The sequence below is a fragment of the Sycon ciliatum genome, chromosome 8 (genome assembly GCF_964019385.1).
Source record: "Sycon ciliatum chromosome 8, ocSycCili1.1, whole genome shotgun sequence".
Classification (NCBI taxonomy): Eukaryota; Metazoa; Porifera; class Calcarea; order Leucosolenida; family Sycettidae; genus Sycon; species Sycon ciliatum.
In genome coordinates, this window is record NC_088650.1 from 13,890,494 (window position 1) to 14,011,150 (window position 120,657).

General features: G+C 47.5%; 3 protein-coding genes and 2 long non-coding RNA genes across 8 annotated transcripts; 2 read left to right on the forward strand and 3 right to left on the reverse strand.

The window, feature by feature from the left end:
- Positions 1–3,518: 3,518 nt before the first annotated feature.
- LOC135823758 (TNF receptor-associated factor 3-like) lies at positions 3,519–69,077 on the reverse strand. 4 transcript variants are annotated; one of them, XM_065336599.1, is made up of 13 exons: positions 68,897–69,077; positions 47,833–47,930; positions 42,978–43,142; positions 30,202–30,344; positions 14,754–15,117; positions 12,410–12,467; positions 10,331–10,453; positions 9,828–9,986; positions 9,050–9,130; positions 8,431–8,505; positions 7,825–7,911; positions 7,125–7,462; positions 3,519–5,833 (listed from the first exon to the last, which is right to left on the reverse strand). In XM_065336599.1, the coding sequence occupies exons 5-13, from the start codon at positions 15,008–15,010 to the stop codon at positions 5,245–5,247; spliced, it is 1,767 nt and encodes a 588-aa protein (XP_065192671.1). In that variant the 5' UTR covers positions 15,011–15,117; positions 30,202–30,344; positions 42,978–43,142; positions 47,833–47,930; positions 68,897–69,077; the 3' UTR covers positions 3,519–5,244. The 4 variants fall into 4 exon arrangements, with proteins under 4 accessions (XP_065192671.1, XP_065192672.1, XP_065192673.1 ...); XM_065336600.1 differs by lacking the exon at positions 68,897–69,077 and adding an exon at positions 59,110–59,254; XM_065336601.1 differs by lacking the exon at positions 68,897–69,077 and adding an exon at positions 50,654–50,778.
- Positions 69,078–76,147: 7,070 nt separating this feature from the next.
- LOC135823759 (uncharacterized) lies at positions 76,148–77,384 on the reverse strand. Its single transcript, XR_010554747.1, has 2 exons — positions 77,114–77,384; positions 76,148–76,963 (listed from the first exon to the last, which is right to left on the reverse strand). It is a non-coding gene; the product is annotated as an uncharacterized LOC135823759 (long non-coding RNA).
- Positions 77,385–91,486: 14,102 nt separating this feature from the next.
- On the forward strand, positions 91,487–96,700 carry LOC135823760 (uncharacterized). The gene is made up of 2 exons (XM_065336603.1): positions 91,487–95,617; positions 96,011–96,700. The coding sequence occupies exons 1-2, from the start codon at positions 91,923–91,925 to the stop codon at positions 96,249–96,251; spliced, it is 3,936 nt and encodes a 1,311-aa protein (XP_065192675.1). The 5' UTR covers positions 91,487–91,922; the 3' UTR covers positions 96,252–96,700.
- Positions 96,701–97,535: 835 nt separating this feature from the next.
- LOC135823761 (cleavage stimulation factor subunit 3-like) lies at positions 97,536–115,010 on the reverse strand. The gene is made up of 22 exons (XM_065336604.1): positions 114,824–115,010; positions 114,593–114,697; positions 113,726–113,821; positions 112,058–112,090; positions 111,060–111,157; positions 110,579–110,645; positions 109,731–109,765; positions 108,739–108,799; positions 108,308–108,532; positions 107,374–107,455; positions 106,422–106,531; positions 105,493–105,606; positions 105,197–105,274; positions 103,839–103,982; positions 103,510–103,612; positions 103,092–103,155; positions 102,240–102,336; positions 100,774–100,872; positions 100,030–100,207; positions 98,742–98,836; positions 98,546–98,615; positions 97,536–98,421 (listed from the first exon to the last, which is right to left on the reverse strand). The coding sequence occupies exons 1-22, from the start codon at positions 114,839–114,841 to the stop codon at positions 98,210–98,212; spliced, it is 2,184 nt and encodes a 727-aa protein (XP_065192676.1). The 5' UTR covers positions 114,842–115,010; the 3' UTR covers positions 97,536–98,209.
- A 169-nt stretch (positions 115,011–115,179) lies between these two features.
- Positions 115,180–117,918, forward strand: LOC135823041 (uncharacterized). Its single transcript, XR_010554595.1, has 2 exons — positions 115,180–115,505; positions 116,628–117,918. It is a non-coding gene; the product is annotated as an uncharacterized LOC135823041 (long non-coding RNA).
- The last annotated feature ends 2,739 nt before the right edge of the window (positions 117,919–120,657 follow it).

Here is a 120,657-nt window from a genome sequence, read left to right on the forward strand (position 1 = left end):
CGATTGGCAAAGGTGAACATTGGAGTTTAATTTGAACTGTATAGTTATAGGAGGATGAAAATCCAGCAGCGAGGCGGTCATGTCCACCAAACAACGGGAAGAGGACCGATCTACTTGTGTGGCATGCCGGGATTTGGAACGCGTTGAACACAATGCTGAGAAGGGTTACAATACCAGGCATAATTATACATAATAATTATTATGGTACGTTCGGGCCTGGTTTCAATCTGGCTTTGGAAAATTTAGTTTTCATTGCTACATGTATCAGGTTCGGCCTCATTTCCTCTGTGCTGCGCTGATGAGTCCCCAAAGGACGAAACAGTTCTGTCCACAGATTGAGTGTAGATAAAATGTGCCGTTTCTGGCTGGGAGAATGCCTATAATAGGATTATTGGAGAAGTCCAGCGGTCTTGGCATGCCGGCACTCTTCTCTAATCACCATCCGAGTAACCAAGTACAGTTGCCAGTGGTGTACCGTACCTACTTCAAGGACTTAGGTGACTTGAGCTCGGCGATCGGAAGCCTCGGTCGAGTTGATTTCATCACAAAACTCGTAAATGCCACTCAGCACTCCTCGTTCTACGGCTCCCGATGAGCGCTGACGGGACGCGCAGAACGACTTTAGAGGTCACCTATCTAACAGGACATGAAACCTCTGTTCATCGAGAGAAACCTGGAATTTGGACAGCAAAGGCACCGACTGCATGTGTGTACTACACCAAACGGGTTCGAAGTTTGAGGCTGAGGGGCACGGTGAAAGACACACCTAGTACCTCCGTCACTCAGACGGTCCGACTGGATTTCGGGCAGTACGCATGGCGCACCTTCCGATGTACCTCCCTGTGTTGGGTTCCGCAGAAGACTGCAGAACTCTGCACCAGGACCCAAGCAACTGGCTATACCCGTCTCCAGGTGAACTACCCAACGAGTACTCTCCGTATGCTGATACATGCAATAGTCTACAGGGCAGCGGATCCATCCAAACATTGGGAGGAGGATGCACAGAGAGTACGACACTCCCGGTACAATAGCCTCTCTCATTCTGGTTGAGGTACACGTCATGCCAAGCAATATAACCTCAGAACTTCACTGAAAGAAGAATAGATCCGCTGCAACAGACAAAATAATTAATGAATTTGATTGTACTGAAGTAGAAGGAACTGATATAGCGTTGACCTTGATCCGGCACGCAGTCAGAGCCACCATGTCACACTTGCAATGGTGCTAGCCATACAGGCCTACTGCACATGAATCCGCCCAGTCGACATTCCTTCTCCGTTTCTCTCCTTTTTCTTTCCTTTCAGTTGCATCTTCCTCTCTGCTCTGTTTTATTGTCTCTTTTCGTTCGTCCCTCTTGATATTTGTACTTTGTACTGTTGAGGCAACGACCTGAAATAATAACAACCAAACCAAACCAACCAAACTGGTCAGTCTTTTTTATTTATTTTTATTGGGAACACAGCCCTAAAAAGAGACATGTGGAGACAAACACAAAACAAGACACAGGGTATGTAGGGACGACGTGCCGATGTTACGCGAAGTACAGGGAGCAACTCGACCGACCATGCACCAGGAGTCTCGGCGTTAGCGTTGCAACCTGGCATCGAAAAGGGGGGGGGGGGTTGCATGGTAAAGTAGGAAAAATAATAATTAATTTTGGTGCGAGAAAGGGGCGCTAGTATTGCACCAAATAATATAAATACGTGTAATAACTAAACCAGAAGGGAAAAAGAAAAAAGAAAACAATAATCATCACAAGCAAGTACTAGTAGAAAGGTAAATACTAAATGGGTCTCAAAATCATCGTCACAGGTACTGTGTGGACCACAGCCATCTCTTTCGGATTAGATCCTTACATACGTTGACCTTGAAGGTTTGGAGGCGTCTTGAATGAGGTTCGTGAAGCAGGAGGTCCGCAGGCAGGTTGTTCCAGGGTGTGATGGCGAAGAAGGGGAAGGATCGCAGGAGGTAGTCAGGGCTGTGTGAGGGGGTGTCCACTTCAGCTGGAAGCGATGGTGCGTCTGACGTTTTTGCCGTGTGCACATACATGTACTAGCTACGGCAGGGGGCTTGGTTGGTGGCAGCATGGCCTTTACCTGGGGAGGCCCTGGAATGTAGTGCAGCTTGTACAAGTATGATAGGGCTGCCACCATCCGGCGAAGCTGAAGACTTTGGAGGATGGTTCCAGGTCCCAGGAAATGCAGGGCACGTTGCTGAACCTTATCCAGCTGGGCCATGTTAGTTGCGGCTTCGCTCGAACAGGGCAGTGGGGCATATTCAAGTAGGGGTCGCACGAATCCCTTGTAGACTGCCACTCGACCATGGTCATCCAGGATGGGTGCTGCCTTTCGTAGGAAACCCAGCCTTTGGGAGGCGTGCAGTGCAACACTGCGAGTGTGCGCTCTGTAGGAGAGAGTAGGGTCGAGCATGACTCCCAGCAGCCTCAGGGTGCAGTGGAGCCAGGTGAAAATCCACCCTTGTATGTTAGCTTCACACGTTGTATGGGTTGGATTTTATCTGGCACCCCCTTGCCACCCTTCCAGTTGTAGTATTGGTTTGGGTAACGGTTACGAAACGACAATGACACGTGCTAGTATGAAGACTGGCTGAAAATGGAGACTGGGGCCTTGAAGCCGAGTACAGACCGTCTCCAAGGACTGCAGGTACTGCTACTCAGGTCAGTGTTTGAGTTGTTAATCATACCGCAAATGGACGTTGTAAGTCCGGACATTCCCTGAATGTGAATGCCCTGCTTGCGGTAGCGTATGTACAGGTTCCTGCACGAGTACGAGGGCAGTACCGCGGTACTGGCCGAGTATAAGTGACTGGAACGTGTTTCCCGTGTGCACCCAAGCCAAGTAAGTTCGTGAGCCAATGAACGCAGTGGATTCCGTTCCTGCCCGTCGTCACTGCGTCACTTGACGACGGGCAGTGGATCCAGCTCCTCCACCTTTGAGCAGGCAGGGCCGCGCTTTCCAGCCCGCGCAGTTTCATCTGTCATTGGTCGCCTCCAAGGGGAAAATCACGTGACCTACGGGAATTTGTGATCCTCATCAATCCCGGATGCGTATTCGTGAGCGGCGCGAAATACATTGTATATGTATCTCGCACTGGCCGCCCATGGCCTAAGCCATGTCTTGCCCACATCGTCACACACGTTGCCGAGTGTGAAGTGGACTTTGATGTAGTTTCCATGACATTGCGCAGGAGTATCGAACATGATTGAAAATCTACATGAAGTCCGTCTCCGTACAGCATCTCCATGTTGTGGCAGGTCAGATCTTGTACACGTAGAATGCTCTTTATCACTCAGCGCAAGTGAGATAGAGCCCTCCAACTGTGAGAAGCACAGTGAGCTCTGCACCAGGGCATTGAGCATTGAGGCTAACAAAAATGAGTGCCCAGCCAAGCCAAGGCCAGTGGGCAAGGGCGAGGGAGCGTACAGTAATACTGAGTACAATCATGCAGATGTCCGAACTGCTTTTGTTAAGAGATCGGACTGCATTGCACGTGCAGGATGTGTATACTTGAGAAAGCTGGGAAAGAGGACCGCATAACGTCCACATCATAATGTGTTACGTACAAGTAGGTGCGGATTCTAGGTGATCGACGGCACTGAAAATCACTGCATGCAACACAGTGTCATTGTAGAAGCTAGGTTGGCAGCCAGGTCAAATAATTACGCATGCACTGACGCCAATACAATACAGTATCGCCAATTGTCAACACTACGGCACAGACTCATGGTGGTATTCTGTTGGAACGCAAACACGTGTAGAGTGACCATGTGCAGCAGAGCCATATTATGGAGATCATGGCCACAGTGCCTCTGATATACAATACGCCTGTGTTGGGTGGATGATCATGCCATCATTACACACACTAGATTCCATCATTGATGATAGACCTAAGACGGAAACATCGCAGTTGATCATTCCGTGTGAAAACCGGGCATGCGGTACAGGAAGGACGCCATCCATTGCCTCAAGCATATTTCTCAGCGCAGCGTCGAGGCTGAGCCGCTCCGTCCACTGAAAACCTTGAACAGATAGTCTAATGGATAACCACCAGCCACCGCTTAGAATGAAGCTATTCCGCAAATGTCTGATAACCTCTACTTCAAAATACAAAGCAGCCAGAATAATCGGGAATATAGTTGGCGTATTGAGTGGTTAAGGAAATGAAAAATAACCAATGCACAAAATGGCATATTCAATAGGCCAGAATATTCATGAAGTCTGGAGACCAGATAGATGGCTGCATTTAAGTAAGGGTTCAAAAACGTATCAAGATCAAGAATCAGGATTCTCATTCATCAAGGCCAACTGGAATAAAACGAATCAAAATCGGCATCCAACTCAAATCGAGAGGCGTCAAACAAGGTAAAGATAAGTATTTACAACATTTCAGCATGCATTGTGTACAGGCATAGGAGGAAATAGAGGAACAATGGCACTCACTAAACATCTCTTCCTTTTGGTACAACTTCTCAAACATGGCTAAATTCAAACACCCACCCACACACTTTTTATCTCTCTGTCTTCATTCTCTCTTTATCACACACACATTCCCTCTCAGAGGCTCTTAGAGGCTCTCTCTCTTTCTCTCTCTCTCTCTCTCTCTCTCTCTCTCTCTCTCTCTCTCTCTCTCTCTCTCTCTCTCTCTCTCTCTCTCTCTCTCTCCCTTGCTTTCTCTCTCAAACACACACACACACACTCTCTCTCCCTTGCTCTTTCACTCACACAGTGCACACAAAGCACCCTGTCAAGACCAAACTAACCACTCCAGACATGTCCACTGCAGTGGTTTCTACCATCGCTAGATAGTGCAGTGGAGCAGCCACAATACGCCACCAAGCCAGTGGCCCGGAAACACTGCTTTGCACTGCACGTGAGAGACGTGCACCTCCATTCAGCGCACACTGACTGGATTGGAATCACCTGGTAGCTGGGAGCGGCGGCAGGGGCCATTGCCCAGTGCTCTCTCTCCAGATCCATAGCCGTAGATACCTACGAGATAGGGGTCCCTCCAGATTCATAGCCGTAGATATGGGTAGCTGTATTGCACCAGGCAGCCATGGAGAACATTCAACGTGACTTGCCGTTGGAAAGCACATGACTGATATGCCACTTGATAAACAGTTGCGCTTGAAGTACGGGAAGACCATGCACATGGTGATCCATGCCGATCCTCCTAGTGAACTCGGACTAATCCTGCCGAGATTTGTTTCCAAAAGTGCATTCCTCAGCCAACTCCTCTGGTGGTTTTGTGTGGTTCATCCGGCGCGTTCAGGTGATTCTTGTCGACGCTGACTTTGATGAAGATGTTGTTCTCCTTGACGAATCTGCTGCCGACTTGGATGGCGGAGAGCGGCGCAAACTGAGGACATCCTGTAGCCACGTTCATGTCTGAGTCAGGACGATAGAACGAGGAGCTGTTCATGTCCGGCTTGAACGTCTCGACGATGTGAGACGAGCTGGCGTCCGCCGCTAACGAGTTCTGCGAGAGCAGCATGAGCGTGACCTTCTGCTGGAACGGCCAACGGAGCAGGCCGTCGAAATCGCCTCGCATCACGGCGAAGAAGAGCGAGACGTGCGTTTCGTGCCCGGTCCCATCGCCGTTCAGGTAAACACGCAGGCACATCTTGTAGCCGCACGGACTGGAGTAGAACGGGGGCGAGTACAGCGACGGCGTTTTGCCGCTGACCGCCTCCTGCTTGCGCCGCTCCAGGTCGCTGATCTTCCAGAGCATGACCCCGTCCTGGCGACGCACTTCGAGAATGTCCTGGCGCATCGACTGGTCAGAGAGCTGCAGGCCGTGGAGTGCAGTCGTCCTTTACACAGGGAATACCAAGGAGCGAAAGAAACTTGCACATCAGGACAAATTCACTAGAAAAAATCTATAAAAATTAATGGTCATGCGTCATGTGAAGTGCAGCTGTGAAACAGCAGTGCATGCATGTGCGCACATATTGTGCCAGCCATGGCTGACAGCATGGCTGACAGCATAGCTGTCAGCCCTCACTGGCTAAGCAGCTGTCTAGTAAGAGGAGACACTCATGTCACCAGCTGTGTACAGCATGCCAAATCAACATGAGTGTACTTACTAATGCTTACTAGTACCAGTGAACATAGTATTAGTAGTACTTCAAAGTAGTACTTCACATACTTGTTCTTGTCTGAAGCACCTCAACAACTTGTTTTCTCACCAGGAGAAGTCTTAGATGAGGTATAAGTATGGTCATACTCAATCTGCGGACAGAACTGTTTCGTCCTTTCTGGACCCGTCAGCGCAGCATAGAGAAAATGAGGCCGAACCTGATAGTAATGAAAAATAAAATTTCCCAAGCCAGATTTAAACCAGGCCCGATAGTACCTTGCCAGAGTGCTCAAGCTGACAAGTCAGTGAGCTCTGCATAGCGCAAACGGTAAAGGCACTACCCCACACGAGAGTGATCCACTGCGATAAGAGCAGGAGCGAAATACTCACATGCATCTACTTCCTCCACGCCACCGCAATGTACGCTCTCACTGCAATGTGCGCTAATCTACGCGGTATTGAAATCGACTTCAAAGTTCGTTCAATTTCATTTTCTGTTGAACTCTCATGATGGCAAGGTCAAATATCACTCCTAGGAAGAAGCCACCTCGGCTAGCGAGTTGCTCCAACTTAGGTGGTCGGGGCAGCGACGCCTTCTATGCACAAGACTCGTGCGCCCATACCACGCATACAGGAATAGTATGGTCCCTGGTATCGAACTTACGTCTACCTGAAATTGCATGTTTTACAGTACGCGTGTCTTGTAACTGACCATGATTATCCTTGAAATATTTTCTACAGCCTGATTTCCAGACTGCTTCTCAAGCATGGACGAGAGAGCTTGAAAGCTCAGGGCCCTACGCTATGCTTTTTTGCCTAGCTGATGATGCACGTTATTGGAACGGATGGAAACGTTGGATTAAATCCTATTTGATCTCCCTCGGTTTCCTTTCCTCTGCTCCAGGCTCTGTGCTTGACCAGGGTCGATTCTCGAAGGCAAACGAATATGAACGTAGTGCTGTACAGGTACATGTCTTTCAACAGAATGTATTGAAGGGTATAACTGCACTGTAACAGAACTGTACCTGTCCAGTCGTGTGAGATGGCTAGTATTCTCCTCGACACGCTGCAGAATGGTAGCGGATGATGCCTTGTGGCTGCCACTGGACGGGGCCGGACGCTGGTCACTGTTTTCCTCAAGGCGCTCGCACCTGCGGGCGAGCTGGGCGAGCGAGGCCTGCATGGCTTCCATCATGCTTTGCATGTCGGCGAGCTGTGCCTCCTGTGTCGTAATCTTGTGCGCCTGGGTAGCGAGCAGGTCTTCCTGCTGGTTGTTGACCGTTGTCAGCTGCGTCACGGAACGCTCAAGCTTGCCTATCTTGCTGCTGGTAGAGGAAGATTGACTAGTAGTGGACGCCTGTGCCTGAAACAGACAACAGACGGAGAAAATGGCACAACATGACTGGCTGAGCAATATGTGAGTTGCTTAAAATGAGCCAAAGGCCAGGTGTTTATGACTGGCCGAGCAATTCGTCAGCTGCTCAAAATCTGCCAAGGGTAATAAGGGTTGGAATCCATGGTGTTTTTTACTGGCTGAGCAATCCGTCAGCTGCTCAAAATCTGCCGAGGGTAAGGATTGGAAACTGTAGTGCTTATGATTGACTGAGTGATTTGTCAGCTGCATAAAATTCCCCAATGGTCATGTTTGGAAATTGTGGTGTTTGGGATCAATGTGAATGTGGTTGTACACATGCCATGCGATATTCCAATTCATGTCATACACACCTTGGCTTCCGAGGCAGTGCGCTCGACGAGCTGAAGGTGATATTGCAGGCTGCTATCGTGGTGAACGCGTAGATCCTTCCTCGGACCCTGAGTATAGAAGAACCAGTAGGTGTTGCATGAAAGTGTGGAAATACTGAAACCTCTGCCAATATAGTGCTTGATGCCATTGAAGCTGCACAATCACACTCTGCTTTGGAACAATGGGAGTAAAACGAGTCCAAAACTTTATTCAGAAAGTGGTGGACATCACGCAACTGCATTGTAAATAAAGAGGGGGTTTGTCAACTGACAACCGCTCTATTCAGTTGCAATCCACTCTTCGCGCATGCGCTGGATGAAAAATTCTTCTCCAGTTTCAACCCGAAACACTCCAGAAAAGAACAAGCTTCAGGCTCAGAATAACCAACAACCTGGAAGCTGTTCCACTGGTACTTTCATTGCCTTCTCGTCAGGTGGAATACAGGCAAAAATAAGCTGAACAAGCACAATGAATCGTTTAAACAGCCGTGATGTGCTGCAATGCATGGTGACCTTAAGTTCTTAACACAAAGGAAGTCAACTTGCTGCTTGCTATTACAACTGCGGCAAAGACCATTGCGGGGTTACCTTGAATTCGCAGCCGCTAGCATTGTAGTAACAGTTGACGACCTGCAGCGGGCAGGTTTTGAGATGAGCCTCAAGCTACAACCAGAAATGGAAGAGATACAAACAGACGTGTCAGAATACGCCTTGAGTGAAACGTCAACAAATTGTACTTGTAGACAACTTGCTAAACTAGAATGTGCCGTCATCTCTCTGCTTATATCAACCACGTGACAACAACCCTTCCTCTCCTGAATAGGAGCCTAGCACAACTTGCTACTTTGTAGAATATTGCCACGTAAAGAAATGAATTTCACTGGTCGGTACTGGAGTGCACACAGTATCTCCCTGATTATAAGTCGCCTTGATTAAATAAGTTGCAACTCACTTTCACATCCCAGCCAAATTGTCTCACTAAACTCATATAAGTAAGAAGTTACACTCGATTGTAAGTTGTGCCTCCTTCTTTGCCCTTGTAGTTAAGTGCAAAAATGTGCAGCTTGCATTCGGGGAAATACGCTACATCAAATTTATTTTCGAAACAGTAACACAGGCCAGATCAATCAGCGGGACTTGCATGGTGTTCGAATAGTGTTTGTGTGCTCAGGTAAAGGCTATAGCATGATTGTGTGCAGCCTCTTACCGACTTCCTGGCAAAGGGCTGGGCAGTGCAGTTGTTGGGACAAGGCACTAGGATCTCTTCACAGGTATTCTCCTGATGCGGCTGTACAAGAGCAGAACCAGTGAAAAATGAGAAGAAAAAAAAACGTGCCAAGGATGAGATTCGAGTACACAAGTACCATACTCGCGTGACTAGTGCCCTCTCTTGAATAGTGCCCCCCCCCCCCCCCGGCTTGTAACCAAGTGCATGTGCAAGTTTGATGTTCTTTTGCTAATGTTCTTGTCCTTGTCATTGCACTGGTGGTTTCAGGATCAAGATCGCTGTTCCTGTTGAGTCGTGATAGTTTACAGCAAACTTCAAGCACCATTTTTCTTTGTTTTATGCTGGATGACGCAAATACACCAGCATTAAAAAAAACAGTGCCCTCTCTTGAATAGTGCTCTCTCTTGAATAGTACCCCATCTGTGATGGACATTGAAAAAATAGTGCCTAACCGCACGAGTACCGTACTCTCCCAGCAGGTTCTGTGGATGTCGCTTATAGATGCGTAATTTTGCGTGACACGACAAAATACATGATTGCATTCACGCAGTGGACTGAAGCTATTGAAACAACACACCCAAGGGTATGCTGGCTGATGACAAGATCTAAAATTGAACATTTGATGCTCCATGCTCGTATGTTGTGTAAGTGCTTCCCTGATAATACTGTATGATTTGATCATCTGTTGGGAGCAAGAAAATACACAGAGTACGGCAAGGCCCTGGTGTAAACAGCACACAATCACCTGCACACCTACCTTTAACTCCTTCCATATCATATCGGCATTGCAGTGGCTGCACCTGGCTTGCCGATACGGGCAGGATTGCATTTTATGTGGGACGAGTGATTGTCGGCTGACGGGCTCGCCGCATTCCGTGCAGGCCACTCGCACGTATTCACAGTCCTTTTCATGTTCCTGCACATGTATTTTAAGAAAAAGAAGTGTGAGTCATGGGGCACCAGCTTTCTCTCACTGCCGCATGCGCAGACGCGGACACCCAGAGGTATAAAAATAATAACACACATACTATGCAGTCAGCAAGTTGGGTCAGAACTTGTAGAATGGTTTCATGACAATACCACATTATTTGCCACCCTGGGCAAAGCAAGCAAGTTTCTGCTTGCAGAATTTGCTAACAAATATGTGAGCCTGAAGGCACCCATATAGCCATCCCACATATTCTCCGACCCTAAATCGACATGGTCCAATTCCTTGTAATGCTTCTAGATGCTTCTGGAATCACTCAAGTCTTTCTTTACCTCAAAATCCCGCAGGACACCCCGCCATTGACACCAGTCCTGATCAGTTTTGGTATAGCGCTTGCTTGAGCAAAGCACGCGCAGATCTCCCATCTCTTTCGTGGCATAGTTGTCCTTAAATATCTGCATTCAATCACATGTGTCCAAACAACAAGAGTGCAAGGCTTGTGGAAAGCAACACCAACAGAAACCATTGTGATTTTTCAACTTCAAGCCCATACCCCATAGCCGTACTGCCCGGTAAAAGAATATAGGCCCAGCCCTGATCTCAACAGTACTCGACATTGTGGACAGGGTGAACTTCCTCACTCCGCCACACTGTATTGCGTTATTGATTAACCTACCTGATCTACACATCAGCATCATCAGGGGGGGGGGGGGGTTAAATGGATCTGTTGAGATACCGGTGATGCGTAAATCGAGTGTGACTCGGCCAAGGGTGCATTGCTGTATGATGGATTGAGCTAAATTTCCGTTCTGCCGATTGGCATGATTCATCCCGTCGGACATTATGTTCATGTTCCGGATTAGGATGTAGAATCCCGGCAGTTTGGAACGAACAGCCATTAATGGACCATTGTGATCCATTTCGAAGTTGCATGATGGGAACACGAAGCGCAAAATTCCCCAAAGGTACCTGCTGGTCGGAAAGGTAAAATTATTCTCTGCGCTGGGAATTGAAATTGATAATCCGGCCTACTCTAATTAATTTTAAGGCGATCGGTTTTGTATAGGACACATCCAGTGTCCAAACACAATCCGGAAATTCAGAACGAAATGGGAATTCACAAGAGGAAGTCTAGAGCAATATGGGGTATAACATACACCCTAAGGGATATACTTATAACAATTTTCCTAGAGTAAGTGCTACTTGTATGAGGGAATTGTCAAAGGACTTCAGGCAAGTGTAAATAGAAATCTTTCACAATCGCCTTGAGAGTCAGTCTGACTGATGCTTCTATATTTGTAGAAATAGGCACCATCTTCAAGGATCACAGTGTCAGGTGTGGCTGTTGTAGCAACAACGCGTGTAAACACCGAGCACACAGGTAGAAAAAGCAAAAGTGCCACTGGCTGTGTGTATGCTTAACGGGAGCCAGGTCAAGAGTTCCCAATTACGACACAACGTCGTCACAGCGGAATCCCAAGGGCTTACGTCGATGTGTTTACCATGTACTAGTAATCATTTTCATAACTACTGTTTGGCTACTCTCCATACGTCACACAGTTCAACCTGTGTTTAGTGATCACCCCATAGTCCACAGAATACCCCGGATATTTTTAGACAGGTGGTCTTTCAACGCAGGTTCAAGTGTGGGCAGAAGCATAGTCCTGGGGTGCGTCCAGAAACAATAGGTCTCATGAGACAGATTTCTCTGTTAATTCAGTGGTCGGCGAACATACGTTTTTCCGCTATTTGTTCACGCCTTCTAGTACGTGGCCTTACTTCTAATTCATCTTGGGGCTGCACAACCTAAGGTAGACATGTAGCAACTCATTCATAGGGTTACACATTTGTATGCAAGGTTATAAAATGAATAATGAAATTAGATCCGCCCAGCACTGCATTCCAGGAAAAATTGTCAGCCTCCCAGACTTTCTTGTTGCAACATGTTCAAGCCCTACTCTAGTGCAGATCACCAAATCTGTGGGGCAAAGAGATAGGCGAGAAGTGGCATTGTGCAAACTACTCTGGAATTTTCCAGTGAAAGAGGTTGTATTGGCACTTTCCCTAAGGAGATACACTTTCCCAGAGCACTTACGTAATGAAATTCGCACTACCTGAAGACAGCCTTTGAACATCAGCTGGATAATTGACCTGCCAAATATTACCCTGCAACCTTGTCCAGGCACATCCATGATCCCCCCTGGAAATTTGTCACATCTGTAATAGATGCCACAGTTGCCAAATGGGTGCCAAGTGAGACATGCTTGGTCCTTTACTGCACTGTATTAATGAAGAAAACGTGCATGCTTGCGCTCAGCACATATTGCCCAACGCAGATTGCCATTGACCGGAAGGCACAGCATGGAGAATGATCAGCAGAGACGCAAGGATGGAAAAGCACAGATACATACCTTATCCTTTGTAATGATATTCCCATCTATTGGGCATTTGCCCGAGTTCCCATCCCCTCTGTGATGCAAGTAGGACAAAGAAGAAGAAAAAATCTTTGCCACAGAAATAGGGCTGTCGGTAACCAGAAGTTAACTGTTAATCTTGACTTCCACTCAGCAGACCTTGCATAAGTTTGCCATCCCAACAACACCACATCCCAATTACCCTCCACACATGGCTGTTATATTGGCGCACATTCAAACACACACACACACACACACACACGCACACACACACACACACACATACATGTGCATACATACACACACACATACATTCACACGCCGACGTACACACACATCCATGCACGCATACTCGTAAACATGTACACACACAAACACACATGCAATGGCTGTTTGAAACCACCCAGGAGAATGAAAGAAAATTCAGGAGGAGTCTGAGAAAGAGAAGAAAGATGTGGGTGACCATAATCGTCGGGAATCGAACCCGCAACCTCTCGATGGGAAACCGCTGCACATACCACTGCACCATATGGGACACGCATACACACACACACACACACACACACACCACACACACACACACACACACACACACACACACACACACACACACACACATGCGCGTGTGCACACACACACACACACCTACACACATACATACAAAGCCATGCAGCCAACTGGCTTTTCATAACATGCTGCCACATTTCATCTAGCCCCAACTGGTTGTGCATGTTACCTGATAACACCAACCACAAATCTCGCAGGGATATTCCCTCATTTATTCTATGAATGGAGATAGCCAGAATATTTGACAGCAATAGATAATCTTCCAGATAAGGAAATGTCACGGAGTCAATGGATATCTTTTTCGGGTTTTCTTCACTAATTCAGAGGACATAATGCCCCATGGGGAATCAACTTATCATGCCAAATGCACAAGTCTTTGTTTATCCGGAGAACCCAGGGTGCCCTGCTGACAAGTAGCTAGACTATGACAATGGTGCCAGGTTATTACGGCAAGAGTGCCTGATTGGGCTGTGTGGCAATGGCAAAGTCAAGAGGGCAATGCTGTCTTGTTTCATACCATCTTTCAATCTAAGAGAGAACATGTTAGCTGACATTGGGTAAGGCGACAGAAAGGAAAAGGTAACACAGGGAGAGGCTGCCAACAAATAATTTAGGAGAATGAGAACAAAAGACAGAGGCGTAAAGCGATCAGTTGCCCAAGCCCATCTCAATGCACCCTGGGAGGCAAGGAACATCCCAGTTCCCAAGAACTGTCTTGTAACATGACTGCATGGCCAACATGCATTTAGAGGGTTGTTTGCAGGACGTGATCGTGAAGCAAGGACAACATACAGTCAAGCAAGCCTTGAAAGCCACACCAGCCTCTCCTGACGTCTTGGGTGTCAGTATTGTGGAGCTGATTCAGTGATTGGAGCCAATGGAGGGGAGAGTCACCTGAGTTCTTGGCAAAGATGCCAATCTCATGACTACTTCAGACTAACTGTTAGGCACTAACTTGGTCACAGTTAGTGCACTTCACTGTCTTCAGCTTCATCACGTCAATAAGACCATTCCTGGGGATTCCCCTAACGTGTACCTAAAACAGCAGGCTAAAAACAGGGAGAGCCCAGACTGCTGGAGCACTACACTCTACACTAGACTACAGACAGTAATAGTACTAATTATACTTGAGCATAACCAAAACGCTTCTAAAACAGGTCATACCGACATACATCCCAATCTGGAGCTAGATGTGCATGCTTCTGGCATGCACCCGTTGCAGCCAGATGTCGGGGGACCTGCTCCAGTGCTTGGTACTTGCTAAACCTCCGTTTGGTTTTGTTCCTCAGTGAACTCACTAACTGACTTGACAGTCTAGTGCACAGCCTTGACTGGAAGCTTTGCCTGTCTGCGAACAAAGAGCGAGACGTGATTCCCACCAAGGCAAAGGCATGCCGCATGTTGTCAAGTGCAATGGAATAAGACCGCTCCGCTGACTTTGAGTCTGACTCGAGACTCGCTAGGGAGTTGAGGAGTCGAGTCAGTTACTTTTACTTGTAAAGTTGTAGGCGTGCTCTACCCATGACCGTGCACCTCGTGCTAACCAGAACGACATCACAATGATAATATTATTTTTCCTGCTTGTCATGCGGACAATGCTGCCGCATCACGTGAAGACCATGAGGCAAAAGCAGAGCAGACAAAGAAAAGAAGATCGCGTTCCTAACTACACACACCGCAGTACGTTTGTGCACGAAAGCTAAAGGTACCTGCGCGAGTTCTGCACAAACGAATTATTTAAGCGCACGCGAAAACATCACACCAGTCTACTTACTGTTCTATAAGGTAGTGACAGCACCGTTTGCAAAAGCGATGCCCGCAGCTGGCTTGCACGGGGTCGCGAAGAAGAAGCTGGCAGGCAGGGCAAACGTAATGCTCGACGTGCTTTGTTGTTAGGCCATCAATAACAGCAGGAAGGCCAACCACTCGTCCTGGCTGGCCAAGAGGGACTCCGGGATTTCTTCTATGATCAGCATCCTTCTCAGATCGTACTGCACTTTTTTTCTGCGGTGCTTCCACCTCTCGTTCCATCCCGTTATAATAGTATATTCCAACTCGCTCTCCACAGTATTTGTATCAAAGCGGGACAATGCCGTGATAGATATTTTGTTTGAATAGCGAACGATAATCGTCCGTTTCTGAGCAGGCACGCAAGATACGAAAACAGAGAGAGAAAAAAGCAAACGACATGTATACAGACGGTTGTCGTCACGCGGCTCGGAATTAGCAAGAAGTCTTAACATCTGAAACCAAAAGAATCCATGAGCCAAGGCTGTATGTATCCTTGGCAATTGCAGGATTACCAAGAACCAAGCCAAACATGTACATGTACATGTACAATGGAGGAAGACTCCGGTCACCATCGTCTACACAACCACAATGCCGGTAACTGAGCCCGCCGAAATGCAACTAGTGCCTAGTGAACGATCTACCCTAACTTAGTCTTAGGTAAAACATCTACGCTGTACTTGTTGCTCACATGCTTCATGAGAATTTCTTAGTTGAAGGTACTGTGGACAAAGCCTCAACTAGAGGCTTGACCGACGTCAGCGCGTCGAACCAAGTCACTGAACGGCCGCGGCAGCCGAAGTATCCAATTAGAGCAGTGATTTCATCCAGTGTTGAGACGTCAAACTGGTACAACTAAGTAAAACTGGGACTTTCATAACATTGGACTGATTGGTTCACGTCCAACAAGACTTAGCAGTCGTCGTTCCGAGGACACAACTGGCACTGAGTTGAACTGGCTGACCGTGGGTCAGTACAGCTGGGGATAGTGGGGTATGCGGGTACAAGCAAAAGAAGAAGAAGAGAATGGCGCGCGGTCTGCCCGCCATGCCGCCAGTCGATCAAGCCAACGGCCTACCGCGTGGCGGCGGTACAGTTCGTCGATCTACAATAGACTACATGCCGTGGAGGACGTGCGTGCAAAATCCAGTACTAGACGGTGGACCAACCAGTTTGTCCAGTAATGAGCAGTGCCAGTGGGAGCGCGAGCAGAACTTACTTGCACACAGACCATGCAGACAGGGTCAGTAGATCTACAGCCTAGCCTGGTATATTTTCTGGCAGAGAAAATCATGTCTGTGTACGGCGTGGCCGTGGGTGGGTGCAGTGACCAAAGACAAGTCAACGTAACGTTACAAGTATTAGTAGTCTTCTTGACTCACGCGATCGATCGTCGGATGAGATCGGAGGTCGAGTACGCATAATTATGTAGCCTGGTACTGTGGTAGATCTAGTGAGTACCGTACTAGCAATAATAATTATGTTGCCGCGTAACGCAGGGGGGTGCGGCGTAACGCGCGACCAGGCAAGTGCGACAATGTAACATGTGACTATGTAACATGCAAGTGAAAGCAGTTTGTCTTTGACTGAGCACTGTTTGAGATACTTGACTGGTCAGTTGTTGCAGAGCAAGCAGCTGAAACTACATTATTGTACATATGTATGGACATGACTGCGACCGCTGTCTGAGAAAGATAGACTACTGTTATACATGTACCTGTAGTGATTGTGGTGTCTGTCCAGTCGAGGACCACCCATACTGACTAAGCTGCTCTGTTCTTGCCCTACGAAGCCTGAAAGCCTGAAAGGGAGGTCTTCCACGCCGCTCCTTCGCTACGCTTTTCGACTGCGAGAACTATGGAGTATGGCGATCTTGTCATTGTTGTTGTTGACGTGCTTTGCTGCACTTTCTTGTAAACAATTGCATCGTGACGCCGCAGCAATGCTGCGGCGCGTCACGATGCAATTGTTTACAAGAAAGTGCTGCATACTAGCTGCCTAAAACTAGAGTGAAAACAGGCTTAGCCAGGCAGATAGTTGGCACAGAAGGTGACGGGGCTTTCAGAACTGTTTTATGACTGTGTTTATGTCAGTCGCATCCTGTCTAGTCCACTCAACCTCGCTCACAGCAATCAAAAATCAATAATATACAGCACATACATGGCTCAGATAGAGTCATTCTACTTTCCCCCAAGATCACCTCGAGTCCTCGCTAGACTAAAAAATAGCCTCTGGATAATTCCTTTTTTTGTAAACCTGGCCTGCAGCCAACAGCTTAGGCCTAAGCAGTAAGCTAGTAATACTAGCGGAATATGATGTATTTTCGTACGCCTTTACCAGTACGCGGAACACAGTCTTCAGGAGAACAAGCAGCTTGCAGCAATCTGCAATAAGCTCCATGGTCCAGCACTACAGCAGCACACTGCACTGCGCATGCCTCATCCAAGGACAGGAAGTCAGGAACCTTTCAAGAAAACAGGAATCAAGCAGGATTGCCGCTGCTGGAAATGACTATGTAATGGGACGGGTATTCCCGGTTTTTCCTGGCAGTCGGACACAGCAACGCGCCAACACCCGTAACCTGGGGGTGCAACATGAGCTGAGAGTATAAGTATCGCAAACATGTCATGTAAAGGCACGTGATATGATACTACTGCCGTTTTATGTGTGTTTTCAGACACGAAAACCCCGAGTACTGGATAACATGAAAAATAAGAAAATTAACACGTCATTTTCGGTGTACATGTACTAGTTAAGTAACCTTAAAGTAACCCTAAAAAATAACAATAATGAAAGATAGACTCTAGACTCCGATAAAGAGCCAGGATTAATAATAATTATAGAAGAACAAAAGGACCGAGGAACTACAAGTTATACGGTCAGTGTCGTGTGTCGTGTCCGTGTGTTTCTATCTGTATTGTATTCCGTCTGCTCCTACATGTATCTTTGTCAAGTGTTTGCCGTGGCGTCGATGTGTCTCGTCTATGAATAGCGTTGGGAAACCTATCACTATTCATGCTTTGCCGGCTTGCTGCTCGCTCGCTTCGCTCCTTCAGCTTGCACGCTACTATAATTATAGCAGTATATAGGTCGATGCTTTGCGTCGATGGGTTGTTGTTGTTGTTATTGTTGCTTCTCTGTTGCTTGGAAGTTACTTGGTCCTGGAGTGAAGTTTTGGTCTTCTTGTGTGGTGAGGGTGAGGAATGGGTATCTGGACTCCTGGTATATTTCCGTAAAGAACCTGGAATCGTAGAATCCTGATAGTATGTCTGGCCCACTCCCCGGTCATGACATTTGGCGACCACGCCAGGATGTCCAGTGCCACTAACATTCCGAACCCTCGGCAGCGAGAGGGAGCGCTGCCAATAGCCATCGCCACCATCACCAACGCGTCCGTCCTGGGTACGACGATAAACTGCACCCTGGCGACCGCGATTGGTCACCATCGCCAACGCGCCCGTCCCGGAGCATGACGATAAACTGCTGGACGTAGCCAGAGCTGGAGAGGAGGTACATCGAGGAAGTCAAGATGAAGGCAACACGCAAACGGGAGCCGCGGATTTCAAGTGAAGTTAGTTCGGGTCAGTTACCAGTTCCTGGACACGTTTCTGGTCTTGTCACCCGTCTAGTCTTGATTTGTCTTATTATAATAGTTCATAATGATAGTAACACAGAAGCAATCCCTGCAGGCTGACCAATAGCTTGTTCGAACGTAGTTGTAACGGCATAACCTATTTTCCTAACACTGCTGTGGCTGAGAGTCTGTGCAAGACTGGCGCATTATGTTTTCTTTGGTTCTTGGGTCGGAAGAGGTTGGTTCCTTCTTTTCAAGTTTTCAAGAGTTTTATTATTTTGCTTTCTTTTTCAGTGCCGTTACTTTTCTTCTGTTACGAGGACGTAACATGTTCGTAGGCGGGGGATATGTCGTGTCCGTGTGTTTCTATCTGTATTGTATTCCGTCTGCTCCTACATGTATCTTTGTCAAGTGTTTGCCGTGGCGTCGATGTGTCTCGTCTATGAATAGCGTTGGGAAACCTATCACTATTCATGCTTTGCCGGCTTGCTGCTCGCTCGCTTCGCTCCTTCAGCTTGCACGCTACTATAATTATAGCAGTATATAGGTCGATGCTTTGCGTCGATGGGTTGTTGTTGTTGTTCTTGTTGCTTCTCTGTTGCTTGGAAGTTACTTGGTCCTGGAGTGAAGTTTTGGTCTTCTTGTGTGGTGAGGGTGAGGAATGGGTATCTGGACTCCTGGTATATTTCCGTAAAGAACCTGGAATCGTAGAATCCTGATAGTATGTCTGGCCCACTCCCCGGTCATGACACGTGCAATGTTATCGCATGAGCTGATTGTTTAGTAACTGATGGTGTTAGTGGACATTATAGCGTAACTTGTAGTTCATTGGCCCTTTTTGTTCTTCAATGAAAAGATATTAATTTTTATAGAAAAGAAAAAGGACCAAGGTTACAAGTTTACGCTATAATGTCGACTAACACGACTAAGTACTGACGTTCTGCAACTATTAAACTGGCTATCAGCTCTAGCAGGCCTTGCATGCGCACTCCAACAGCCTTCCAACTTGGAAGGTTCTAAGTTAGTTATTATGATAACATAGGAGGGAAAGGTGAGCGCAACCAAGACAAGCACGAACTGATAGTCTCAGCCGTGAAGTACGTTGGCGGATGTACATGCCTGCCGATGACGATACTGGCAAGACCATGGACAATACGGTCAAACCACGATTCAAGGGCGATAAGCAACATTTCCACACCACTTCGTCCACTTGTGTGGTTCAAATAATTGACGAGCTGTCCTTATATACAGCGAAACGATCGTCGTGTGAAACTACTGCTCGTTACTGCTGCTTATTGTCCATCTAAATTGTCATAGTCGAAGTATAGTGCTGTTTGACTGAGGCGTTCCGAGGTTCGGTTTTGCATGATTTCTCTCTCTCTCTCTCTTTCTCTCTTCTCTTTCTCTCTTCTCTCTTCTCTCTTCTCTCTTCTCTCTCTTCTCTCTCTTCTCTCTCTTCTCTCTCTCTCTCTCTCTCTCTCTCTCTCTCTCTCTCTCTCTCTCTCTCTCTCTCTCTCTCTCTCTCTCTCTCTCTCTCTCTCTCTCTCTCTCTCTCGATCCACCATGTTGATGAAAATGCACATGCAACTGATACTAGCCTGCTCGTTCTGCGGCAAAACGTTCTTCAGCGCATCCTGACCTAGGCAAAGATTTCTTCGCCGCCCGACAACACTGTAACCCGCACAATAGACTGCCATGTTTCGTGATGTACATGACATTGTATATGATCGATACGAGTATAGTACGAGCCTTGTCGGTCGCCACATACCCAAGCCCACACACTGGCACAGGTCGAATCTTCCCAAGCACTGTACATGTATACGTACTGTATAACACAATACTCAATAGAGCAAATTAGATTTCGCCTGAGTGGCTCCACAATAAGCGAAATAGGCTCCTTGGGCTTGGGAGCTTAGAATACTGTTGCTAGTACATGTAATGACAAACACTGTCCGTCCGTCTTTACCTGCGATAACAGTGAACTATCATGGTCTTTAGTTGTAGGTTTTACCGTATGTGAGAAGCTGACGAATAACTACTTACTCGGTGTGGCCATCCTAGTATATACAGAGCTACATTGTACATGTACATGTGAGTCTTGTTAATCTACAATACACAGTCGATCTTTGCGCACTAAAACGTCTTTTGAAGTACTATTAGATGTTTTGAACTTTTGTGATACTAGTAGTCGATGACGAAAGATCATTCCACTTACCGTCCGGTTGCTATGACTGGGAGTTGCACTGCTCTCTAATTGACGTGTACATGAATGTATCGAAACGGAGGCACTCGCCCGCCGATGCACCGAAGCTGCCTCACTTCTGATCTGCTGTTGTTGTTGTTGTTGTTGTTGTCTTTATCTTTTTAAAAGTGATTCGCTAAAACAGGCTGAAACAGAATAAAATTGGTCCGAGTGGATGTTCATTGTACTGTTCGAGTTTTCTTACGATCATCTTACCACGTGTGTAATAAAGCTGCAACACAAGTGTTCTCCAGCTCCACTCATCACATCACAACATCACAGGAACAGGGAACATTTCACTTCCCTCACCCACATGTATTATTTTGAAGGAGAGGTTGTACTTGCAGCAACTGAGTCGGCGCTGATGATGCTTGGGGAATTATGTGCTCCGAAAGCATAGCACTGTGTAGCATTATGGAGAGTCCTACACACTGGTGTACTTTCGGAGCATAAATTTCCTCAGCCTACTCGAGCTCAACTGATGAGGGGTGAATTCCCCGAAACAGCAGGGAGTGGTGCTTTCTAGCACAGGTTTGCCGAGTGGAAGGTTCGATGGACTTTCTGGTGTGCTCTGGATGGCAGACGTGAGTCAGTCAAGTGAGATTCAAGTCGGCAGGAAAAGTACGAGCTCCCCGATCGTGAGAAACACACATTTTTACATGACGACTGTATCATTGTTGTTGCGTGATGATTTCATTGCGTAAGCATGAGACTGCGAGTAATGACAAACTAGCCTTGATTGCCCTTGTTTTCCTCGGTAAAATTGTATGGAAAAAAGAAAGGGCGATCCATACTGCCCTCATTCTTGGTAACAGAAAGTTATTCCTGTCAACAAGGCTGTCCTATGAATGTGACAACACTTTCGCCAGCGATTCGAAACCTTTGAAGGGTTTTTGTAGGTATTTGTCATACGCACAGCGGAGACGATTACAAAGTAAAGCTGTCGAGCAGCTTACGACGAAGTACAAACTACCTTGCTGGCTGGGGGGCGATGCTTTTCTGACTCCATACTACGAACCGGAGCAGTTACATTGCTAATTTATATGATTGGGAGAAACTTCAAATTCAATGTACAGTAATCATTCAAAGCGCAATCAACAGGACAAGCTGGATCGACATACCATTACTACTTTATTGAATTTATAACAGACAATTGTGTTGGAAGAAATAAGTAGCCAGGAAAAAGGCTTCGAACTACATGTACATGTAGTTTTCGAGCAATACTCTTCAGGAGGTTGTATTGCACTATTACAAACTAAAAATAGATGACTATTAAGTTGAAGAGAGCTATGAAAAAATCGACTGAGCACTCATTACTCCGACACTCAAGGCAAAGTAGGTCAAGAGTTTTCCAAGAACGTTTCCTGTGATGATCATCAGTTGGAACTCACATCACACTAGATAATACAAGAACTTTATAAAATGCAGAAAATGTGGAAACATTGGGGTGAAACGGTGTGAAATTCACACTACCACGATAACACGATAATATGGTGTTGGGGTGATAGAAGCGAAAATTACTAACGAGAATCAAATCAGCACGCGGGGCGCCGAAGCCATGATAGTTTCGACTAGGCCTTTCTTACCACTACATTTCAAGTCGAATACATGTACATGTACATGTACAATGGTGATTAACTAGGTAGCAAGCAAGCAGGATATGCTTGCTACTTTGTTTATCACCATTGTATTCGACTTGGAAATAATAGTACGAAAGGCCTAGTCGAAACTATAATTATGGCTTCTGTCCTTCGTGCGCTGATTTGCTTTCCTCGAACCAAGAATCTACTAAAGACTCAAGAGAAATATGTACATGTAAAGTGAGAACCAAACACCTAAACAATGCAACAGTTTCACATTCAGATAAAAAAATCATCATCCTATTGCATAGTTAGCACCATGACGAACAGTAAACAGCAGACGGGCAAAGTTGAATAATAATATTGTTTTGTTACTTGTGAAGTGTGTGGGTTACTGACAGGGCTGCGTGACTCCGTCCCACCTGCCTGTGTGGATTCACAGGAATCGTGAGTTACGGAGTCTGAAGAACATGTTGTTGAAGGGTCTCTGCTGGGATGACAGCTACACCATAGGCTAAGTGATTAGAGGATCACTGGCCTCAGCGAAGGTCCCCCACTCGAGTCCTGTTGGTGAAAGTAAACACTTTCTTTGGACTTTTCCCGTTTGCATCTTTCCGTCAGACCTAGGCCTTGACGGATTATGCTAATATTTTCGTGAAATTATGCTTTTCGCGTTGCTGAAAAAATTGCAGAATTATGCTATTTTTATGCTAAAAGTTACCATATTATGCCGCATTAGCATCCCCCACCTCACAACAGAGCAACCGAGTTTTGCATTAAGCTGGGAGTGCCGATTCGAGCAACTGGTATAATGGCTCGCAGCTGAGCCAGCAAATGACTCCGCTTGGAGCAGGCGAATGACTCCGCATGGAGCCGGCAAATGACTCCGCATGGAGCCGGCAAATGACTCCGCATGGAGCCGGCAAATGACTCCGCATGGAGCAGGCGAATGACTCCGCATGGAGCCGGCAAATGACTCCGCATGGAGCCGGCAAATGACTCCGCATGGAGCCGGCGAATGACTCCGCATGGAGCCGGCGAATGACTCCGCATGGAGCCGGCAATTGACTCCGCATGGAGCCAGCGAATGACTCCGCATGGAGCCGCCGAATTACTCCGCATGGAGCTGCCAATTACTCCGCATGGAGCCGCCGAATGACTCCGCATGGAGCCGCCAATGCCTCCGCATGGAGCCGCCAATGACTCTGAATAGAGCCGCCAAATGCTAGATATATAGAGATGCATAACCAGTTGAGAGCATATATTCTCATGGACTATACAGATACCGTCATGTGTGCGCCAGAAACATGAGTTGAGCTAGTGGGTGGGAGGGTGGGAAGGAAATTGTTTCGGGAACACCTGTTCCGCAAGTTGCACGCTCGAAAGTCCAAACAGCAATGACATGAAAGAGACATTGTACAGGATATTGAAGGGCGCGTGCCCACGTGACTCGCGCATGCGTGCAGGTTGGGCCAGCTCGCTGGGCTGGCTGCTAACTCGCGTTAGCATGCTAACGCTCATTTAGCATCCCCCACCTCACAACAGAGCAACCGAGTTTTGCATTAAGCTGGGAGTGCCGATTCGAGCAACTGGTATAATGGCTCGCAGCTGAGCCAGCAAATGACTCCGCTTGGAGCAGGCGAATGACTCCGCATGGAGCCGGCAAATGACTCCGCATGGAGCCGGCAAATGACTCCGCATGGAGCCGGCAAATGACTCCGCATGGAGCAGGCGAATGACTCCGCATGGAGCCGGCAAATGACTCCGCATGGAGCCGGCAAATGACTCCGCATGGAGCCGGCGAATGACTCCGCATGGAGCCGGCGAATGACTCCGCATGGAGCCGGCAATTGACTCCGCATGGAGCCAGCGAATGACTCCGCATGGAGCCGCCGAATTACTCCGCATGGAGCTGCCAATTACTCCGCATGGAGCCGCCGAATGACTCCGCATGGAGCCGCCAATGCCTCCGCATGGAGCCGCCAATGACTCTGAATAGAGCCGCCAAATGCTAGATATATAGAGATGCATAACCAGTTGAGAGCATCTATTCCATAAATCGGCACTCCCAGAGCGGATCACAAAGTGCAGCTACCTGTGATATTTGTAAGCAGTGCAAGCTCGGTAACGATTGACTAACAGGAACTCGATATCATGGGCTGAGGCCATTGCCACAGCCACCCATGCTTTGGCTGCTGGTGGCCTCTGAATGTTACTCGGGCAGACATGGCTTTCCACCTTCCCGCCTCTCTGAATATCGAGTCCGGCAGCTGATTCGAAACGAGTGGCCGGTGTATGACGCCAGGCCATAGCCACAACTGACGAGCAAGATTTTCGCAGTTGCTGCAAAGCCGATCGATTGGCATCTGCTGCTGGTGCCGCTAGCTTTTCCAGGTGCTGCCACAATTGCAAACCACTCTTTGCGATTGGCTGGTCTGCTTGATTGACTGTCCATTGCCCTATCCCCGGTTGCAATTGTTTGCGCACCAGCCAAGTGCACCACTTGCATCAGTGAATAGCAGCAAGTTGGGGGACGGCGTCCACTTAGGGTGTAGGAAGAAGGACCGGCCGTTCTACTATTCCAGGAGCTAAGGCCATCAGCGAAGGTATTTGAGGCACTCTTCGGAGAGCTTGATCAGGTAATACGGCTGCTGGTACCAGTTGGCAAGTGACCACAATCTGCAATGTGCGTCCTGGGACTATCACTCTTGTAGCAAACGAGAGCTTTCCCAAAAGATACTCGAGTTGACATTGGGTAGTTGAAGCTGTGTTGAGAGTGGCCCGTAGGAGGTCGTGAAGCTTGGCAAGTTCGTCCATCGGCAGACTGATGTGAGCGCGCGGGTGTCCAGGATGACGCCGATAAACGTCAGGACGTGGGCTGGACCCTCCACTTTTGCTGACGCCAGAGAAACACCGAGGTATGTAAACGCACGGCGCCGAGTAGCGAGTTGCTGGCGAGCTAACACAGGTCCAGAGCATACATCGAGGAAGCACTTTTGCTGACGCCAGAGAAACACCGAGGTATGTAAACGCACGGCGCCGAGTAGCGAGTTGCTGGCGAGCTAACACAAGTCCAGAGCATGCATGGAGACCGAAACGTTAGTCGAGGTATTTCCCGTAATGGGAAGATGCCAATAACGTCAGGAATTGAGCTGGACCCTCCACTTTTGCTGGGGCCAGAGAAACACCGAGGTATGTAAACGCTCGGAGCAGAATAGCGAGTTGCTGGCGAGGTAACACAAGTCCAGAGCATGCATTGAGGAAGTAACATTAATTGAGGGATTCCCCGTAATGCAACAGGCGTGGGAGTGCGAACTGCCCGCACACAATCCATTCACTGGCGGATGCGACAGAGTTCCATATAGCTGGCCTGGAGCGTAGTACAGTCTGAAGGGCAGGACGCTCTCATAACAGTATTGATCCTGCCAGCGGTTCAACAAGGGCCACTCCTCCGGGCAGATGGGAATTCGGCAGGATGCACTTTTAACATTGAGCTTAGCAAGATACAGCGGGGCGAGCAATTGTCTAGTCATGTTTGCAGCATTGTCATCTTGACATTGTGGAGAGACACGGTCTGCTGGAATGTAATCGTTGACACTTCGACCCTCCAGGCTTTACAAAGGGTGTGTCGTGTGTAACTTCCCGTTCGTCTAGGAACCGCATCTACGCCGGAACAGCACAGAGGCGAGAAAGGGGGTGAAGAACATGGGCCAGCTGTTTCAAGCCTGCTGCAAGAAACGGATCGGCCAGCTGTTTCAAGCCTGCTGCAAGAAACGGATCGTTGCGCAGAAATATAATCTGGGTTAGCATGTGACCGTGTTAAATTCAATGGATCCCAGTTAGTTGAGTGGTTGCCGATGAAACCTACCACAACCCCACAATTACGACCATGTGCAACATACCTCCGGAGCATAGGATCAGGATGTGAGTCCAGTAATTTTTGAGAAGTGAGAAACTGAGTGCTTACACAGTTACTGATGAGGCCTTACACTTTGCCCTGGGATGCTCCTGTCGGCACTGGAGGTAGCACTGCCTGAGCTGACGCGTGCAAGCGCCGTACTCGTAGTAGCGGCATACGGTTGCGGTACGTGATGCGGATCTGTACTGGTGAGTAGGACGAAATGCGCACGGAAATGCTGGCGAGTGCACTGAGCTGCACTGCTGGCAGGCGGGTCGTGCTGTTCCAGTACACCGCGAGGCGCAGTTGCCACAAGTTGATATTGATAACCTGGCTTTGGAGATTTATTTTATTTTCCATTGCTATCAGGTTCGGCTTAATTCCCTCTGTGCTGCGCTGATGAGTCCACAAAGGACGAAACAGTTGTCCGCAGATTGAGTATTGATAACGTCCAGTTTCTAGGTGGCAAAAGCTGGCGATTGGCCGCGACGATCGTGGCCAAATACGTCCACAGGCACAGGCACTCGTGAAACGCGGTGAGGAACAGTGGAACACAGACCATTCATGAACACTGTCCAGGTCTCAACTCAAGTGCTACCGTCATGCAGCCTACGAAGCGCAGTTCTGGGTTCGGATTCAAATAAATGCTAGTGCGCCAGAAGAGCAACATATGAGGGGCTACGGAGTTGGAACGTCGCCGGAGCTGGACTGACTGCAACTGTATCGGGCAGCAGGAAATCGAAGTCCACGAACTCGCCTCTCTGGACGCGATCGAGAAGGGCCCGTATAGGACAGTCAGGTTCACCTGCTGTTGGTGCTGCATGCGCATATGGCGGTCGTCACTGCACCGGGCTCCCAGTAGGGTCCGGCCTGCTGGCGGCGAGCGGCGATACGGATCCAAGTAGAGCGAGGAGAAGCTGGGTGGCGTTGGTGACGGCAGTGGACAACTCCCGTTGTTACTTCCAACAGAAAATCAAAGTCCACGAACTCGCCTCTCTGGATACGAATTACGATCGTCAGGCTCGCGCCTGCTGTTGCAGTGGTGCGTGGCGGCCGTCGCTGCGTTCGCAGTAGGCGGGCGGCGGAGCCAGGTAGAGCGAGGCGATCCGGAGAGGCTGGACGCCGGTTGGTGACGACGACATTGTTTCAAGGCACAAACAAGGGTCGCTGAGATCGCGTGGAGGTACTTCATTTCAGGAAACCTGATGATGGCGCAAGCTAAAAAACCACAGTCGACGTTCCACTGTAGACGACGACATTCAGGCACCAACAGGCACCAACAGGCGTCAATGAAGTCTGAATTGAAACGCAGAGATACGAGAATGCAAGCTTGAAAGTCTAACGGAAGGAAATTGTTTCGGGAACACCTGTTCCGCAAGTTGCACGCTCGAAAGTCCAAACAGCAATGACATGAAAGAGACATTGTACAGGATATTGAAGGGCGCGTGCCCACGTGACTCGCGCATGCGTGCAGGTTGGGCCAGCTCGCTGGGCTGGCTGCTAACTCGCGTTAGCATGCTAACGCTCATTTATGCTCACATATGCTGCTAATGCATAATGGTTCTGTGCAAAATAACAAGGGAATTTTGTTGTAGAGGGCGTTGTACTGTAGAAGCAAAAGTTCAACGGGGTCAACGCATCGTCCGACCTAGCTACGACCATCACTGATTGGAGTGGACTGGACATGTTATCAAGGGAGTCGTAAACCTACAACTTCCTAGTGCATCTACTTGTACTTGTACTTGTACAACTGTATGGAATTTGATGCGAACAGGTGGATTATTACAATTTTATGCGATTCGTATGCAATTTGCCTCGAATTATGCGATTATTCGATTTTGGTAGGAATTATGCGAAAAATTATGCTAGCATAATCCGTCAAGGCCTAGTCAGACCTGTGAAATTTAATAACTTATTAATGGTATGTCGATCCAGATTGCCCTTTTTTGTACATGTTCTACGAGTACAAGTACAAGTAGATGCACCAGGAAGTCGTAGGTTTACGACTCCCTTGATAACATGTCCAGTCCACTACAAATTCAATGAGTGACGGTCGTACATGTACAGCTAGGTTGGACGGTGCGTCGACCCCGTTGAACTTTTGCTACTATAGTACAACGCCCTCTACAAAAATATTTCTCCTGTTATTTTGCACAGAAGCATCACATACATTAGCAGCATGTGTGAGCATAATGCAGCATAATATGATAACTTTCAGCATAATAATAGCATAATTCTGCCATTTTTTCAGCAATGCGAAAAGCATAATTTCACGAAAATACTAGCATAATCCGTCAAGGCCTAAAGTCTACGGTATCATGCTAATAATGTCTGCACTTACTCAAATATCTTTTGGTAAATTCTGTACTTAATATTATATTCCTCATGCCTAGGCTCATGGTGGAATCGAGGTAGTTTTTCCCTGCAATAACGGAATGGAGAGGGTGTGTATGTCATGTATTTCTCGTTTATATTTCTCTATCTCTTTCGCCGACAGATGCTTTAGCCCCATGGGTGATCTCACCCATGGGTTACATGCGAGCTGTTATGATTACTATTATTATTAATAATATGTGGGCTTTGCGCAGCAAAGCCTAGTTAGCCCATGCACACGCATGCTGGTGGTGGAGTGCTGCGAGTGCGTGTCACGTGACCACCTCTTGACTAAGCCGCATGCACAGCGTGTGGCCTGGCAAAATTGTATGGACAATCGTGGATGTGGCGTCTAATTATTTGGAGACGTGTTTTGCTGAGCTGTCTTTGTGCGAAGGAGTGTTCTTTGCAGTTGCAGTTTCTGTGTAAAGTCAAAGTTTTTTCCCTCCCTCCCACCCCTTTTGAGAGTGGCATTTTGTTTTTCCGGTTGGGGGGGGGGGGCAAACGGGCCTCCTGTTATGTCTGTATGTTGTGACGCCTGATGCCAGGCAGTCGTGTGAGCCCTCCGTGGGCAATTGGCTGGCCTCGGTGGCCGTTTGTGTGCCCTCGGCGGGCAAGATGATATCGGCCCACGGTGGGCAGTTTGCTGGCCTCGGTGGCAATTTGTGCACCCTCGGTGGGCAGTATGGTAGTTTAGCCCTCGGCCGGCTGTTTGCTGGCCTCAGCGGCCATTTGCGCGCCCTCGGTGGGCGGTAGGCTAGCTTAGTCTGAATAGTCATTCGTGCGCCCTCCTGTCCCCGGGGAAAATCGCGATTCCGCGGCCGCGTTTTTTCCGTGTTTTTTTGCGATTTTTTAAAGACCGCGTTTTCCGCGATTTTCCCGCGTTTTGAACTTTTTTGTTGCACTACACGTGCACACAGTGCACTGCTTTCACCAGAGACTTGTAACTGATTGATTTTACTACATACTCACTGAAAATTGCCTCATATCAACTGCAAACTTGCCGGATATCAATAATATTCACCGCATACATGTACTTACCTCAAATTCACCGCAAATTATGCCATATTTACCCGTAAATTACACCGCAAATTCTGGGATTTTTCCGCGATTTTCCCCGGGGACAGGCCCTCGGTGGCCAGTATGCTAGTTTAGCCCCCAGCGGGCAGTTGCGGGCCGCGGTGGCCATTTACATGTATGCGCCCTTGGCGGGCAGATGCTAGTTTCAGGCATGCATCTTTACTCAATCAATTATTATCAAAGAGCATATTCTTGAATATTTGGATTGTCCAAAAGAAATCATGGCAACCCCCAACCCAATGTGTCTATTGTACTTCGAAGTATGTTTGTGCAGGCCATAGTGAGCCGTATGTTGTGCGGGTGTCTGCTTGTCAGAGCATGGGTACGCCAGTGACGCGTGCGTGCATGTGTGTGCTTCTGTCTGTCTGCGTGGGTGCACGAGTGCCCAAGCTGGGCGTGCGGATGCACTTGGAGGTGCCTGCATGTTTACGGGTGCAGGGGCTAATAGGGAGTTTTAGTTGAATTGTATTCCCGTAGCTATGCAGAAGACATTACTGTAGTAAGGTCATGCAGGTGCTAGCCAGGGTCCACACAGCTTTAAGTATCATTATCTGCATATTCGCATCGAATTCAATCTTGGAAGCAGGATTCACGGCTTGGCTTTAATGAAATAATGGTGAAAGTTGCTAAGATGACTGGACACCGTGGGAAGCAGTGCATATCCAATACAATGATTTCTCCGCTTACCTTTTGCTGAATCGTTCTTGCCGGTCCCTTAATCACCTGAAGTCAGCAGCAATGATAATAGTATGTCTTCAACGATAGGGCACAATTCAGTACAGCGCTTCGCCTCTCTCTCTCTGTCGCTCTGCAGTTTCTCCTTGCTCACACTGAACGCGGAGAGAAAGCACACATGATATGAAAGGAATGTTGCTTTGTGTCTCGTGTCCGTACCATCTTTGCCAACACCCGCTTTGAACCCGCTGGTTTCATTCCTTCCAGAGTTTCTCTAACATAGTAACGAACGTTATGGCTGATTTCTACAGTACGCATTTTGTTATAACCCTTCCTCCTTCCTCTTCTCAATCTACATGTTATAATTTTGCAGATATATTCCCAGTAAGCCATGAACGGAGACCCCCTCGACTTAGGCCTCGGCCTTTGGGGAATCCATAAATAAATAAATAAATAAAATGTGGGGGCTGTATGGCTGTGTTACAGATACAATGGGAGGCATCAGACTTGTTTGCCAGGAGTTTATCTCTCCTTGGCATCAATGAAATGTCAATATACGCAGCATGTAAAGCTTTTGCATTAGCCAAATGGAATTAAGGAAGGCTAAGGAAAGAGCGGGATCAATGCGGTGCACATACGCCTGCAACTACAGAACAGGCAAGACAGGAACAGACCAAGAAGAGTCCGAAAAAACACGAAATGTCAACTGTTTACTTCAACAAATAAAACTGGAAAACGGATGAATACCGCAATTATGGTATAGATCGACTATATAAGAGTACTATACAAACCATTGACAAAGTGTACATACATGTACATGTACATGTACACTCTTCCGGGAAGGAGCGTGAGGAGAAGCGCTACTCCTCATACTTCTCCAACGGAGCAACTGGACTCGTTGTGAACCTGATGAAGGCAATTTGCCGAAACATTGTAATATTGTGATACGAGTTGAATTGTTGCAGTGCTAATGGAAGAGAGCGTGTGAGCTCTACTCTTAACTGGACTCGTTTAGTCAGTGTAAATTGATGGTAGATTGGTAGTAAACGTTCACTGCGCCATACCATTAGGTCTCGAGGCAAAACATCTCCATGCCTCTCCATAGACCTGCTCAATTGTTTTGTCAGGAAGATACTACAGAGTGTTCTTGTAAAGCAATTCGGCCTTCCTCCGCCACTTCAGTCTGCTTGTTGGTTCCAATGTCCAAAGTCCAGGTTATTTTTTTATCACTGATCCTGTTCACTGCGCCATGTAGCGGTGGCTACTTAGAGTAGTTTCGCCTGACTGTTTATTGCAAAAGGGGGAACATTATCGGACACGGAAAAGCACAACTAACTGTCAGGAGAGCAGAAACGAAGAGGTGATTCCAATCGGGAATCACTGTGTAAAGAAGACAAAGAGCGGAATGGACGGGATGCCATGTATAGATGGAGCCCGAGGGCAGTGCACTCAGACATGAATACGCACGCGCACCCGAGTACTGCGTTCAGTGCATGCGGGGACTGTGCCATAGAAGGGGAAGGGTTAGTGATGCGCAGCCAGCAAGTCCAGCGGTACATGAATGCATGAGTCAATGGTACAGCAGGCAGGCTGCGGTTCTTATACAAGTACACACGTTAGATCAATGCGAGTGAGTGTAGGGAGTAGGAAGGAGAAACCTGGAGACAGACAATGATATGCCTAGGGATAGAGTTCTGTCATGATGCTACTCATTACACTACATCTCCCCTAACGGAAAGAGTTGCAGGCCCAGACAATGCTATGCCCAGGGATAGAGTTCTGTCATGATGGTACTTATTACACCACATCTCCCCTAACGGAAAGAGTTGCAGGTCCATGTTCACATTGTGGAGATGAGCCGCTCCGGTGCAATGGCTGTGCGACCTGTCAGGTAGTGGAGGTGGCACTTGTGTTGGGCTCGGCGGCAGCAGGCATGCCGTTTTTGCTCGCCACCGCTTGGTGGCGTCCGGCTGCGGCGGGAGTAGCCGTGAGGTGTTGCAGTGAGCCGTTGCAGTGGGCCGTTGCAGTGAGCCGTTGCAGTAAGCCGTTGCAGTGAGCTGTTGCAGTGGGCCGTTGCAGTGAGCCGTTGCAGTAAGCCGTTGCAGTAAGCCGTTGCAGTAAGCCGTTGCAGTAAGCCGTTGCAGTGAGCGGTTGCAGTGAGCGGTTGCAGTGAGCAGTAAGCCGTTGCAGTAAGCCATTGCAGTAAGCTGTTGCAGTAAGCCGTTGCAGTAAACCGTTGCAGTGAGCCTTTGCAGTAAGCCGTTGCAGTAAGCCGTTGCAGTAAGCCTTTACAGTAAGCCGTTGCAGTGAGCCGTTGCAGTAAGCCGTTGCAGTGAGCGGTTGCGGTGAGCCGTTGCAGTGAGCCGTTGCAGTGAGCCGTTGCAGTGAGCCGTTGCAGTGAGCCGTTGCAGTAAGCCGTTGCAGTAAGCCGTTGCAGTAAGCCGTTGCAGTGAGCGGTTGCAGTGAGCGGTTGCAGTGAGCTGTTGCAGTGAGCTGTTGCGGTAAGCTGTTGCAGTAAGCCGTTGCAGTGGGCCGTTGCAGTGAGCCGTTGCAGTAAGCCGTTGCAGTAAGCCGTTGCAGTAAGCCGTTGCAGTAAGCTGTTGCAGTGAGCCGTTGCAGTGAGCTGTTGCAGTGAGCCGTTGCAGGGAGCTGTTGCAGTAAGCTGTTGCAGTAAGCTGTTGCAGTAAGCCGTGGCAGTGGGCCGTTGCAGTGAGCCGTTGCAGTAAGCCGTTGCAGTGCTGTTGCAGTGAGCCGTTGCAGTGAGCTGTTGCAGTAAGCTGTTGCAGTAAGCTGTTGGCCTGCAGTGGTGTGTCGTGAAGCGATCGCAGATGCGGCCATCGCGAGCGTCCTTGAAATCGCCGTTGTCCGCGCCGCCGTAGAGACGACGCAGAAGTGACTCGTCCACGGTCTCGGATGGCGACTGTGTGTCGCGTTCGAACATCGTTCGTCCGTGGACGACGTTGGACACGGGCGTGAAGTACGCCGAGAGTTTCGTCTCCACTTCCTGAGATTTATCGCGATCGCCGGCGTTGTCGAACGCGAGCCATCCTAGATCCTGAAGTTGCAGACCAGGTTCGTTGCGGATCAATGTTATTTTTTTATCACTGATCCTGTTCACTGCGCCATGTAGCGGTAACTACTTAGAGTAGTTTCGCCTGACTGTTTATTGCAAAAGGGGGAACATTATCGGACACGGAAAAGCACAACTAACTGTCAGGAGAGCAGAAACGAAGAGGTGATTCCAATCGGGAATCACTGTGTAAAGAAGACAAAGAGCGGAATGGACGGGATGCCATGTATAGATGGAGCCCGAGGGCAGTGCACTCAGACATGAATACGCACGCGCACCCGAGTACTGCGTTCAGTGCATGCGGGGACTGTGCCATAGAAGGGGAAGGGTTAGTGATGCGCAGCCAGCAAGTCCAGCGGTACATGAATGCATGAGTCAATGGTACAGCAGGCAGGCTGCGGTTCTTATACAAGTACACACGTTAGATCAATGCGAGTGAGTGTAGGGAGTAGGAAGGAGAAACCTGGAGACAGACAATGATATGCCTAGGGATAGAGTTCTGTCATGATGCTACTCATTACACTACAACGTTCTACTAAAAAAATTTGGTAACACAACACCGATGTGAAATCACTATGCAGCATTGGCTTGTGATGATTCACACTGTCTGAGCAAAGCCTTTGACCGCGTCCACCACCAAACGCTAATAGATGACCTTCACAATCTGAAGATCCGTGGAAGTGCTCTTGAGTGGTTCAAGTCGTATCTGTCTCACCGACAGCAACGCGTAGAAGTGAACGGAACCACAAGTGACTGTAGAACCTGCACTAGGGGCGTTCCCCAGGGTTCCGTCCTGGGCCCTACCCTCTTCAGCATCTACACTCGACGTGTCCCCACTCTGCCATTGAGTTCCCAATGCCTTCTTTATGCAGACGACACCACCCTGTATGCCTCTGGAAAGTGTCCACGAATTCTCATGTCTTACTTAGAAGACGATTTTTCAGTGGTGAAGCAGCACCTCACAGATCGCGGCCTGCTCCTGAACTCCAGCAAGAGCCAAGTACTACTGATCCACAGCAGACGCTCACAGCCTCCACCTAACCTGAGCATTGTCTGTGGTTCGACTGTTATTGCCCCGTCTGACGAAGTTAAGTATCTAGGACTGACTCTCGATTCAACTTTAAGTTTCAGTGCCCACGTTAACTTCCTCAGGGAAGACATCGGAAAGAAACTAGGTGCTTTCCGACGTGGAAGGAGGAACCTTGCTGTCCAGGCCAGAAGGCAGCTCTACTTGTCAGTAGTCCAGAGCAAGCTCGAGTACCCCAGCACTGCCTACGTCCACTGCCTCGCTGACAACGTGAGAGATCAGCTGCTACGCATACATGTAAGTAAAAGAGCACTTACAATTATGTAGATGCATATTTGAGCATGACACATTCACGTGGACATCATACTTGCTTGAGCGATACCACATAATTAGCTTAGACAAAAGATATCATACTAAGTCCATATTCTTCGTGTTCCGTTGCATCCACAATATCTGCAGTTCACTCCTCTCTGACATGTTCTCCCTTCGCCGTGACTGCGCTCACACAGATAGAGTAACCCGCGGCCAAGTCAATTATTCCCTTTCCTTACCCGTTGTGCAAGCTCAAGCTGGATACAGATCTATTTCATTCCTTGGTGCTGACCGCTTTAATGCGCTTCCCGAATCCCTTCGCACAAATCATATCCCCAATTCATTTCGCCAGGAACTTAACAATTTCATTCATCTTGGGCACCCTGTAAGAAGACCTAAGGGTCTGTTGCGAATGCCCAAGTAAAATAATAAAATACGATACAAAAAAATAATGTCTCTCTCGCAGATCCGTGATCGCGCTCCTACTGATTCTGCATCGAACTACTGATGCAAATCCGGGCGAAATGGGTAGTGGGCAGAAGTTTGTTTGTCATTATAGACACTCTGTTACATGTACGATAGTAGTTGATGGGCACATCTCTTTACCAGTCTCTTTTGCGGGGTCGAAGGGAAACCATTCTTAAGAGGTGGTCTTACGTTGGTACACATTATGGGGCTAGGGACAACAACCCCCAGTTGAAGGAGACGCGTTGCAGATGGCAGCCAGTATGGAGGACGCAAGGGATGCCGCGGCTCCAGCAGAAGACCTGGTATCCCGTCGTGACCCGTTCCTTTCCGGAATCAACTGACAAAATAGCTTGCACCATGTCTTCCACGTTTATAAGCTAGAACAGTACAAAGTGGGGTACAGGTGGAGGACGGGCTGGGGGACGGATGATTACAATTTCGCCGAATATCGTGTTGGAATTGCCAGAGACCACTTGTATTGTATTTTGCATCATACTCCACTGGCCTTGGCCTAAATCAAGGGAGTTTCTGTCAACAGCTCAATATGAAGAGGAAGAAGCTGAAGACATATCAAAAGTGGAAGGATAGAAAAGGTGCAGCGTGGTAGCAATTTAACACTACGCTTTTTAACAGCAGTTCTGAACAAATCCCCTCTTTCCCTTTCGCTGTGTGCCTTGCGATCATCGTATAACATTTACACATACAATGTACATGTACATGTCGACATAATTATAGGAAATGCTTACAGTGCAATTAGTCGTCTTTGTAGCTATATTAAAATTTAAAACTACTTTCTCCGAAACGCTTGTTTACTTTATAACAGCAGTAATCGATGCAGAGACATCATTATCGGAGTCATAAAGGGTGGTAGAAATATGGGTGCGGGTACATGAGATAACAGACAGACTTTGGGCTGGACACAGTAAGAATGGCAGCTGTAAGGAGTGGCAGCAGTGACGAAGAGCAACCAACTTAGTGGTGGAACGGATGTGTGTGTGTGTGTGTGTGTGTGTGTGTGTGTGTGTGCGTGCGTGCGTGCGTGCGTGCGTGCGTGCGTGCGTGCGTGCGTGCGTGGGTGCGTGCGTGCGTGCGTGCGTGCGTGCGTGCGTGCGTGCGTGCGTGCGTGCGTGCGTGCGTGCGTGCGTGCGTGCGTGCGTGCGTGCGTGCGTGCGTGCGTGCGTGCGTGCGTGCGTGCGTGCGTGCGTGCGTGCGTGCGTGCGTGCGTGCGTGCGTGCGTGCGTGCGTGCGTGCGTGCGTGCGTGCGTGCGTGCGTGCGTGCGTGCGTGCGTGCGTGCGTGCGTGCGTGCGTGCGTGCGTGCGTGCGTGCGTGCGTGCGTGCGTGTGTGTGTGTGTGTGTGTGTGTGTGTGTGTGTGTGTGTGTGTGTGTGTGTGTGTGTGTGTGTGTGCTGGCTCTAGCAGGCGAAATCAGGTGCAGGAGATGTTGGGTGCTGCTAGGTGTAGCCCAGGTCCTCCAGGGTCGTCATCCATGGCTGTGGATAAGGACTTAGGTGATGGAGGTCAAGGACACACTGGGGGAACCACTGCTACCCTACCACGACCAATCCTAGTGTTGGTTGGTTGGTTTATTTTAATTCGGACAATAAACGGGAACTAGGCCCAATGATATAAAGGCGAATAGTGTTGACGGCCTAAGCCTCTTCCAGGTTTCCTTGCATGGGATCACTGAAGCTTATGCTGACCTTGGAGGTCAGGGACGGATTTTTGGTGACTTGTCTATGCAAGAGGTTATGACTTATGTTGTCTCAATGCCGAGAACAACCGGGACTGAGCCAGGGACATGGATGTCATCGACTATGCTTGAGACGCATTCTGCAGCATGTACATGTACATGTACATTTATGTCTACCACCGAATGTACATTGTAGTTTTCCACACCATTTTGCAGCCATGAAATCAGCATTCCCAGCGGATGGGACATCTCGAGCTGAGGCAGGTGAGGATCGGCTTCACAACTTTGTCATGTGACTACATTTGAGCGTACATTGGAACCAACATGGCCGATACCATACTTACTCATCCAGGTAGGCCTGGTGTTGGAACCAATAAAATAATAATTATTAAATTTTATTAATATTAATTGACTGTCCCGCATGGTCATGTGACATGAAAGCAACAGCCTAGCCAACCCGATCCAGGCGCTTAGTCTCACTACAGACAGCACAGTGCAGACCTACAATGACATGTCGTGTGGACCGGTACGCGGTCCTGGCTAGGCCGAAAATGCACGTGGCTTGGACATGAGCAAATCCTGCAGGATCCTAGGCTAGGAGTGGATGGTCTACATGACATTGTACTACAGTACTGAGTAGGTCTACTAGTACTAAGTAGTCTGGTGATTGACACAAAGACAAGACACAACGTCACAAGATCATTGCAAGCCTTTTCACTGTCACGCGTGACTGACGTCCATTCTGAGTCATCGCCGCGGATAATAGTACTGTGTCAAACAGTCACCCAGCTGGTCGACGTGGTCGTAGCGCACTCTCGCAGTAAACAACTAATTAATTATTTCGTAAGACAAAGAACATGACATTGTACATGTACATGTACATGTATCACTAGTACAGCGACGAGCTACAACCTAGGAATTGCTAATCGAGAATTTTCTGGTCGCCTCGCGTCTCCGAATTGGTACTATATCATGGCTTATGACCCAGTGTCTAGCGTCTCAGTATTGTTAGGATAGACTCGTAAAATAGCTACATGATTGTAAAGTATGAACAAAATTAAAATGGCGCTCATGTCAAACAACAAAGTAGCAAAGGTCAGTTCCAGAACGTTTCGTTGTCACATTTTAACAATAGAATGACAGAAAAATCTAGAATAGTCCAAACTTGATGTACAATGTAGCTCCTTTCACTAGCACGATTAGTCGATCGCGGAGGATCATCCTGAAATGACATTTCCGGAGGATCCGAATTGGGACATTCCATCGCTGTCCCCAGCCCCTGAACTTAGCGCACCACTCACACGCGTCGTTACCACGACTGCTACCGTCTGTAAGCACCTCAAACTCCTGAAGAATTGTAAGTCCCCTGGCGAAGATGGCATACCCAATGAGGTTCTCAAATGGCTTGCGCCATCTCTGTCCTATCCCTTGTGCCTGCTCTTTAACATGTCATATCGTACAGGAGTATTTCCGTCCGTCTGGAAATCTGCTGTTATCGTCCCGATCTATAAGAAAGGCCAACGCTCTCAGGCTGGCAACTACAGACCAATCTCTCTCCTTCCCGCTGTGTCAAAGGTCTGTGAACGTATTTTCTTTGAGTCTCTGTACTGCCACGTCACCCCAGCGCTTTCACCATCTCAATCCGGTTTCTGCCGTGGAGACTCCACAACTTTCCAACTAACACGTCTAGTACAAGACATCTACACCCAGCGGAACCTCAGGCGGCATGTTGGCATCGTGTTCTTTGACCTAGCGAAAGCTTTCGACACCGTCTGGCATCGTGGTCTGCTTGCAAAGCTAGAGTCCGTCTTCTTGGTACATGGTCCAGCCCTGCAATGGCTCTCATCCTATCTTTCCTGCCGCCACCAGACTGTCAGAGTATCTACCTCCCTATCAGACCCATTACTAGTCGTGTCTGGGGTACCCCAGGGGTCCATACTTGGGCCGCTCCTATTTCTACTGTACGTTAATGACTTGCCAGCCCTTGTACCAAATGTAAGTCTTTTTGCTGACGACACTGCTCTGATGTGCTCCGACAGCTCGGCAGACAACCTCACGGCCTCCATGCAGTCCGGGGTCAACGCTACAGTAACATGGATGGAAACCTGGAAACTGAAGCCTAACCTCGCCAAAACCGAGGCCATGTTCTTCTCTCCCTCGCCCCCCACTCAGCTTCTGTATTTTCCTGGTCTAAATAGTACACCTATTAAAGTTGTTAACGAGCACAAGCACCTGGGCGTTATTCTCGACCGCCAACTCTCCTGGTCTCCACAAGTCCAGTCTGTGTGCAAGCGTGCGAGTGCGTCCTTAGGTATGCTACAACCCCACTGCCAACACTTGAATGATAACTGCAGAAAATTGTTCTTTAAGTCGTACATTTTGCCTATATTTGACTATTGCGATATAGCTTGGTGCGGGTTGTCTCAGACTTTACTCCACAGACTGGAAGTACATCAACGCTTGCTTCTGAAAATTCTGTTTCGAAAAGACCAAACATTTGCCTCCCTTTGTCTTTATAAACTTGCTTCCACGCACCCTCTTCTTGCCCGACATCAGCAGCATCTTTGTATCCTTGTGCAAAAAATCTTCCTAGCCCAAGTCCCGAAACATATTGCCAAGTACAACTGGTTTGTTACCACTAGACCAACACGCAATGCCTTATCACTGCCCCGAGCTAGTTCCTCTCTGTTTTTGAAATCCCCTTTCTTCTCAGCATACTCCCTTTGGTCTAACCTGCCTACTAGCATTAAGACATGCCAGGATATCAGGAAATTCAAAGTCCAGCTTTCCACACTGTCTCATCCGAAGTGATCCCATGTATTACTAATGTGCCTCCCTTTCTTTTTCTCTCCCTATCTCCTTTCCCTCTCTGACAGCATCTTTCTTTTTCTCCCTTTTAGCTTGCCGTGGTTGGCTATCACCTGACCTCTCATGTTTATTGGCAGTCTTCGGACGGGCCAGGAGATGTTGAATAAATAAATAAATAAAATACTTTATTCACCCTTCGAAGAGCTTATTCATACTACTGGCAAGACCGGTCTGCATGCCAGTTGAACATTTGGGCTAGATTTTGAGACACACTAACACTGTAATAAAGAACCTGATCATCTGAAGTGCTGAAAATGCAGCATGAAGTTACGCCTAGCAAAGTCCTGGCTGGGTCTCTAATAAGAGCGCCTAACTCGACATGGTTCAAACTTTAGACGGCACTCCGGTAATATGAACTACAGTAGTTACTTCTTTTTTCAATGATAATAATTATTAAGTCGGTATAGACATAAATGTAGAAGACAACCTCTCTGTTATAAAGCAGCTGCATTCACGCACAATACAATTAATAATCCTTACTGCGATCGTTCTCCGTTGACGCAACACTCTTCCCCTGAACGCTAGTCTCCCAACCCTCGTTGACAGCTGGAAGGTCTTCAACTCAAATGTTACTGGTTCCTTGTTTGAACTGAAATGCAAGACCATCCTACAGGACCTACACCCCTAAGGCCCTGACTTCTGCAAGTGAGTCATTTTGCTTCTGGACAAAGGTTACGTCTAACCTGACATTGCCAGTCGATAAAATCGAATATCTCGTTGTAAACTGCGCTGGAGTCATGTGATGAGCACGCCTAGGTAAAAGGGGCAGGGTGACTAATTCCATTGGCCAATGAATGAATACACTGGTTTTCCCTGGTTTTCCCTTTTTTTCTGAAAGCGGCACTCTAGTATATTTACGTGACGGGTCGCATTGGTGATTGTGGGGCTGGATTTTAATATACATGTAATATATTTTTCGTATGTTATAAAGCAAAAAAAGGTATAATATTTCAAATACAAGGCAGGTCTATTGTTCTGGGCAATCCGATATGCACATATCTGATCAGATGAACACAATGTACAAACCACTCTTGAACCAATGGGAAGAACCGTGCAAAGTAACATGTACTGTGTACCATGGTGTACGAGAAAGATACATGCACAATAATTATAGTTGTGGGACGGTTTTTAAACGTTGAAAGAGCAGGTACAGTCAGACCTCGCTTCTCCGGTCCTCTTTTATCCGGATCCCTCGCAATCCGGAAGAAAATCGTTGGGAGAATTAATTTCCTCAGGTGTTTCTATCGCCATTTTTGTTCATAGCACTACACTACATGGGCTACTTCACAGCTACTACCGGTATTAGTATCTCGCGGTCTTTAGGAACTCCCCCAGTAACATAATACAGTCATCTTGTTTCCATTGGTTATTCACGCCACGAATGGAGTTCTCTGCTCAGTCCAAGCTGCTGACCCAGCAGGGCCAGCACTAGCGTACCAGTCACCACTGGCACCAGTCTAGTCCACTACCTGATGCATGTACATAACATGTACTAGTATTATTATTATGTCCTTCATGTACATGTACATGTACATGTACATGACACTAGCAGCACGTGCTGCCGCTGTACTCAAAACGGGTTTATTCAAACAATACGACATGGAAAGAAGGAAGAAAACCAAAGATACAAGGGATGAAACTCGACGACGAAATCAGAATGAAATTAATAATAATAATTTGAAAAAAGTCTAATCCAAAGAAACTCAAGGCAAATGTAAAAAGGTTGTGTAAAAGATGCAACTCAATCCCTGGACGCTTTGGTTTGTGCATACTCAGTACATGTATGCACTGCAAAGTGTTATTCACTGTGCAGAGACTGACAGAGCACACACTCCTCCACTGCACTGCAGATCCGATTACTACTGACTAGTACTATACTAGTACTTATTACTAGTAGTACCGGTACTTGCAGTATATTTTATGACATGCAGGACACAATCATGATTGTAATACCTACATGTTCATGTACTGGAACAATCGGCAACTGGCGCCATGGTGTCTGTGTCACGTCAGCTAGCTCAGATAACGCAGCTGTGTCCGTGCACACGTGGGGCGGCTAGCACACCGCTAGCTTAGTTAGTAGCTAGCTAGCATGCACTTCGTCAGCAAAATCATGAATGTCAGCCTCGGCCCTCGAGTCTCGCACATGCTACGTATGTAAAGTACTAGGCAGTGCTTTCCGGAATTCCCCACAGTCAGCTCTACACTCTACAGGTCAGTGTTCGCTGCTACCGGTAGTGGTACCACCAGCGCTAGCCTCTACCTCCGGGGGGAGCTCCGGACTTCCGGAGCTCCCTCCCTAGGCCTAGGCTATTTACAATTATACCCTCAAGCTGCTGAGGCCATGATCCATGAGGCCAGTGACTCAGTGAGGGAAGACACGCGCAGGTGTCATGCCCAGCCCAGGCCATGGAGCAGATGTGCGCGCAAAGAACTGTTACATTGTAGTGAAATTGTACTTGGCGATGGGATCGGGACACCACATACATGTACGTGTACTAGTATTCGGGCGAGGAGCTGAAACGATGGCGCATCACTATCGTATGGGAGCTGAATAAAAAGGTGTCTCCGGAACTCGAATACGGGCAACTGGACCTCAATCTCGGCTTTACCATTATCATAATCACACCTTACCGCATGGACGTACCAATGTCAATACATGTAGCTACTAGTCTACTACATGTAGTAGTACTTGGGTTTCCAAAAGATACTTGTCCTCCCAATGATACATGTGTATGACATGACTTTGTACATGACTGTACAATGAAACCTGTCTAACACGACCGCTCAAGGGACCCTAAAATATGATAAGACCTTCCGCCTTCTCCAGCGAGATCGAAATTCGACAGTTGGAGAAACAATGCCACAACGCACGTTGATTTTGCAAACAGACCAGGAAACATGCCTTCTGATTTCCTGCTTCGAATTCCTGGTCCGGCGGTAAGTTTCAGCATGGTGCAAGAATGTTTTAGAATATCATGCGGCTAACAAGCAGAACGAAATAAACAGTTGATGAAATCGTTCTTTCAGCTCAGGAGCCTTTGGCCTCCTCTGTGACTCTGCGACACATACTTCGAAGCACTCGTGTACGTACAATGATTTCCACCCTGAATTAATTAGAAACCAGTAGGTTCAAAGGTAAGGAGTACTTAGGGGTCGATCCAAGACTTGTCGCCTTGAAAACTTTCAGTTCGATCGTTAGGCGATCAGACATGCGCATGACTCTGAGAAACTTACGGTCACAAATGTACACCTATTGATGAGGGCAAGAGTCACATAATAGTCATTGCCAATAATTATTAATATGGAAAGGGAACAAACGACAATTTAGATTGAGCACAATATCACTGTACCTGTCGTCGACTTGAGCGTGCAGGTGGCTGTAATTGTAAAGCATAGAATCTACCAGGCTTCAAGTGCTCTTGTCCCCTTGGTATAAGATGAAGCCGCTTGAAGAGCGTTGTCCTACTGTACGTTCCAAAGAGAACAGCCGCGGCTTTTACCAGTAATCCGTGTACCTACAACAAGTAGAGAGGGGTAGGACCTTAGCATCTTCTGCGGTATGTGGTACTCAGGTTTCAAGTTACCAGTGTATAGTGTAGGGGCCAAGTCAAACATTGAAATGTTTCATGTCCGTCTCTTTTTCAGACTGGTCAAGGAAAGCAGGTTTTCATATGCTAGAGCCACCGCGTGTAGGGTACAATTCAAAAGCTAGCCACACCTACCAGTGCATTAGACATACATGTATTATAGGGGGGGGGGGGATGAACATCGAAAATCTGCACATTAAGCTGTTACTTCTACAATTACACTGTGATAGGCTGTAAACCCTTCACTGCTTCACTGCCAAGGGCAGACAATTGGGCTCATGATATTATGTATCATTTGGCACTTCGCAGCGTCAGATGCCACACGTCACGTTACTCATGAGTGTACACGATAGCAGTACACACTGGGAAGTACTGATACATGGCCAGCAATCGAGGACATCTGAGAGTTGTAATTTTTGTACTCCTCCGAGGTGTGATTTTTGGCGTGCTGGGCCAAGCACAAGGAAGCCATCTGCAAAAAAACTGCAGAAAATGGTTGTTGTTTGATCCTTTGGGGTGATCTTTGTTTCTAGTCGAAGCTAGTTGCTGTTTGGAGCAGAAACGCTGAAATTGACTATTTTCTGCATGTACTCATACATGTACTCATGTACTCAGGCATGCAGTCTCACTCGTATTTTAGCTCTTTTTCTGGAATGGATGCTGCTCTGCGCCCCTTGGTGAACATTTCCTGCGCTCGTGGAGCAGCTGAAAAGGACCACTGGTATGTCTGGTTCCTGGTTTGAAAGTGGAGAGTCGACTTTTGTGCCTTGAGAAAGGAGTAGAGAGCGATAAAGGTACGTCTGTGGCTGATTTTTGAGTGCTCCTCGTACATTTTTGATCGTGATAGAAATTCTCAGACCAAAGTCAGACCAAAGTCAGCGCGATGATGGTCGTACAGTTTTCTTGTGGATATTTTAGTTGTTTCATCTCGTATCTATGTCAGCATCGTGATGGTGAAGTGGAGAGGGTGATTTTCTTCCTCTAGGCTTCGTTCGGCCGACTTTGCTTCCTCCTCGTTGAAAAGTGATCCTGAAAAAAAGGTCGATTCGCAAAATTATGTTGATTTTGAATGTACGTGATGACATGTGATTGCTGGCTATGCATACCTCCTCGAACTACATACATGTACATGTATCGTCTTCACATTGATTTGTGAAAATACCGAACGCTATGTGTACCAAGTACCTTGGATGTTAAATGGCCGTATTATGTGGTTGATCTGAACTCACTTGCCCATTCATTGGTGTGGACCGTAAAATCTGAATCCACAATGTTTGACCATTTTCATACAACAATCGACACATGTACTGAAAAATGTAAACAGACTGAATTTGATCTCGACTCGCCTCAAATTCCATAATTCCCCGGGTCATAACGTTAGTCTCCTTTTGACGATTTTTCAATCTTGGGCTTCCTGGAAAGCTCGTCGCAAGAGGAACACATTGAGCCCACGCTTGCCACTACGAAGGTCAAAACGCCAGCGCTACAGCCCAGCGTCTTAGCTGCAACGCCAATATTCCGACAGAAGTCGTCTTGTATCAGCCATTTCGCTCTCCTTCCTCGTAACAAATAAGTGTTACTTAAAAAAATTCACAAATTGCCACGAGTCCGTTTACCATTTTGAACGTGTTTCTACGGCACTGCATGCCAAGAATGATGGTGAAATCCCTCGTTCAAATCTGCCCAAGCGGCTATTGAGCGACATTCTCCGCGATTCGACTTTCGAGCTTTGTAACTCTGGAACGGCACATCGGAGCACTTCAGCGATTGTTTCAATGGACAGCTGGGAGTTTTCTCGTCGACCTACATGTACATCTTTTAGTTTTTGGAAATAACCCAGGAATGACTGAGTTACGATCAATTGAAATTTTAAAACGTTTCGATCCCAGGGGATCGAAAGTTGTACAGTCCGTACGCAAAGAGTTAAAACCCCCATCAATTTTTTACTGATCCCAAACAAGTCCATTATCTTTCCAATGTAACCTAACCAGAACAGAATCCTATTAACTTCTGTGGGGAGCGTTCCACCTGAAGGTGGCAGACTACCCAAAAATTCGCTGAAAAATCGAATTTGTAAATTCATATTGAATGCTACGTCAGTTGAAAGAGCATGAATAGCTGCAAATTCTCTGAAAATTGTGTCCCGATCTGACCAGCCGTTCAAGAGTTATGACCGAAAATGTGCCCCTGCAAGGAAAGATTTTTTTGTTGCACGCTGTCATTTGTTGGCAGCACTGTATTTGAATGTGAGCAGACCATGCGCAACTTGTATGGAAACACACGAAAGTGTGCAGAATTTTGCTCCAAGTCCGAAAAAGTCCAAAAAATCTCGTTAAAAACACGTATTGGGCTGCACGGCGGCGGGCGAAGCCCGCCGCCGTGCAGCAGGACTTTTGCCAGCACCCTCGTGACGTTGCAGATATGTGGCTTGATTATTGTAGTTGACGTTGATTTAGTGACTTTGGCAAGTTTGAGTCGTGTCAAGAAGTCAGGTAGGATTCAGTACTAGGCAGTAGTGGGACGTGAGTGGTAGTCTTTGCCGGTTTCTGAGGGTATCCTGGATTTGGTGTGCAGCGCTGTGGAAATGGCTTGCTGTGGACGTCCCAGCACTGGATGTTGTATCAAAGGTACGACCTCGTAGCACGTGCTAAACTAAATTCAAAAATAATGGGAGTCTGTGAGAGAACGCCCACTCGTTCCGTTGTGACAGATTCCAGGGCCACGTTGAGGGGCCCTACCCCACCACCCATGGCTGCTTCTGGACTTGTTTTAGGTTTATGTCCCGCGCACGGACAGAATGGGCACGAAAATGTGTAATAATTGTAAATGCATTTGTTTGGCTCCTGGGTGGCTCGCAGCCTACCCATAACTTTCATATGGCATTCAATTGACCGTAACTTTGGTGTTTCTCAATGGATTTGAGTGAAGTTTTGACCACACACTCCTGCCACTATGCTGGCCCTCAGGCCATGATTTACAAGTTCTTACGCCTCACTGACAGGCTTTCCAGGCCGGAAAAACTCAAATTTCCGGCATAGTGCCACGGTGTGCGAGCCACCCAGGAGCCAAACAAATGCATTTACATTTTTTTCACATTTTCGTGCCCATTCTGTCCGTGCGCGGGACCAAAACCTAAAACAAGTCCAGAAGCAGCCATGGGTGGTGGTGTAGGGCCCCTCAACGTGGCCCTGGAATCTGTCATAACGGAACGAGTGGGCGTTCTCTCACAGACTCCCACAAACCCAAGTCAATTTTTGAATATGTTTAGGTTTAGCACGTGCTACGAGGTCGTACCTTTGATACAACATCCAGTGCTGGGACGTACACAGCAAGCCATTTCCACAGCGCTGCACACCAAATCCAGGATACACTCAGAAACCGGCAAAGACTACCACTCACGTTCCGCTACTGCCTAGTACTGAATCCTACATGACTTCTTGACACGACTCAAACTTGCCAAAGTCACTAAATCAACGTCAACTACAATAATCAAGCCACATATCTGCAACGTCACGAGGGTGCTGGCAAAAGTCCTGCTGCCGTGCAGCCCAATACATGTTTTTAACGAGATTTTTTGGACTTTTTCGGACTTGGAGCAAAATTCTGCACACTTTCGCGTGTTTCCATGATACGATAAGTTGCGCATGGTCCGCTCACATTCAAATACAGTGCTGCCAACAAATGACAGCGTGCAACAAAAAAAATCTTTCCTTGCAAGGGCACATTTTCGGCCATAACTCTTGAACGGCTGGTCAGATCGGGACACAATTTTTAGAGAATTTGCAGCTATTCATGCTCTTTCAACTGACGTAGCACTCAATATGAATTTTCAGCGAATTTGTGGGTAGTCTGCCACCTTAAATGAACGGCACTACTAGTACTCGATTGCATGCTAGGGTAGAGGTGCTGGAGATGTCGCTTTTCTTAGTTGCCACGATATTGGAGGAAATGATCATCTGCAATACTAGTATTCTGTTGTTATAGACGAGCCTCAGTACTCGTATCCCTGGGTACATTGTACATTGTAAGTGCAGCATCTCTTGCCGCTGCATTCAAACACCTGCAATCTGATTCCACTTTGCGATTTGCTCTACTCGTTGTGTAAATCACTGTTGAGGCATCCGATGGTAAATAAAATAAATGCTACTGCTACTGCTACTGCTACTGCTACTGCTACTGCTACTGCTACTGCTACTGCTACTGCTACTGCTACTGCTACTGCTACTGCTACTGCTACTGCTACTGCTACTGCTACTACTACTACTACTACTACTACTACTACTACTACTACTACTACTACTACTACTACTACTACTACTACAATTGGTACATGACTTAATAATAGCCGTTTGGCATGGTACAATAACCTTTTTTGTTTTATTTTTTATTTTTAATGGCTTTCTCTTCTTCCTCGGATGGTTTACAATTTGTATCACAATTATTTGTGGGTTCAGCAATAAAGGATGTGACTACTACTACTACTACTACTACTACTACTACTACTACTACTACTACTACTACTACTACTACTACTACTACTACTACTACTACTACTACTACTCAGCTACTTGTAGTTACTGATAAGCAGTCGGGACACTACTACATGTATTCAGCTCACCTTCACAGTCAGTTGCTTTGCAGTTCGTCCTCTCTACATGGACTGTGTAATCGAAGGGTAGTGACTTCTAGAAGACGACTTTTCCGTTATTCCCACACCTGCACAATGAGGACAACATCAGAAATAATCAGTGATGTTCGTTGTGCACTGACATTAAGCATTACCAATGATTCGATTGACTGTAGTTTTCAATCTCCCGCACAGCGCAGGTACTTGTACATGTACGGGAGTGTACGGGAGTGAACGTAGTGGATGCGCATGCAGTAGGCAACTCTAAGCTAACACTCTGCCCGTGATGAGCTCCCTGATCGGGAAAACAGTAACCGGACATTCAACCCCGCTCAAAAGTACGTCCGGTGTTTGCATTATTCGAACTGGGGGTTGCTGGGATTGATTTCTAACATCCGCTTTGTAGCGGATGCTGGCATATACACGTACATGTAGGTGCAGACAATACGATGTATTCAGTGACAAAATTATTTTGTCAGTCCAGGAACCCGATCCTTTAGCTGGCAGACAACGGTATTAAAAAGTATGACTGCACGGGGACCAAACTCCAAAGCGCATGTCCATGAACTTCGGCCTGATCGCCCCTAGGCCCTCTGCAGTCCAAGAGTACTGTACTTGGATTCTGGTAGGTACGCGTTACTCCTTCCCTTTAGTTGTCTGCTACAGTACTGCTGTACTGGCAGTGTCTGTAAGCTGCGTGCTAGCCGATCGAGATCTACAGTACATGTATTATGGTACTGACAGCATCGTTGACAGTCCATTTTTATTTGGGTTGCTGTCACTGTGTTCCTCTTCCAGGACCAGGACCATGTTTCGCATACTCCGGACTCCAAAGCAACATTGCACTGTTGACATGATGTCATTGTATTGACAGACACCACCACGTACCAACGCAATCACGCATACTAGGCATAGCGCGTGTCATGACAAGTCAATGCTCAGCAGTCAGCACTGACTGGGCTGAAGCAGTGAAGGGAAGTGAGTGGTATAGAAAGTGGAAGGGGGACAGGGGGGGATGTACCTTCCTCTAGCTCTAAACCAAACTCAGCTACTTGATCTGGTGAGCTGCATTGGGACGATTTTGCAGTCAGATGTGCTACTCTGACGTTGATGCTTTGCGTCGTTATTACAATTAATGCCCAGTTGGTCCCTAGATTTGAATGCGATCGATCGGCCTAGTCACTCTGAGCTCTGTTGGTGAAATAAATTCAGAAAGATTGAATCAGCCCCTGTATCTAGAGAACTAACTTGTGTGCGGCCAAGTACCGTTAATAGAGGAGTATTGGCCTTGTATTTTATTTGAAGCACCTGGTACGGGTAGAGTGTTTATCGCAAGACGACGACGTCGACAAGTACATCTACTGCAAGCAGCAGCCCTCAAACTTTACTTTCCCCATGCCATTTCGTCATCAACCAGATCCGCATTATTCCAACCCGCGGGATGCTGCAGGTGGCCCGTTACGTCGAATGCGAGTCTGTGGCAGCTTGTTCAAGTCTCTCCAGAGATAAGTAGTTGTGAGCTGCAGCGCTTCATGTGTGTGAACAAAGACAATAGTTCGCGCGACTCTCTCTCTCCCTCTATCTGTATCTATCCACCTTTCTATCTATCTCTCGAGCTAGCCGAGGCGACCTCCGCACGAATTAGCACAAGGTCCAAGGAAGTTTAGAGTATATTCGCATTTTAATCTCAGTCCCACAGCTAGTGCGCGGTGACAGTGTGCAAACAGCCTTTACGTGGCCCAGTACTCTCGTTGAACTGGAAGCAGCATTTGCATTTGGTCTATCCGGGATACAAGTCCTGAGCCATTACTTCAGAAGTCTCTGTTGACAACCATGCCACACCTGTTACTCATGATCCCAACCCAAACGACAGACACGTCTAATCTCAGCATCCAATGTTTCCGTATCCAGGTAAGCAGATACTAATCACGAAGCTGAGAGTGAGAAGAACTCAGCAGAGTTGCTCAGACAACAGGATAGAACATTTTACATTATTCCAGTGTACTGACTCTGTGAGCGGAGTGTTACCATCCGACAACACAATTAAGCATGTTCTCCCCCACAGCAATCACGGAGATACTGTAGGACGCAAATGAATCGGACTCAGGGCATCAACTGATGTGCGTAGGATCGATCAAGGATCTGCTTATGCTTTAGCTTAGAGCACAATCACAGTGTACACCGTTCCGAACCCTGCCCGTGCTGGTCCCTGTTTTTCTCCAGCAAACAGACTTCCCAGCGCACTAACTCTCCTGGTGTCGGTTCTTGAACGAGATTGCGAGCAGATTGATTCGCTGCATAAATGCAATTCTTCTTGGTCGAAAAGCCCGTCATTATTCCTTCTATCGCTACTGCTATCAATCTTGACACACGAGTAACATACAGTGTAGTTGGGAATCGCTCACGACAGAGATAAAAAACTGAAACGATCCTACACACTACCATGTACCATTCTTTACCACTATTGCCGGGCTTGATGGAACAGACTTTGAACTCATAAAAAAAGCATCGGACTACTGTAGAACGGGTAATTTTAGCGTTTTTCCATTGTCAACCGGTTAGCGACGTTTTATTTTAGCTATTTGCAGCGATCTTACTTACGGATCACCAGTGCACTACGAGTACTAATGGGTCAACGGATTAGCGACTTGAAACTTTAGCGAAAATGAGTCGATCGCTAAATTCGCTAGGGTTTTTACGTCGCTAAAATTACCCGTTCTACACTACCAGCACAAATAATACAATGTAACGTTACAAGCCCAAACTTCAAATTCTTATCATGTATTTGGAAAACTCAAGGCGACTTGCTCACCTTTCACTTACAGGTCACATAAAACTGAACTTGATGGTACAATGATCACTCCGCGGACAGCTTCCATCATTATGTGGTGTTTAATGAACAGTGAATACAACAAGGGCTTTGAAGTTTAGCTAGTCAAATTCTTGTTCGGCCACTACAGTTGGACTTGTCCAGAGCTTCCACCAGGGAATCGAACCTTTTTTACATCTTACTGCAGTGCATTGCAGATTGATATTTTCAACTACTATTATTTTATTGATTCCCCAACAAATATCAGGCATCGACCCAGGAGGCCAGGACTCTCCCTGATCGCCTGCTGAATACGTCACCGCGCAAGATATTAGATCAGAACACGTTGAACGACCCACCCAATGGTCGCGTAATTTCCAACGTACATGTATATGTACATGTACATGTATAGCATAATGGAACTAACATTCAAACGTATTATGATCCACCATTCAGCTTTGTACCATCCCTTAGTGGCACAGATCGTTGAGATTGATACGTGACCACCATGCCAATTCTAGTTCACATAACGTGATTATGTCTTGCACGCAGGCTTGGGCACAAATTACACTGTGCAAGCCAAACAAAAAGTACTTGGCCAGAAACCTTCTCAGACAATTTGTAAAAACCGTTTGTCTGAGGATTGTCTTAGCCTTGCTACATTGTATTCGCATGAAACGCAGCGTTACAACAACAATGATCTACTGTAGCTGGGCAGGCTATCTCTGTTCTCTCCCGCCTTTATGGTGTTGCTCCACCTACATGTATGTGGTGGTGAGCACTCTAGGCAATCTGAGAATTCTCGCTATTGAGTATTGTACAATGTACATAGCTACATTGCACATAGGGCTACATCGTGATTCAACGACAGAGAATTAGAAACCAGAATCTAGAACCTCCTGGGTATGCTTCAGCCAGTTCAGGGTCGTAAGCACTGGAATCGGATTTTCAAATCCACTAGTGCACTGCCGGGCACTGGCCAGTACTATTATCTCATGCCACGTGCACTGCGTGGCACTAGTAGTACTAGTAGCTACATGATTGTACTCCTACTGTGAGTCTGTAGCTGCTGTTTGCGGTAGAGTTGGCATGGCTGGCCTGTGAGTCAAGTCACGTTAGTGACATGTCGACAGAGATAGCTCAGACCTGTCAAATGAAGTGTCACTGGCATCATCAATTCATCATCGTACACGCACAGATATCACCAACTATTACTTACACAGCAAGAAAGTAGGGAAAGATGAGCCCGCGATTTTGCGCCGTCGGGGATCTCCCCGTTCGTAGCCATCAAGACAAGACAGGGTATGCACTATCCTGATCCCAAATACTGTGCCGTACCGGTAAAAAGTTGCTTGTTATTGTCATCATCATCAGCAGCAGCAGCAGCAGCCTTTTTTCCCGTTGACATCGCCAAGCAAGCTTGGCTAGTCTTTGCTTAGGCCAAATGCCAAAAAGAAATGGAATAGTGAATGAGGAACGAGCGGGGTCAATGAGGTGGTAAGGTGCTAATACGCATGCAAATGCAGAGTAGGCAACAACGAAAAATATTATCATAATCAGAACAGTCAACGAGTCACATAGTACCACACGTCTGAATTGTCGTAACTAATAGTTTCCGGATGCGACAATCCAGACCCGTGGCACTCTGTGACTCGTGTGGCACTGCTCTGCTTCCGCATTGAGCAATCTATCGAACCGGAGGCCTCCACTCTCTGTATCAAAACAGTCCTAAACACACACGAACTGTCAACTATTTACTTCAACAACTACATTGTACATAATTATAAAACCTAAAACCCGAAAACTGCCGAGTATGATACATGTACATGTACAGATGGTTGACGCACACGGTACAAAGTGTCGAAAAGCAGCGGACATACAATGTACAATACTAGTACATGTATTAACAAAACAGTTTTTTAGAGTCATGAGCGAACAGGTGCTCTTCGGACCACACTGCAGTGTAGACACAGCGGCGTGTGACTACTAGCACGTGTACATGTACATGTATAATTTTGTTATTGTGGTGTCACAGTTGTTCAAATTTGACAGAAGACATTGGTGTACATTGTAATAAATGTTGTCATTGGAACCTCTCAATAACGGATGCCCCCGGGAACAGATGATACACATGTACACGTAGTCTCAGCCTCTCATGTCTTTGTTTCGGCTAGCTGAATTAATTTCAACTTTGCAGAAACCATTTTCAACTGGAAAAGCGTGTCTTGACTGTACATGTACACGTATTTAGGGCAGCTCTACTAAACATTCCTTCGCCATTGAAGGATTGGCGAAAAGACGGACATATGCATGTACATGTACATGTACATTATGTGTACAAGTGCCCAAGTAATAAAAGTAAAGTTTGCACATCCGCGTTGCAACCGGCTATACATGTACAATTGCCCAAGTAAAACAATAAACTACAACACAATGTACAAAACGCATGTTCACTTATTTTGAAGTCCATGATCGATTTTGCATTATTAGTTATTACGCAGGACAGTATACCATGTACAGTACATGTATGCACATAACGATATTTTCAAGCCAACAAATGAATACTAGTACCCCATTGTATTTTGTACCACCCAGCACCTCCCTGTCCGTCACCCATCGTCTACATCATACGGACCGGTGCTTTGTATACAATGTACTGTGGACAGCAACTGTTTCGCTCTGTTAGAGCTCATCAGCACAGCTCAGAGGACCGAAGCACAGCTCTTCGCAATGAAATACAGTCAGACCTCGCTTATCCGGTCCTCGTTTATCCGGATCCCTCGCCATCCGGAAGAAAATCGTTGGTTACCGATTTACAGCATATGTCATGTACACATACAGTGTGCGTGTCAGATTATCCGGTTCCCTCGCCTATCCGGATATTTTTCTGGAAGACGGATGTGTGCGGTTATGCGAGGTCTGACTGTACGTTTCCGTGAAGCAATGTAGATCTACATGTACATGTACATGTACATGTACATGTATCTGCTGTCGTAGCTCTTTGAGGACTACTGCAACATTAGAGATAACAACCGAACAACACCAGCAGTGAAACTTCCTGCTGCTCACTCGTACATGTACATCGCGCAGTGTTTTCCCACCCACTGGTAACGGTATACCTCCCGGTTCGTGTGCCCGGAAAATACAATTACAATGAACATGTAGTACATGTACAGTACTCCTACATTGCACAATAGAAAAAAACCGCTGGGTTCACAGGCACCGGAGTACTTTTTGCTCTTCCAAAACCCACATCAATTATTTTAGTTCTAAGTACATGTACATGTAGTAGTAGATGATTCATTTCATCTTGTACATACAGTACACAAATACATGTAGGAGATCCCCCAGATAGGCGTTAGTCTTTGGGTAATCCTGAAATACAGATTATTATTATACCATCGGCAACAATGGATACTAATGGACAACGCACACGCCTTACCTGTTGAGTCGAAAACACTGTAGTTCACCCAGGCGTTCGCTACCCTCAGCGTCATGTACATGTACAGCTCAATTTTCTACACACTCAATTTGTAAGAACATGTTTTTAATCAAAATCAACCTGCACGAGCAGGAATCCGTTATGAACTCTTTTTTTAGAAAGCTCTAACGCTACCCGGGTATATACTATGCACTACATGTACCATGTACAATGTATGTGTACTGCGGAAATTACCTACCGTGAATTATGTTTAATAATAGCACAGTCATGTAGATGTAGATGTGCTTCCATGAACAACAATCATGTCTAAACAGGGCCACCCGGGGCAGCTAGAAAAAGTGCTCAATGCACGGGGGAAGGGAACATGGTTGTATAAAAGCGAATACAGCCTCTTGTCGCCAATATCCGTGAATTACATGCACATGTCCCTGAGCCTTGTATGTTCATGACTTTGTATATTATGCAAAGTACTTTCAAAACTATGATTGACACCTCGTTCTGCAGTCGACCATCGATGCATCACGCTAAGCAACCCAGTTTTGTTTGCCAGCTCAGCGATTTGTCGTGTTTCCTTTTACAAGGAACTAACCGTTCTGACACACGCACAGTCAGCACTCACAGTACATATCCGTGTTAGATTCTGCGATACACGCAGTATTGGCAACATGCGGTTAGTGGTTTGGCAACGTGGAGGTTTTGGTAGCCCACCGGTGCACCTGTGTTACGAAGTAAAGGCTTGGTCATCCGCGTTACCACGGGCACATACAATTCATTGTGTTGAGAAACACACCCAGCTTCGGCAGTTTCCCTGGTGTTAGGCCGCCAGCATACCCAGTGTTTACCGAGGTGGTAGCTACATGTACATGTACGTCGATGCAGGGCCTAGCGGCGATGGTAAGACGGTAAGGTACAGCGTATTATTAAAGTCTCATACTTGTGTTAGCGTGGCGGAAAACGGAACCACGGCGCGCAGTGGTTACATGTTCAAAGAAATAAAATTAACTCATCCGATCATCATTATCATTATCATCGTCATCACTAATCCATTCAGGTTGTTGTTTCCAGAACGTCACGCTATTCCGTCGGCCTCTCTGTCCAGCGCTAGACTTGCAATACATGCAGCTCTTCTGCTCCATATGCCTTCTTTGCGGTGGGCATCCTCTCTTGCTTGTCCCCGACACCATACCCTCCAGCAGACCTTTCTCCAGGTTTGGTTTGGTTGGTTTGGTTTTTATTATGTCAGTTCGTTGCCTCAACAGTACAAAGTACACCAGGCTCCAACCCCTCGCGATATGTCCGTAATATCGGTGTGTTCTGACATACATTCTAAGCACCGATCTCTCCATGCCTGACTCCTGTGGGATATCCTCGTGTGTTCTCTTTTCAATTCATTTTGCTCTCAGTAACCGCCGATTGCACCACATTTCGAAAGTCCGCACGCTATCCCCTTCTCTCCTTGTTAGAGCTCACGCCTCCGAGTTGTACATGTAAATGGCCATTACGATTTACGCAGCCGATAAAATTCGGAAGAAGCATAACAGCGAAAGGTATCTTCAAAAACCCAAAAACTGGTTTTCTGAGAGCCATCCGAATGTTAACAACTACATGTACATGTACTTGTTGACGAAAGACAAAATGTAGGGAGTCTAGACTAGAGACTCTTGATAGAAATGACTGTATCACAGTAAGGCACATTTCCGTTAACCGCGACAGGTCCGTTACAACTCAGCTGTTGTCATGGCAGCACAGCTGCCCGTTCATATGATATCATTTTGAGTTGCTTTTTTTAAGCATTCTCCAAGTCAAGGGGGGGCTGCAGTTTAGCATAGCATGCATAGAATCATTAGGATGCGCAATCATACCACAGTCCACAGCTATCGTCCAATCCATTCACAAATGTACAAGTACAATGTTGTTGAGCAACGGCTTTATAATTGTTTTTTTATAGCGTTTGCCAGTCTCTTGGAACGGGCAATATCGTGAGCTTGATAGCTCGGCCAGAGGGTAGACCACATGCAGGGCCAGTCAAATACCGTGCCTTTCAATGACACCCACATACCTGTACATGTACACAGACGACAATTCGGGAGGGGATTGGTGCCATTTGGTGGTCCCTCAGATATAAACTATGGCCTACCTTGACCTTGGTAACGTAATCCTTTCCAAGCCCTCTAGACGCATATCCGACACTCAAATAACGTGGGACGATTGGCTCAGCACAAGCGCCTCGAAATCGCGAGCGACTCGCACTGTTCCACTGAAGAACAGTGTCATAAATCCTAACACCAGCTGAGACTGTTTCACCTTTATCTTCTGGTCACCTTCACCTTCATTCTAATATATCTTAATGGACACATCGACTGTCGGTACCGTTGGAAGCAGCATCTCAGTGTAGCATACTTACGAAGGAAACTTGCCACCATCACAAAAAACACACCTGGGTATGGTCGGACCACACACCAGCAGCAAGACCTGACTCTGATTGATACTGCTAAACGTTTCCACAATTGGACTCGGTTTCCACAATTAATTTACAATAATTATCTTCTTCAGAAGGATCTTGTGACACGAGGGTAAACGTGGTTTATATATTATGTGAGAGATATGTTCCAAAGGGAGGCGACAGTTTCCACAAGGTCAGGAGCAAAGTCCACTATCACCAAGCTACAGTGCTATGCTGTAAACTACATTGTATTACCGTATTACCATATCTCACTCCACTCTTCGACAGCAATGTAACAATGAACAGCGATAGAACCACTCAACCGGCCCCGCGACGATAGCACTGTAACACGAGAACAGCCAAAGCCTGCAAAGGGGAAATGGTAGCGGCTGCAAACTAGCCGCACTCGTACTCGTAGTCATAGCACTAGTCCGGCGTACAATGTATGTCCTACATACTGACTACTGTAGACTTGCATTCTTCCTAGCATATATTCAGTACACAGTATTTATATTTCAAACATTGTATGTGGCCAGGAAGTCACATTCAACTGATTCACACGTTGTGTACCGTTTCTCTACACTTGCACCCCAAACGCTCAATCATAGGCTCTTTGTAACACTGAATAACTTAATTCTGTTCAGGGCATAGAGAGATCATACATGTAACTGGCTGCATGGGACAGTTGTCTTTTTAGCTGTTGTACAGTACGAAAGTATCCGCGGTAAGGATTCCATTTCATACTTATAGATTAGTGCATGGCAGGGAGGGCCTAGTACTGAATACACCTGCTTGCGAACAAAAAAAAATGGATCGCCTCACTCCTTGATTCACACTTACTAGCAGGCATTTGTCGCAGCATAAAATAATTATACATGTGAGTACTTCGTACATACTCAAGTCTGTGGACAGCAACTGTTTCGCTCTGTTAGAGCTCATCAGCACAGTACATGATATAATCCAAAACTGGTAAACCAGTATTAGATAAACCTTGTTGTAGTTCACGCAATTGTTAGATTGACAGCATGAAACAAGGAGGACAACCGCGGAAGGTTGTAGTAAGGTCACACAGTGTCCTCCTCCTTGTTTCATGCTGTCAATCTAACAATTATGTAAGTACATGTACGTGAAGTGGCGACCTCCATTTCCAATGTTGCAACTTTTTTGTTTTGAGGCTAGCTTGACCTCACGGCATTCGTTGCAAGACTTCCACGCATGCTAACTTATCGCACAAGCGCTGAGGCACTTCTTTATGAAGGACCCACAAGATTTTATCATTGCACCTCACGCTTCGAGATGTTGGCCAACATCTAGCACAGCTACAATGCCTTACGAGCATGAGCTCTGGTATTAGCTCTTGAATCCTTTCTCGGTTTTCTCTGTACTGTTTTCTTATTCATTCCTTTACGCGTATCATTCACAACATTTCTGATTTCCTTTTCCAGATCTTTGCCTTCAGCTTCGCAATCGGAGATCTTTACATGGAGTACTCTGGCACTGATGCGTCGTCCAGTGTTGACACAAGAATAGGACAAACTAAACAGGAGCGCAAGTAGCACATTTCAGCCTGTTCATCATTTAATAGGACTTCAAAACTCCGCACCAACTTCACTGTTGAGATCGTTATGGTCCAACCGGCTGTGAGGAGGGTTCTGTGCCTTCTGCAACTTGGAGTGATCTTAGTGTGGTACTTGTACAGGACTGAGGAGACAGGCGGGAGAGTGTGCGCGCGGTGTGTGTGGGAGAATGCCTGAATGGAGGGGATGGAAGTCCAATTGAATTGGGCTAGCCGTAATATTGGCGTTACTCGATCTCCAGACAGCTAGCCTTATCGTCATTGTTAGGTAAAAATGGTGTTCACCGTATTTTTTGTTTGTTATCGACGCCAGCAACCTGAAGTGGTGGGCCGATCTTGACGGTCCAAGTACTATAACAAACTATCAGCACCAGCAAGAGACTGAAAAATTGGAAGCATTCGTTGTGCGCGGTGTAGCCCTGGGCTGTTCATGTGGTATGAATTCGATGTTTAGTAATGGAAAAACAAGAGAGTACCCAAAAGAATATGCGTTTTTAGTGTGCTCCCCGCTACCAGAAGGCAAAACCCCTTGATGAACTACCGTCGTCAACGTTAAAATGGTTTGCACTGTAGATACATGTATATGTACATCTATATTCTTGCTTGGGTAAATTGCTCAATATCACGCAAAAACGTTACACAGGTTCGCTATCACCACCACCGATTTCGTCGTTCCACATAAAAAATACATTGCATACATGTACTGTACATGGTTGAAATGAAAATAAGAAACGATACAGCACCATCGTGTTACAGTATGCTTAGCTCCCGGGAATCCCAATACAGTCATGTACATGTACATGCAGGTGAGGTTCTAGCGTCACCACCTGAAGACAGCCAACAGTGATTTGTGTTGTTTAAGTGGGCTATCAATGTTGGTGGTGGGGGGGGGGGCGGGGACGGGGACGGGGGTAATTGACACCATGAAGAAATTGGTTTCGGAGATGAAGCCATAATGTCTGGTAAAGTTTCACTATAATTTATTACTTTACACTCACGTAACACGTTGGGCTTGATTGTTCTGGCTTGAAGACACACCTGCGGTCGGAGATAGCGTCTCCAGCGAGGTCACCAGAATACAACCGCGTGGATGCGAACTTGCCCTTCCAGTGTACTGCGTCGTTCTCGACGTTGGGGGCAAAGATAGACTCTTGATTCTGCTGTAGGACGAAACAAGCCTCACCTTACCTTCGATGCAGAAGAAGAGCAAGTGAACACATTCGTAGACCATCATGTATCCCGTGTCGCCGAGATGTTCTTGCTTATTCCTGGAATTTCCCAAGCCCGGCCAAGGTGTTGAGAGTAAAATCTTGTAATGTTGTGTATGGGCTGACAGTGATAATAGCAATAGATTTTCTTTCATACGCCACCTAAATGCGTGCCCACTTCTGGTTCCTCCGATTCGTCTGCACCACGCTGCTGGCGGGACTAATACTTATACATGTACATTGCTACGCTTGCTTGGAAAACATTGTAGGGGTAGTACCGAACAGTTTCCACAGACTACCTCTTACCTAAGGACCAAAGTGCACACCGTAGCCCTAAACTTAGGCTAAAGTTTCGACAGGAAATGGTACACTTTCATCTTGAAGAAAACCGGACCGCGTCATAAAACTGTCGGTTACGATGCACTGCCCAGGACAGGTACGAGGAAATGCTGCTCCTGCCACGTCACTGATAGGTGGATTCATATGACTCGACGGTATGGCATGTGACAGAACGGATGAATTTTAATAATTGTACAATAATGTATGATAATGGTAATCAAAGAACAATTAGGTAGTAACGGGTTCAAGCGAATTTGGAACCGCAATGATGGGCAAAGGCATTCTCACATCACCAGTGCCTGCGTCATAAAAACGCTAACGAATGGTCCACAAAACCTCCCTGGCAGGGCAACATGACGATTACTGAGGTAATCTAGAATGGCCGAATGTGTATCCGAATACTACGAAGCACCATGCGTGCAACCGAAGGTAAACAATCTTGGAAATAGCGATATGATTCACTCATTGTAAAGCCGTACGCCGATCCCGAGACCCTTGGTCGGGGGAGTCCACTGCATCTCACCAGCGCAGCTCATGTAGCGCCTACACACCCATTGTTGTCTTTTTTGTTTCCTTTTCGTTTTGTCTCCCCCTTCTTCCGTAGGTATGTGCAATGTGATAAAAAAAAAAAAAAAAAAAAGCCGAAGTCCATTGGCGCTATGACCTTCACGCCACGCATTATGCGTTCGAGACCTGTGATGGGAGGCATTCGCTGCACCTCGACCACGCAGCTGTGTGGTGCAGTAGGACCTAGTATTCTTACTCGTTTGACCCTGCCATCTATCCGCCTCCCTTCCCCATCTTCGACAAGGTATTTTGCGTGTTTGGGCTTGCAAATTCAAAAAGAATATAAGAACCAGTCACTGCGGATTGGCTGTTGTCCGTGTCCATGTATTACCAAAAAAATATTCGCAAAATGTAAGCAGCAGACGAATGGAGCGCGGGCCAACAAATCTGATGACCAACTATTCCTCTGTTGAGCTCCAAAAGGCCTTTGGTTCTTTCCTCATGCAATTCCCTCCCACATGGCTCATATCATTCGCGAAAATTTCAAGTTCGCTTGAGACCCAATCAGACAGATCCCAGATCTGCATTCTGAATCTACAGAAACAGTCTGGGTAGAAAATTAGAAATGAACGGAAAACCAGGTCGATACCGTTGGTTGCGTGTACCGGCCACCGGGGGGAGCTAGTGTCTTACTGGGCTGATTTGATTTGATTTGACCCTAGTTGGAGAATATGGACCCAGAATATGGACTGGCATATTCTCTAGCTGTGCTGTTCTGCACCTAGCTGAGGACTGGAACCATTCCATCCGCATTTAAATTGGCGTTTGTCGTGCCACTGTACAAGGCCGGTGACCCATCAGTCCCCACCAACTATAGACCTGTATCCCTTCTCCCAATAGTGTCCAAGTTGCTGGAGAGGGTAGTGCAACACCAGTTAGTTCGTCATTAATTTTGGACTTGACCAAGGCATTACCCGAAACACAATTTGCCTTCCGCAAGAAATGTTCTACGGAAGACGCCCTCTGTGTGCTGACGGATAATCTGCCGAAGGCGAGAGACAGTTGCAAGACCACAGGGCTGTGCCTATTAGACATGTCGAAGGCTTTTGATAAAGTGCACCACGACAAGTTGATCCAAGACCTCCTTGCGGTTGGAATTTCTGGAAAAGCCCTTGGTTGGTTCGTCGACTACTTGTCCGGCCGCAAGCAGCAGATCCTCATCTCGCCTTCAACCAGCCCTGCTCTGGCTTGCACCTGCGGAGTGCCCCAAGGCTATGTTTTCGGCCCTGTCCTCTTCAGTATACACACGAGATGTCCCTTTGGTTTCCTCGCCTGTGCCAAGTGTACAGTTAAAGGTGACATAGCCCTGTACGTCTCTCAGGCCTCAGCGGCGGAAGCGTCCAGAACCCTCACCACAGCGGCAACTGTTCTGGCCGATTGACTGAAGTCTCGAGGCCTCATCTTGAACGCCGCCAAGAGCCAGGTTCTGACTATCTCTCCCCAGCAGCACGTACAGGAAGTAACAGTCAAAAGCGGCGACTGTCTCCTCCCTTCAGCGTCTTCTGCTCGCTACCTCGCCGTTCACCTTGACAATCGCCTAGATTGGGACACTCATGTAAACTATGGGGTCACTAAGGTTGCCAAGAAAATTGGCGACCTGTGGCGGGCACGCCGAAGCCTATCAAGATGCTCTCGTCAGGTGTATGTGAAGGCGGTCATAATGCCCCACCTGCGTTATGGCTCCTCCTGCTTTTCAGCCGCAATGCGAGAGGGTAAACTGAAACGACTGCAAACCGCGCAAAACAGAGCCATCCGCTGTATCGATGGCAACCCGCCCCGGACAGCCATGCAGCCGCTGCTCACTGCTCACTCCCTGTACCGTCTCAGCGAGCTCTACTGCAGAAAACATTGATCACCATCTGGCGGTGCATCCACGCCCGCACCCACCCTGTGCTCGCCCAGCTTCTGACCCCGGCACAAGGAACCCCAACCCGCCATCAGCAGTCAAATGGCCTACTAAGCCAGGCAAACCGTAGCCGCCGCGGTCAGCGGAGATTTTCTGTTGCTGGTGGTCTTCTGTGGAACGCTCTCCCTGGTGAGGTCCGCACAATTACCCGGCTACCTGAGTTTAAGCATGCATGTGTACCATACGCCTGTAGGGAGAAGCTAGAGTTGCTGCTGATCGCTCTGCTCTCCCTCCCCGTGCAGTTCAGTAATCTTCACGTAGTATTACAGATAGTACATGCAGGGGCGTAGCACCCGCTACGACTGGTACGACCATGGCCGTACCACTTTTCGAAAAGTGTGGTCCGTCCGGAACGTGCAAAACCGTAATAAAAAAATCAGGATCCATCGCGATGCATATGCGCATCAGACTTTGACCTTTTTCTAGACTCGTACTCGTAGATCTGCCATGCATCTGTGCATGTCCATGCACGTCTCTTCTGCCCGTGAAATAATTCTATGACTTATAAACTGTGCCAGAAGTTCCCAGAACGCAGGATTTTGTGTCTTTTTTACAAAATTTTCCCGGGGGAGGTCCCCCGGACCCCCTTCCAAAACGGCCTTCGGCCGCGCCGACCTTTGGTCGTACCACTTCCAAAAACCCTCCTACGCCGCTGACATGTATCACAGATACATCGTATTCTCCCCCCCCCCCCCCCCCCCGTTTACTCGCAGTTATTAGTACCCTAAACTCTTACTATGTGCTTCCATAGCCACTTCTAGGCTAAGCCTTCGCCGTCATTTTATTGGGTCGTCATCTCGTTGGAATGTGCGAAGTGAAATACAAACCAACCAACCAACCTACTGTACATGGGAGCTCCCTACATGCCGCCTTGAATTCTCACTTGACTGACTCACGACTGCCAACCAGAGCAATCAAGTGAGAATTCATGTCGGCAGGAAAAGCGCGAGCTAACATGTAGGGAGCAACACACAGTTCCCCAAGTACTCTGTTTGTTTGTATTTATTTTGATTCGCAAATTCAAACGGGCATAGAACCCAATTATTTGGGCCAATACACTGTAACAAGAAAGCGAATATGAAAATTATAATGAGAATGAAAATTAAAATACTTAGATTTTCAGCGTAGAGTCAGCGGTACATCAGAGGGAGATCGGGTACAACAGAAAGAGAACAGAAGATTTCGCTTATTGGCTGTGCAAAGTTCGTGGGTACTGAATACCATGGTATGGCCAACTGTGTAGCAGTCTACAACGTGTAGGGAATGGCAGCTCGGCGGAATGCTGGGATGTTGCCCATGGCTCGCACCGTGTCAGGTACATGGTTCCATAACAGCTCTCTATCGCCGAGGTCGCACCAACCTCTTCTTCACAATATTTGTTATGTTTGCAGACACAATAAGGTATTCACACAGTCAAATGTAGTGTATGCCAATCACGTAAAAAGTGACCCGCCTGACCCTTGGCGAAGAGCGGGAATTTTGATTTCTGCATGAGCTGAACGCACCATGCGGCACTTCGCTCAAAATAATTTCAAAAATACTACTAGTATTTCTTGGTCCGCTAGTATGATCTCGGTGGAACGTCTCCACAACTGGTGTATTCGTCTGAGTTTGCTGTAGTTATGAACGATAGCGGCCGTGTACTAGTACATGTATTTCATTTCCTGATCACCTCCGGATACATGTACATGTAGCTGCTTTGCGTACAGGTTCAGCTCTACTGCAATCCTCTTCTCGGCAACAGCTCTTTTCATCATAGTTCCACTTTTTCTCGCTGGTATTTTCCCCATAGTTCTATCTGCCGTAGCTCCACCTCGGCAGAAAAGACAACTCGAGGCATGGTACTACCGGACTCTCCAAAAACTAACAAAAACTCTGCGCACTCGACACACCAAACCACTCGTTTCGACTTGCCTGAAAACTAAAAGCCGAAATCCGCTTTCAAAGCCGCCATCAAAGCCGCTCCGGGATGGCTTTGAACGTTGATGTGATTTTTCACTTTTCGCGCATGTTTCCATGCCCACTTCAAAGAACATGATGCTTGTATGTGGTTTTGTACCGTGTGTGAATGCAGCCTAAAAAGGAATTCGCCAATGCTAGAATCACTGCAGTACCCTAGACAAGTCATTAGACATTACCCTAGTTTATTCGACACCTCCATTTTATGGAACTGTCTCCCGCCCACATTGACTTTGGGATCTTCTATCCATGTACTAGTAGTAGTATTCAAGAAAGAGCTGCGAAAACATTCCTGTAAGTATTCAGGTCTACTCGCTGACATGCCGCTACCCTGTTCATGATAGTAGGTTCAGCAGCTCCGCGTTATGAGTCAGATCTCCAAAATCTGAGACGGGTTTCCCACCTGCCAGGACCAATGGTGCTCCTTTGCGGCGTCTACTGATTGTCGGCATGCGATCTTGTCGGACACATGTTGCGCATCATGATCATTGCGTTCACGATCAACGACAGTTATGTGCGTGTAGTGGGGCCGCCCAGGTCGGACAAGTATGGTATGGTATTCTCTTTTAGTTTTACTTCACCAAGCGAACTACAGTAACAGGCAATGTCAATGATGCGTTCTCACCATGTACCTTGCACATGTACATGACTGTACAGGTACATGTAAGTACCAGCCAACGGCTGGCTCTCACCTGAGAATGATGAAACAGTGCCGGCCCAATATCTGTCAAGTCAGCAAGCAGAAATGACAGGACCTTGTAGTTGTAACCAAAAGAATGTAAGGCCCCAGGAGCGTTATATCCCGTGGCGATTCGGAACGACTGATGCGTGATCCATGATGGTATGCGTTGACTTTGTAAAAATCACCGAACACCTCATTCTTTAAAAAATATAAAACATGAGTAGAAATTGATGCGTAAAACAACCGGGCTACCAGTGAATTTTACAATCGATAATCGGCAAGCCGCTCATAGTCATACTCATAGGAGTGTTTCCACACGATCTATCAACATCTGTACAATCATGTACATGTACATGACACTAGCTGTGCGCACATTACTTCAGCCGTACCGTTTAGGATATGTTTTACTTCCCTCGTCTCTACAATTTCGCCTTTGTATGGAGCTTCATCAGAGAGGATACTACTTATTGCCAGTTACTAAATTGACCATGAATATGATGCCGGTGCAGTTTTATGTACATGTACATGTACAGATGATACATGTATATGAAACGAACAAAACAGCCAAACAAAGAAATTTGTTACAACGAGAAAAGTCTCCAAGAACGCTTTCTTGTGATGGTCATCAGTTAGAGTACTAATTATGGTTTGCTAACTTCGAATTATCAGCACAAATCCCGCACATTCTCTATGTAAGTGGATTCCGTGGAACTTCTAATTAACCGGACATACCCAGTTCGAGGTTCTAATAATTATTATCAGAAATGTTTACACCTGCAGTACATGTATGTACATGTACTGCAGTGAGCGGTGAACAAAGAATATGAATTATGATGGTCACAAACTAGTTGATGTGTCAAGTGAATGTACAAATACCAATGATGGTGAACATACATGTACATGTAGCGCTATACATGTTGAGTGTAACACGACTACATGTACATGTACATGTAAGTGACGGTCAGCACAAGAAGACGTTCTTACTGAGAGTGAGAGACGACAAATCGCTCCTCGGTGATGTGTGTATGAGTAGGTACATGATTCCATAGAATGACCGCACACTTTATCTTACTCATTGCTATCCATAATTGTACTTATTATGCATCTGTTCACACTTGCGCATGGTTTCTTGAAGGTGCCGGTGGGCGACTCGACTCCGAAGGGAAGGGATGAGTGACCTCTTCAGTCTTCTCGCACCATGCACCACGCTGCACTAGCTGTGACTTTCTTGATGAGTGCCATTCCGGAATTCCATGAAGGAAGGGTGAACACAGTCACTTCTAGAACCCTAGAACCCTAGTAGTAATAATGTCACACCATTGAATGATTCTGTACAGCCTCTTCACTTCATCTTCAGGCTCTTGTGTGGATGAAAACGGCTGAGAAACAAACGATCCTCCCAAGTTAGTTATGGGCCCATGCATGTACATTCCTGAGGCCCGGAGCAGACACAAGAATGCGAGGACTCCTGGCGGACTGCTGAGATACGATGCGGAGATCAACTGACTTTGGCAGCCAGATCTTATCACCTTTCACCGGAGCTAAGAGCCAAAGTTAAGGGGGTTATGGCTGTAGTCTAGCTAATACTAATAGTCTAGATAAGACGGTAGAGGGGGGCATCCCGTTTAGACATTGACCGATGTTTGGCAATGCAGTGAATACAGCATGAGCCGAGACTGCTAGTATTTTATCTGAATGCAAAAAGTCCCGGAACAACTCGGGGCGCTCTGCCTGTCTCTAAAGTCTAAACTTACCTCTACTGCCAAACCATGTACATGCAGTTCGTGTTTAGTCGCTTCAAACATTCTAATCAGTTTGCACAACGTTCACAGATAGTTTGAATACTCGTACTGCTTGCGTCAAAATGGAGGTACACATGTAAAAAAATAAAAATAAAGTAAACTATCGTATCCATTCCCGAAGGGAACTCACGACGGCCGCTAACACCCGATAAACCCTAGCGGTACACATGTACATGTAGTTTAAATCATTAATGACGAGAATAATGGAGATGGGGAAGTGCAAAGAAGCCTGTTGGTAATGCGCAGAAGAGGACCTAAGGCTAAGGATGCCCTCGCGACTACTACTGCGCCTTTGGCGGCTGAGTAATAATAATTCTGTGCTTCTGGCATGTTTTCTGTTACGTAGAACACGACTTACATGTGTATGCTGCAAAATACATGGACATGCACATGTATGCTGTTATCTATCTGCAACAGTAGTATTAGTAATCTGTACCACTATTAATTCCATTTTTCTGAAGCAGAATTTTGGAGCAGAAAAAGCAGAATCGAGCATTATCCACCTGGGCCTAGATCATGACATTGTACATAATGATTGTACATGTACGTGCATGCAGTCATGTACAAATCATGTAGACTCTACGTGTCATGTCTTTTACACACATGTACCTAGTCAAGTCCTTGTGAAGTAATTAGTTGTGCACGTCGCCCTGGCCGCGGGTGAAGCTTCCACTGTTCCAGCTTCTTCACGCGCGGGAGCGCGTGGTGCAGTGGTCACCATTGTTGATACATGTACCAGGTCACTAGGTCACTAGTGTCGGTGGCTCCTACTAGTACTACTAAAGTAAAGTTTGCACGTCCGCGTTACCACCGGCTATACAATTGCGTTGAGAAACACAACCAGCTTAGGAAGGTTCCTACTAGTACTACTAATAATTATGACTATTAGTACGGTATTACTTAGGGCGCGTTCGAATTGTCTTCATTAGTTGAAGTGTCCCATTAGAACGGTTTCTATCATTTTAGAGTTTTTCAGTGGAATTGTCATGGCGATGATGACGTCCGATCAGATCGACCATCTCCACGCACTACGTGACGTAGCTATTCCAAACTCTTCGAAACTTCCACTTTCCCATCGGATGAGTTTCGAGGAGTTTCGAGGAGCTTCGTTTTTCTGAAGAGGCCAATAAGGCCACCTCTTCAGAAAAACGAAGCTCCTCGAAAAGTCAAAGAGTGATAATTCGAACGCGCCCTTAGTAATAGTGCATGTACATGTAATTAAATTAGTTAGTAGATCTACTACTACGTAGACTACTACTACTAGTAGTACTAGTCCTGCCAAGTGCCATAGATCCTAGTGACCTACATACCGGTAACCATGATAACACTACAACTACTTACAAGTACAATCATGTAGTCACTAGATCCACATCAACCGTGCCATGGCATTAGCCACAGTGGAGATCCCCATCACGGTCGGGGACAGTCCCAGTCATGTGGATGTGCCATGTGATGTGGTGTTGGTTGATGGGGCCATGGAGTGTGTGGTGTACATGTATCCTGCGCGAGTGGCAACAGTCAGCGCACTGAACACCTGCCCTCTGGCTACAATTACAAAGTGCAGGCATACCGCGATGATCCTAGCCACGAGCATCCACGTACAAGGCTACTGCTGTTGCACACGTACGTAGCTAGATCTACATACAGACTAAACAGTAAACAGAGTGCTGATTCCGTGATTGTCACTACAAACTTGAAATCGAGCATACTACTAGTACATGTACTAGTCGCACATACGGTCGACAGTTGCAATCCGTATTATTACTAGGTACTTCGAAGAAGGCGGTTTCGCGCGCATCATGCACGTATAACTGGCTGGAAACGAGGTGATGAGTGTTGCCTTGTAAAGCCTACTACTACTAAAGGTGTGGGTGTGATGGAGCCTGTGAAGGCAATCGAAATAGAAACCGCGGTTATACTGCCAAAAATGTCCCCAACCATGAGAGCAGCATGCAGGGCTTTCGATGACTACGGGTCCACAACTAACTTACTTCTAAAGGATCTGGCAAGAGACCATTCGGAATTCGTGGCGATTTGCGCAACATCATACATGCATGTGACCATGATGAAGGCCTAGGTAGGTGCAGTACTATGCTACGCCTGTAAGGCTGTGGGTTCTTGCTTCGCAGGCGCAAACATGACGCCCGCTGGTGACTACTGTGTTTCTGCCTTTCAAAAAATTGGATGAACCGTGTTGCACCCACTGCGGGCGGTTTAAAAACCATTAGGAAGCAGCACAGCACACATATCCACATATCCACACCGCACTAGATCACAGCAACACATACATGTATCTGGTGTACTCACAAGAGCTCTACTTACAGTAAAACTGGTGGTCGTTGCGTTGAGGGAATGGACAGGGTGCTGGGTGTTGTTCGGAGTCCACGTCCGCGGGGTTGCGGCTTGATACGCTACAAACTCTAGTGTAGGCGATCCGTGGGGCGTAGCTGCGTAGATTCCCTGCCCGACCACGTGCAAGCCTCTCAATGAAACCCTGGCAAGGTCGGCTGGCAAGGTCGCAGTTCACTTTCTTGGCAGTCGTCCAAGTTCCAACGCTCGATGACAATACCACATAAGGGTGCTAAAGGCTGAATGGCAAGGCGCGACACCTTGTTTGGTTGCCCAGAATACACTCGTCCGCTTTTCGTCCCTACTGTCTAGTACTGATCGAGGAGAGAAATCGACTGCAACACACAGGCCGCTGCAGCTGTCTGGTTCGATCGATCCTCTTTGAAATACAGGAGGAAAAGTTTACGGGTGTCCCTGCAAGGATGCGGCATGCAGAGCTAGAAAGCGCCATTTATGCAGTGCAGTCTGCAAACTGAACGGCACGTGACATGCAAAGATAGTCGAATATCGTTCATTCGCGTTCGACGTTCATGCAGTGACTGTAGTGGTGGAATGGAATGCACTGGACTGCGGTATGCAGGTGACCATAGGCATAGGCTTTACACGATTACAGGTACTGTACAATCATGTACATGATCCCTCCTCCCTTCTTTAGGAGGCTTTATAATAATAATGTATTAGGGAGCATCTCATTAGTTCGCATTTTTTTCCTAAACGTAACGCATTTCGAAACGGGGGTAGGGGGGTAACGCCCTTTTCGAATAGAAAAATGACAGTTCGCACATTTTCTGGATGTGTACATAGTGTGCATGCAGTGCATGTTCTGTAGTACGAGTACTCGTACTTCAGCAAGAGTGTGTGTAGGTGTACATCTATATTTTGTACCTGTGTTTGGAGATCAGCTACCTTGCATACACTGCATGCATGCAGGCTACTCAGAGGTGTCAAATGTCACACCAGCCTGATCAAACTGTGTACTTGGCCAGCTTTTACAGAGTCAGTACACTAGTTGTTGTGGAGGAAGTATGTGCGTGTACATGTCATTCATTGTACTTGTACTCAATATCTACAGTCATAATTATTATCATGTAGATGGGGTACTACTGACTACAGTAAGTAGTCTGTATGCCATTCACTTAGTCTTTGACATTCATGTCCATGTACAGTGTACATTAATTTTGTACATGGGCATGGACATGCACAGTACAGTATTAGATCCACAGGGAAAATGTGCGATAAGACTTTCGAATAGAGGGGGGAGGTAGGGGGGTAAAGTCTATTCGAAATGCGTTACGTTTACAAAATAAGTGCGAACTTATGAGATGCTCCCTTACTGTGCATTCTCTTGTTTTAACCGTCAGAACGATTCGTCCTTTTTTAGTTTTCACAGGAAAGTGAGGAAATCTAGGATGAGTAGGAAATACATGTACAGACTTGTCACTACACATCCGAATGTAGCTAGCTGTACCCATACTGTACTGTGGTATTACATACATGTACATTGTATGTCATTACAAGTACTACAGTCGACCTACCCTTATAACGATAACCTCTATAACGATATTACCCTTATATTTATAACGATATTTTTCTGCCAAACCAAATCACTCCATTGACTTGTGTATACAATGCCTTACAACAATATTGCTATAACGATATTACCCCTATAACAATATAAAATGGGCTGACCAACCGACATTTTCCATTTTTATAACAATATCTAGCAGGGAATATGTAGAGCCCACTATCCAGGTAGGGCAAGCTTCACTTGATTAGTCGCTGGGACATGACGAAATGCAACAGGGGCACCAGTGGGCACCTTGCTGTGTACATAATGTGCATGTAAAATGATGTGTCAGTTTTTTATGCTATGAAGACTGTAAAAAATGAACCAAATCCATGCATTATGACGTATGTGTATGAAATGAACCAGTAACCACTATAACAATATTACCCTTATAACAATATGTCTTGGTCTGACGCAAATATCGTTATAAGGGTAGGTCGACTGTAGTACATGTACAATGTACATGTACATGTACAATGTACATGTACATTGTACATGTACATGTATCTGCTGTCTGATTATTGCACGCTGCGATTGAAACCCTGAAAAACAACATAGCCTTTGTCCACTTCAGCAATAGCAGCCTTTGGGGGATACGCTGCTTTTCTATAAATTCCAGCATATTTCACTGTCATTCGATCAAATGTGGTCACTAAGTAATGCTCTATAACCAGATTCTTGCGTCATCGTCTGACTGACACATCTGCCGACCAAGGCAAGGATTTGTCCCCATCAGTACCCGTACACTAGTGGTATCATTCATGTTTCACACATGTTTGCCTGTATCCGCTTCTCCGGTGAGTCTAGTCTTGAAACGGATTGACCAATAAAACATGACCTACCTGTACATTTAAACAATTGACGAGGAGACAATAGTCGTAAAATGGCAATAAATAAGATAAATTGTGCACTCATAACAACAGTAAAAATGAAGAAAGTCAAGTTCCATAACGTTTTCTTGTGACTGTCATCAGTGGAACGCCGTCACATAAAACTATATTAGCTACATGTGTACATGTATAAGTGTGTGTTTTAGTTATTACATTTTTATGTGACGGCGTTCCACTGATGACAGTCACAAGAAAACGTTATGGAACTTGACTTTCTTCATTTTTACTGTTGTTATGAGTGCACAATTTATCTCATTTATTGCCATTTTTCCTGTACATTGTTTGTGATTTCTGGGCAGGCAGAACATGCTTATCGTTACATGTATCAACCCCAACCTTGAGTATAGTAGAGCAAGCAGACTGTGTCTAGGGTCCAGCGGATTCTGCCGGCAGAAAAATTGGCAGAATTCGGTACTTTTTCTGGTAAGTGTCATGCATGTTTGGTATGTGGATAAAGAAATGGAGCAGAATTCGGGGCCCGCCACAAGGTTTGTACATGTATGGATTATGGTTCTGCCAATTTTACTGCATTTTCGAGCAGAATCTGCCACCTTTTCGAGCAGAATCCGCCGGTCCCTAACTGTGTCTCATGTTCGAAGACATACACGCTCTCCTTTTCGACTTACGGCTATCTGCATCACATGATCTCAAGCAGGCTCGAACGTTGAAGAAGGTGTACGGCTGACCTGTGAACGATTCCAAGTTCCAACACCTGAGAAACAAATAAATATCCTCCACATTATTACTTTGTCTATACTGTAGAGCTTTTTTCCATTCTGTCCTCATGATTTGACTTGTTCGGAGAGGCACAAGCTACTTACTATTCGCCGAAGCAGCTAACACTATTTCTCGAGTAATCAATGATTATGTGAAGCATGCAGGATGGCATCATTCGCATGATTTCCATGGCCATTCCAGGACGGCAAACTCAGAAGCCAGGACCTTCCACCTGGTCCTGGATTTAACCACATGCACATGTACATGTACTTGAACGGACCACACACAATACAGGTGGTCGAGGGCGAGACCTTGCCCTAGGGACGGCAAGTATTCCGTTTGAAACCCTGGAGTGTTACAGTACGTGCCATGGGCAATGCATGATAACTGATTGTCGAATACGCTGTACATGTATCAGAACTTGGAATGTCTAGAGATCAGGCTTGAGATCGTATGAAAATGGCTGAATGCTCTTCTATTACCATGTTGACCAATGCAGCCAGGCGCACATTTTATCTCTCTTTTGTCCAGTGTAGATCTACACTGGAATATGCAAGCAATGTTTACATGTACATGTACATGTATGTACACAGTCTGCGACAACATGAATATGATTTTCTCACCCGCATCTCTCGCCGTTCATTGCGTACTGTATTCCGCTACCCACCCACCGCAGATGTTCAGTGTATTCTGTCTCGAAACAACCTCACACCCATCACTATCCGTTTCTCCCTTAGGCCGCGGTCTCACCAAGTTCAGCCGTTTTTGGCTTGCGCTGAAAGTGGCTTGCGACTAGCCAGCTGACGGTCACACCAAAACTGGATGACGCGGGCATCGCTATAATAATTATGTATTTTATTTTGTACAATGGTGATGATCCGAATAATTTCCCCTGAGAATCACCTCACTTTGCCGATGATGACAAATACCAGGCTTTGTCGCCGGAGGAAGCGACACGTTTTCGACTTTGTTGATGAAGACGATACTGAGGAGGCCCTCCCGGCCCCGGCTTCATTCGCAGCAAACTTTTTCAGTTCTACGAAGATCCAGGCCGGCTCGTTTGCTCGTATCCTTTTTCATAGTCGTCTCGTATCGCGTTTTTGCTTCGTACCACAGCTCGAGCAATCGGCGCTCCAGTCCCACGCTCCAACTATCCATGGCTGTCAACGAAAACCTTCAAACACTTCACACAACTACAATACAAGAGAAGAAGAAACTATCTGACTACAACAAACGTCAACTCAAGTTCTTCAACTCCTCTTGCACTCTTGCACTTCAGCCAAAATTATTCAGCCACTTTCAGCTTTTCAGCGCTTCCAAAAGGGCTTTTTTTTTCAGCGCTTCCAAAAGGGCTGAAAGCTGAAAGTCGCTGGTGCCCCGATTTTCAGCCGTTTCCGTGGAAACCTCAGCCGAAAAAAGCGCTTTTTGGCTGAACGGCTGAATCGGGCTCGGTGCAAGCTGCATCTTCTTGTATTCAGATGCGTTCGTTCTTCTGCCAGTTCATTTCTGTGCCGCCTTTTCTGCCTTCGTGCCAATTCGGAGGCACGTAGCCGCACCTGCACAAGGTCTCAAGTCTCGCTTGGACTTGTACTGCCACGAGCCTCCTCTCGATTTGGCTATTCCTCTCTTTCTTATCTAGCCGCCGACCGCTGGAACTCAGTTCCGGCATCGGTCCGCCTTGCTGCTTCACCAAGTCAATTTCGTATCGCAATCCTAGATTGGCTATGGTAGTACCCCGTAAGGAGACCATCTCTGTGGGGACTGCCCTAGAGAAATATGAATAAATACAATACTACTACTAATATTACGCGTTCTCTGGTAACGTTATTGGACTGTGCCCTCGTGCATGGTCTGTACACTGGTTGGATCCTGGACCATAGATATGGCACATTCATGGACATAATCATTGCTCCATCAGTAGCTTAATGACGCTCAACGTAAGACTCCACCCTTCAAGTAAGCGTCAATGATGACAGCCTGCAATATTTGCAGCATACAGTGTGATCGGCCGCTTGCGTCAGTTGCCATATCATGGCATATGTCGTCGCCCACAGCACATCTGTCATGACCGGGGAGTGGGCCAGACATACTCTCAGGATTCTACAATTCCAGGTTCTTTATGGAAATACTTCAAAAAATACCAGGAGTCCAGACACCCATTCTTCACCCTCACCACACAAGAAGACCAAAGCTTCACTCTAGGACCAAGTAGTTCCAAGCTCAAACAACAGACAAGCAGCAACAACAACCAGCGATCGACGCAAAGCATCGAGCTATACTCTACAGTACAGTACAAGTACGAGTAGCGTGCACGGAGCGAAGCGAACGAGCGAGCAGCCAGCAAAGCATGGATAGTGATAGGTTTCACAACACTATTGACGAGTATAGACCGATCCCCTTATTATTGTCTGGGTTCGAGCAAGGGGGCAACTCCGCAGTCGCGTGGGATCCTGCTGCACACACGCGACCAACCTCACCTCGGCTGTGCGTGACTTCTCGCATGCGAAGTGCAGAGCACGCGAAATCTACACGCAGTGCAAGCCTGTCTACAAAAATGCCACAAGGACTTTTGATTTGAGCTGTTTTGTTTTTGTTTAGACGTCTTCCTTTTTACGACTTCAGGATGCCTTCTCAGGATCATTGCTGCGTTCCTCACTGTCAGAACAGGAGGACGAAGCAAACAAGTCAGTTCACTCCTTTCCTCGTGTGGAGCCACAGCGGCCTGGAGCAAGCGGATCCAGGCTATTCCCCGTGAGGAAGGACGTAGTTTTAGGGTCACTCTGAATATTTGAGTTGCAGCGATCATTTCGATCCCGAAGTCGAAATCGTTTTGCCCAGCTCTACAAGGGCAGGATGAGTCCAGGAAACCAAACAGCTGTCCTACGGTACCAGGTTTGCTTTTCGCAAGAGAGTGGAGTCTGGACGCTCTGCTCCCCATGCTCGCAAAACATGAGCCTAGTGCAGTTCGGTCATGGAAGTGCAGCGTCTGCATCACGAGCTCCCCATGCTCGCAAACCAGTATTTTGCTGAGAGGCAACGGCATTTTGAGTTGGAAAGGAACCTGGCTTAGTGCAGTTTGGTCCTGTAATGGAAGTGCAGCATCTGCATCAGGAGTTGGCAGCAAGTAGAGCTCGTGTACAGAGTCTCGTGGAGCAGTTGGACGATGGGGTGAAGAAAGCCGAAAAACAGCTTACGTACAATAACATAAAGAAAGACTCTGAGCCGCTCCAGTTTCTGACTGGTTTGCCTTCAGGTGTTTGGACCGCTCTGTGGGACTTTTTCGAGCCTAGCCGAGAAAACGTACTGCGCCGAGCCAGATCTGCGAAGACGGAAGCTGAGGGACGGCGGATACAGTTGGAGGTGGCCGTAAATCGCCAATGAGCATGTAATGGAGGATCAGCTGCTATTGGCATTGATGTGTCTAAGCCTGGGCCGAATGGAACAGAAGCTGTCATGCGTGGCACAAGTTGATCATCCGTTTCACGGTATATAGCTAGCTGAGCTGGAAAGATGTCTTGTTCCTCCGTTTGGGCATGATCCCCATTTGGGCGAGCTGGCGAGGTGTTCAGTCATCAATGCCATGTACCGCAAGACATTCTACATTGTGGATGAAACAGTTCTATTTTGCCATGCACTTAGGGTTCTCGCACCGGCACAACAAGACCCAACAGATCCTTGCACTCTTATTTTCTCCCATGGTAACATTGCTGATCACAACACCCGGTAGCCAGTCGCAGATGCAACCAAATCAACCAGGTTCTCTTACTCTTTTTTTCCAATACTGAAACCAAAGGTATACCAATATTTGCATCGAATGCAGTGATGATTTCAATGCTGTCCACTAGTACAACGCATCACCAGACTGGCATATAATCATGATAATATTATCCATTTCGCAACCACTGTCATTGCTTTCTTAGATCTTCAATTATCAATTTCGGACCATAAACCGTCTATCATCTTATATTATATCATCATTAGTATCCTGCTACTATCCTCCTCTAACGATGAGCTCGAAGAAAAGAAACAGCGGTCTAGAGGCGTAAACAATATCTGTCAACGGAAGTGTCCTTGCTGTGCTGGTGTGTTTATGCTTCGTGCATTAGTTCGGCCAAGAGCGCATGGTGGTGGCGGGTTGAGGATGTTAAATATACTAGAAAATAGTTCACTCTGAACATGCAGGGGGTATATTCATAGGTTCGAAAGAACCGCACACACACTTTGCTGCAGACAGCGGCAAGCTTTAGCCCTCGTGCTTCAAAGAGAGAGCAATCCACTGCGCTACGCTTGCGATTAAAAGCAAGCTTCGACTTTTCAAAGGTACGACTCATCATTGGCTCTGGGGTAATGTTCCTGGAACAAATGCCCCATTGCCAACTGAGGGCCAGGGAGCACGCAATCTGCCTTCCTGGGCGAGAAGTGTTCCAGCACAAGAAGCAGCACGAATACATGCTGACAAAGACCACCATCACCACCAGCCGGCACACAGCACACTGTTCTTCAAACACCATCCACTCCGTCCATGTGTTTGCACTGTCCTCCTCTAGCTCTTCACGCTCAACAAATACCACGCACTGCTCATCGTTTTTTTATGCTTCCTCTGGGTTGGCTAGCCCTTCGACTTGACAAAACAGCGATCACCACTGCACTGCTATCGTCACCCCATAGCAGTCGCTTCCGCCAGTGGCTTTTCCTATCTTTGCAAGGTGTCCAAGGATGGCTGCTGTTGTCACTACAGGCAAATCAGAAGTACTTTAGTGGCTGATGTCCAAGCAGATCGTTGGAAAATCGATTTTTCCACTTCAGGGCTGCTGATCGCGACTTGGTGACTTGGCAGCACCACGGTTACCTTCATAGAAGATGGCTCTGGAGAGGAAAAGACAGACCAGAAAAAGGTTACTATTATCTTCAGCACCGATCGCAAGGAGAAAGAAATATGGTCTACTGTACCCTAGGCACAAAATAAATCTCACAACACGATTCGCGATTCGAATATTTCAACAACAAAAAACTCACCTCTGGAGTAACTCCTGTTTGTGGCCCGAGATCGTTCCCTCCCGCGCCTTGAAAAAATCCTGCAGCGGCCTCACAGTCCATGTCTCTCTCGGAGACTCTGCTCCTACCAGCAGGAGGTTTAGCACCGCTCGAAGCCATCGCAAACTACTTGAACTAAGCAGAAGACATTCCAAAACAAACCTGAAACACACTGTCAAAGATGCTGTCACGTTCAAAAACTAGCTCGATCGCGAGTGAGGTTGCCCCCGTGCTCGAACCCAGTATAATAAGGGGATCGGTCTATTGTATTGATCGACGAGACACATCGCCGCCACGGCAAACACTTGATGTATGGAATCAAGCAAGAGTACGCGTGTGAGATCGCCCTAATCACAGCCCGCCGCGCGAAGCGCGAAGGGCTGTGATGCAGGCTGATCGAGCACGAGTACGAGTGTTTTGATTGCATTTCTGACATGCACCCACGCTTGAAACTCATATCAAAGCCCGCTCCACTAGGGCTTTGATTCACTGATCAAGCTCGCTTTTTTTTTACTCGACTCGGGCTCGAGAAGGCTGAGAGTCGTGCTTTCAAGCGCGATAGGAAGATCGAAGTGCGTGTTCTTGTCAGAAATCCAATCAAAACAGTCGTGTTCATGTTCTATCAGCCAATCACAGCCCTTCGCGAAGTATTTACAAGTCCGATGTATGGAATCGAGCATGAGTACGAGGACGAAAGTGCGGAATCGGAGCCCGACGCGCGCTAGCGCGGAGGGCTCCGATTCTAGCACTTGAGTCCGAGTACGAATGCTTTGATACCATTTCTGACATGCATTGCACGAACTACTTCGTACTACTAGTACTACTACATGTAGTACTTCACACATACCTAGTACCTACTCAAGGCACGCACACTAGACCAGACAAGGAACACAACTAGTCGCCAGTTTAGTACTTCAGACATGTTACATAATGACTAATGTACACAGTCACAACACAGAGATAAAACAAGGGCGGTCTAGTCAGCTAAAAACCAGGTCAGTTCAGCTTCTCTTCTTCGCAGTGACTACAGCCTACAGCCTACAGGTGCAGGTGAACATTGCAGTTTGCACCAAACTGAGCTCCGGAAAAGTTGATGGTCTTCGTAGCTTTCTGCATCAGAGACCGTTGGTGAGTTGGGGATTGCACTGTTGGGTCACAAGTTGCGATGTACTCATCAATGTCGGGATCGTGGAACTCAGTCTGCTGCTGTGATCGCTGAACGCTCGTTGTTGGCGCTGTAAGAGCACGGGTAGCAGCATTGGTTGCAGTTGGAGACTCTCCATCCAGAACTGCAGCCATCTCTTTTCTCTTTTGAAAAAAAAAAAAAAAAAAAAAGCGGCCTCTGATGGCTGAATCGGAGCACGCCTAGGCGTGCTCCGATTCAATCGGAGCACGCCTGGGCGTGCTCCGATTGGAAAATCGGAGACGCGCAAGCGCTCACAGGTCTTCAGTGGCTGATTCAAAGCACGGCAAGTCGCGCTAGGATTCGCTGTTGCCATGTCGATTGTCATGTGACATGTCAGAACGTAAAATCAAAGCCCGCCTGGGCGGGCTTTGATGGGAAAATCAAAGCCCGCTCCACTAAATATGGAGTTCTACTTCTTGTAGCATGCTTTGATGGCCTCATCTAGGCCCTGCTAGGTGCAATGCGATTGGTCATCTCCGTGCCTACAGTCTTGTGACATGTCAGAAGTATGGAATCAAGCAAAAGTACGAGTGTGAGATCGCCTAATCACAGCCCGCCGCGCGAAGCGCGAAGGGCTGTGATGCAGGCTGATCGAGCACGAGTGCGAGTGTTTTGATTGCATTTCTGACATGCACCCGCGCTTGAAACTCATATCGAACTTGTAAATACTTCGCGAAGAGCTGTGATTGGCTGATAGAACATGAACACGACTGTTTTGATTGGATTTCTGACAAGAACGTGCACTTCGATCTTCCTATCGTGCTTGAAAGCACGACTCTCAGCCTTCTCGAGCCCGAGTCGAGTAAAAAAAAAGCGAGCTTGATCAGTGAATCCAAGTCCTAGTGGAGCGGGCTTTGATCGTAAAATCAAAGCCCGCCTGGGCGGGCTTTGATGGGAAAATCAAAGCCCGCTCCACTAAATATGGAGTTCTACTTCTTGTAGCATGCTTTGATGGCCTCTTCTGACATGTCACAAGACTGTAGGCACGGAGATGACCAATCGCATTGCACCTAGCAGGGCCTAGATGAGGCGATCAAAGCATGCTACAAGAAGTAGAACTCCATATTTAGTGGAGCGGGCTTTGATTTTCCCATCAAAGCCCGCCCAGGCGGGCTTTGATTTTACGATCAAAGCCCGCTCCACTAGGGCTTTGATTCACTGATCAAGCTCGCTTTTTTTTTACTCGACTCGGGCTCGAGAAGGCTGAGAGTCGTGCTTTCAAGCGAAATAGGAAGATCGAAGTGCGTGTTCATGTCAGAAATCCAATCAAAACAGTCGTGTTCATGCTCTATCAGCCAATCACAGCCCTTCGCGAAGTATTTACAAGTTCGATATGAGTTTCAAGCGTGGGTGCATGTCAGAAATGCAATCAAAACACTCGTACTCGTGCTCGATCAGCCTGCATCACAGCCCTTCGCGCTTCGCGCGGCGGGCTGTGATTAGGCGATCTCACACTCGTACTCTTGCTTGATTCCATACATCTAGGCCCTGCTAGGTGCAATGCGATTGGTCATCTCCGTGCCTACAGTCTTGTGACATGTCAGAAAAAGAATTAAAGATACGGGTAGGAGCACATGTACACGGACACGACACATCTACATGTACATCTACAACATGTACTGTTGTAAACCACCAGTTCTCAATTATTGGGAAAGGCCTTCGCGCTTATGGCATTTTATTCGTTGAAATGTTGTATTTCGACTCCGCCGTAACGCTGATGTTGCTGCATGGCATACGCTATATTCGTTGTGTGCGTTTTGCTGTATACGCTGTTATGTCCAGTTTTATATGCTTATGTTTTGCATGTACGCTGTTTTTGCATGCTATAAATAGCTGGTGTTATTAGTGTTCATTGTTAATTATCAGATGAAGTGAAATATACTGTGTAAAGGAAAAGAGTTGTCCTCGTGCCGTGTGGTCGTACGATCCTGACGATTTAGAGAATCTTAGAGGGTTCACAACATTTGGCGACCACGCCAGGATAGGAGCGAGCATGGCAGAGCAACTACACAATTTGGAAGCCAGCTTTATCGCCAATGGAGTTCGGTTAGGATTAGAAGGCGAGTTGTTGATGGAACATGTGGAGCAGAGGCTCCAACAGTACGAGGAGCGTGAGGAGCGCAGTGCCAGACGGCGAGAGGAGGCGCTCCGCACCGAGTTTGACAAAACACTAAAGGAGATTAACGAGCGCATCGCCAATGCGTATGAGGGTGATGGTAAAGCCGCGATGGGAGGTACAGAGGAAGCTCCCAGTAACAGCGGGGGGCGTCAACCGTTGATGAAAATCCCCTCATATGATGGAACGCAGCCATTGGAGCGTTATCTTGACCTGTTCGAGGACATCTGCTCCAAGAACGAGTTCGAAGAAAGCGAATGGCTGCTGCGACTGCGCATCGCGCTAGCGGGTAGCAAAGCGGAGAGGATATGTATTGGATGCAATAATTACGAGGAAGCGAAGCGAGAGTTGCTCGCCTCGCTCGGAAAGACTCCGGATAAAGCGTGGAAGACATTGCTGACAGGCAAGCAGCGGTCAGATGAGTCGTTTCACCAATACGTTGTCCGTGTTTGCCGAGAAGTAGAAGTGTGGGCCACACTCGCTATGACAGAAGATGGCGAGGTGGACACCAAGTATAGCGCCGATATAGGTAAAATGTCCCCGGTGCTGCAAGCAATGGCAAAGCAGGTAATCTTGGAGCAATGCGGACCTGAGATGAAGACGTACCTGGTCGAACGGCAGTGCTACGGGATGTCACTGCGCCAGGTACAGGAGCACGGTGCGTCTTACCAGGTCGCGCACGGACGACAGGGTGATACTGCCAGGAAGCCAGTAGAACGATCCGTGCCAAGGCCCACGGCGTCGGCACAGTGCATGGCGATATCGGTCGCAGATGCAGAGAAGCAGCTAAAGTCGCTGCCACTGGAAGGGAGAAAGGGTTTTCTGCAGCGAGAGAGACTCTGCTGGAACTGCCTTAAGTATGGCCATATGGCCAGAGAATGTCGGTCAGGCTCGAGATGCACGAAATGCCAGAGGAAACACCACCTGCTAATACATGAGGTGTTGGATAGAGCAGGTTACAGCCGGGAGAAACCGACTGAGATAGTTACGGAGAAGAATGTTGGGTCGTGCTGTCTACACTCGCCAAGTGTGCGGCTGATGACCGGAGTGGCACGAGTTGAGGGAAGAACTCGAAACGCGAAGGTTCGCGTGTTCCTGGACTCGGGTGCTGAGGCGTCATTCGTGACTGCAGCGTTGGTGTCAGCAATCGATGCAGAACACGTTGGGGTTGAAAATGTAGAGGTGAAGCCGTTCGGCGCGGAACCAACCCAACAGCGCATGGATAAGTACGCCATCACGATCCAGGGTAGCTCCGCTAGCATTCGGGTACGCGCGTTCGTGAAACCAAAGCTTGAGATGGACCTGAAGTGCGCAAGTCCGCAGACCATTGCCCAGTGGCACAGTTGGGGAGTAGAGCTGAGTGACAAGCCTCAACAAGGGACATCAGACGAAATACATATGCTGATTGGTGCAGACTATATCAACGCGGTACTGCACAGCAAGAAGGAAGTTAATGGTGAGACGGTGTGGAACACAGAGATAGGTAATGTATTATCTGGTCCAGCGTCTGCACCAAGTCGAAACAGTCAGCCGGTGACCGTGTCATGTGTCACAGCCCACATTGAACAACTATGGCAGTTGGATGAACCTCCAGAACAACATCAGCACCTGCCATCTTTCCCGCTATGTCGCCAGGGCAGCGGGTACCAAGTGGGTCTCTTGTGGCAAAATGAGCGTCGCCCAACGGATAACTTTGCTCAAGCTAGAGTCATCGCAACGCGGCTTCTTGAAAAGCTGAAGAGGAATGGGAAGCGTGCGCTCTATGATGATGTGCTGATCAGGGAGTACCGCGAGCTTGGAGCCATTGAGCTGGAGCCATGTCAGAGCGATGCCGGGTACTATGTACCGCATCATGGTGTATTCCGCGAGCACGCTGCAACCACGAAGTTAAGAGTGGTGTTCAATGCCTCGGCGACGGCTCCAGATGGCAAGTCGTTGAACGACATGGTTGACCCTGGACCGTCGCTATTGCCGAGTCTCGCAGGTATGCTATTACGGTTCCGTGAATATAAGAGCGCGCTGCAAGCAGACATCCGAAAGGCTTTCTTCATGGTCGCGGTTAATCCCGAAGACCGTCCGTACCTGCGTTTCTTGTGGCCCGGTCGAAGCGACAGCGATGAACTGTTAACCTGGAGGCTAACGAAACTGCCATTTGGCGTAAACTGCTCGCCATACATGCTTACTGTGGTGATTCAGCATCACTTAAAGGAGCTACGGGCGTTGTCTGCACCCAAAGAGCGAGATCGTATTGATCTCTTGCTCACGAGTTTCTACGTTGACGATTTGGTCTCTAGTGTGTCAAATGCGTCGGAAGCCAAGGAGATGCAAGAGTTCAGCGTGCGTGTGCTTACGGATGCTGGCATGGAGTTACGCAAGTGGCGAGGCAACGAAATCCCGTGCGATCCAGAGGCCGGAGATAAAGTTCTCGGTCTGAAATGGAAAACCAGTGATGACTTGCTCAGCATAGCAGCGCTAGGCGAGTCCGATAGGCCGTCTGTTTGGACCCGGCGATCCCTCCTCAAGTGTGTTGCGTCAGTGTTTGATCCGCTAGGTCTAGCAGCACCGGCAGTTGTGCCGGGAAAGATACTGCTACAGCAAGCCTGGAAAGTCGGAGGCGACTGGGATGATATGTTGCCTGATGGCATCGCAGCCGCATGTGCGCAATGGTGGGGAGAGTTGGCCGAAGTGGTGAGCATTGACATACCACGTTGGATTTGCTGCAATCTTGACACGCCGATTGCGCTTCATGCCTTCGCCGATGCCAGTGAGAAAGCGTTTGGATGTTGTTTGTATGCAGTCGTCAATGGACAGTCGCACTTGGTATTTGCCAAGGCCAAAGTGTCACCTGTGTCTCCGCCCACGTTAGCCCGCCTTGAGTTACAAGCAGTATGTTTAGCGGCTCGCTACGCTGAGTTTGTGGTGAAGGAGCTGCGTGTTACCGTCACGCAAGTCTATGGCTGGACTGACAGTCTCACTACCGTTCATTGGATCAGTAATCCATCGTACAAATGGAAAACATTTGTGGCTAACCGCGTCAGTCAAGTCCAAGAGATATCGAAGAAGGTCGGCATTGTGTGGAACCATTGCCCGGGCCTTCACAACCCAGCAGATTTACCGTCGCGTGGGAGTAGTGCACAGCAGATCCGTAGTCCGTTCTGGAGGGGCGGACCAACCTGGATCACGGAGCCCAATGACTGGCCCACCGCATCCTCAACCGCAGCTACAGATGAGTCCAGTGTAGAAGTACGAGTATCAGCCACCACCTGTAGTCGAGAATCTGATAAGGAATGGTGGCTCCGATTCAGTAAATGGTCGAGGGCACAGGGCATGGTGACTCGGATGTTGCAGTGGAAGCACACTGAGCCTCGTGCTGAACTCTATTTTGCAGCAGACAACGTATTGTACCGCATCGTTCAAGCCGCATGTTTCGCTGAGGGTCTTGAGCTGATCAAGCAAGGTCAACCAGTGAAGCCCGGGTCGAAGGTGTATCAGCTTGCACCGTTTCTGGATGAGCATGGAGTGCTCAGAGCCGGGGGACGACTTCAGCACAGCGAGTTGGCGTATGGAGCCAAGCACCCAGTCCTGTTAGGCAAACATCATCTGACCGATTTGCTGTTGGAGAAAATGCATGTTGAAAGGATGCACCAAGGTGTAGAAGGAGTCTTGTCGTTTATCCGTCAGAAATTCTGGATTATCGGTGGTCGACGAGCGCTACGCAACATTACTCAGCGATGTGTTACATGCCGCCGCTACAAGGCTAAGGCTGCCTCAGAAGTCTGCCCGCCGCTGCCAGAAGACCGAGTTGTTCACGAGAGGCCGTTCGCAACTACCGGCATCGACTATGCTGGTCCGTTGTACGTGCGCCGTGGTGAGTCATCTCCGAAGGTATGGATAGCATTGTTTGTGTGTGCCACCACCAGAGCAGTTCACTTGGAGGTGGTCGATAGTTTAAGTACCGAGTCATTCTTGATGGCATTTCGGAAGTTTGTCGCGAGACGTAGTTTGCCGTCTCGGATCAGGTCTGATAACGCTACAACGTTCAAGGCGGCATCTGACAAACTGAGTGTGCCATGGATGTTCAATCCTCCAGCTGCACCATGGCATGGAGGCTTCTATGAGCGAATGGTTGGTACAGTGAAGAGTGCCTTGAAAAAGGTAATGGGAACAGCGTTCCTGAAGGTTCAGGAGCTTGAGACCATCTTGTATGAGGTTGAAGCAGTGGTGAATAGTCGTCCGCTAACTTATGTGTCTGATAGCCTGGATGAGCCACCAATAACCCCTGCAATGATGATGGGTGACATCTGGGTGTCGTCAGAGAAGCCAGCAGGTATCCTGGACGCTGCGCAGATGTCATCGAGATTGCGTTACCTCAGTCGGACACTGGAGCATGTCAAGAATCGTTGGGAGGTGGAGTACCTAAGTCAGCTGAACAAACACCAACAGACCATGTCGCGCCCTTTAGCTGTGGGTGATGTTGTCTTTGTTCTCGATGATACCAAGCGCAAACAGTTCTGGCGTTTGGGACGGATCATCGAGTTATTCCCTGGTCGAGATGGCAAGCGTCGTGTTGCCAAGGTTAAGTTGAGTACCAGTACCCTGTTGAGGCCGATCCAAAGGTTAGTGCCATTAGAAGTATCGTCACAGGACGTGGCTCCTGGGCTTGCCGATACCGCTCAACCTGCTATCGTCCCTCAGCAGCCAGCGTATGAACCGCCAGCACCGTTACCACCACCACGGCAGCAGGAGATGACGCGTTCTGGGCGCGTAGTCAGAGCCCCGGATCGGTTTTGACTTGTGTGCATTGTTGTACGGCGGTGAGAAGCCCTTTGGTGGGGAGAATGTTGTAAACCACCAGTTCTCAATTGGGAAAGGCCTTCGCGCTTATGGCATTTTATTCGTTGAAATGTTGTATTTCGACTCCGCCGTACCGCTGATGTTGCTGCATGGCATACGCTATATGCGTTGTGTGCGTTTTGCTGTATACGCTGTTATGTCCAGTTTTATATGCTTATGTTTTGCATGTACGCTGTTTTTGCATGCTATAAATAGCTGGTGTTATTAGTGTTCATTGTTAATTATCAGATGAAGTGAAATATACTGTGTAAAGGAAAAGAGTTGTCCTCGTGCCGTGTGGTCGTACGATCCTGACGATTTAGAGAATCTTAGAGGGTTCACAACATGTACAGTGCAAAATTCTGAGTTTCACGCGATCATCAGAAAACCGTAATCAGCAAATCTGGATCAGTACTGGTGTACATGTACATGACATGTACATGTACATGTATACCCACAAAGCAAATCAAATGACTGATGATCGCTTTAATAGTGCGTGAAACTCAGAGTTAAAACTTAAAACACTTTTTCCGTCCTCTTATTGTTTGAACTACATGTAGCTCTGCTTCTCGGTATTGAGCACTCTCTTGGACAGCCTGGAACCTCTGTTTTTCTACATGTACATGTACAATGTACATGTACACTACACGTTGTGGTTGTTGGTGTTGAGATTTTATTTTGCACAGTATCGCATATCGCAGACCAAACGGCAATGATGTCCACTATGGCGATAAAGTAACGGCAGAAGGCCGGAGATTGACACCCACCACTGCACCAGGCTAGTAGTCAGCTACCAAACGTGGGAGCACGCATCGAAGGGATATTGGTAGGTAAACGGAAACACACGCGTTTTTGAATTATCATCACAGGAAACGAGAGGTTGCGGAGGAAAACTGGACCGAAAGAACTCCATCACCCGCTCCGGGAACATTACAAATCAAGTACCTTACGCCTAGTAGCTGCCGAGCCAAGGAGAGCATTCTTTTGAAACTCTGCCACAGGGCAGTAGTTGGTGATACCGATGATGTCAAGGTATTTTTATATTTTTATTTGTATTTATTTTACTTCAAAGTACATCAATATCAAAGTCATCCTGGCAACCGTTTGGAAACAGTGCCCGGTTAGTTACAACTACCACAGGAACAGTTTGAGTCTCAACTTGCCACCACTGATGGATCTTACCAGCAAGAAGTTGATACTTCGCACGGTTCTCAACTTCCTTTTCAGCAACATGTGGATCACCAGGTACAGTAATGACAACGACCAGGGCCTTCTTGGCAGGTTCATCCACCAAAATAGTATCAGGCCATGGGTGCTCAATGAAGCCATCGCACCGGATGGCGAATCCCACAGAATTCTTACCACTGAGATTATTAAAAAAAAAAAGGGAAAACAAAAACGAAAACAGAAACAATAGGATACGTTGGTACAGTCAGTGCAGAAAGCCTAACTGAACCAACGTGAACATTGAATAGCTACGAACTACTTAAAGTAAGAGAAGAACAGTATGGCCAAACTCTTAGTTCGTAGTTATCACGATGTTCCCAGTTTTAGCACCGACTGTTTAGTACCCACGTATCCCATTGCCTTTGTTTTCCTTTTGCTGTTCCCTTTTCGCTCTCAGTGCCAGAAAAGACACTTCGGGGGGGGGGGGGGATCTTCCATGTCTACTATTTCCATGTCTTTTGGTTTGATCTTTTTCACCACTACTTTGCTCTGCAGTGTAGCCCACGGTCCGGCCCGTTTGCTGTCGATGTAAAAAAAAATGATGCTTAGCACAAAGTGCATCATGAACATAACACCGCAAACCGTATGCACCAACACTCGCTGAAGTATTGTTCAGAGCGCTATAAAATTTAAATACAAATGTGATGTACATGTACATGTACATGTACATGTACGTGACAAACTAGCTGGTCCCTAGTGAAAGGAGGTCGAACCAAGCCGTCAGACACCTCCGGATCTGCTGGTTGAACAAAACGGGGCTATGTAGTATCTACATGTACATGTACGTGTCATAGCAAGCTCTAAAAGACACGTTTAGCAGTTGGAACATTGTTCCGCAACGCCTATGCTCGAAAACTATTTGAACCGTTACTGTTACCTTTGGTGTCTTCTGGAGGTGAATTCAGCTCGTCAAGGCCTCCTGGAGAGCGTGTGCACTCTTCGGTACTCGGAGCATCATGTGCCGAACGTTCACCAACATTACATTGTAGAGAGTCACAGGAACATTACAAGTAGGCAGAGTACGGACCAAGACTCATTGCAAGCAAAACATTGGATACCGTTTGTCATACTATTCATTCACAGGCAACCTGCCTACACTCAACTAAACACTGTAATTACATCAACATTTCGGTTTACACGACCATCGTCAGGAATGAAGTGGCCATATCAACGGCGATATTCAAAGGCAAAAAAAAAGAAGAAGAAGAAGAAAAAGGAGAGGGACAAAGTGACAACGCGCGTAAATCAAAGGCCGCTGGAGAGAAACAAGGGGGAAAGGTGCTATTAGCACATCACATCTACATGGCTACATGTACCTAACTACATGCATGTATGTTACATTGACACCAAGGACACCAGCACGTACCAGCGCCATGAGAAGGAAAAACGTCGACACTATGGCCAACGCGTCAGGGATGTTGAGCATGCCACCTTCCTACCATTGGTTTTCTCAGCCAGTGGTGGGATGGGGAAATCCGTCACCAGCTTCTACAAGCGTGTCGCGTCTCTGGTCTCAGAGAAGACGAAGGAGCCGGCCGTACAGCCAGGTCATGCCGGGATCCGGTGCCGGCTGTCTTTTGCCCTGCTGAGTTCCAGCATTGCTTGTTTTCACGGCCGGTTCGTTCCCTGCCAGCCATGGACACCTCTGTCGTGAGGGTGGTGGCTGAAGCGGCTATCCGGTCCTGAGGCAGTTGTGTTCAGTGTCGAAGACCGGTTTTTGACATGACTGTGCTAAGTACATCATAGTTGTACATTTGGAATTACAATTGTTATTATTTGCCATGGCGACCCTTGTAAGTCCACATAACTGGCAGGGCAGGGTTGGGACTTTTTCTTTTCTTTTTCAATATTATTTGCCATGCAAAAAAACGGTAACTAACTTGGGCACGCTGGAACACGTGACCCGTTGTTCAAAAAAAAACCCCACCAAGGACAAAAAGGTAAGCAGGTAACACCAAAGCAGTGGTAACTAGCATGATGCGTACTTCGAAGTACAACACAGTCAGCGCATGTTGTTGTTGCTGTTATTGTTGTTTTTTGAATTCTTTATTCTAGCGATGGCATCATTGCCGAAAAGAGATATTGTTGTTGTTGTTGTTGTTTGTTTGTTTTTAAGAACTTTTTATCGCAAACCAAACGGACAGGCCTGCCCCATATTATGATGGCGGTGAAAATGGTACAACACTACATTGTGGAAAATAGAAAGACGGCTACGCGGTTCTACATGTATACATGTACCTCTGAGCAGAACAGGGGAAGATATAACAGAACTAGGAGAAAAAGAAGAAGGACAAAATGTTACGAGTTACGACTAACTGTCCACCAAACGTAAGCAGATCTTATACAGTCAGCGAGTGCGACAAAATGGCACAAAACTGACACTGAGACATTCGGCGACCTGACACCTAGCTCCAACACTTCTCCAAGGCGCAAACCAACAACCTTCCAACTTAAAAGGCTCAGGTTTGGAAAGGTTGCGCTTTCCTTCCCCTCTTGGACCTTTCCGAACCTGAGCCTTCCAAGTTGGAAGGTTGTTGGTTTGCGCCTTGGAGAAGTGTTGGAGCTAGGTGTCAGGTCGCCGGATGTCTCAGTGTCAGTTTTGTGCCATTTTGTCGCACTCGCTGACTGTATAAGATCTGCTTACGTTGGTGGACAGTTAGTCATAACTCGTAACATGTTGTCCTTTTTTTCACCATAATTTAATTGGCTCGCCATCCGAGTAGAACTAGGAGAAAGAAAATAATATGTTGATTAACCGTGTGAGATACTAGTCTGTAGAGACTGGGCTAGAGGGATAGAATGGAATGAAAAGTTACAACAGACCCCAGCCGATGTTGTTGTCAATTTCGGGAGATACATGTAGGTCCCTGATGATGAATGATGCCTCTCGGATTCTCCTCCGAGGGCTATCGCTCTCATAACCAAGAACTTGGATATTACTATAATTATAGCAAAGACTCTGATTGAAGTTCTGCTTCATAATGCTGGCCGAACGCTTTCTCTTCACCGTGTTCCGAGAATGATCATTGTGCTCCTTGATCCTGGTCGCAACGCTACCGTAGGTCTCACCGACGTATCTCTCGTCATATTTGCAGTGGTTTTATATAAAAAAATTATTTTACAAGATCGCAGTATATAAAGTGGTGCTTTTCAGGCACTGCAATCTTTCTCGGCCTACTCAAGCTCAACTGATGAGGGGTGAATTCCCCGAAACACTGTGTATTGAGCAGGGAGTGGTGCTTTCTTGCAGATTTGCCGAGTGGAAGATGTGATGTGCTCCTCGTGTGCTCCGGATGGCAGTCGTGAGTCAGTCAAGTGTCAAGTTCGGCAAGAAGCATGTGTTCCTTGTTGGAACAATCAACTTCGCTTTATATTTTATGTTCATCAAAGTGCACATACCTAGGGAAGAAGGAGGAACGAAACAAAGACAAAGCAAAAACAATAATGGGCGTGTATGGCTACATGAGCTGCACAGGTGAGGTGCGGTGGACTCCCCAGATCAAGGGTCTGGGGATCGGCGTACACAGCAAGCACCATGGGGGGGGGGGAGGGAGGAGGGCAAGAGGTAGACTGCGTTTAGCATAGTGCACTCTTCGGATCCCGATAGGCAGGCGGTGCAGGCAGCTTTAGGCCGTCTCCGCTTGCGGGGCTGGGTAGGGTCTTACAGCTAGCAGCACGAACTCCAGACAACAGCGTGAGTCAGTGTCGATCATGGAGGTGCAGAACAAGCGCTGAGGACCTTTGGCCATTCCCAATCACAACGGTGTTGCCTCTAGTGAACCATCTAGTTCGCAATCCCGTGCCGGGGACAACAAATGTGAAGAAGAGGTTGGTGCGACTTCGGCGATACTTTTTAAAAGGAGCCGTCAGATGCAAAAAGGTACCTTATGACGTTTTGCTCGCAGTTGAGAAAATCGCGTTCGAAAAAGTATTTTCTGTGAATATGTGATCGATAGTCCGGATAGTTTCCAGAGTAACTCGGTGATGAATTGAGATTTTTGGACCTGGATTTTTGCACGACACTCTCCTGACCAGGTTGTATCTGAAACAATTGTTAACTCGATTTGGCCAAAAATGTCATATTATTGTGTGCCGCTCTCTACGTGGGAGCTCGCGCTTTTCCTGCCAACTTTAATCTCACTTGACTGACTCACGAGTCACGACTGCCTTCCAGAGCACACGAGAAGTCCATCGAACCTTCCGCTCGGCAAACCTGCAAGAAAGCACCACTCCACGCCCACTCTTTCGAACTACATGTAGATGGGTTGGAGTTTAGTTTTTATTCCAAGCAATACATGGCTCGGGTAGCCAATGACCACTTTGTGTGGCGATTGCAGGTGTAGTTGGACAGCATGCAGTTATTTTACGTGTACATCTAACCGTTAGTACGTCTAGTGAACGTATCTTGGTAACACCAGCCTGACCAGGAGTAAAATTAGCTGTACCCTTGGTAAAACTGAACACACAACATCAACGGATTCAGTCAGTTACCACCTCTGCCTGTTCTGGCACATCTGCTGAGACGAGTTCGACTTGTCAAACACAAGAGTCCCTCACTGCCAGCCAGCATGACTGTCACGATGTGACATGTGGGCCACATGCAGGCTGATAGTGACGGGTCTTGTGTTTGACAAGTCGAAATCGTCTCAACAGATGTGTGGGTCGCGACAGCAGTTGGACGTTCACGGTCTGAAGGGACAATCCCAACTCAACAACACAACCCACCAGACGCGGACTGTGACCTGAGCCTGAGGCAGTCCACTTCAGACTCAGAGTCAGTAGATCTACTCATGCGTTTATCTCAATTATGTAGATCTGCTATCCACGCGTGGAACTGGAAGGCGCTCATTTAAAAATAATAGCGAATCCCCGGGCCCCATAAATCCTCGTCGACAACATACGGTAGTCAAAGTACAACACTTTGGTTGCAATGTTGACCTTCGCAGTTTGCCGGCTTGGAAATATTAAACGCGTGATGGATCCATCAATGGGAGTGTTCCTGGAGTGGCGACGAAGGTACAGTCAGCGAACAATGGAGCCTGGGGCTGATTGGCCGATATCGGTTGCGAGAAGCCATCGGATTCGGTGTTTTACTGCTAAAGCTGAGATGAGATGCTTGCCAGTTGGTAGTGAGCCTTCTGCCAATACGTTCGAAAGATTTCTTCTCCGGCAGCAGCTCCTTCCACATCGTTTCTTCATCCGAGCCTGTGTGATTGAGGCGTCTCGACTGAGTTCTCGCCAAGCACAACGCTATTCATTCATCGGCCCAAGTTCAGCTCACGCTGCAGGAGTGAGGCTCTAAGTCTAAACTCGGACAGCATTACGGAGCAGGGTAGGTTACAATCTGGAAGACGCGAAGCTTCCAAGCGTATCAGAAGCAGTCGGCGAAAAAAAACTGAAGTGAGTCCTGACCTGGGTCGTAAATCGTAATGATCAGGGTGGTGGATTGTCGCTCTGGTCGTCTGCACCAAGCGGTCAGCCTTGAGCGCAGAACACAGTGTCGCACGCTCTCTGCACTTGTCCTTTACTTGATTGTGCTAAGCGCATTTGGTGTTCGTATGCTCCACGCTAGTACTAGTAGTGGCGGTGGTAAACTCAGCTGGTCAGGCGAGGGAGACCTGCGAGAGAAAATCCTCCCCGACCAACTAATACCTGTGACACTGGCCTCGAATGATCCGTATTTTCCGTGGAGCAGTGACCAAGGCTTGTTTTCAATGGTGAACAGAAAACCATTGCACAGCTGGGTGAAGTACCCACGCCGGACAATGACCCTCAGCATACCTGCCCTGGACATAACAGACAACGAAGCTATCGTCGCCCCGCTCCTGTCCAGAGACGCGAGAACCGGCGATACACAGCTGACCATGCAGCTCTTCCCTGTTCACCCAAACCCAGACTTGTGCGGTGTGGCAACCTGGCTGAACCACACCAAGCACTGTGCGGACGTCGACGTTCCCTGTAGCCTAGCAACGACGGACGGTGGCGAGCAGGTGAAGGTGGTGGTATCGCCGTCCGGCCGAGAGATGCTGCTGTTCGGTCTCCAGCGACGCGATACCGGCACTGACGCGGTGTACATGTGGAGAGACGGCGACCTAGTCCACGTCGACATAAGCAGCGCCACACCCGCGGTTGCCATGACGATCCAGTCGACTGTCGTTGTAGCCGTGCCGTCTGATGATAGTCACGCCGCTCGCATTGCCGGGCAACAAACACAGCCGTTCTCAATTATCGGCCTCTACAATGAACCGGGAAAGCCGGACAAGCACATGTGGAGCTTAGAGTTCAGCAGCAGCAGCAACGACACCAGCGCAGCCCGGTGGTCTCAAATAGTGCTAAGTGCCGCGGCATGGCCGCCTGCTGAGGACAATGTCGATCTTTTCTACATTGAAACTGGCAGCAGGAAGCGGCAGGTGGCGTGGGTTGCTCGCGGCAACACGAACCACGCGTGCTCCATATGGTACTACAATGTCAAGTATTCCGAGTGGGGACTGAGAGAGGACTTTCCGGCCGAGTGTCGCGAGTCCCGCGAGCACATGATGTTCATCTCGACCTACCTGCAGAGCCATCAGCTGCTTGTGACGGCAAGCTGGCCCAACCCACAGAGCCTGAACAGTATGCTTTCAAGCCATGGCATGACGTTACCTAGTCACGACAGTAGCACACTCACGGCACGTGTGTACACGAAGAGCTACGGCTTCAATGCCTTCGTCGACAGCTGGCAAGCGCTGGAAACGCCCGAAGACCAAATCCGCCGCGCCGAAGTGATGCAGTTGGTGGCGGGCAGCAAACACATCTTTGTGCTGGACCTGGCTGCACCGTTCGTACGCAGCCTTTACATCCAGAAGTCGCTCATCACCGAGTCCGGGCCGCAAATCCACTCCAACCCACTGCACAAGCCCATTGACTTTTCCCGATCGGTGATCAGCAGCAAAGCATTGGCGGACCGGAATTGGGCACAGGGAACACAGATATTCCAGTCACCTCTGCATGCCGCCTCGACTCTGGAAGGTTCGCAGACCCGCGTGATGATCGGCGACTCGGCGTGGAATAATGACCACCAGCCCGACACGCCGCTGGTTGAGTATCGCTTTCAGAGTGACGCACGGCTGAGCCAGCCGGATGAGCACAGCGCCGCAAGGCCTACCCCTGCCATGCTGCCGTTCAGCATGCATATCCTTCAGGCGGAGGGCAAGCTGCAGACGAACGCCAGCCTGCTGCGGGGACGGCTGTTTATGCAGATGCCGGGTAACGGTGGTTGCCATGCGGCAGTGCATGGCGGCATGGAAGGCAGCAGGGCGGTGTCTACACTGCTGTGCTACGATGCCTGCCGTGGCCAGTGGTCAGACGCTCGCTTGGAGCGTGCCCTGCAGCCTGTGGGGCGTACTGGCCATGCCGGCTTTGCCCGCAACGCTACTGCGTTCGTGATGTTTGGCGGCATGGTGCCGCAGAGCGGCTCCACGCACAGCCTGAACGACACGTGGCAGTTTGTGTTCTCGGACATTGGCACGTGCACGGGACGTTGGCAGCGTATGACTCCGGGCAAGGACAGTGCCCATCTCCAATCGGTGGCCAGTCCCAGTGTAACGCGCGTTCAGAATCGGTGGCTCGTGTTCGGCGGTATCCGCGCCTCTGAACCGACCCCGTCGCAGATCTCCACCGGGCCCGATGCATTCTTCGAGATCTCTGTGGACTCGACAACACCGACGTACCATATAAGATGCGTGCGGGGACAATTTCCTCCAGGTCGAGTTGGGCACAGTCTAATCAGCCATGGCAATGATCTTCTCCTTCTTCACGGCGGTGTGGACTCAACTGGCCCAGCGACGGACACCATCATTATGTTCTACAATACAGATCCTCATGGAAGGTTTGCAATTCGCAAGACACGACCACTGTTCAGGCACACCGGCTACGTAGGATTGACGACCGTTCCTGTGAGGTCGGGAAATCTCTTCCTGGCGTCGTGGGTGATCGCCGAGAACAACTCCGCGGGCTACGCGGCCACGTTTCTCTCCGACGACACATGCCCGGCCGGCCACCAGCGAGCGAACGCCACGTGCGCCGAGTGCCCCATGCACACGTGGGGACCGGACGGGCGCCACTGCATAGCGTGTCCCAAGTCCACGGTCACCACCGGCAACGCCAGCACCTCGTCGGACGACTGCACGGCGTGTGTGGACGGCTATTGCCACGGCAACGGCGTGTGCAACGTGTCGACCGGCGCCGAGCCAATGTGCGCCTGCCATGTCGGCTACGACCAACGTGATAACTGCCTCGTGCCCTACTATTTCATTGCGGCCGGCATGGGCGTACTAATCGCCGCCATCACCACCTCCATAGCCATCAGCATATTCGTCAGGCGCCGTCGGCAGGCCAGAGAGCTGCGGCGAAAGCTGCGCGCTTCCTCCAAGCAAATCTCCAAGATGATGGCCATCTGGAAGATCGAGTGGAGTCAGATTCGGCCGCGGCGCCTGGTGGCGCAGGGCGGCTGCGGTGAAGTGTGGCTGGCGGAGCTGAGCGACACGCTCGTCACCGTCAAGAAGCTGCAAAGACACTGGCTGGCCGACGAACGCTCAGTGCAGGAGTTCCAACGCGAGGCCGAGCTGATGAAGCAGCACCGGCATCCCAACATCGTGCTGTTCCTGGGCGCCGGCGTTGACCCGAAGAACGAGCTGTTCCTGGTGATGGAGTATGCTAAGCGTGGCTCGCTCAAGTCGTTGCTGGTGGACGAGAGCGTAGCCATCAGCCATGCAGATCGCCTTCGCTTCATGCTGGATGCGGCTAAGGGTATGGAGTACTTGCACGGCCTGCATCCACCAGTTGTACACCTTGACCTGAAGTGCTCCAATCTGCTGGTGACCGAGCGCTGGGTGGTCAAGGTGGCTGATTTCGGCACGGCACGCCTGATGTCGCACCTGAACCAGCATGACATCGCCGATAGCGGGGGCCACACGCTGGCCTGTAGCACGGACGCGGTGAACGAGGGCAGTCCACTGCTGCAGCAGCACAACCAGCGACAGCAGTACGGCGATGGAGAGGTGACCAGCATGGTCGGTACATCTGTGTATCGGTCACCGGAGATTTGGAGCTGCCAAACGTATGGAACAAGCGCCGATGTTTACAGGTACTGGCGTGCAAATGATTTTCTGTAGCTCTCACCTGATAGCATGGTTGTATAGTGATGAAGGATTACATAATCGACAAGTAACGTGCTCTACTGCCCAAAGAGTGCTCCATGCCTGTAAAGGTAGAGCTTTCCGCACAGCCAGTAGAGAGAAAGAAAGAAGCCATACTCTGAAGGACGAGGGATTATACGAAGAAAGGTCTTGGCTCGTTTTTTTTTTCTTTCCTTTGAATAATAGTAAAGTGATAATTAATCAAAAATGGGATTCAGTACCTGTATGAGTGGCACAAACTCTGTAGGTAATACATGACATTGTAGTATTATTGTAGGGTGAATCTTGTTTCCATTACTCATGACATACTATCTCTGTTGGTATCTTGTTCCCTGCGGCAGCTTTGGACTCGTTCTCTGGGAGGCGTACACGCGCCGAGCTCCGTTCGGTGAGCAGCAGTACCGCTTCCAGCACGTCCTGTGCGACGCTGTGCTGGCCGGGGAGAGACCGTGCTTACCGGATGGCATGCCTGGTGACTACTCAGACCTGATCAAGAACTGCTGGCAGGCCAACGCCACTGAACGGCCACACTTCTCAGACATCGTCCGGCGACTTGATCAGCAGCTAGTCAGGTGGTGTTAGCTGCCTAGCGGGTCAAACGAAATCGGACGCCAAGCTGTGTGCATTGCAGCAATACCGGTGTAGTGTTATTAAGCCATACCGGTACTCGCAGTTCACTGGGCGACTTCTACTACAGAACACACGACCAATCATTGAGCACTACTACTTTATTCTAGTATTACTATTAGGGTTTAGGAATCTCCAATCATCATCATTCTTATTCTTACACTCAGGTAGACCAGTATCTTTTGTTTTGTCAAGATTCTTCACGAAAAAATTATTTATCGCTAAAATTCGTCTCATATCCGTAAGTTTTGAAGGAAGTAATTATCTCTGAATCCAGTGCTAGTGCGGTCATTGAAGCTTGCTAACTAGCTATACTGTACATGTACGTACCGGTATTCTGTAAATCATGTCAATACCATAACAGTGACACTAAAAATAAATGCCTTCAATCTGCTGTCTGGAGGTGCCACTGAGCAGACATAGCAGCAGATATCTGCGGTGACCTGACTGCACTCAGTGCCAGGGCCCAAGTACGACATTGTAGGCACTGTCTACCCCCCCCCCCCCCCCCATTCACCCGCCCACACACCCTGGGTCCCAAGAAGCGTTGCTATTCAATTATAGTATTCGGCATGTATACCATGGATAGGAACCGCACTGCAGCAACAGGCAGTTGCATAATGCACGCATCTGCATGACCTACAACTTAGGCTACAAGGCTACAGGGATGGTGGCTCAGCAATGCCAGTGCGTGTAACCGGTTTGTTGCGGCAGAAACACAGGAACAATAGACTGTGTGGGGCCAGTCCATGCCTAGCCTCCCCCACGACCACACCACCAGCAAGCATGAATATCTACATAATAATTATGTACCAAAAACCGTGCTCTCCGGCCAAGAATTCTCGTACCAGTGTCAGTCTCGTAAGTAACGAAATAGCCGTACACACAGTCAAGATGCCCGCACTTAGAATGCGGCTCAAATGCAAAGGCACCTGGACATACATGTGAAAAGGTGAAAGCGTGCGCGCACACACACACACACACACACACACCATTTGATGATACATAACAACTTGTGCTCGGATTGCACCATTCAGCAGGTTGCAAGGCTGAAAAATTGACCGCCACTATTCAGCCTGGTCTACACCACATAGCTATGAAGTGGCTTTTCTGACCAGTGAATCCCTGACACACACACACACACACACACACGTGCGCGCATGTGCGCACACACACAGTGACACGTACACACACACACACACACGTACACACACACACCAGCCTCCAATGGACCCACGCTACCAGATTGCACGATACGCAACTGCACTAGGGAAAACACTTCAAAGTATAAATGAAGAATACGAGAACAGGATCCAGGAAAGTGTACTACTATTTCAGTATATATTCTACATAGGATCGGACCAGGTGAAATACATGTACGCTCAAAGGAGTTTCATAAGTTTTCATAAAATAATAAAAGGCTGATGGTGCATGAGAGTTTCATGGTTGGATCGGTGCAGTGTGAGCATCAAATGCCTCCCTGCACTGTCGTCTGCGGGCATTCGCCAAACTGTTTACGTGCGCAAGGTTTCGGCAGATGGGAATGTATGAAAAGGGTATTGAACGGGCACTAGTGCAACACTGCGTTTCTCAGCAGTGCATACAACTGGCCCAGTGCTATTATTCTAAGCTCAAGATGCTTGACTGTCGCAATCACACACACGCACACGCACGCACATGCACACACACACACACACACACACACACACACACACACACACACACACACACACACACACACACACACAGCGTCGCCATGTAAATAGAGCAGCATAGAAAAGAGAAGAAGCTAGGTCAGACTGCTACTTCTCAGTACAGAAAGAAAAGCAGCCCGGCGAGACTGCTTTCCGAACAGTAACCACGCGAGGGCAGCAAGCGCATTCGCGTCGATCACCAGCAGCATCTCATCGCGCTCACGTCATGGACGTCGCCGTGTGCACTCTCTTCTGCTGGCGGACGCGGTAGATGTCGTTGACCGGCGGAGCGGCGTCTTCCTCGTCGCTCTCGTGCGCCTCGCCACCGTGACGTTTCCGCGACGACGACTTGGCAAAGGCAAAGTGCGAGGCGCTCTTCATGGCCAGGTCGCCGTCCAGCTTGACGCGGTCCTCCCACTTGGCGGCGAATGCTACGTCACACAGGACAGGGAGAAAAGGCAGGGATTTGATGAATACATACTAGTACATTAGTCAGGAATGCATCAACAATGCCATGTAATACGCCGGATTATTCAACGCGTACACGGTACTCACTTTCATAATCATCCGGTATGTCAATCTTGGATATCAGCTTCAGCCAGTCATCAACTACAACGAATGGACCCTGCACGTTTGGAAGAGAAAGAGAAATCAGGAGTTGTGTGTTGACACAGGTAGAAAGACTAGAACGGTAGGATCGCAGCAGATCCACAACTACAGTAACAAGATATGACACGAACGACCGACTCACCTGGAAAGAGGTTGGTGGCGGAATGGCTAGCGAGAGTTCCGTGAGCGGCTGAGGGAGAGGGAACGACCCACCGGGCACCCCTTGCACATTGACACCTGTACAGGAACAACAACAACAACAACATCAGAATACTGGGGGTAACACTGTGTCAGCTGTAAAACTACCATGACCGGTCTCAAATAGCCAGGTATGCTTGCATAGCACCTGGCCGGTGAAAAAAGTCCAAAGCAACACAGTCATATGAACTGGTTGAAAAGGAATCTTCAAATGTCCGAAAACGAGGTGTTGGGGGTAATCCAATCACTCTTCGGATACTGCTTTCTCGGACACTACAGAACGCTTCTACACCATTAAAAAAAAAAGAGGACAAGGCAAAGCAGTGTCTGTGGTGTAGATCGCCTGCACTATGTCATTGTGATGCTGTCCGAGCACATCGCCAGGACAACGTGGGATGCTCCAGCCACTACTGGTGCTTCGCAGACCCACAGCAGACGGCAGTGTCAAGCCCATTCCGCCGCCGTACAGGTGTCTACACACTTTGGGTGGTGGCTGAACACTCAGTGGAATCTACCGAGGTGACTATAGCAACGGACATGTCCTAATAGGCCTCACGAGTGCGATTCCACCATCCCTCTCACTCAGGCAGCAGACGTTTGCAGATGTCAATGGATAACACTGTCGGCAAGGCAACCATTCGGTGCAGAGCACGTGAACAGGGTGCATAGAGTCAAATGTTGAGGTTGTGAGTCACTATCATGCCCTTGTGGTAGCTAGCCCATACTGTAAATATACAAATTTTCGGCAGCTATTTAATTTCGGCTATATTCGGCACCGACCCGAAACGCCTAAATTAAAACGCCGATGAAGTTTTTCACAGCATCTGTCGCACTATGCCATGCCCTCTACCCCACGCCGAAAATAAATCGCCGCCGAAATGTCAAAAATCGTGAAGTGCCGAAATTTTGTATATTAACAGTATATAGAGTAAAACTGCCCAGATCCGGGCAGGTTGGGACCGAGCACTGCCCGTAAGTAGGAATTGCACGTAACTTGGAACTGACATACTCACTGGATGCAAGAAAACATTTTGTGATGCCAATCAATAGTTTTTGGGGCCTTTTCCGTTGAAATGCCGATTTTGTGACTTAGATGGGTCAGAAAGGTGCACGGTAGACGGACGTGCCCGAATTAGGGACGTCCGGATCTGCGCAGTTTTACTGTAATACAAAAAACACTATGGACATAACAATGGTTGAAAGGACACGAGGAGGTAGCACAATCGACGTACCAACTCGCACGCTAGGTCTGAAGGGAAGCATGTTCTTCACGTCGGGCATGCCGCGGCCCGACGAATCGGTCGTGCTGACGGGCTTCGCTTGCGTCGCATCGCCTTTCGTCGCGCTCTGGCGTGCCGCAAGGAGCGTGGGTGTCCCGGAACGAAGTATTGAGTACTGTTTGGCAAACTCCTACACATCAGCAAGCAGTAGTGAGATGAGGCACATCAAGAGACAGACAGAGAGTAAGATCACTGCACCACACTGCAAGACATGCTTCTAAGTGACGGTGACCCAGGGTTCGCAGCCAACCAAGCACATAAAATTCCAATTTTTTCCAAACAAATTTCAAGAATTTCCAAAACCACTCGTGCAGGAAAAATAAACAATAAATCTCTTCTGCTTGACTAACATAAACAACACTTATCATAGCCGAACCAGTGTTTGAGACAGCCGGCAGCTAATACAATGTGGTAGCAACACAAAAGAAATGCAGGACAGGGAATGCTGACGACTTTCAGGAATCACAAAGCTCCCATGACACAAGGACGCACCAGGATAACCCCACACGCGGGCACACATGCACACACACACACACGCGCGCACACATGTGCACACACACACACACACACACACACACACACACACACGTGCACACACACACACATACACACACACACACACGTATGCAACCACATGTGCACACACAAACACACACACACACGTGGACATAGTCACGCACCGGTACATGTACGCACCTTATGGTTCATGGATAGTAGTTCATCATCAGAACATGGCCATAAACCTAGAAACCGATAGCGATCAACGATAAGTGGTGCTTCACAGTTCTCAATACTCTGCGATAGAACAGTGAAAAACATGGACAGAGAGAGGGAGAGAGAGGGAGAGAGAGAGAGGGAGAGAGAGAGAGGGAGAGAGAGAGAGAGAGAGAGAGAGAGAGAGAGAGAAGAGAGAGAGAGAAGAGAGAGAGAGAGAGAGAGAGAGAGAGAGAGAGAGAGAGAGAGAGAGAGAGAGAGACAGAGAGAGAGAGAGAGAGAGAGAGAGAGAGAGAGAGAGAGAGAGAGAGAGAGAGAGAGAGAGAGAGAGAGAGAGAGAGAGAGAGAGAGAGAGAGAGAGAGAGAGAGAGAGAGAGAGAGAGAGAGAGAGAGAGAGAGAGAGAGAGAGAGAGAGAGAGAGAGAGAGAGAGAGAGAGAGAGAGAGAGCCTTAGGTACTGTAATTTCACAAATATTCGGTGTACTCTTATTTTCTGTTTCATACCTAAAATTTCAATACACCGAACAAACACTAACACACATAATCCAATAGGGAACTGCTTCTCTGTACCGAAATTTTCTGTTCACCTAACCTGGCCTGTTGCCCTCATACCGAAAATATTGAGCACCGAAAATTTCTGAAATTAGAGTACTTGCACAATGTGTTTATGATGATTGTACATGTACCGGGCTGGCCAACCTTTTGAAGATATCTTGTAAGGTATGCACCACCTACTGTAACGCAGATAGATTCAACAGGATTGATTAGTATGGTGGTAAAGACACACCTGGCACTATGGCGATGTGTCTTTACCACCATACTAATCAATCATAAGTACAGCTGCAGTGGTGTCTTCAACTTCATTCTCCAGTTCATTAGAATAATTATTTAAAAAAAAAAGGAAATTTAAAGATTCTCCTTTTTTGTCCAGAGAGTGTTCACACTATCGTAAACAAATTCGTACTGTTGTCCCCGCGCATGCATGAGACTAGGTGATCAAAAGTGACAGCGTTGCAGATGGTCAGCGACCCTCAGCGTCTGTATTCACGCCACCATGTGCCGACTCGCGCTGTCGCCTGGTGCTCACGAGGTGTTTCGTTGCACCGGAAACGGAGCATCACTGTACGATGCTAGTATCTTTTGTGATATATTTGGGCTGGGAGAGCACTGCATAAAGCATAAAGCAGTGCTCTCGGAGCACAACTTCCATTTGCCCACCCAAGCTCAGCTGATAAGGGACGAATTCCGCGAAACACTCTGTTTTCAATAGGGAGTGGCGCTTTCTTGAAGGTATGCCCAGTGGACAGTTAGACAATGCTTTTCGTGTGCTGCAGACGGCAGTGGTGAGTCAGTCAGTGTCAGATACTCAGCAGGAAGCACGGGCTCGAATTTTTAAGAGCAGTCACCTTCTTCTACAGTTGCCGCATCACATTTCCCATAATATCTTACCTTCGAAAAGACTTCAGTCATTCGCTTCTCAACCTTCAGCAAAGATGACAAGTCGCCGACGCTGGACTCAAATCGGCGGAAAATATCCCACAGCTCCCTACAACCAGAGCAGAAACAAACGAACTACACGTCAAATGAGGCATGGTTGTGCCTGCATGGAGTGGTGCGTAGGCCAACGGTAAAGGATTAATACCCACTGACAGCGGCGCTCTGCCCAAGACAACCGCATCCTACGCATGGCTGTGACAGCTCTCTCAAATGTGTCCGAATCAATTCGGACTACAGCAAGTAACATGAACTGAAACCGCACATCAAATACATCCTCTCTCTCTCTCTCTCTCTCTCTCTCTCTCTCTCTCTCTCTCTCTCTCTCTCTCTCTCTCTCTCTCTCTCTCTCTCTCTCTCTCTCTCTCTCTCTCTTTCTGCAATTGTCAAGGTTGGCATCTTCTCATAAAGTCAAGCACATGTGCATTGCAGTACTGCCGTAAAAAAATACTGTAATTTCACAAATGTTCGGTGTACTTTTATTTTCGGTACTTTCGGTGCGTCTGTTTCCTACCTAAAATGTCAATACACCGAACAAACACTAACACACATAATCCAATGGGGAACTGCTTCTCTGGACCTAAAATTTCTGTTCACCTACCCTGGCCTTTTGCCCTCATACCGAAAATATTGAGTACCGAAATTTCTGAAATAATAATTAGAGTAGTCATGAATTATCCTAATTCAAGTCAAGTGTGTTTCTAAACCAGCATGACGACGCATCACAACTACACAAAGCAGAAACTGGCACAAGGGAACACTCGCAGGAACAACACCACAAGCGCATACGACTGGAAGTATGCATACCTAGACTTGTCCTCTGCGAGTCCGCCGACCAAGCGCTCGAATAGCACTCGTGTATTGTTGTCCTCTGCAGAATTAGGACGAGACAAGAGGACAAAGGGGGAAAAGACCATGAACCCCCCACTGAAGCACAACAACTCTGCAGCAAAGCTGTAGTGCACTACATAACCAGGTTTAAAAAGCTGCACGCAATGGAAAAAGCTAAAATAACGCAGCAAGATGTTAGAATAATGTAATCAGCACAAGTCTCCACATTTTCACAATGCATCCAGCACATACGTACCGGTACATGTACGAACAAATCCCACGTCCCAACGACAAATGATGTATCTAAAAGGCACGAGCTCAAGTAAAGCAGCGGGAAGTGTGCCCTAAGGGGCATGCGATGCCATGGCACACAAGATTCACTGCGCACACCTACCATTCAAGGAGATCATGAACTGCAGATACGCCTTCACATACTCCAGCTCGGTTGCAAAGCGCTTCAGTCCCAGCTCAAAAATCTTGATAGCTATGGTCTTGTCCTGCACAGGGCAGAGGACAACAGGATGCGGTGAGAACTCTTGGAAAGACAAGACACTGGATGCAATACTAAAGGGCAGCGTTTTAGTTTGCTGACAAATATGTCAGAGCTAAAATTGCATGCACACCTTGATGCCCATCATGATCAACACAAAACACTTGCCACGAAAGCCTTGCATATTGAAGTAGACTCACTAACTGCAGTGGAGAACGTCATTGATGATTTACCTTGCTACATGCGTACTCCATCAGCGCGGCCGCGACAAACGCAGGATGCGCACACTGCTGGTCCTCACGGGCCTTCTTAAACACCAGGCGAGCCGCCTTCATGCCTTCGGCCTGCCGAGCAAACTTCATGTACTGCACGTAGGTCTGTGAACACACATGGCAGAGCACAGGACACAGAACGTCTTTGACAAGCCCTTTGGCGTCCATGTGTCATGCACTGCAGTTCGTACAAGAGAACTCAGCAGGAATGTTGGTGCATACATGTCTGGAAAGAGAAAAGGACCTATAAGTTACTAGTTATGACTAACCATCCACCAAGGTAACGAGATAACATACAGTCACATAGTGCGACAACAAGGCACAGAACCGACAAGGATATTGAGACATCCGACGACCTGACACCTAGCTCCAATACATCTACGAAGCGCAAACCAACCTCATTGGAACTTTCCGCACCTGAGCATTCCAAGTTGGAAGGTTGTTGGTTTGCGCTTCGTAGATGTATTGGAGCTAGGTGTCAGGTCGTCGAATGTCTCAATATCCTTGTCGGTTTTGTGCCTTGTTGTCGCACTATCTGACTGTATATTATCTCGTTACCTTGGTGGACTGTTGTCATAACTAGTAACTTATAGGTCCTTTTCTCTTTCCATATTATTATTGGCTCAACATCCGAGTTTTTTTTTAATGCATACCGTAAAGTCTTGTATAAAAGCCGCACTTGAATAGAAGCCGCAATTTTGGGCCCATCAAATCACACATAGGCCTGGTTTTAGTGTTGACATACCTGTCTTGTATAGAAGCCTGTCTCATATAGAAGCCTGCAAAATTTCACCAAGAAAGGCATAGAAGCCGCGGCTTTTATACAAGACTTTACGGTACATGTATGTTAGAAACAGAAGCAGACCATGAAAATGCTAAAGCAGATCCAGAGTAGGTGCAGTGCTCACTCACTAGCTGCATGAGGACAATGGCGATGACTGGCAAGCTACAAACATTGCCCGTACACAGGAGTACCTAAGTGCCAAGAGTGTGCAACTCCAGCTATGGGGTCTGAAGCGGCAGAACTTCACATCATCAAGTGATGAACTCGTACACACTACTTGCCCCCTTTGCATGATAGATAAAGAGTTACACACAGCCCTGCTTTGGGTTCAACTGTCTTGTGATCACTTTGCACTGTTTTCCAGCGTAACCTTTCGAAACATGTCACGTGATGTGAAGTTCTGCCGTCGCAGCACTGTATGGAGGTTGTGCAGACAGCTGCACACTCTTGGGGGTTATGTACATGTAGTAATATGTACTCTTGCCGTACAAAATGGTCAGGTTAACTGCTAGACTGTAAGCAAGGATCAACTTACCAGACTGTGATCTGTATCGCCGAGCGACTTGATCAGCCGTGTATAGATCTCATGACACTTGTCATAGTGCATGCGCGACTGAAACACACAAACAGACAGGAGCACGTACGCGTTCACACACGTATACATAGCGAAGCAAGCAAAAATCAGGGCACTAGAGCATTATCTCCCGTAGATGTTGTTGCATACGTGCAGTCGTGTGCAACACAAACACTCAGCTCACACTCAATCCAAAGTTTCCAGCAGAGTAGAAGATGCTCGAGAGACACAAACACAAAGCCACATGCAACACAAACCTGTTCAAAGTCGGCATAAGCGAAGTGAACCAGCTGATTACGGGACATGAACAGTCCAATGGCGCGCTCAAAGAACACGGTCACCTCGTCGAGCCATTCCTTCCCTAGGGTGTCCTGATAATGGAAACCAGAAAAACACACCAGAAGAAAAAGTTGAATGCTGGCGAAGGAAGTACAATCAATGTGTGTACACCCTGGCTACCTCATTCCTTTATCTATTCATTCGTTACCTCCACTGAGAAGCTCTCAATGAGCAAAACAGCTGTCTGGGGGATATGGAAAATCTATCAAAGAACGAATTTCCCTGCTATGGTGGGGTGAATGTGGGCCAAGAGCGCAGTGTGGAGAGGTGGACAGTTCAAAATAAACCCAGGCTACCCTAGGCGAAAACACATAACCTACACAACAATCGCTCAAACTGGCATATAAAAGTGATGGAACAATAAAAGCCACGTTCTTTTACCAAAACATGATTATCGTTAACAGAGCAAAAACAATACCCAGAGATTCATGAACTGCTACAACCCCCCCCCCCCCCCCCCCCACACACACACCCTCTCTCTTTCTTTTTTCTTTCTGCCTCTCTCTCTGCGTCGGTGTTTCTTCCCTCTCGCTCTATATAATATGCGAAACTTTGGTAATATCATGGTGTCTGAATTATTTTATTTCAAGGCAGCTTATCAACAGAAAGTAGTTGGATGGACACACCCCTTCCCAAAGCACTGAAAAGGACCGAACATTGTTTCATTCGTACCTGACGATGGCAATATCATTGCCGAAACTGTATACATAAAGAATTGGTTCGGTCCTTTGCTGTGCGTTGGAAATGGGTGTGTCCACCCAACTACTTTCTACAGATGAAGCTGCAATATGCCTCAAAGTTAATTCCAGCTTGTTAACAGGCTGCAGAAAGGCTATACTGGACTTACAGATTTGTCAGTCAGACCGCGTGCTGACTCGGAGAGGAAATGAGCAGCCTCGTACCAGATATCGGGATGATGGCCAAACACAAGGAGGCACTGCTCATAGGTGAACATCACTGCAGGAAAATACACAGCATCACATTGAGCTCAAACTATGCCTCTAGCGGTGAATAATCTGCACTATAGGTCACTTGAAGGATGGTGGCGTTCCTACGGATGCGGAAAACTTGGCCTCTAGCCGAGTCTGATGCGAACCGTGAATTTATATATTTTTAAGGTCACTGAAGAAAGAAAGGGAGAGAGGGGAGGGGGATGCTGTTTTCAATCATATACGCCTGGTGTCCCAAAATGAAAATGTAAACCACCTCTAAGGGCCGATTCATACTTCATTTCGCGTACAGGAAACTGGTCGCGTTGTGAAAAAAAGTTGATCTGAGCTCAACCATTTCGCGTACGGGAAAGCCATCGTGCGACGGTCGCGCGATGACTTTCCCGAACGTGAAATAAAGTATGAATCGGCCTCAGGGGTCATCCATAATTATCGAACTTTTTTCACAAAACGAAATAATTTCGTTATGGGGTGGGAGGGGGTTGACCAATTTCGTTTCAGAAAACTTCGATACATGTACATGGCCACAGGAGCAGTGGCACACTTGCGACTTTTGTTGTATATGCATGTATACGTCAACAATTTTTTACGTTCTGAGGGGGAGGGAGGGTTGGGTCTAAACTAAAACAATTCGTTTCGTGAACAAAGTACGATATTTACGGCCGGCCCCTTAAGACATTAACAAAATTACATGAAAACTACTGTAAAGGGGGACGGAATTTTTTGAAAAAACTCAAAATTCGACCATTTATGGCCAAAAGCTTGGATATCTTCTTTTTTTAATGAATGGACTGTAATTTTGGGGGTTGTGAGCTACCACTTTCCAAGCCCTGCATGGTGCACACATACCTCGCCTCTTCACTGTGGCAGGATTATCAGACCGACATGGATTCGTCTTCTCCCAGGCAATGATCTTCTTCCAGAGCCGAAGCTGTGCAAGCACAAAGACAAGAAGTAAGGGTATGGTTGGCTGGTCAAATACCGCACCGAGAACCACTGGGAATCAAACGTGACACGTGTCCATTAGTTTCGTCCCATTCCACCATAAAAGTCTTTCGGAATAGTTGGTGCATTGTCTGTACACACGCATGCCTCTTTTCTGATACCTCCCCATCTCGTTGCATTCTCTACGGAGCTCTTGCTGGTTCTCCTAATTCCGCTCTCTGTTCTCCGTGTCCTCGTTTTTATCGTTGCAATTTCCGTTGATGTTTTGCACGTGCCAAGCCATCGTTCCGTGCTCTGCGGCACATATGTGTATAAAAAAGAATAGTTTCAGAACACAGCTCTGTTTGCTGTTGGCTAATCTTTAGCGAGTTCGAGAACATTGTGCTCATAGAGGACACAGAGATGTGGTTTATGAATTTTGAACGCTCCAAAACTCTCCAAAGCCGTTAAGACTCTGTAATGTCATACAACCCTGTAAGGCTGTAAGGCTCTGTTAATTAAGACCCTGTAACGCCATAAGACCCTGTAACGCCATAAGACCCTGTTAAGCTATAAGACCCTGTAACGCCATACGACCCTGTTAAGCTATAACACCCTGTTAAGCTATAAGACCCTGTTAAGCCATAAGACCCTGTTAAGCCATAAGACACTGTAATGCCATAAGAGTGATAAGACTCTGTAAAGCTACAAGACCCTGTTAAGACCATGTAACGTCATAAGACCCTGCCATGAAACTCTGCTAAGCCATAAGACTCGGCAACAGGCTAGACAGCATATCGCAATACTAACAACGCACATGAGCACTGCTTCTGCACACTGCTCCCCCACTCATGCCTACCTGTTGTTGTTCATCGGCCAGCGTTCCTGGTGGGACCGATGGCGTACCCTTCTCAACGTCGCGGAAGAGATGCTCGGCTTCCTTGGCGACGCGCAGTGCGTTCTTGAAATCACGGGCGCGCTCGTCGCACAGTTTCTTCGCCAGCACCTTGTTGACGTTCTGCTCAAACACGTTGTACTCTTTCCACAGCGGGTCAATGTTGAGAATTGGTGACGAACACACGCGCTGCACAGGATGGAATCAAACAGACAGCACGAGTAAGTAGGTGCCTGGGCAGAACTAGAAAAGAGTGTAGTCCTACCACTTGAGAATCGCGATCAAAAAAAGGACGAGCAGAGCTGAATCGACATGTAAAACGGCTTTATTGTACTTGGAAGGACAAACGAATCATGAAAGTTAACTAAGATACAACAGAGTCAGCACCACGGTACCTGGTAGACGCGGCGGATGGATGCAATCTTCTGGTTCTCGGCAAACGATCCAGAAGCGTCACTGTCAACACAAGGCAACATAGCATACAACTGTCATTCAATTCTCGAGTAGAGTGCCGATTATCCGCACCCCTCGTGCACAAGACCGTCAGGGGTTAAAGATCTCTGTATAGTAAATAGTGTATATTCCACTCTGCCATGGTTGGCTCTCACCCTTCATCTCAACTGATAAATTGGCCGACTTTTGACGTGCCAGGAGATGTCTAAATAAATAGATATGCTTGGAAAAGGACGCGGTCAACATCTAAAACATTCTTATTAATTCACATATAAAAGGAGAAAGGAAAGTTGGAAATGAGTTATGAGCAACTGCCCACTACTACCGTAAAGTACCGTTGATCCGCCCCTCACGCCATGTCGCTTCCCAGCTGGGTTTTCGGCAGGGGGCGGAATTAGATCAAGGCTGTCAAGTGCAGTACGATGTACAATAACGTAGAATTTCAGACTCGATGTGCTGGATTGTGCACATTTTCATCCTGGATTGGCAAGTATTGTGTACAGCAGTGCATGCGTCGGTTCAACATCGTATTTTCGTTGTATACGCCGAAGTCGCTTCACAGGTAGAAAATCGACAGGGGGCGGGAATTAGAGAGGGGGCGGATCAACGGTACTTTACGGTATAACTAAACTATATAGCCAGAACGTGCGACAACTAGCGACCAAACTGACAGAGTATTGAAACATTCGACGACCCAACACCTAGCTCCAACATGTCTCCAAAATATAAACCAACAGCCTTCCAACTTGGAAGGTTCATGTAGGAAAAGACCCGACGCCGTTGAATGTCTCAGTGCTGGCATACATCCTGTGCAGGAGTGTCATGGTACATTTGGTGAGAGGAAAAGGCAAAACTGATTTTCCCCATTTTGCCTCAAACTTATGAACCCTCATTTTTCTCCCTTCAATACAAACACAGGATGCGTACTACTTACCCAGCTCTTAGAAAGGCAATATAGTCCACCCAGATCTGCAGAGGCACACACAACATCAAAGCCAACAGCATCAGCAACAGCACCAGTACCAACAGCAACAGCACCAACAGCAGGAGCAGCACCAACAGCAGCAGAAGCAGCGGTAGCAGAAACTTGGCCGCCAATCCACTATACGGCCACCTAGAATTCGTTGTTTCGGGTCACTTCACTCATCCGTACCAGGGTCGGTCGGTCGGGTTTATTTTTTATTTTATTTTATTTTATTTTTTATTTTGGTTACTGCCATGTATATGTGCATACATGTACAATTGTGCATATCGAATAGCTTTTGTCCATCAAGCCAGTCAATCAAATCATGACTGTCGACGATCCGGCGCAGTCATTGTCCCATCAGACCCAGGTCCCCTCCAGGACCAGACCTTGGCCTCGCTGGCAAACGAGTCCGAGGAGCAGTTCTCACCTTGAAAACGTCTGTCAAAGAGCAACGCGGTGGCGGCGCTGATGCTGTTTCAGGACCGATAGCGGATCGGAAGACAACATCGTCACCAAGCGCTTCATCCTATTATTTTATTAGGCTGCTTGTGAGGTCGATGTCTGGACTGCTATTATTAGGCGTGTGTGTACATGTCAGTACATAGTCTAGTCATGTACATTTGCATGCACTATAAAAAAAACATTTTGCGGTCGGGTGGAAGAAGACGGTCGGTCGGGTGACCCGAAACAATGAATTAATTCTGGGTGGCCTAACGTTGCAGTATACACTACCCCAATCGATATCTGAACAGAAAGGTGTCCAGCATTATCAGAGACTCTAGAACTGTGTAGCTCGCACAGCAATATCACCTCACCTGAGTGGAACCAATATCTTGGCCGACTTTCGTCAATGCAAACTCATACGCCTGTGTCATCTTTTCTCTGCAGTGGACAATAGAACGAGATCACAAACCGTCACAGCACACCAAAACACATCAAAACCAAGCAGGAACACAAGAGGACAGTGTGGAAACAGGAAGAGGTTACCCTGACCTGCCCCTGACGAGAGCCCAACAAGCATGGCATAAAAGTTAAACAATATCCTCTAGTTGTGGGGCGTTTACATTGGTCTTTAGATTACCTGCATGCGATAACACCAGCCAGCCCACAAATATTGTACAATGGGCCGAGTTAAGTTGTAATCAAGATGCTCAAAAAGAGCTTCATGGTGCAACCAAGCATGTTGCATGACGTAACCTAAGAGTGATACATGACATAGCCAAAAGAGCTGCACGGTGTAATCAACCAGGCATGTTGCTCTACATAACCAAATGCATGAAACCAAAGTGGACTAACCTGAAACCTGGTAGCGTGGCCTTCGTCTCTCTCACGTACATCAGATAGCACTTCCACAAGTCAAGATGCAGCACCTTCACTAAAGAACGCTGAAAGATCTAAGATGGGCCCATTGAACAACAGCAATAAATACAGCACTCAAGGCGAGGGGAAAGCACACAGCATGAAAAACTGGCAGACCACCAGTTAAAAAGTGAACCAAATACTAAAAATAGTGACGAGATTGGAGATGAATGCAGTGGCTAGTGAAGAAAAGCAGCGAGGAAAGCATGCACCTATGTGCGAACAACTGCTGCCAACAAAAGTAACTAGCACACAAAGAAGGAAAGAGTGCTTTCAAGAGACTGAGCAGCTAAGAATAGATCAGAACATTGTCCGGTGCTTGATTGCCCGTATATACATTGCGAGACATTTCTACAAGACTGGCGATGTGCAGAATACAAAAGCAAAGCTTGTGGAACAAGCGCACTGACAAGAAGACATGGCGTATGTGCTAGATAGCAGATTAGGGAACAGCAAACAGACTTCAGGCAATACACCCCATGCCGAACCAAAAGCACACACCTATTCTACCTTACAACCACAATAGACCATGCAGCATGCACCCAAATACTATGCACAATCGCCCTCCCAATGCCACCGCCACACCATAACGCCAAGCAGAGCCAGTCCAGACAGCAAGCCCCACACAAACAGCCAGCAGAACCGCAACGCAATGGAATGCACGCAGCAGGAACAGACTTAACATGATACGTTGCCTATCGGAACTCATGCAGCATGCAAGGAAACATGCACAAACATGCATAGTCATGCACCACGCAAAGAGCCACATAAGAACATGCACCCAATCCATTTCTGAATCGGAACCCTCGCCCGCACCACCCCAAACTCTCCATGCAACACACTACAACCGTCCAGTGGTTGTCAGTTATCAACATACCAGCCCGCTCAAGCACAAACCCACAACACAGCACACATCATGCAGCCATCAATCGTACCTTTTCAACTTGCTCAAATTGATGACATCGCATCTACACCGACGACGACGACAGGGGGGAGGAAAGAGACACCAACACGCGCCACAAGAAGCCGTACGGTTCACACGTGCACAGACGCAAAACACAACAGGCGGAACCGTCACATGACAGCCGAGTGCAGCGAGCCGCACTGGCGCAGGAAAAAAAACTAGAACAGCCATTTTATTGAAGGCATGAATGCTCATGACCCCTTCAGAACGACGACATGAGACAAAGAAATAAGATCAAAACAGACAGGGAGAGAAAGAATGAAGCAGTAAAGTAAAGAAATGACACAACAACCATTCGATTAGCCATACATAACAAAAGAGACAAGATTGGAGGAAACTATTAGAAGAGTGGGAAGGAAAGTGACTGTGGGCAGACAACATGATCCAGATCAATGCCTCCGATGGTCTCCTCCACATCAGCATGGTCGGTGGAAGCTGATGCACTGCATGAAAGCGGCCCTTCACAAAGAATCGCGGTCAAGGAAAAGTCCTACCAAGAAGGTATAATTTCGGGCGAATAAAGGTTCACATGGCATGAACAAGTCATGGGATGTGTAGTTTCACAGTTGCTCCTTTGTGAATAGGAAATGCAACCATGCAAACTACCCATAAAAAAGAGCCCGTTCGAACACGTAGCCTGCAGAAGCCATGGCGGAATAAAGTCACATCCACCATGTCCCATCACACAGCACACATTCGTGACATGTCATCCACCCCGAAAAAAACTTCTGTAGCATTCGAGTAAGCTGTCACAGTGAGAGGCACAATGCTGTTTTTCCTGTACACGCTCCAATCGCCTCAGGCTTAGGCCACCAGACGATGCGTGCACGTCAATACTTGACCATTCTGTGAGGCAAGAGCAGTAGAGTGTAAGCTCACTGCCTCTATAAACTTTAAAGGGCATATTAGCTGTTCCTAGGATGATATCACCGTTACATATCCACGGCAAGTTCAAATTTCGGCAAAAACTGCAGGGAACTGCGTTTGGTGCGGCATGAAAAGTAGATATAAAATAGGAGTTTCCTATCAACACTGCGCTTTTCGAGTATTGCCTGTGCGAAAACAGCCTATGAGTGGGAACAAATCGGAAACCCCATTTCCCTTGATCATAAAACACACACACACACACACGGTGTTTCGCCAAGTGCTGGCCCATGACCAGTATTACGACATTGGCGGTAAACACTAAATTTCATTGTGGTCCTGAAATTCTCCGAACACGCAGTGCCACTTTAAGAGAGCAGAGCATGCAGCACACGTCCCCCGCTCCCCCTCTGGCCACACGCCCCTCGCTACCCCCCCCCCATCCCCCCTGCTCTCCCCCTCTGGTCACATGCCTCCCCCACTCCCCCTCTGGCCACACGCACCAGCAACAAAAAGCCCGCAAGACAAACTCCCAGCCAGTGCTCGGTGCCGACGTTGTGAACGGAAGGTCTGCAGTTCTCACATCAGCTACTGCGTGTAGTATACGAGGCCAATTGCAACGCGTGCAAGAGCGCAGGCATGAAGCCAGCCGTGCATCGGGAGCAGGACAAAATAATGGCATCGTGCACAACGGCGGCAAGCAATGTTCTTCTGCTGCGGTATTATTATTATAACAAGTAACGTTATCACAAGCCAGCACAAGTCTCACTACAACCTCATGCTCGACGTAAGTCCGCCAGAAGCGCCCGGACAGCGGGAAGACCTTGAGCAGACGCTCGTACAGCTCCCGGCCTCTTTCAATCATGCCAGACTGCACACAATCAAGCACAGAGCAAAGAAACAGTTAGTCAAATCCTGCCAAATCAACGAATACTGTAATTTCACAAATTTTCGGTGTACTTTTATTTTCGGTACTTTCGGTGCATCTGTTTCATACCTAAAATTTCAACACACTTAATAGTATACAATGGGGAACTTCTTCTCTGTACCGAAAATTTCTGTTCACCTAACCTGGCCTTTTGCCCTCATACCGAAAATATTGAGCACCGAAAATTTCTGAAATTAGAGTATGGCCGAATGGTATTCTATTCAGTTCAAGTGTTCAAATTCTTTCTCAGAACGGATATTTACCAGTGCATGCCTTCTGTTGCCGGATCCTCCGAACACTTAGATGATTTAGATTAGAAATTTTGGGGCGGATTTTGTCAAGGCACATTACTGCACTTGTGTATTTACGACAATGTAATCGTGTTGCTCCCTAGCCACCGCGGAAAGAATCACATCGAATCATCCGGTGGGAATAGATACATGACACGTGTGAGGGGAATTTCACGGGACATTGGGATTGGTGGAGCCAGCTATATAGGTCATGATATGCAGTTTCATTAATTCGCTTGTGGTTGTTTTAAAGTTGAACAGCTTTTTTACATTGGCCTTTTCTGTGTCGTGTCACGTAAGCCAAGACTAATGTTTGCTTGCAGAGTTCCTCATCCGAAGACTTTGAAATCCCATGAATTGCTACTGGGACGAAGCAGACTCAGCCAGTTCCTGCATACTAGTAGTTTTCCAAAAGGTTACTAACCTGAGCTTCCCTAATTAGGACATTCCATGCTTCCAAGTCGTACAGATTCTCATCCAGTTTTTCCTCGGCTTTCATTCCCCGGTCGGTCTTGGACCACCGCTTTACCTATTGCGGCAGCATTGCACAAAAGAAACATCAGATGGCTCACGCCGACTTCGAGAATCGAGTCAAACACACAGATACGAGTATGAGAATTCTGAAATACAATACTATCATTCATGTTCTGCTTACCTTTACCGGGGTGCCCATTTCTGAAAACGCCCTCTATTCTCAGAACTATCGATGCGACTCTCTAGCTTTAGCATCAAGCGATCTTGGATATCAGAACCATGTAATGTCTACAGTATTGTGTCTCGAGTAAATAATTCTAAATTCATACTTTGGAATTGGATAACAGCTACAGTATCAACTCAAAAAGTATGAAATTTCATCAAAAACAACATTTTGGCAAAAATATTTCCTTCATGGTGCATGACGTCACGAAATTATGAGCATGATCATTCTGATGACGCACGATTGCCGATCGTGACGTTGTCGTTGGCTGCACAGTCTGCTGGTACATCAGTCCATGCGCCAAGGGCCAAAAATGAGCCGAATCTTTATGCAAAATGAAGATGACGACGCCGCTTTTTTCGACTTTTTCTGTGACCAATTTTGAGCAGAATCACCATTTTGATCGTCGTCGATTTGGCATGGAAGACTTTCATGAATGCTATTATAACTTGGCCTGCTGAGGGCTAGGATAGTCCCTAAACAAAATCTGGAAGCCGTTCCGCCAGAGATTTTTCCGTCATGTTGCAGCAGAGCCACTTTTCTCAATTTTGCGTCGTCCAGAATTTATGATTTTTGGATGCCAAAATACTTGATGGCGTGAGAACCAAAAAAGAACTACCGGACACCGCCCAGACCTCAGGTATGTATAGTCCATTGTCCTAGGCTGCTCATAAAGCAAAAATTATCTTGATAGTAACTTGCCCAAAAATTTGGCGAATTTTTCCTAATGCCCTAGTTGCCAATGCACGAGAATCACGAAAACTGGTATGGCTGATGGATTTCTGATTTTCTTCTCGTAAACTTGAGAACAATTATTTACGATGTTACAAATATTAATAGGTGTTTTGAATGTGAACAGATACACTTCAAAAGGCTGATCGCGTTCTCAGATCAGCTGCAAACGAGGGTCAAAATTGTAGTTCAGAGCGATGTCCATTGAGGCACTTCACCCGATTTCGCAGTTCATACATGGTAGTCATAGGAATTTGGGTAGAATTAAATAAGTATGTATGCACTCTTAATTACTCCATAGACAAAAACATGTTCTGGAGTCTCATGGTGTTTGGCGGGCGCAATTATTACTTTCATCGTTTCTCGGTGAATTAACTCACTCCACTATTCCACACTGCACTCTTAGCCGACCCACGCCGCTTGCACATCACCAACACAACGGGGACATTCCTGTTGAGATATTCCTGCCCCGTAAGCCAAGAAAAAAAGACAGCATTACAGTGAACAGACGCTGACAAGAGGACCATATCGTAATGGCCCATGCGCTTATACACACGCTTTTGCCGTATTTGTAACTTTTGCAGGTCGATTGGTCTCACATAGAGGCACGCGCATGTGCTTGTAGTTGTGTTACCAGTATGGAATGCGGAAGCTGCGCATTAAACCCTGTAAAAATGGCATATGGTGGTATCAGCGTGTCGTGGCCCGTGAGATTGGGTTCACCTATGAAGTACAAGTAGGGCTGAAACGATTATACCGATTACTCGGTCATTGATCAATAATTCCTTACAATCAACTTCATAATCGTTACGTTATAGATTACTCGTTAGGGATGTTGAGTTCAAAACGTACTGGAAACCCCGTTTTGTGAAGTTTGAATTAGTTTCCACCGAGAGTATGCAGTTGCCAGGGGTATAGCTTATGTTCTGAGGTTCAATTGCATTCAGAATACATTGTAGTGGTTTACTTGTATACTAGTCCCGATGCTTATGACTTGGTGTGGCTTTTCATTTTGTTTTTGTCCATGCAGGAGTCAGGATTATGCCGTCTACTGAACATTGTCGCATGCGTTCCTATAGAGCAAGCTGGCTGCTCTCCATCTTGATTATGGACCTCAAGTGTGGACCCAACTGGTCAGAGAAATGAAGGGACAATCGTCATGGTGTACTCTCAGGCCAAGGATATGCCGTGTGAAATGTGCCATATGCAGTTACTAGAGGGATTGTCTCGTTCTTTTTCAAGCTGTTCCGTCACAGGCAATACTGTCACATCCCATGCACGGCTGAACTGGTTAAGAGTACGTGCACACCCGTGATGTCCTTTGCCGAGGAATGTGGTCCAGCGTTTCGAACACAGCACGCTGACCATTTTCAGCTCGTTTGTAGTGGATTGTGTGAGTTTGTTCTGGTGGGATTCGTAGCCGTGTTTAAACAAGCCACTGGAGACAGATTTTCAGTGCCTCTGTCTTGGTTGAGGTTTTTCCAATCATATTCTGTGCACATATGGGTATCCAAGTGCCTATCGAGTATCATGGTCATGGTCACTGCATACAGATCCATGTGGCTCTTGAAAACAGTCTTCTGTTTGATGGCCAGGCCTGGTGATGTTTTCCTAATTTGGTCACTCTATCTTATGCCGACATTCAGTGTGTAAATGCTGGTGCTGGCTAGACTGTGAAGTATGGGGAATGACACATGTGCTTTTCTCAAGATGCTCGTGTAGAATTCATTCCCTTTGACCGAAAGCTTGTGTTCCCGGATCCTGTTTGTAGCTGTACACAATTTCGCCGTTCTTCCAAGTTGTGGTTAACTTTCGCCTCCGACTATCCCTAACCATCATCTCATTGGTGCGTCTGTCCATGACGTGGCTGGCTGGCATCGAAGTTGGGCACTGCCCTGCCATCCACTGGCATAGTGTTGAACCTAACTGACTTTTATGTCACATACTAGCTGGAAGTTGTTTAAAGGGTTCGGTTTCAGTCTTTTTTATATAGTAGCTTTACCATTCCTATTACTTAGCTATTTCCTTTTCTCGGCCTTAGGACACTTTCTTCACCATACACTGTGTTTCTTTGGCCGTAAAAGAGGCAATCTACACTTGTATTGAGTTTCCTCATTGTGATGGAGATGGAAAAGAAAGCACACATATAGCACTTCCTGCCTGTGTCTCGGCTATAAGCACTTTTAGCTGCTACCATCTGGTTGACTGAAACCAGGGTGTGCCAGATTATTGATCAAGAATGCATGCTGCAGCTCGGCTGTTTTGTTCCTTTTCTTATGTAGATCTACAGTGAAGGAATCGAAATCGCATGTAACGTTCAATGTGTTTGCAAGTGAAATAATGTAAAGTCCCCCCCCCCCCGAATGTACTATCATGTGGTCCAAGTGCATAGTCGTGATAATTGTATTGGTTCAGCGCTGTATTCCGGTGTATGTGCTCAAGTTGTTTACAGGTAGAAATTGACAGGGGCACAGTTCTTTACATTATATGTACAGCAGAGTCTCGTTAAAGGGGAAGTTAAGCCTAAAATCAAATTTTCACCAGTTGTAGTCTTCGGGGTGCTGAGTCGAATGGTCTTGGTCCGAGGAAGCTGAGACGCTCCATTCCTTCTTTATTCCCAATCGAACTCGTGCACTTCCACCGAAACTGGGTGACTGCGCCCTACTAGATGGGGATTTGTATTCAAAATGTCACTAAAAGCGCCATTTCGCTCTTATAAAGCACGGATGACCGCGATTGGCCCATATGTTGTAGTCTTTTGGATGCTGAGTCGACTGGCTTTGGTCCGAAAACGCTGCAATGCAGCGTTCCTCCTTTATTCCCAATCGAACATGGCTGAACAAGTGGTCACGTGCTCGTGCATACACCAGTCACCTGGTCACCATGCCTGCAGGCTACAACTTACAGTACGTTTGTGAGCGAGTTTCTGTCACTCGAGTTGAACCTTTGAACGTTTGAGTTGAACCTTGGTGTGAAAATTGTAGCCTGCTGGCGCGGTGACCAGGTGACTGGTGTACGCACGAGCATGTGACCACTTGTTCAGCTATGTTCGATTGGGAGTAAAGAAGGAACGCTACATCGCTGTCTTTTCGGACCAAAACCAGTCTAAAACATATGGGCCAATCGCGGTCCGCCGTGCTTTTATAAGAACGAAATGGCGCTTTTAGTGACATTTTGCACACAAATCCCCATCTAGTAGGGCGCAGTCACCCAGTTTCGGTGGAAGTGCACGAGTTCGATTGGGATTCAAGTAGGAAGGGAGCGTCTCAGCTTTCTCGGACCAAGACCATTCGACTCAGCACCCCGAAGACTACAACTGGTGAAATTTTGATTTTTGCCTTAACTTCCCCTTTAACGTTACAATTGCTTGTGTCGTCTCCACGTGTGCCACGACTCCCTGATCTACATTGTATTGGTTACAGAAGGAGGATATAGCAATCACTCACATGCACTTGCTCTGGTAGACGAAATAAGACTGTTTAGCATATCATTTCAGATCATTCTACCCACATTTCTGTACACAGTGTACTTGTATGTTTCAAGAGGATGGCAGCTAAGTGTATATGAGTTGGCACTGTCAGTATTTTGTCCTTGACTTGCTCGTCACCTCTGAGTCGAATGGTCTTGGTCCGAGGAAGCTGCGACGCTCCCTTCCTCCCTATTCCCAATCGAACTCGCGCACTTCCACCGAAACTGGGTGCCTGCGCCCTACTAGATAGGGATTTGTATGGAACAAGTCACTAAAAACGCCGTTTCGTTCTTATAAAAGCGCGGATGACCACGATTGGTCCATATGTTGTAGTCTTTTGGCCGCTGAGTCGACTGGTTTTGGTCCGAAAAGGCTGCGATGCAGCGTTCGGGCCTTATTCCCAATCGAACACGGTGGAGTAAGCGGTCACGTGCTCATGCGTACACCAGCCGCCTGGTCACCGTGCCTGCAGGCTACAATTTTCACATCAAGGTTCAACTCAAAGGTTCAAAGCAGGGAGACGTAAGAGGCTTTTGCGACTCCCTGGTTCAAAGGTTCAACTCGAGTGACATAAACGGGCCCAAACAGGCTGTAAGTGAGCACGTGACCGCTTACTCAACCGTGTTCGTTTGGGAGTAAGGGCCGAACGCTGCATCGCAGCCTTTTCGGACCAAAACCAGCCGACTCAGCGGCCAAAAGACTACAACACATGGACCAATCGCGGTCATCCGCGCTTTTATAAGAACGAAACGGCGCTTTTAGTGATTTTTCCATACAAATCCCTATCTAGTAGGGCGCAGTCACCCAGTTTCGGTGGAAGTGCGCGAGTTCGATTGGGAATAAAGGAGGAAGGGAGCGTCTCAGCTTCCTCGGACCAAGACCATTCGACTCAGCACCCCGAAGACTACAACTGGTGAAAATTTGATTTTAGGGTATACTTCCCCTTTAGCTTCCCCTTTAAAGAACACGGAGCCCAAGAATACGCAGTCTGAAATACTAATAATTAAAAGAACGCCAGAAACCAAAGCTGAGAATGGGGCATATCATTTTCTACCGTTCTATAATTCAGCTTTTGTTATACATGTACACGTGTTATAAAGTGCACACTCCAGTACAATATGAGTCTACGAGTAAGAATGTGCTAAAACTCAGAACGCAGCCATATTGCTAAAACAATGCCTCAACTGCAGTTCTTTGTGCACAGATCATACTAAGAGTCCATCACACATTTCCCTTGGGGTTGTGGACTCTTGGATCATATTCTCATTGACATTCACAATGACGGTTTAAGACCTTTGCACTTCACTGAGAATTGAAACCTACTTCAAGCTGTCCTGAGAGTACATTACAACTTTCAGTTTCGCACGAATCTTACAAGAGAAGTTCACGAGTAATATAACATGATTGCAAACCCGAAGAACACGCCAATGCTTCATAAACTACATACAGGCTATTGGCTAGGCCATTTTTTAAGGGACCAAAAAATGACATTGAAATTGCGGTCTGCAGACCCTGGTTAGAACTTTGTCATTTGAACGAAGATGATGTGGGCTTCTATCTCAGGCCCCTCAAGAGTGAATACGGGTGCTGG

Excerpts from the sequence above, each read along its gene's own strand:
- LOC135823761 (XM_065336604.1), bottom strand. Across the intron at positions 111,158-112,057 it reads AATTTGAGCAAGTTGAAAAG|ATCTTTCAGCGTTCTTTAGT; the intron begins GTACGATTGATG and ends GGCCCATCTTAG. Across the intron at positions 109,766-110,578 it reads AAGATATTGGTTCCACTCAG|ATCTGGGTGGACTATATTGC; the intron begins GTGAGGTGATAT and ends GTGCCTCTGCAG.
- LOC135823760 (XM_065336603.1), top strand. The coding sequence starts at position 91,923 with ATGATCAGGGTGGTGGATTGTCGCTCTGGTCGTCTGCACCAAGCGGTC. Across the intron at positions 95,618-96,010 it reads ACAAGCGCCGATGTTTACAG|CTTTGGACTCGTTCTCTGGG; the intron begins GTACTGGCGTGC and ends TCCCTGCGGCAG.
- LOC135823758 (XM_065336599.1), bottom strand. The coding sequence starts at position 15,010 with ATGGAACGAGAGGTGGAAGCACCGCAGAAAAAAAGTGCAGTACGATCT. Across the intron at positions 9,987-10,330 it reads GTGTCCTGCGGGATTTTGAG|GAACATGAAAAGGACTGTGA; the intron begins GTAAAGAAAGAC and ends ATACATGTGCAG. Across the intron at positions 8,506-9,049 it reads AGCCCTTTGCCAGGAAGTCG|CTTGAGGCTCATCTCAAAAC; the intron begins GTAAGAGGCTGC and ends TTCTGGTTGTAG.